The sequence below is a fragment of the Xyrauchen texanus genome, chromosome 33, assembly GCF_025860055.1.
Source record: "Xyrauchen texanus isolate HMW12.3.18 chromosome 33, RBS_HiC_50CHRs, whole genome shotgun sequence".
Lineage (NCBI taxonomy): Eukaryota > Metazoa > Chordata > Actinopteri > Cypriniformes > Catostomidae > Xyrauchen > Xyrauchen texanus.
Genome location: NC_068308.1, coordinates 3,384,115 through 3,495,045, shown reverse-complemented (window position 1 = coordinate 3,495,045; position 110,931 = coordinate 3,384,115). Strand labels below are relative to the sequence as shown.

Below are 110,931 nucleotides of genomic sequence, written 5' to 3'. Positions count from 1 at the left end.
GACCGGTCAAACAATACAACCATTTGCAGAAACATGTCCCGACATAATTATAAATGATCTTAACAATTTGGTTATTTCACATTTGCCACAATGTCTCTGTAGATGTTTAGCCAGTACCATTATTCTATAAGATTCCTCATGGCACAGTCACATTTTGCCAACTGCTGGACAGTCATTCCATCTATCTACAGCATCATAAATGATCATGTCACAGCTTTCATCCATCATAGTCTGTATTGTAACATCAGTTTCGTAGAAAATGCACTCTTCTTCTACACAGCTTGTACAAAATATCCAAGACAACTGTCTGTATCATCTGTAGATCGGGTGATCAACCAAACACTTTCAAAGCTTGGACTAGAATATGATTAAGATACGGTTTCAATAATCTATCAATTAGTTCTTCAAAGTTTGAAAAGAAAGAAATACTCATCATCAGTCTCATAGAACAGGTGTGATTCATATGATATGATTGATCATCCTGTCACATGTCAAATCACAGCTACAATTACTACAGTTCATTTCAGTATGCTTATGATCAGGATCATGTATTCTGCAAATGGTTGTATTGTTTGACTGGTCTAATGATAACAAATGGATACATGTGAGATTTAACGTCTGAATGACCTATAGTAAACCCTTATGTGTATTGATAGGGCTGTGTCAGTCTTTTAACTTTCAGAAAATACTCTTGAACTAACACTGTTAATTTTACATCGTTCTTCTATTGCATTATTTTATAATAGTTTATTCAGTTTTTAAAATACTAAAGTAATATTTTGAAATTCATGGCATTTCAGTAAACATCAACAGTTTTGACAGCTAAACTGTGTAAATATATCATGTTTGTTGTAATCACTATAGTTTTTCCATGAAGACCAATAAGAAGGGTTGTTTTACAAGTATTTGTTAAGTATCTAGTTGTGTGTAATGGTTGTATCGAACATCACACCATACAAACACTTTACTAACTACACACATGCACAAACAAACACTGTACTGACACACTATTTGTGCTTTAGATGTGTAAAAGTAAATTACATTTTGCAGTCATTGTCCTGCAGATCGATACCGCGTAAGTGACTGAAGATCTTTGTGAAAGTGAACTTTCTTAAAAGAACAAGTAACATCAAGCTGTGGTTATTAAGTAAATCAAAGTGATAAAACATCTGACTGAGCTCTCTGTCATTTTATTCTGAATTGAAGGGTCTGTGTCCAGATTTGAGTGTAAACACTGATGACAAATGTAAAAGAAGTGATACTATGTCCACACAACAGCAAAAATAAGAGATAAACTCATCATAGAAAAACCCTCAACCATGAAGTTTCGCTATTTTACTATTTTTTATTCATATGCAACATTCTGTAGTCATATGTCACATGCCATTAAAACCCAGAACTGTATTGTGATTTAAGTAATATTTAAAATACTTCAACATTTGTTCAAAATTGACCCGGATGTTTGTTGGCTAATAAATAAATCTGGTACTCTGGCAAATTATTTTATTCCAGGTTTGGAGTAACATTTATTGTGGTTCAGTCAACGCATCGACAAAGTTAATGTACTTACATTAGTGTAATGTATAGAAGGACTGATCGTTGTGAATTTGATATTATAATGATACTTACCTGTGTGTGTGTGTGTGTGTGTGTGTGTGTGTGTGTGTGTGTGTGTGTGTGTGTGTGTGTGTGTGTGTGTGTGTGTTAAAACTGACATCTTTGTAAACTAGAAAATATCGCAACATTTAAACAAACAACTATTTACAAATGAGGATAACTCTACAACAAACAAAAATCCAATTGTGGCAATAGAGGAACTTTTGTGAGTAAATGCACACCTGTAAACATGTTACTTCATCAGTTATTGGTAGACTTTGTGGTTTTCTTGAAATAAAAATCAGTAAAGCGATGATCAGTTGGCATCACAACAGTACACATTTTTGTTTACATGTACACGTTTCTGAGTGTGAGGTTTGATCCAGGAATGAGTAAATTAATGCCAAAAATATGAGTGTCAAAGTAAACTCAGCCTTTGCATTTGTGTTTGACACCCCACTGACGTAACAGTACCATGAATGTAGTTTCAGGGTGTGAATTAAGTGTTAAAATATCTTGTGTGTGTATATCACAAGTCATTTGATTGTTGTCCAGTATGCTAGCACCCCATTTCTTTGAAATGTTCACACTTGAATTGACATGGGTTTTATGATAACTGTGTACAGCATACTATAAAAACCTCTGAATTTGAACTATTGATTTAGCAAATGATTTCTAAAAACTTACTATTCTTTTAAGTAATTATATTTAATTGTTGCCTGTATTACAAAGAGCAATACTTCTTTAACCACATCTCTACCATGTTTCACAACGTTACATGGAGCACTTGATGGGTAAAAGAAAAACTTTTATAACAAAATAAACCCTTTTATCTCCCTTCTTTCACACTTTTGGTTGTCACCATGCTTTTCAATGAAAGCAAGCCATAAAACACCAGGAAACTCATGGCACCATATTGTTTTGCTGAACAGAATTACACAAGACCCCATCAGGCCTGATCAGGGGTGTGTGCGTATTCTGAAAAAACCTCCCACCCCAGACCTCTGACTTCCTGTAAGAGCTCAGTATCGATTGAAAGACTTTGAGTGGAAAAATGTAAGAATCTTTGTTACATTTTACAATGAATGTATGGTATTTCATTTAAAATGATCATTGTTGAAATAAAAATGTTAAATACATTTTATGGTAAAGTTTTTGTTCAGCATCTTTAAAGCGTCATTGCTAGAGATGTGTTAGACCACCTAATGTTTAAAAACATTTCTCTTTGTCAAAAAGTAAAAATGCAAGACAACATGAAGAATTACGTGAAATGCTTATCGTGTTTTAGTCATATAAATCAAAACACAAAACTTTATTTTTGTTAAAATATTTGTTCATATTTAAACTGAATGTGTGTTTTGCTGCATAACCGTAGTCTTTGTTTTAGAATCTCATGTTTAAATTAAAAATGTAACAAACCTTTGTATTAAAGATATCGTCAGAATTCTTTAAAAACATTATTGCGTTTTAGTCAAATAAACCTGTTTGCTAAAATACTGTATTGACTAGTGAATGTGGATTTAATTTGCAGCACACCCTTTACACATCGTTTAGAAAGATACTTTTCATGTCTTTAATAAATTTAAGAATCTTTGTGCTAAAGATGCATCTAAATTAGCATTTAAATGTGTTACTGCAATTTAGTAACATAACCGTGTTTGTTAAACTAATGTTAAACGTAATCTTTCGTAACACCATTTATTCCTTATCTTTAAAAGTGAAAATCTGAATGAGTTTGCTTCACAACCAATATCCACTGATTTGGAAACATTGTTAAAGGTAAAAATGTAAGATATTTGTTGTTAGAGCTATAGCTTAAAAAATATATATTATTGTGTTTTAGTGAAATAAAAGTGTTTGCTAAACTAATGCCAAACATTCGCTTGGAAAAATATCATTTTAAAAGAGTAATGCACTTGTTAAACACCCGCTGCCGTCTCACACACAAACGTGTCTCATCTGTGACATTTGCACACAAAATACACTAGATATTCTGTTTTAAATGGGTTGTGTTTTCAAATCTGAAGACCACATGTAATGTAATGAGTTTTTTACTATGGCTTAAAATAAAATATTTTTAGATTGACTACCGAATAATACACGTGTATAAACCTCGTATTACCTAATGAAACGGTTTAACCCCTTACAGAAGTAAACAAACATATGGTTTGAAAGTGTAAACAACACACCGTTCAGCCTGCTTTTTACAACGAAAAGAAGAAATAGTTATATCATTTGTAGCTGTTTGATATTGGCATACTTCTGTCGCTCTGTTCTTTTATGTTGATACGATGTTGCTTGTTGGTTGCATAGTTCTGAGCATTGTACTTTTAAGTTTAATTCTATCATTTTCAGTCACATATCGAGAACTTGCACATCGTTTGGCATTCTCTCTCTATAACGCTTCAGATTCAATTCAATGGTCTCATGTATCCATTGCTTTTATAACCGCCTTTGTCTCTCATGTTTAAGACGTGTTGTTAAACGTACATTGCATTTGTCAAATCTTTTGCAAGTGTAACAGTTATGTTATTTCATTAGGCCTACTTGTCAATGCCAGAAGATAAATCACACAACCACTCAGACTATTTCACAAAGACAGTTTACTTTATTAAACATCAGATTAATAAGTCCAGGCTGCAAATAAATCAACAGATCCTCGTCCTCTCTTTTGCCCGCGTTCCACTTCCTTTCCGCAACAACACCCAGGTGGAGGAATCAAGTCCGGCTGCTCTCTCATAGCCAATCTTGCATTTGCTCATTTTCCCCATTAGTATTCAACAGTTCACACAAGTATGAGCACAATCATCAGAAGGTATTATTTTGGTACACATCAATTTTAAATGTATACCACTCATTGATTTAAGTAAATTGCTCTATTGTTTGAGTTTATATCGGATGTGCATTTTTTATGTCACTTGTTATGACTGTAGGTAAATATAGATGTGACAAATCTGCAGCAGACGAATGCTCGTGAAGAAACGCACCCATGGATATTTACAATATTAATAGTAGCCTACAAATAGAATTTGTGTAAACTATTTCTTGGATGTATGTTTAGTTACACTCTTTTAGAACTGAATAAATCAACATTGGTATGTTTGATAGTTTAATGCCTGAATAATTTGAAAGGACTGTCCAGACTATACCAAAATCCCTGACACTTCGAAATCTTGGTGCGTCTTCACCCCCCGTGTAGTATCTTCACTATGAATCACTACAATAAAGACTACTACATGAATATAGAGTTGAAGGGTTTCTTTACTTCTATTTGCAACGGCACAGCAACAGACATAAACACTGCCTGCATCCCGCATAGCACATCTTCTTCAACTCCCTTTTCAGGATAGAACACAACACTTGTAATACAATGACACCTAGTGGTGACTCCAGGATACTACACCCCGCCACAAAACATTTGCCGATCGTCGCCTTAAAGTCTGGATCAAAAACGCCTTATTAATTTGATTGGAAAAATGCAATACAACACGTGTTAAAGTTACAATTTATAATGCATACTATTTCAACGGCAATATTGCGTTTGCCAATCTGAACATTTGGTTTAAAATACGTTTTAGTCTCTGGTAAAAATAAATAGCCTAACCCTTGTTAATAAAGTGTCCGTCTAAATGAGTTTGCTCTGCCAGTATCGTCTGTTTGAGTAAAATAAACTAATATCATTCAATATCCACTGTTTTAGAATCTCATGGTTAAAAAAAAAATGTAACAAACTTTTGCATTAAAGATATTTCGTCAGAATTCTATATAAAATAAACCTGTTTACCAAAATACTGACGGTACTCATTTGTAGTGACAAAGCACATGTTTTGTCAGTTAAAGCGCAATTTCCACACACATACCGCACAAATGGTAAAAAGTCACCCCCCCTCCACCCGCCCCTTGGCATGGAAGCCCAATTTTGACACAAAGTTTAGGTAGTTATCTATCCATCAACCCTCTATAGGCCACACACACACACACACACACACACACACACACACACACACACACACACACACACACACACATGTTTAGGTAGTTATCTATCCATCAACCCTCTATAGGCCACACACACACACACACACACACACACACACACACACACACACACATGTTTAGGTAGTTATCTATCCATCAACCCTCTATAGGCCACCACACACACACACACACACACACACACACACACACACACACATGTTTAGGTAGTTATCTATCCATCAACCCTCTATAGGCCACACACACACACACACACACACACACACACACACACACACACACACACACACACACACACACACATACACACATCAACCTTTAGGTAGTTATCCATCCATCAACCCTCATAGGCACACACACACACACACACACACACACACACACACACACACACACACACACACACATATCTCCTAAGCGAAATGATGATATGAAATTAACACAGGTTTTAGGACTGTCTTGCATTTGTCACTGTTCTTAAACCATTATCGCAACCCCTCGCTCATGAAAGGACTGCGTAGAACTGTAAGATTTTTGTGTTAAATCTGTATTTTATAAAGCAAACTATTTTGTTTTTAAAATGTAAGACCTTTTGTTAGTGTTACAGATAAAATTCATTATTGTGTTTGTTAATCTAATATCAAAGATTAAGGATGATAAACTATTTTCAATATTTTTAAAAATGTCTTTGATGTGTTTTGACAATCTGAACCTTTGATCTATAAAAAAGGTCACTGATAAAATACCACATATGCATTTGCTAACGATTTATTTATTATTTTTATAAAATGACTAGCATCCTTTGATTTTGATCAGTCAATATCTACTGTTTAGAAACATCTGTTGTTAGAACTACAATTAAATGAAATATTGTTTTTAATAATACGTGTATTTGTTAAACCAATATCAAAGATTATAGTTGTTGAAAACCACGTCATTGTGCCGAGAATGCCACTGAATTGCCTTTGTTTTCACAGCAGCTCCACGTAGATCAGAGCTCAGTGGATTACCATGCCACACCTCTCCCATACCGGGAGTCGAACCCGGGCCGCCTGGGTGAAAACCAGGAATCCTAACCTCTAGACCATATGGGAGTCTGAGAGGTGTTTAAAAACACATTTTCTCCTCTGTTAAAAGTAAATAACAATCATTAACCATTAAATCCTTATTTTAAAGCAACCATCTGAATGTTTTTTGTCTTATCCAATATCCACTGTTTTAGAAAACACATTTTCACCCTTTTGTTAATAAAAAAACTTTTACCATGTTTGACACCAAGCATTACACGCTCATTAAAGATGTCATTTAAACACATTTTAAACATAATACTGCTTTTTATGTCTTACAATAATAATAATAAATCCAAATGAACCCCCCACACACACATTACTTTAACATGTTTCTGAAAAACAACTCAATGATTACAACAATGAATTATTTCATCATGAACCATACATTATCTTGACATCTCATTTTCAAACCTAAACTCTTTTTAAATACACAGTTGTGGGGGCGGATACCTCTGCAAACATATAACATCAGATATGACCAAACACGTCACACCACAACACACACACCGGAATGGGGGAAGGTGGGTGGGAGGGAAAGAGGGCGGGCGGGGCGGGTGGGGCGGTGCGGGGCGGGGTGAGCGGAAGGGGAAAGGTCAAAGGTACAGCAATTAAGCCATAAATCATTTTTTGACACAAAGTATATTATAAGAACTACTGGTGGGGTCCAGTGTCCACAAAACGATCCCATCGGTGGTCCATGGCTCGAAGGGCGGTAGATTCCTAGTGGCCTGTCTTGCCTGGAGCAGCGGCGAGTGTGAGGATAAGGGCAGCCAGGTGTCCGGGTCTGACACACATGTTATTCGGCCGGTATCCTCCCCGTTGTGCTACTGGACATACTTACTAATTGCCACTTATCCTTTTGGTGGTTGGGAGGCCATTGCCATGGACTCTCTGCTTCAGGCTTTCCATGAGAATGAGAGGGCAAGTGACATCACTGTTGGTGCCCAACTGCTCCGTCTCCTCTCACGGAATTGCCCGCATTCTATACCACTATGAGGGGGTGAGCAAAAGACAGATTCAATGGGCATGGTGTCATGCCTTGGAGAGGCATTTATTGTAAATAATAATAAACAGAAAAAGTCAAAAAGGGATAAAAGTGTCCATGGGGATTAGTGTTCAAAATAAAAGGGGATCTGGCATCCTCGCAGTGAAAGGAGGTGGTGTGTAGGAAAGTGAATGTCCAAGGTAATGGTCCAGGACATGGGTGGGGCACAGCGGCCACTATGCGCTCCCGTTGGTGGTCCAATGCACAAGGGGTAGCGGCCTGTCTTCTCTGGAACCATGGTGAGTGTGAGAGGAAGGGCAGCACAGCATTAATCGGCCACAACGCATCGCATCTAATTCCAGGAGTCCAGGAGCAGAGCGGGTAGGGTTCTGGCCAAATGCGCCAGAACTGCATCCCTGGCGCACATCTAATTTGGCAGGTACACTCCCTGTTCAGCCGGGACATGAAAGGTTGCCAGTGTGTGCACGTAAGGAGACAGAAACCGGCTCCCCAAGGAGAGGCGCATTTTTAGAGCAGCGCTGATGAGGCTCCACTCATATCAGGAGTGCCTCATCATACGCTGCCCAAACCTCTCCTCATCTCCAGCCCACTTATGTTGTGAGTCTGGCTGAAGGACGGGCCTAAGAGGTGGGGTGACGATGATTAAAGGGAGGGGTGGGCCATTACACCACAGCTAAGCTTAATTGGTAGTCACTAACTTAATCTGGGGCTACACCATAAATCAAATTGAGTTTACAGCTGCATAAGTATCTGCTCTTTAAGTGTCAATTACAGTATGTCATTTAAGTGTACTCGGGTCATGCCACAATTTGGTTACATGCCTTGCCGCTGCAATCGCAGACATGTCTGTCACTTCCTTCCGTAGTACTAAAATTTTGAAAACATGGCAACTAAGCTAGTTTATGCTTCCCCAAACGGAGCTCATCTCATGGAATTAATTTAGTAACAAGCTTGTTGCTAAACCTACCTTGTAACTACTTGTAAAGCCATACCGCAAACACTAACAGATTATTTAAATTGTCTAGAAGTGAATAAAGTATTCATTAAAGTAATCAAGAGAAGCATTCATTTAATGGAAGTGGTCCTGACTGAAATCAGGCATAGCATCCATTCACGCAGGTCACGTTAGTCAAGCTGCACTCAGCTGATGCTCAGCTGATCATGAATTCTACCAATACAATTCAGACGCTTATCAGAGCAGTTCTATTTAAATCCTCAATTTATTCATTGCTTTGCCTGCCTTCTATTGCATGGATGCAAGGTGCACTTAACTCCCTCCTCCATCCCCAGCTTCACCTATTTAATGGCAACTTGCCTTTTAGTTTTTTCAACATCTGTCTCATTGTTCTGTGCTCTAAGACTATAATTGATTGTCAGTTGGAATTATATTCAATGTGTTATTGCAGCTTGCTCTCAATTTATCAACTTGATAAACTTTTAAGTTTTATTAAATGTCTGTTTAATCTATTATGCAATGAAGGATCGTACCTTGTTGGGGGGGTTATTTGCTGCACTCTCTGCCTTGTCCATGCATGGCTGTATGGATGGGTGGAGAATACAGAACCATACCAGCAACACAAAAAGATTTCTTCAACTGTCCAAAAATGAATAAAGGAAAAGAGTAATCCAATACAAATGAATAATTATCTCTCTAAATTGTAATCAGATTACTTAATCGAAAATAATCACATTACTAATTACTTTACTTTTAAGTTACTTTCTAAAACACTTTTCCGCTCAACAATTTTAAAATGTCTATTTTTTTTTCTTGTTCATTGTTACACACAATTCATACACAGCACCTTACATTTCTCTTTCAATGACTCATTACGGGGCCATAATTCATGTATTCTACATAGATAATATATATGAAATAAGCCTAACCTAACTTTACTTTAAAGTAATTAAATTAATTGAAAGTCATTAACTGTAATCTGATTACAACAATTTAAAATTTAATTCATTACACAACTTTTTTGACTAAAAGTAATTAGATTACAGTAACTAATTATTTTGTAATTGGATTACACCCAACACTGATAAAGTATTCATTCAAGTATTCAAGTAAAGTATTCAGTTGATGGTCATGACTGTAGTAAATGTTGTATAATTATCAACATAAACTCTATATGTTAAACAATTGAAACATTGCTCACAATTAAGATTTTTTCAATTTCTTTTTTATTAAAAGGAGACAAAAACAAAGTTGGAAAACATTCATGCATCAGAAAGGTAAGTAATCATGCATCTTACCAGACAAAGAAAAAAAACTGGTTTAAAATGTATGCTATATTGTTCACATAGGGTTAGATGTAAATATCATTAATATTATTTTCATCAAAAATGCCTTAATGCTCATAAACAATTGTATGAACCATAGACTACAGAAGTAAAGAAATCAGGGATATAGATGACAAATACATATGAAAAAGTGTAAACCAATACACTAAATCAATTATTATATATTTTAGTGAATAAAATAAATAAAACAAAGGACTGGTAGGTTTCTTGAGTGTGGAAGTAGAGTGCTGCTCTAGTAGAGAACTGTGTGTTACCATACACAATAACACATAATACTGAATGTTCATCTCATTAGCAGATCACAACTGGAAGAATATGGTGAATAATACAGCAGTTATGCTATTCAAATATAGGTCAACTATTAACACAGACATATCCCAATGTTCTCTTAAATAAGATCAAATACAGTAGTACAATATCAGCAGCAAGCAATACAATGTCGGTTTCTTGAAACAATAAAACATATTTACTTATTAACATTATTTTGGAGGCATTGTTAAACACGATGGAACCTTATTGCAACATAAATTCAGAAACTATTACTATGACACAAATATATTAATTATATTTACAGAGACTTTTTATTATTATTTATTTACAGTTTGTAGACTTTTACTGCTATACAGGAAAATCTTTAGATAACTCTGAAACTGCAGTCCATCTACAAAACCAAGTTTAGGCCCTTAACAAATGGCTACACTGCAAAACAAATAAAAATGAATCAGTATTTTGTCCTTATGAAGTAAAAACATATCAATTCCTTAAAACAATATACGTCAGAGAGGAAAGTTGGGTTATTTCATATTTTAAGCATACAGTGGCAAGAAAATGTATGTGAACCCTTTGGAATTACCTGCATTTATGTATAAATTTGTATTTAAATCTGGTTTGAACTTGATCCAAATGAACAAACACAATCTGTTTTAACTAATAATACACAAATTATTGTATGGTTCTTGTACATATTGATCACACAAACATTCACAGTTTAGGTTGTGAGGCCAATTATGCCAACAATACTAATTAGAGTCAGGAGTTGGCAAACCTGGCATTCAGTTATTGAAACGAGATTGGAGGTGTTGATTAGAGCTACTTTGACTAATAAAAAGCACTCAAAGCACTCCTTAGAAGCATCTGCTCCCTTAAAAAATTTAAACTAGCAGCAAATTTGGCGCAAATTATTTTCACATGCAAATGAGCCTTTGATTCGCAAGTTTGCCATGAACTCCCAATTTTTGTAAGGGCTGACGTGGAAAATACCTCGCAAAAAGAGAACTTAGAACAAATATGATCAAGAATTGTTGTTTTGCATAAAGCTGGAAAGAGTTACAAAGTTATCTTGATGAGCTTAGATATTCATCTGTCCACAGCAAGACGATATATAAATGGAGACGATGTAGTACTGTGGCTACTCTCCCTAGAAGTGGCCGTCCAGCCAAGATGACTCAATGAGCACACCGCAGAATGCTCAATAAGGTAAAAAACAGCTCATGAGTGACAGCCTAGGACCTGAAAGAATAACTGAAATTGGGTATCATCTCTGTTGATGAATCTACAATACAGAAAACACTACACTGGCATGGTGTCGATGGCAGGACACTACAAAGGAAGCCATTGTTTTCCTACAAAAACTAAATTTTGCCAAAGACCACCTTGATACTTCACAATGCTACTTGGAAAATGTTTTGTGGACTGATGAAACTAAGGTTGAATTGTTTGTGAAGAATACACAGCACTATGTATGCCGTAAAAAAAGGGCACTGCACACCAACATGAAAACTTCTTCACAAAGATGAAGTACGGTGGAGGGAGCATCATGATTTGGGGCCACTTTTCTGCTTTGGGGCCTGGACTGCTTACCATCATCGAGGGGAAAATGTATTCCCAGGTTAATATAGATATCCTACAGGATAATGAAATGGTGGCTGTGTGCCAGCTGAAGCTCAGTAGAAGTTGGGTGATGCAGCAGTACAATGACCCTAAACATCGAGGTAAGTCCACAACAGAATGACATCAAAAAAAGAACATTCATCTTTTGGAGTGACCCAGTCAGAGTCAAGACCTTTGATTGTAAATCTAAAAACAATTTAGTAAGGTTTATGCGTAAAAAACAAAAAGAATATGACAAAAACTATTTACCATGGGGGTAAGAAAAATTTACTCCATACAATATATATTTTCTGCAAACAAGTTGTAATATCTTGTGCAGTTTTGGTTCTCAAGTAAAATTTATATGATTAACATTGATATTTAGATGTCATTCCTGGAAATTAAGACAAGATCACTAGTAAAGAAAAAGATTTTTATGCAGTTCAACAGTAATTCTGACAGGCTTTGTCTGATAGTAGAGAAGACGTGATGGTAAATTATTGAGCACAATCCAGTTGAAATGTAAACAAGTGTAGGATAATGTCTCAGGCAGATCTCGTTGCTGTTAAATTGTGGATCCTGGCAGGTCATTGGTCAGTGTGTGCCAGCGCTCAACCTTCTGACCTTTATTTTTTAGACAGTCTATCCAGTGCAGGAGGGCATCGCCCTGTGAGTGACAGCCTAGAGACACGCCTCCTACCAGATAATCAGATTCAAGATGATTAGCACATATTTTAACAACCCCAAGGAGGCGGTTTGATAATAAAAAAAAATATTTCTTGTGTTGAGGTATTTCCTATTGAAAAAGGAAAAAGTTGGGGTGGAACATATTGAAGGGCTTGTTCTTATTATTAATATATATATATACACTAGTATTTGGATATGCCCCTTGTGAGTGCAAAATGATGTCATATTGAAATTCCATTTTCCAGTAAAAAATTTTAAAGGCTTATACAGCATCTGCTAAAAGTTTATCTAACACTTTACGTTAATGTTCCTTTATGCAAGGGTTTATAAAGGGGTTCATTAATGACTAATAAGTCAGTTACAAATGCATTATAAATCCCTGATGTGTAATTATAACAACATGCATAAAAAGGATGAGTTTCACGATATACCTGCCAAATAGTGAGCCATTTCACCTCTGATGTTATAAATGCTTAATTACACTTATTCAACGTTCATAACCTATACATTTGTACCTTAATGTAAAGTGGACACATATGAAGCCAGTATTAGAAACATATGTACATGTTAGTCTGATAGTACATATGTGCATAAAGTTAAGTATAGTTTAATGGTCATTTGGCTTTATTATATGAAATATGCTGTGAATGAGCTTAAAGACCTGAAAAGTGTTTTTGGGTGGATAACGTGACATGGCAGTTTTGCTGTCTTCAGTGTCAAACATGTATGAATAAAAAATATATTTGCCAAAAACCTTCTCAATATTGTGCAGAACATTATGCTTTATGTGAACATATTCAACATTAAAACAGTTCATCACTCATTTTTTCAGAATTTTCAACCAAACATAACAAAACTCATATGGTGTGACTGTCCGACACTTGTTTCTCAAAGTGAGAACTCGAATAAAACTAAAAAAAATAAATGCAAAAATTCTCAAATAAATACTGAAAAATAATACAGATGTCTATTTGTGAGCCTACTCTTTTCAAAGTCCAAGCATAATGTTTTGAGTCAGTTCTAATCAAAAAGATTTTGTCACACAAATCAAAATCATATGGTGTGACACTATTTTGGGATATTTGAACGGGCAACTGTTTTGACACCCTTGGGAAGGAGAGGACCTTCTTCAGCAATGTTGTACAGAAGTAGCAGTGTATTGCTGCTGTACAATCTGAGGTGAGTCATCATTTTTATATTTACAATAAATCAGATCTTGTTGGCACTCTGACAAATGTCCCACTTCCAGATGTCTTTTGGTGTGACACATTTTTTATAAAAATGCAAAAGAAATGTTATTATTTTGTCATAATTATATGTAAATCTTAGAAAGGTAAAATAATAGTTAGGAAACGAAGAGAATAAACAATGTTGAACAGCTGTTAAAATGTTCACAGCATTCTGTTAACAGATATCAAGAAAAGAAACAGAAAGTTGCCTAAATTTAGAATCCAGACTCTCCCACCGTCAAGAAGAGAGAAACTGAGGGCGATATGGAGAAATTCTCAAACAAAATATAGAGCCAAAAGAAGAAATTTAAATGCATTACTCAACATTTCCTGCCATTTTCTGCCATATGGGCAGCAACACCTCCTCATCACTGACCCTCAACACTGGAGCCCCGCAGGGCTGTGTTCTCAGCCCACTCCTGTATTCCCTATACACACATGACTGTGTGGCAACACATAGCTCCAATGCCATCATTAAGTTTGCTGACGATACGACGGTGATCACTGACAATGATGAAAGAGCCTACAGAGAGGAAGTGCACACTCTGACACGCTGGTGTCAGGAGCACAACCTCTCCCTCAATGTCAGTAAAACCAAGGAGCTTGTAGTGGACTTCAGGAGGAAAGACGGAGAACACAGCCCCATCACCATTAATGGAGCACCGGTGGAGAGAGTCAGCAGTTTCAAGTTCCTCGGTGTCCACATTACTGAGGAACTCACATGGTCCGTCCACACAGAGGCCATTGTGAAGAATGCTCACCAGCGCCTCTTCTTACTGAGACGGCTGAGGAAGTTTGGAATGAACCACCACATCCTCACACGGTTCTACACTAGTACTGTAGAGAGCATCCTGACTGGCTGCATCACCGCCTGGTACGGCAATAGCACCGCCCACAACCGCAAAGCCCTGCAAAGGATGGTGCGAACTGCCAGACACATCATCGGAGGTGAGCTTCCCTCCCTCCAGGACATATATACAAGGCGGTGTGTGAAAAAAGCTCAGAGGATCATCAGAGACTCCAGCCACCCGAGTCATGGTCTGTTCTCACTGCTACCATCAGGCAGGCAGTATTGCAGCATCAGGACCCGCACCAGCCGACTACATGACAGCTTCTTCCCCCAAGCAATCAGACTGTTGAACACTTGATCTATCAGGATCAATAATTAGCACTGCACTTTATTAATCATCATCTTGTATCACACACTGGACTGTCAACATATTCTCCTCAATACAACTACTTTATATATATATATAATGTATACTCTTTACTTATTGTATATTGTGTATTCTATATTGTGTGTATATAATTATTGTGTTGTGTAAGTATGTGTACATTTGACTTGTAAACTGTTTTGTGTAAGTATGTTGTTTACTGTAATTGGTATATGTCTCGTCACTGTCATGACTGCTATGTTGCTCGGAACTGCACACAAGAATTTCACCTAGTGTTGCACTTGTGTACATGGTAGTGTGACAATAAAGTGATTTGATTTGATTTGATTTGACATGACTCCCCCAGATAACTCCATCTATGATGGAGACATCAAGGTAGACCCAGGTCAAGTCCCAGGTCGTACATCACCACCACCATTGAAATGAAATTTGATACACAAACATATGTTCATATGGTTCATACAATATTAAAAAAATGTTTGTTTTATTGTTAAATATCAAATAAATCAATAACATTTTAATATTACCTTCCAGCATTTAAGAGTGGTTAAATATTTCCTGCCATATGAGTGATCAGTACTCACCAATAAGTAGGATAATACATGGTTTGCATTGACACATGGCGACATTATCATATGGTGTGACACTATATCATTTGGTGTGACATTCCAAATTGTGAAAATAACATACCTTTATTAATGATAAAACCTGAAAATATTCATGGAATACATAGAAAATAGTATCAGCAAGAGTCACAAATATTGTTATAATTTTCTAGCAAGCTTTGTCACAATAAATAGAATATATGTTGAAAGACCGACGGCATAGGTCTCACATTGAGCAATGTTTTAGAAAATAATACACAAATTTAATTAATTTTCACAAAACTATAATGGATCACAGTTTAGTTATGATAAATGACTTTGATAAAGTGAGTAACTTAAGAAAGGTATAATCCATTTTCAGTTTATATACAATTATTTTCATGTCACACCATATGACGATTGTACGCACTAATAGAACAAATTGTCACATAAATTCTGATTCCAATTGAAAATTTTGAAACAACATATGTTTCTATAAAGATGAGAGTTAGTAGAACAAAAGACAACCATTTTTATGCCTGTTATTTGAAATTTTTGAAAAAACACTTTTTTATGGTATATATGTCACTGACCCTTTTGCAGAGGACTTTAGGTAACTCAGACTAGATAAGTTAAGACCGCACTAGTAGTATCACCATTTGGTAACACTTTATTTTAAGGGTCAACAATAATGCCCCGGAATGAGTCACTGAATAACAAATTATTTATATAAATATCTGAAATAGAAAATTAATTGCATTAATTACTACACAAAAATATGGCATTTAATACGTTGTAAATTATAGCTAAGATGAATTAATTTACGTTTTATTTATATAGAGCTTTTCTGACAGTACACTCAAAGCACTATACATACTGAACAGGCGACTCTCCTCAACCACCACCAGTGTGCAGCATCCACCTGGATGATGCGACGGCAGCCATAGTGTGTCAGTACACTTACCACACACCAGCTGTTGGTGGAGAGGAGAGACTACAGTTATAAAGCCAATTCAGGGATGGGGATTATTAGGAGGCCATGATAGATAAAGGCCAATAGGGGGAATTTGGCCAGGACACCAGGGTTACACACCTACTCTTTTACGAGATGTGCCCTGGGATTTTTAATGACCACAGTGAGAAAGCACTTTGGTTTAATATCTAATCCAAAGGACGGTGCCTCTTTATAGTATAGTGTCTCAATCACTATACTAGGGCATTAGGACCCACACGGTGAGCAGCCTCTGCTGGCTTCACTAACAACTCTTCCAGCAGCAACCTTAGTTTTCCCCAGGAGCTTCAGTGGGTAACTGGTCTTGAGCTACAGGATGATATAGCTGTTGGATAGCCTTACTATATATTCAATTATGGATTAATTACTGTCTTAATATTGTTAATTATTACTAGTGCATTATTGTGGACCCTTAAAATAAAGCGTTATCCACCTTTCTTTTAAAATAAACGTGTCAAGGAAAGTGACAGAACAAGTCAAGACATTACAGTAATGAATCCCTCCTTTTAATCTCACTATAGTAGTCTATTTTTGCATTTTGAAATAAATCATGAATTAGGGCATTTTATGTTTATTATTAATATAAGTATGAATAAGTGTATTTATTAAGCATTTATAACATATAAGTTCAAATGTGCACTATTTGGCAAGTATTGGATGAAAGCTGCACTTTTTGCATGTTGTTATAACAACATATAAATGATTTATAATGCATTTGAAAATGACTTAGTCATTAATAAACCCTTTTGATGTAAAGTGTAACCAAAGTTAAAAATGTTAGGCGTACACTACCATATGTATATGTTAGCTTCAAAACGAACAAATATAAACTTAGACACAAAACTCCCATTTTAATTTTTATGAGGTATCATAAGCATTGCTAAATACTGGTTTCCTGCATGCCAAATATCTTTTTAAAATCTATTTACTATCATTCTACAAACATATACATGTATCAGAGGTTTGTAAACAGTGATAAATTGTTGCTCACCGATGAAGTCATTGGACCTCCCCAAATCATAATCCCAGACAGTAACTTCCAATGTCCTGGTGGACAGCTCATTGAATGTGATCTCATAAAAAAACTCCTAAAACAAGGTGAGTATAATATAACACAATACATTTTACAATAAATATATCATATTGAATGTCCTTTTCTTAAAAATGAAAGGAAAAGTTCATCCAAAAATGTTAATTCTGTCAGCATTTACTAGCTCTCATATTATTCCAGACCCTTTCTTTTTTAAATCTGTGCAACACAAAAGGAAAGCCACCAGGGGTGTCACATGACACCATGCGAGGCGCGGACGTGTGAACGGTGAGCTCTGTGTACTTTGCTAGTTTGATAAACCAGTGAGATTCGATACACCCTTATTCTTAACTGTATTTGGAAGACAATATGTCAAAGAATTCAAAATCCTCGGGCTCTGGAAACGTATGTGCTCAAACTGATTCCCATAAGTGGCAGGCCGAAAGCCCTGGACTCAATTCGGAGGGTGAATTGATGAATGTGTCGGCAATGCTGACGAAGGTCGATGCAGACTTGGAGGATCTTGCTGTAATACGTCGATCGATCACTTCCGTAGGGACAAAATTCTCTGAGTTGGTTACAAGAATGTCAGATGGCTAGAAACAGATTATCTGGAGTCATTGGAGAGGGAATTAGCTGCTAACCCGCTAGCGACCAAGGGAGATTTGGAACGCATCTGGGAAAAATCAGAGGATTTGGAGAATTGTAATCAAAGAAACAACTTCCGAATTGTTGAAATACTTGAGCATGAGGAGGCCGAGATATGATAAAATTCCTAGACAGGTTCTTCCCGAGACTGCTCGACATAACAGGCCATGAGCTGGAAATCAAGCAAACTCACAGAGTCCCGGTTCAGAGATTCACAGAGGGAGACAGGCCCTGATCAATTCTGATAAAGATCTCATGTTACATACATTTTGGGGATAAACACATCAAAAATTGGGTTCTGACCAGCATTATGATTGGCAGGCTAATTATTTTGAGGGGATGGATGTCAGATAGGGCACCCTTATTTCTGGAGTGGTGTGCGGACATGGGGAGGGAGGCTTCTTTTAAAAGAGATTTCAAGCAGAAGGCTGGGGGTTCAGAATTTGCTTGACAGTAAGTCGGGCAATTACTTGGTGTTTTGGGGGGATTGTCGGGGAGGTGCTGGGGAGAGAGATGTTTAGTTTTAATTATGATTGTTGTTTGTTTGTTAGTTTTTTTTCTCTCTTGTTTTTTGTGTGTGTATTTATTTGTGACCACAGGTTGGGGGTTAGGGTGGGTTTGGTGATTGGGGAGGGGTAATAGAAGGGGTTAAATGTTAAATGTTGATTCAGTGTATATATGTTGTGTTTTTTATTTTGTTATATGTTTATGAATCTATAAAAATGTTAATTAAAAAAGTAATGCCACCAGTGATGTCAAACCTGACACAATGTGTAAATATGCACAATGCATGTACAAATGAGATTTGAGACCTGCGGCGGCAAAGATGTTATGACTTCAGAAGATATATACACTGATGAGCCAAAACATTACGACCACCTACCTATTACAATGTCGGTCCTCTGTGTGCTGCCAAAACAGTGCAGACCCGCCATGGCCTGGACTCTACAAGACCCCCGAAGGTGTCCTGTGGTATTTGGCACCAAGACATTAGCAGCAGATCCTTCAAGTCTTGTCAGTTGCTAGATGCCACCGTGGATTGGATTTGTTAGTCCAGAACATCCCACAGATGCTCAATTGGATTGAGGTCTGTGAAATTTGAGGCCAGGGCAACACTGTGAACTCTTCAACATGTTCCTCAAATCATTCCCGAACAATGTGTGCAGTGTGGCAGGGCGCATTATCCTGCTGCCATCAGGGAACAACATTGCCATGAAGGTGTATACTTGGTCTGCAATGATGTTTAGGTAGGTGGTGCGTGTCAAATTGACGTCCACATGAATGGCTGGACCCAGGGTTTCCCAGTAGAAGATTGCCCAGAGCATCACACTCCCTCCACCAGCTTGTCTTCTTCCCACAGTGCATTTAGTGCCAACTCTCCCCAGGTAAACGCAGAACATGTACACGGCCATCCATGTGATGAAAAAGAAATAGGATAAGGCAACCTTTTTTCACTGCTCCAAGATCCAGTTCCAATGCTCACATGCCCATTGTAGGCATGTGGCGTTTTAGGTGATGATCAACGTTATTCGCTTCACCAGTGAGTGGTTATAATTTTTTGGCTCATCTGTTTATATATATATATATACATAATTGTACTTTTTTTAGAGCCTGACAGCCACTTGTCACTTTATACATTTCCTTTTTAGTTTCATTGGAAAAAAAATCATACTGGTTTTGCACAACATGAGGTTGAGTAAATGCTGACAGAATTTTCATTATTGGCATTATTCCTTTATCCTTTAATTACAACATGTTCATAAATAATTTAGCAATACATGTAAAAGCATAATTGGAGAGATTAATTCACTTTCATTCCTCACGTCAATGTGCATACATTCTCTGTTATAAAGTACCTCATTGAACTCAGGGTTCAGTGTCTTTTTGATCACTGCAGTCTTGTGCTTTGATTTCTTCTTCAGGTCGGGTTTCAGGTATCTGATAAAGAGATGTAAGAAAGCGTGTGCGAATTAACTGCATGATGTTTTTCAAGTCATACAGCTGCATTGAAGTTCTCTTGGACCTCTACAGAATATTTCCTCTGCTTGTGGGGAACGTGATCAAAAATAGCTCTCTACAATCTCTGTATGCATTTGTGCATGTGAATAAAGGAATGGCATTTCTTTTTGTACACTGCAAAACCCATATTCCATGAGTCTCTGTTTTGTTTAAGAACGTTTTGATAGGGGAATAAAGCGAAATGGAATAAAAAAAAATATATATATATATATATAATATGATTTTTTGCACTATATGGCATTTGTTCTTTGTCCTCTTGAAGTATAGTTTGTACTTGTATTAGTACATATTTGTACATAAATATGAGTTATAATACATTATAATACTGAACCTGTTCATAGTTATACCTTAAAGAGTATTATGCATGATAACCAAATTGACATCCAATTTTATCTGCAGAAATTGTAATGTAATATAGAGTATATATATATATATATATATATATATATATATATATATATATATATATATATATATATATAGATTATACATGTAGAATAGGTATTGTATAACTGATATCATGTAAAAGCAGCATAGTGTCAACAGTCATAAGGCTTCATGATGTAATCATATCTCAATAAGTGGTCTTGACCCACTTTAAATAAAGTTACAGTAGTTTTCTTACAAACAACAATAACAAACTTGTAACATACAATACATTACAAGTCAAACTTATATAATGAATTGGAAAAAAAACATATTTAAAAATGCATAGAATACAAAGGAACACATTCACAATGTACAAAGGGGTGTAATTTAAGTTAAACATAGGCAATCTATATATTAAAACATGAAATATATCACAAATCAAAAGGAGTATTGAAACTCAAAATGTTTAGTCACTTGAGGAAAGTGATTTCATATGTGTTTGGGTTTATGTCTTAATTGGACTGTACAGTACAGTATAACTTCCATTTTATTGACTTGTAATGTATTATCATCACTTAAAAATATCTTATGGATTTTCTTAGATGAAATTGCTTTTGTCTTTAATTAAAGAATACCTTATATACTGTATATATAAAACACAAATATATATAGTAAATTATAATTTCCATAGATAAAATTTTATGTTGGTCATATTTTAATGCATTATACTCTAAAGAACTATTATAAATAGGTAAATATAATAATAATATTAGAATTGTGGTTACAATTATATATGAAAAGTTTAACATATTACAATATGTATTATGAGACAATATGAATGCATTATAATGTATGTCTAATTTAGCCTTTAAAGGGGTCATGACATGAGGAATCACATTTTCCTTGATCTTTTGACATATAGGAGATCATTGTACTATAAAAACATACTGTAAGCTTCAGAACTGAAAACGTTCTCCTTAATAGAAAAAGAGCATTTATTTAAACCAAGCTGCAAAAATGGCTCATTTTCAATACGTGGAACTTGTGACTTCACATCTATTATATGCAATGCCTATTTTTCCATCATTTCTCCCTGGGCGCCGCCCACTGGTTCTCAGTCAGTCACACAGGTGAAGAGAAGAGAGATTGGGCCTGTCATGGGAAATTCATCCGAAGTGGATTACACAGAACACCTTCATGTGCCTGTCTGGATTTAAATGTTTTTCTACATAAACATGCACAGACAGACATCTTTGACCACTTGATACATATCTCAGGCCACTTTTAAAAGATGCAGTGTCAAGTTACAACTCTGAAGAGGAGAAGCTTTCTGTCATTCAGTTGTTTTGAGCACAAACACGTCATGTGCGCTTTCTTTTGCCCTACTGCGCTATTTTTTAGTTGTTGGTACGATTCAAGCTTTGCAAAAGAACTGATCATAAAAAATATGAGTAAACATTCATGAATATTTCATATGTCATCACGACTGACACCCTGTTTACACTGTGCATGTGACGTGATGCAATGGCTTGAGGCTGTCTACAATGGGCACGTCGACACAAACTATCGAAACTGTTTATTTGTGTTGCTGGCAGTAGTGGCTCCAGCACGTGCAGCGCCAAATGGAATGACATCTGTTTAATGACACTGCAACACGACACACCGCAACGGATGATTCCATGGTAAAGAAAGTTGACGCATTTTCCCAGTGGCTCTCTTTCTCCTCTCTCCTATTTATGGTAGCCGTGACAGATAGAGCTGCTGAGGACTGTCTGTGTCAGCGCCTGATCTCTCATTTATTATGCCTGTGCAACTGCATGTGATAAAACGATGGCAAAATGCGATAAATGGTAAAAATACACTTACTGAACACTATTAGGAACACTATAGTCCTAATACAGTGCTCGGCGTGATCTTCTGCTGCTCATCCACCTTAAGGTTTGATATTTTGTGCCTTGTGTATTGTAGTTGAGTGGATATCTGAGTTACCGTAGCCTTTCTGTCAGCTCGAACCAGTCTGCCCATTCTCCGTTGACCTCTCTCATCAACAAGGCGTTTCCATCCGCAGAACTGCTGCTCACTGCATATTTTTTGTTTTTGTCATTCTCTATACCAGGTGTTGACAACCTTTTTGCCATTGAGTGCCATTTTTTATTTTACTGGTCAATGGCTGCGACGCATGATAATATCAGCATAACAGTTTGAGTGAAACAGTTGTGCAAAACCTGATGATTATGATATAACCATCCTGCATCTTGTGAAAGTGCTTTAATGAAAGAAAACCTGTCCTTTTGTACAAAATGAGTTAACACATTTAATGTCACAAATTTGCTTATTTGATTACTGATCACGAAATTGTGTGGCATCATACATATTTCTTATATTATGTCATACATTTTTAATACAAATTCACACAGAGGTAATTACTAGCACATAAAGAACAGTGAGAGAAGTTTTTCGCACCTGACCTGAATTCATCAACATGCATTCAAAGAATGCAAACAATCATGCCACAATTAAAATCACTGACATCAAATTTTTTCCACATTCTGGTGGTTGATGTGAACATTAACTAAAGCTCCTGACCTATATCTGCATGAGTGTATGCACCGCACTGCTGCCACATGATTGGCTGATTACATAACTGCATGAACACGTAGGTGTACAGGTGTACCTAATATAGTGCTCAGTCTAATTCTGATCAGATCTTACAGTCAATATAATATCTTGGAGGTATCTATAGAAATCATTCTGATGGAGCCTATATTTCTCCTTTATGGATTCAAAACTTTGGAGTCTACCCTTGCTGAAGAATGCATAATAATTTGAAATTCCTTGTCCAGCCCAGATTCGAAATCTTTCATCTATTCTGTTTGGAGTAAAATCGATCAAATGCACACCATCTTAAAATTTCTTGATGCATCTCCTATGCCACATACAGGTGAAACTCGAAAAATTAGAATATCATGCAAAAGTTCATTAATTTCAGTAATTCAACTTAAAAGGTGAAACTAATATATTATATAGACTCATTACAAGCAAAGTAAGATATTTCAAGCCTTTATTTGATATAATTTGGATGATTATGGCTTACAGCTTATGAAAACCCCAAATTCAGAATCTCAGAAAATTAGAATATTACATGAAATCAATAAAAAAAGGATTTTAAATACAGAAATGTCAGCCCTCTGAAAAGTATAATCATGCATATGTACTCAGTACTTGGTTTGGGCCCCTTTTGCATTAATTACTGCCTCAATGCGGCGTGGCATGGATGCTATCAGCCTGTGGCACTGCTGAGGTGTTATGGAAGACCAAGATGCTTCAATAGCGGCCTTCAGCTCTTCTGCATTGTTTGGTCTCATGTCTCTCATCTTTCTCTTAGCAATGCCCCATAGATTCTCTATGGGGTTCAGGTCAGGCGAGTTTGCTGGCCAATCAAGCACAGTAATACCATGGTCATTGAACCAGGTTTTGGTACTTTTGGCAGTGTGGGCAGGTGCCAAGTCCTGCTGGAAAATGAAGTCAGCATCTCCATAAAGCTTGTCTGCTGAAGGAAGCATGAAGTGCTCTAAAATGTCCCGGTAGACGGCTGCGTTGACTCTGGACTTAATAAAGCACAGTGGACCAACACCAGCCGATGACATGGCTCCCCAAACCAACACAGACTGTGGAAACTTCACACTGGACTTCAAGCATCTTGGATTGTGTGCCTCTCCATTCTTCCTCCAGACTCTGGGACCTTGGTTTCCAAATGACATGCAAAATTTGCTCTCATCAGAAAACAGGACTTTGGACCACTGAGCAACAGACCAGTTCTTTTTTTCTTTAGCCCAGGTAAGACGTTTGACATTTGAAGCCCATGTCCAGGACCCGTCTGTGTGTGGTGGCTCTTGATGCAGTAACTCCAGCCTCAGTCCACTCCTTGTGAAGCTCCCCACACATTTGAATGGCCTTTTCCTGACAATCCTCTCCAGGCTACGGTCATCCCTGCTGCTTGTGCACCTTTTTCTTCCACACTTTTCCCTTCCACTTAACTTTCTATTAATGTGCTTTGATACAGCACTTTGAGAACATCCAACTTCTTTTGTAATTACCTTTTGAGGCTTTCCCTCCTTGTGGAGGGTGTCAATGATGGTTTTCTGCACAACTGTCAGGTCAGCAGTCTTCCCCATGATTGTGAATTCAACTGAACCAGACTGAGAGACCATTTAAAGGCTCAGGAACCCTTTGCAGGTGTTTAGCTGATTAGAGTGTGACACTTTGAGCCTACAATACTGAACCTTTTCACAATATTCTAATTTTCTGAGATTCTGAATTTGGGGTTTTCATAAGCTGTAAGCCATAATCATCAAAATTATATCAAATAAAGGCTTGAAATATCTTACTTTGCTTGTAATGAGTCTATATAATATATTAGTTTCACCTTTTAAGTTGAATTACTGAAATTAATGAACTTTTGTACGATATTCTAATTTTTCGAGTTTCACCTGTAATTTCTCTGTCTCCTGCCAAATCTTTAGTGACAAATTAATCCCTGGGTTTGTTTCATCATCCATCCTATTCATTATTTTGTTATCAGCAATCAAAGCAGCTAATGGAATTCCATCCATCATTGCACTTTCTATATCCATCCATCTTGACATGTATGTTGGACAACTCCAGCATGGTCACAATAGGGCTGCAAAGTTGCATTGTCGTATACAAAGGAGACCTAACCCACCTCTTTCCTTACTTAATCTTAGGTTTTTTTTACCCTGCTACAAAAATCTAGATATTAATTTATCTCATTCCATGATTTGTCGATTTGATATTTCTATTGGAAATATCTGAAGAAATATAATCATTTTGGCAAAATAACAATTCTTACCAACTCAACCTGAGATTCCACCTTGCTAAATCAGCTTTTAGTTTTTGTTTAATAGACTGTAATTCAAATCAAAGAGCTTTGGGTAGTCTCCAGATACATTTATAAATATAAATATTTAATTGATCTTACATCCCAGTTCAGACTATATTTCCCTTTAATTTATCTGTGGGTCATAATTAAATATTAATACTTGAGTCTTTGAGATATTAACTCCAAAACTTATACAATTATTGCCTTGTACCCGTCTAGAAAGTCAAATAGTACAGGGAGTGACTTTGTAATTTGACCCCAATATATCAGTATATCATCTGCAAAGAGATCTAGTTTATGTTCCCCTGATCCCATATCTATTCCCTTAAGGTGCGTACACACTGCCAGCGACATCGCGCGCGACAGCAACTCCATACCGAGTCGCGACCACTGGCGACTAGATGTGGGCATGTCCAGCGACGTGACAAAGTTGAGACAAGTTCAACTTTATTCAAACGAAGAGCGACTAGCGACAGCCAATAGGAGAGAAGACGGGAGAGCTCATGTGATCCTTCTCTCTCTCTCTCTCAGCTCCTGTAGTAATAGAAAGATGGATGAAAGGCTAATTCTTGCTGTTAGAAATTTTCCAGTGCTCTATGATTTGTCTCTTCCCACATACAAGGACATTTTTAAGAAAAAATACTGCGTGGAAAGGTGTATCTGAGATCGCGGAGATTTTGTGGACCCAGACAGACATTTTGCATTTGTATTTTCGCCGCAGATAAACAGCCGCTATGGCAAACAGCACGCCTTGTTTCGCATTCATCTTTGATATAAAGCATTTTATGTACTGATTCCATTTATATTTAGTCTTTTCCCTCCAAAATGTTTGTTTTTAGTGGCAAGAAAAGAGATTCGCTGTCAACGGCAATGGAATGACATCCGTGAATGTCATTTATAAACGTTACTAGGCAACCAGTAGTGGGAACGCCCACTGGCGACCTGCAGTGACAAAGTCGCTGGCAGTGTGTACGCACCTTTAATTTAATTGTCACGAACACCGGTGGAGATTCCCCTATCGGCCACCAGAGGTCTCCATCACCTGAATACTAACGTTCCACCTTGAACTCCATTTCACATAATCCCTGTACTGACACTGATTACCTGCTCACCTGTTCCTTATTTACTCAAACTATTTAAGTCTTACTATCACTAGCTATCATTGTGAAGTCTTGTTTTGCCCAGGTGTTATGTATACCCTGTCTTGTTTCACTGTTGCCCTTTTGTTTGCCATTTTTGTCACTTTTGCATTTCTTAGTTTTCACTTTAGTCCCTTATGTAACTCCATAGTCCCCTTGTTAGCGTTCGTGTTTTCTGTCATTGTTTTCACCTGCCCTCATTAGTTTGCCTTTTGCTTCTGTTAATCACCTTGTTATCTTGTTTGAGTTCTGTTCGTTCATTGGCCCCTTTTTCCCATGTTTATGTATTTATACCCTGTTTCTTTGTTCAGTCCTTGTCTATCGTTGTTTGATGTCAGCCTGGTGTGTGTTTCCTTCCCGAGTCCTCTGTTTGTTTACATCGTGTTTAGTTAGCAGTTTTTTATGTTTGATTTCCCCATTGTGGGTTGTTCCTTTGTGTTTACCTGTTTTGTTAATTAAATAAAGTTTAAACTGCGTTTGGATCCGCATCTCCTCGTCTGCCTCGTTGCTCAAGCGTTACAGAACGATAGACCACACATGGATCCAGCAGCTATACGGGCCAAATGCCGGCTGCTCAACTTGCGGCAAGAAGACCAGCCTTTGGTAGACCACGCTCTCTACTTTCTCCTCCTGGCGACCTTTACGGACTTCCCGGACTCCGCATTGGTGGTTTTTTTTAAGGACAGCTTAAATCCCTCGCTGAGGGAGCGGGTGCCACAGGCAACGCCCGGCTGCACTCTCCGCGACTACCTGGAGACGACCCTACCAGCGTGCAGCTCACCGCTTCCTGTCACACCAGCCTCACCTGTCAGCAAGCAACCCCCCACGCCAGTGGCTTCTCTTGAACCTGCACAGTCCACTTCGTCCGCCCGGAGGAGGAGGAAAAGACAGGCTTCCGCCTCCCGGCCCACGCCTGCCCCGGTCTGCGAGCCAGAGCCCACGCCTGCCCCGGTCTGCGAGCCAGAGCCCACGCCTGCCCCGGTCTGCGAGCCAGAGCCCACGCCTGCCCCGGTCTGCGAGCCAGCGGCCACGCCTGTCACAGTGAGCGAGCCAGCGGCCACGCATTTCACAGTGGCGAGCCAGCGGCCACGCATGTCACAGTGAGCGAGCCAGCGGCCACGCATGTCACAGTGAGCGAACCAGCGCCTACGGCCTCTACCGTCAGCGAGCCTGAGCCCTCGTCAACCACGGCCAGCGAGCCTGAAGCCACGCTGACCAGGAACAGCATCCCAGCTTCGCCAGTCGCATCAGCCCAGAGGAAGTGGAGAAAGGGAGTGGTCTCTGCACTCCAGCCTCCGCCTGCCGCAGCCCCATGCCCTAAACCCCCCTTGGCTCTACCCTCAGCGCCCGGCGAACCCAAGCCGGCACATACCACGGTAACCCAGCCAGAGCCTGTAGCCTCAGACGTCAGTGAGCCTGTGCCGATAGCCTCAAACGTCAGTGTGCCAGTGCCTGTAGCCTCAGATGTCCCTGAGCCAGCGCCTGTAGCCTCGACCGTCCCTGAGCCAGCGCCTGTAGCCTCGACCGTCCCTGAGCCAGCGCCTGTAGCCAGGACCGTCCAAGAGCCAGCGCCAGTGGTCATGCCCGTCCTAGAGCCAGCGCCTCCCGAGCCTTCCAGGGCTCCGCCTCTCGAGCCTACCAGGGCTCCGCCTCCCAAGTCTCTCGAGTCTTCCAGGGCTCCTCCTCCCGAGCTTTCCAGAGCTCCGCCTTCCGAGTTTCCCGAGCTTTCCAGAGCTCCGCCTTCCGAGTTTCCCGAGCTTTCCAGAGCTCCGCCTTCCGAGCTCCGCCTTCCGAGCTTTCCAGAGCTCCGCCTTCCGAGCTCTCCAGAGCTGCGCCTTCCGAGCTTTCCAGAGCTCCGCCTTCTGAGCTTTCCAGAGCTCCGCCTTCCGAGTTTCCCGAGCTTTCCAGAGCTCCGCCTTCCGAGTTTCCCGAGCTTTCCAGAGCTCCGCCTTCCGAGTTTCCCGAGCTTTCCAGAGCTCCACCTTCTGAGCTTTCCAGAGCTCCGCCTTCTGAGCTTTCCAGAGCTCCGCCTCCTGGGATTTCCATAGCCCCGCCTTCCGAGCTTTCTGAGCTTTCCAGCGCTCCGCCTCCCGAGCTTTCCAGAGCTCCGCCCCCCGAGCTTCCCAGGGCTCCACCTCTCAAGCCTCTCGAGCCTACCAGGGCTCCGCCCCTCAAGCCTCTCGAGCCTACCAGGGCTCCACCCCTCAAGCCTCTCGAGCCTCCCAGGGCTCCGCCTCTCAAGTCTCTCGAGTCTTCCAGGGCTCCGTCTCTCAAGCCTCCCGAGCTTTCCAGAGCTCCTCCTCCCGAGCCTCCTGGGGCTCCGCCTCTCAAGCCTCCCAGGGTTCTGCCTCTCGAACCTCTCGAGCCTTCCAGGGCTCCGCCTTCCAGGCCTCTCGAGCCACCCAGGGCTCCGCCTCTCGAGCCTTCCAGGGCTCCGCCCCCCGAGCCTCCTACGGCTCCGCCCCAGAGCCTCTTCAGCCTCCTACGGCTCCGCCCCAGAGCCTCTCGAGCCTCCTGCGGCTCCGCCTCCGGGGCCTCCTGCGGCTCCGCCCCCAGAGCCTCCTACGGCTCCGCTTCCAGAGCCTCCTATGGCTCCGCCTCTCGAGCCACTCAAGCCTTCGACGGCTCCGCCCTCAAAGCCTCCTACGTCTCTGCCCCCAGAGACTCCAGAGCCTTCCTGGTCTCTGTTCCTAAAGCCTCCCACGGCGCCGCCTACCTCGGCTCTGCCTCCTGAGCCTCCTTCAGCTCCACCTCCTGAGCCCCCCTCAGCTCCGCCTTCTGGGCCTTCTGAGCCATCACCTCCCTCGGCTCCGCCTCAGAGGTCCTCCTTGGCTCCGCCGGCCTCCCCTGTGGCCACGCCATCTCCTAGGCCACCAAAACCGGCCTCTGTCCTGTGGTCACCTCCCAGGTCCCCTGAACCGGCCCTTGGCCCACGACCACCTCCCAGGCCACCAAAGCCGGCCTCTATCCTGTGGCCTCCTCCCAGGCCTCCTGACCCGGTCCCTGTCCTGTGGCCTCCTCCCAGGGCTTCTGACCCTGTTCCCGTCCTGTGGCCTCTTCCCAGGCCCCCTGACCCAGTCCCTGTCCTGTGGCCTCTTCCCAGACCTCCTGACCCAGTCCCAGTCCCGTGGCCTCTTCCCAGGCCCCCTGACCCAGTCCCTGTCCTGTGGCCTCCACCCAGGCCTCCTGACCCTGTTCCCGTCCTGAGGCCTCCCCCCTGGCCTCCTGACCCAGTTCCTGTCCAGTGGCCTCCTCCCAGGTCCCCCAAACCTGTCCTTGCCCTGTGGCCAGCTCCCAGGCCTCCTGCACCTACCCTTGCCTGGTGGCCAGCTCCCAGACCATCGAAACCTGTCCCTGCCCGGTCAATACCTCCCTGGCCCCCTAACCCTGTCCCTTTGTGCCCCCAGGGACTGCCTAATGGGCCCCGTGGACTGTCTCATCTCCATTTGTGCCCTCGTGGACTGTCTCATTTCCCCCCTGGACTTCCTGTCTGCCCCTTGCACCTCCATGACCTGCCTGTCTTGCCCTCTGTGCCCCCCGGACTTCCTGCCTGCCCATTGTGCCCCCCTGGTCTGTCTGTCTGCCCATGTGCCCACTTGGACTGTCTGTTTGCCCCTGGTGCCCTCATGTTGTTTTTGTGGGTTTTTGTCTTTTGTTTTTTGTCTTCTAGGATCGTCTGGAAGCCGATCCTTTGAGGGGGGGCTCTGTTATGTATACCCTGTCTTGTTTCACTGTTGCCCTTTTGTTTGCCATTTTTGTCACTTTTGCATTTCTTAGTTTTCACTTTAGTCCCTTATGTAACTCCATAGTCCCCTTGTTAGCGTTCGTGTTTTCTGTCATTGTTTTCACCTGCCCTCATTAGTTTGCCTTTTGCTTCTGTTAATCACCTTGTTATCTTGTTTGAGTTCTGTTCGTTCATTGGCCCCTTTTTCCCATGTTTATGTATTTATACCGTTTCTTTGTTCAGTCCTTGTCTATCGTTGTTTGATGTCAGCCTGGTGTGTGTTTCCTTCCCGAGTCCTCTGTTTGTTTACATCGGGTTTAGTTAGCAGTTTTTTATGTTTGATTTCCCCATTATGGGTTGTTCCTTTGTGTTTACCTGTTTTGTTAATTAAATAGTTTAAACTGCGTTTGGATCCGCATCTCCTCGTCTGCCTCATTGCTCAAGCGTTACACCAGGCTACATTACTGAGCTTTAACCATTTCCTGTCTTGACTACCTGTGTTTGACTTGGCTTTGGATATTTACTGTTTATGTCTGTTTGCTGCCTGCTAACTGTTGTGTTTGCCTGGATTACTGACATTGTTGTTTGCTGCCTGTCCTGAACCTCTGCCTGTCTCACTACATTTCTGCCCTGCCTCTGATATTACTGTTTGCCTGGATTATTTGACCTACGCCTGTCTGTACTTGAGTTTGTTGTGTTCAATAAACCGCACATGGATCCCACTCAACCTGAGTCCTTGTTACAGAATACTTGGCCTCTTACTGATCCAGCGGTCTTCATGCGTGTGTCCAACGAACTCTCTGCACAAGCAAACTTAATGCATCTCACCAACAACTATTTTGTCTCACTTCGGTAACTGAGAAATTGGTGAAATCCATTCAGAGTCTCCATCAGCCCGCAACTGAGCCCATTTCCACAGCTCTTCACGCAAATCAGGTACCTATCGCTATGCCTCACAGTTCTGTGACTACCAATCCACATCTAGCCTTTCCAGAAAAATTTGACAGAACCCCAACTAAATGGAAGGGCTTTCTCATGCAATGTTATCTGTTTCTGTCACAACAACTTTGTGTGTTCTCTGCTCACAGGAAAAGCCCTAGATTGGGGAACCACTGTCTGGGCTAATCAAGGGTTTATCCACACCACTTTCAATAACTTCATTCAGCATCTAAAGGAGATTTTTGAACTTCCTGAGGGTGGAAGGAGTGCAGGTGAACAACTGCTTATGCTTCGCCAGGGAAGTAATACTGCAGCTGATTTTGCTCTGTCTTTCCGCACCTTCGCGGCACAAACTGTTTGGTGGAAGACACTTTAAAACTGCTGTTTCGGCAAGGATTAAACACTGATGTGCAATCAGAGCTGGCCTGCCATGATGAAGGTAGAACCCTGGATCAATTCATTGACCTTGCTATTCGTATTGACACAGGGGCGAAAATTTCATCAAAATGATGGGGGGCAATAAACATAACAATTCTCAAGAGCAATTTTTGAAGGGGACACCAAGGGGTTTTTTGTTGTTTCCCCATTTGCATTTGTATTATTTTATTTCTTAAACAATTATTTTAAGAATTTGTCATTCTATTATTTACAATACACATATTTTAATGATATTATGGGGGGTCCTGACCTGACCTGACTTGACTGTTCTATCAGCCCTCTCAGTCAAAGGAATCAACCTAGTGATTATGCTGAACCTATGCAAATAGTTTGAACGCAATAGCAGGGTAAGTTTGTTGATTTCCTTCATCCAAACTACCGATTGCTTTGAAGTCCCTGTAGAACTAACATCGCTGTCTGATACTATTACCACGATAGCCTTGTTAGATTCAGGGGCAGCGGGCAACTTTGATGCAGATTTAGCCCCACATTATAACATACTACTAAGTCCCTGCAACTCTCCTTTGGCAGTGGCAGCACTAGATGGGCCCCTCTGGGGAACTGCCAAGTACTGTACACTATGACAGATCTCACTCTGCAAGTTGGAGCTTAACACACAGAAACTACTCACCTCTTCTTCATCACTGAGTCATTCTTGGATTACCCTGGCTACAGGAACATAACCCGCAATTTCATGGCGCGAGCAACAAATCATGCGATGGGACTCCAACTGCTCTTCCAAGTGTCTAAAGACTATCAACCCCATGCCTGTGAGAACCACGAAGATGACTAATGAGTCCAACAAAACTCCACCGGTACCTTCTGAGTATGCTGATTTAATTGAAGCCTTTTGCAAAACCAAAGCCTCACAACTACCGCCGCACCGACCTAGTGACTGTGCCATTGATCTGATACCACGACCCCTAGAGGCAGAATCTTCCCCCCCGTCAGAACCTGAGGCCAAAGCAATGAAATCGTACATTGAAGAGAAACTGGGCAAGGGTTTCACCCGTCCATTCACTTCACCAGCGGCAGCAGGCTGCTTCTTCGTGGGCAAAAAGATGTGGTTCTTTGTCCCTGTATCGATTATTGTGGTCTGAACGATATAACTGTTAAATTCAGATATCCATTGCCTTTGGTTCCTGCAGCGTTGGAACAACTTAAATCTGCTAAGTTTTTTACCAAGCTGGATCTTTTCTCCACTTACAAACTCATTTGCATTCGAGAAGGGGATGAACGGAAAACCACATTCTCCATCAGCAGCAGGCACTACGAATATCTTGTGATGTAGTTCGGCTTGTCCAATAGTCTGTCTGTGTTCCAATCATTCATAAACAACATATTCAGGAGACATGTTGAACCAGTGCTTGATTGTATATATCGATGAAATCTTGGTTTATACACCTTGGCGGAACACATCAAGCAGGTCCGGGCTGTTCTTAAACATCTCATGGAACACAAACTTTACACCAAAGAAGTTAGGTAAATTCCACCAAACATCCATCTCCTTCCTTGGTTATATCATCAATCCAGAAGGAGTGTCTATGGATGAGGGCAAGGTACGGCCAATTCTAAACTGGCCTCAACCCGCTATGGTCAAGGAACTCCAAGGATTCCTAGGTTTTGCCAACTTCTACAGAAGATTCATCTGTCGCTGCCCAACTCACTGTCATGGTAAAGGGAGGAAACACCAAGTGAGGCTGTGTGATGTGATACATATTTGGGTGATTGAGACCTCCGGTGGCCGATAGGGGAATCTTCACCGCCATTCGTGACAGAGCACCAACGTTCAACGTTCAAAACACTGATTGGTTGATAATTACCACATTCCAGTTTTTCTTTCCCCTCCTTTGGTATGACAGATAATCACTTCTCTCCATGAGAGTAAAATTTCCCTTTTTAGTACTACCTGTTGCATTAATTGAGTTTAATCTTAACACAGCTACTTTTAGTTCATCCATTGTAATTTCAGCAAATAAAGTTTGATTTTGTTCCTCTAATACCGGAGGTAAGTCCAATGCGGCTAGGAATGAGTCAATCAGCAGATCATTATTACATGTGGTTTGAGAGTAAAGAACTCTATAAAAATCTTCAAAATGATGGTCTATTTTACATTGCACCTCCCCTGTTTGAAGGTTCCTAATTTAATTAATGGCTCTGTAAACTTGTTGCTTTCTTTGTATGATAACATTTTTAATGACCCCCCACCTCATAGTACCATTGTTTTAAGGCCAGGAGTCTCTTTGTATTACTTGTGTATATTTCATCAATCTCTTTGTGTATATGTCATCAACCTCGGAGGCTTGATTAGCCTAATACGGGACCGGGTGTGTATGATCACGACCCGGCCCCGCCCTCCGCCCTGCCACAGTATGTTGAATGCGTGATTCTGATTGGTTGACAGACGTTCTAAGGTGTGAAATAAAGTAGTTCTAGATCTTGATCATGTTCCATATCACTTTGCCAAATTATTTCAGTTATTTCAATGATCCCTACTTGCTACCACAGCAAAATAATCAGTTAAAACAAACACATTGGTTAAAAACATGGGATAAAAATGTCAATAATATTCCACATTTGTTTTGGTTGAAAAGCGGCCTTGCGCTCCTTCTCTCTCTCTCTTTTGCTCTCGTCTCAACCACACTCACACACAGTGATAAACATACAGTACATAAGGGCACGCACACACTCATAGAGACTCGAGTCGCTACCAACAAACAGAATCGCAACCCCGCCACTTCATCAATATAACAGTTTCTAAATTATATTAAATTACTTTTAATACGAGCAAGTGTTTCATTGTATTTTGCACTAATAAGTCTCACTGGAAAGCACCCTCACGCTCCCCCTCCCCCTCTCTCAACAACAATCTCACACACGGACACCCACTTTTTTTTTTCACACATATGACTTGCTAGCCTGACACATAGCGATGTCAACGGACCAGTGCAACTTATTAAAACAGTTTTGTAGCAATCAGAAAGCTAGCTACAAGAATGGCATCACTGAGAAGTGTACTAAAACATATTGGCGATTTGAAGTGATGTTTCTGCTTATGAGAGCCGAAAACAGGTAATCCATCATGCAATCTCTGTTTTCTTTCATTCTTTCTGTTGCTTTCGCTCATGCGCACATTCGCACACTCACACATTCACACAAACAGGCATGCACAAATGCAGCGCTAGCATAACAGTACTCTGTTGCCAGTTCTAAAGTGACGTCTTCGAATTAGCAACGGAGGCTCGGCTGTATCAAAACATGACGCTGAAAAAAAAGTAGCTCCACTCATAAGACCCAAAGGGTGTGCATTATTTTTCAATAATTCAATGATCCCTCAACAAGTATTCCTTACTCAGAATTGCAACATAAGAAGAGGAAATTAGGATAATTCTGATGGCAGCATCTCTCCATTATCACTCAGATTACTACCATACACTACAGCTGAGTAAAAATAACAGTGTCAGCATCACTATTCACCACGATTTGCAGGTACATACAAGTTGAAGTCAGAAGTTTACATGCACTTCGGTTGAATTCATTAAAACTCTTTTTTTTCAGATTAACAATTTGTATTGATTCTCATACAGAAAACAAATCATATATACACAGAATCAATCTTAACCCCCACTATTACCCCTCCCAATCTCCAACCCAACCCTGGCCCCAACAACATCCCACACAAGACACACACACACACACACACAAATAAATAAAATAAAAATAAATAAACAAATAAAAAATATAATAAAAATAATCACCCACCCATAAATTATATATACCCGCCACATTACTCCATGAACCCATTGTACTTCCCCATTCTACTAAAAGACCCCTCCTCAAAGGTCGCCACCTTTCCCATCTCTGAGCACCTCTTCTGAAATGAGGGTACCCAGCTGACCTCCAGCCCCTTAAAATTATCTGTCTGGTGATCATGACACTGGTTAAGACCCAACTCTTCATGTGTCTGTTTTCAATGTCGATGACCGCCCCATTGCCCAAAATACAGAGTCTGGAGCAAAAGGATTCCCAAGTGCCTAATACATTGCACACCAGACTCTGAACCTTTTACCAAAACTCCTGTATCTCAACACCCCCAAAATACATGCATTATGTCTCCATTTTCTGTTTGGCATCGCCAACAGGTGGGTGTGTCTTTAAGACCAAGCCTATACAATCTAGAGGGGGTCCAATAGAACCAATGTAAAATCTTGAATTGCATATGGCGGACCCTTGCGTCTCTAGATGCAGTCTTGATGTCTTTTAGAATCCCTCCTATAATTCCAGGTATAAATCTTTCTCCCATAAACTCTTGAGAGTGGCTGAGGTACCATCTAATGCTATTCACCCCCCTAAATAGTACAGAGCAAGTGGTGCAGCTGTAGATACCTAAAAATCTGAGATCTGGGGATCCAAAAATGTTGAACCAAATTTTTAAAAGGACCTCAACACACTTCTCTCATATAGGACACCAAGTGTCACAATCCACTCTGACCAGCAGAAAGGTGGCTTATTAAATCGTAGTTTAGGGTTCAGATATTAGCTCGAGGCAACATTTAGATAAATATCCGAAATAAACAATCTATCCACTTTTTTCCATACCGAGTGCAAATGTGAGATAACGGGGTGTAACTTAACTTCTCCGGTTAGATTGATAAAAAGGTTTTGCAATGGCAAAATTGGGGCAAAAACTTCCTGTTCATTACAAAATCAGGGAGGGGCTCATTCAGGTGGAATCGACCAATGAGCCAAATGTCTGAGACCGAATACATAATAATAATAAAACAAAATCTTGGGTAGGCCTAGCCTACCTGTGTCAATCGCCTATGCAGTTTAATGAAATGTAACCTGGGATGTTTCCCATTCCAAATGAAAGACTTCACTATGCTCTCAAATTGCTTGAAATAAGAAGGGGGACATCTACAGGGAGTGGCTGTAGCAGGTAGTTGAATTTTGGAATACAATTCATTTTAATAACATTAACCTTCACAATCATCGATAAATACAATGGAGCCCACCTGCCCACATCACTCAATTTTTTTTTTATTAAAGGGTAAAAATGAACTAATCAGACAAATTTGCTGGGAATAAAATACCCAAATAATTAATGCCTTGTTTGGGCCACTGGAAGACGCCTGGCTGAAAAGACAAAAGCTTCAGATTTAGACCAATTGACTCTTAGAAAAGGAATTCATAATTCTGTGGATGGCCACACCTCTCGCCACCACCCCTGGTAAAGCATCCTCCTTTCTTATCGCGTCTACTAATAGTTCCAAAAAACCATTAATAACCATTAAAAGCATAAACCACACCAAAAATATAATGGGGAAAGAGGGCAACCCTGCCAGTTGCCCCTATCCACAGTAAAATATTCTGAAATTAATCCATTTGTTTGTACCGCTGCTAATGTAACTTAATCCATCCAATAAATCAGAAGAGCTGGGCCCCAAATAAACCCCACCTGATCTATATGTATAAGAAAGGTCATAACTTTATTAACCGATTAGCCAAAATTTTTGACAAGATTTGAACGTCTAGCTGGATCAGGGAAATTGGATGGTAACTCTTACACTTGCTTGGATCTTTGTCCTTTTTAAGAATGAGACTGATCCAAGCTTCTGTCATGGTTGGCGGAAGCTTTCCATTCTTTGATGATTCTAACAGAAGTGGAGCCAGTGCTGTAGCATAAGATCTAAAAAAATTCAGCGGCAAACCCATCTGGCCCCCGGAGCCTTGGCTATAGGCAAGGCCTTAATTACCTCGTCAAGCTCTTTCAAGGTTATCTAAGAACCAAGAGAAATGTTTTGCTCAGTCGTCAATTTAGGGAGTTCTAGAAGTTTCTAATATCTTCATCAGTAGACGAAGACGTGGAAAAATAAAGATCAAGACAGAACTCTTTAAAATCCTTATTAATATCAATGGCTGAGGTAAATATTTCACATTTCACATTCTTAAATAATGTAGTGATCCTAACTGATCTAACTCAGGGAATGTATTCTAAGATTAAATGTCAGGAATTGTGAAAAACTGAGTTTAAATGTATTTGGCTAAAGTGTATGTAAACTTCTGATTTCAAATGTAATGTATGCTCAGTCGCTCTGACTTCCACACACACTCACCCACACGCAGGGTTGGGAGGGTTACTTTTGAAATGTATTCCAATAAAGAATACAGAATACATGCCGTAAAATATAATTTTCAAGGTCAGTAACATATTCTAAATACTTTGGATTATTTGTTCAGCACTGGCAGATTTTTCTCACTTGTTTAGCTATAAAAACTCTGCCAGTACAGTAAGACAAAATACACGTTAAAAATAAATTATCTGAAAAACTGAAATATTATATGCAGTGTTGTTTCTAAAACAAGATAAATCAAATTGATCTTGTATTAAGGAGTTTTAGATATTTTTACAGGAAAACAATACAAAAATTATTATCATGAATATGATTTTTTTCCCTATATATTGTAAGTCTTACTAGAAAAAAAGAAATTATGATCCAACATGAATTTTCTTGATAAAAAATGTATTTACATGTATTCTATTAATATGCAGGGTACATTTAAAATGCTGACCATCTCATTTGTATATGCGTGTGCTGTGTGATTAGAGAGTAACTACTCAGTCTGCGTGCAGGTGCAGGAGGATGCTCTCTGCTCTCCCTGACCTTTATTATACTTTCATGTTTTGTGAAGCTAATGGTTTGTTAATTTTCTCATGTATGAGAAGAGCGTGCAGCCTGTGTATCTGACATTAAATATGTGGAATACAGACTTTTGCTGTTTGGCTCTGTGATTTGTCGGAATAAACCATTGATCTCAGGGGAAAAGCGTTACAGTATCTGGTAACATGTGCATGTAAAATGTCTAGAAATAGCATTTTATCTTAGCGTAAAGCTGACAATTTACATAAGGTTTATTTCTATTTCTTCTGCCCCAAACTTACTTCAAACTTACTTCTCTGTCTGCTCGTATGAATGTAACACATCATAAGAAAGTGTTTCACCGCTGTTCAAATGCACTTTAGATCGCATCATTTATATGTATAGATGTTTTCCATCTGAAAAGACTACATATTAAATGAAACAAATGACAATAAAATACAAAGTAATCTCTTCAGTTATCAAAATACATTTTGAATGTAACTGTATTCTAATTTCCAATTATTTAAATTGTAACTGTAGTGGAATACAGTTACTTATATTTGGTATTTTAAATACGTAATCCTGTTACATGTATTTCGTTACTCCCCAACCCTGCCCACATGTGTCATTGTTACTCCAGTATCTTGTTAGAATCAGTCCAATCCTTCGCTACTAGTTCTAAACGGACTCTTTTAAATTAATAGCAGTAACTTTGCTGCATCTTTCAAACTAGCAATGGCAGATCCTGATCCGTGGTGTAAGAAACTAATCCCACACAAAAGAGGGTTTTTAGATGCTCTCTTTTTTTTTAATTATTTATTTGTCAGTTGAACTGTTGTATAAAAGCAATACGTCACGAGCAAGAGTGCTGTTATGGCCCTATATCAGCACAGCTGTGATTTTTCCACATGTGATCACAGCCGTGATGATGTAGTGACAAAACAGCATGAGCTTCAACGGTTCAACTGACAAATAAATCATTTGTTTTAATATTAGCTACAGGTATGGTCATTGTACACTCTTTTGTGGCCATAAAAAATTGAAATATTTATAACTTTTACATGGGCATGAAGCTATGTTTACACTCACGTTTTTACATATGGGTCAGAGAAGCCATTGACATCCATGGCTGCCAGGTGGGCACAGCGGCGGACCCCCACACACAGGCCACCCTTGGCTCGTTCTTTAGCTTCCAGCTGGCCTTCCCCATCTGGCATCTGTGATGGGGGCAGAAACTGCAGAGACAGTAGCAGACGACCACGCTCTTCTAGATTGCGCTGCTGCTCGCTCTCCCACTGCGCACATAAACAAAGATTCTACAATAACACAATATTTTAAAAAAAGTTTAATTTAATATTGTTCTCACTATGCTGAACTCCATAAGAAAAAAATCATAATGCAAGGCAGCCTTATTGCAACATTTTAAAAAAAATTTGGTTAATGTGTTGAAACCAAAAATGTGGCTTATTTTTTTAAGAAATTCAGCAAAATTTCTCCCTTGATTACCTACAAATTAGTTACCCTTCATCTATTGTATGAATAGATTTTTACAGTTGTGTATGTGCTTGGTCCTCTTCTCTTTTCAATACACACAGCATCGCTAAGACCTATCATCTAGACACATTAATTGTCCTACCACTGTTATGCCAATGACAAGTAGCCTGATGGCACCACAGTGCCTGCACTCATCTCAGCTTGGATGAAAGAACACCAACTCAATTCAACTTAACCAAACAAAGACAGAACTCCTTGTCATCCCAGCAAACCCTGTAATTTGACACAACATAATTGTTCAGATAGACTTAACACTTATGCCATTCATTTCAGTGAGAAACATGGGTGTTTGACATTCTGCTCAACTTCACAGACTATATCGTTATGACTGTCCAGTCATGCAGATTTGCGAACTATAATATCAGATTATCAGATCCTTCCTATCTAAGTATTTTGCCAGGCTCTTGTCATGTCTGGATGTGACTGCAGCAATGGTCTCTTGTTTGTCCTTCCAGCATGCACGATTAAACCTCTGCAAAAAAGCCTCTGGATATGCACCCTCCTGGCTTCACTCACTTGAAATCTATGTTCCAAAGTGACTTCCAAAATGAGGAAAATAAACAATTCATCATACAAAAGCCAACAATATCCACAGTTTTGCACTGCCAAATTGTAATCATAGCTGTAGTAGTACAGAAGTTAGAGCAGAAGAAAGTCAGAAGAAAGAAAAAGACACAGATATAAAAAAAAAAAAAAAGTATTAAGTTCATTCACTTTTCTGCATGTTTGGAAGATCGCACAATACACAGGTGAGGAAGCTCCTGGATTGTGATGAAAAGTTAAAATTTTCCTCAGAAGATGAGTGGGACTTTTGGACGATTAAGTCATTTAGTTTTACTTACATTAGTTGACATGCTATTTTATATAAACATGTACATATTTTACTAGTGGGACTGTTTCCAGACTTGCCAACCAGGAATCAGAGTACTGAAATTTGAAATAAGACTCCTAATAAGAAAGTTTTAGTTACATTTAAATGTTGTTTAGCTAAATCAGGCATTTAAATTGTATGCTATATGATATAAATATGATGTGTAATATGGTATAAAAATAATATGAATGTTTAGAATATATTTTAACTAGTGTTTATGCTGCCTCATAATCATCAACAAAGCTTGAGATTGCAAATATCTGTTCAGGTTAAATGAGTAAAATGCACTTTATTATGCCCATATTAGAAAATCATATTATAATGATTTCTGAAGGATCATGTGACACTGAAGACTGCAGTAATGATGCTGAAAATTCAGCTTTGATCACAAACAGCATTTTATAATATATTCAAATAGAAAACTGTTCTTTTAAATTGTAAAAAGAGTTCACACAATGTTTTTACTGTATTTTGGATCAAATAAATGTAGTCTTGGTGAGCAGAAGAGAATTCTTTTAAATGGAAGTGTAGGTCTAAAATGTTTAAGTAAAGTCTTTATGTAAAGAAAATGTATAGTCAGATTACTTTTTTTAACTTAAAACTTGATTTTGATCATTAAGTCTCCTCACATTCATTCTCTTTCTGTCACATTCCTCATTGATAAGCCCAGGGGAGGGGTCTTTGTCTCCTATGGTATGAATTACAATCCATATTCATGATAGTTCACGCCTCCTCGCATATGACCTTTCTAACACTAAAAGTGTTTTACAAAAGTTGAAGTACTACATTGTTTTGTATGAATAAATGATCAGGATCACATCATTTTGTAGCAAAAATGCTAGGCTACAAGATCCAGTTCGCAAAAGTCTTGTGGACAAATGTTTGTGTTATATGGCTTTATTTCAATGACTTCAAAATTTTAGTTTTTTCAAAAATCACGCATAAATGTTATTTTCTCATAAATACAAACATGTACACACATGTTGCTCACATATTATTGTAGCCCAGTTTGTGCTGAATACAGTGTTATCAGACTTTAGCCATTAATAGGTTTTTAAGCAACTGAAAAAAGCACAAATGTCAAGGCAGGTCAAAACTTCTCCAGGGCCCAAAACACCCTCAGACCCAGACGGTTAAGGCATAGTCAGGGGCGTTTACTTTTTGCATCGATCGCCTCAGCACATTACCGTATGAATAGCGCCCTCTGCCCGTGGGTGTGATCACATTAGGGATAATTAGCTGAGCCAGGAGAAATTGTTCATTGCTTTGTTTCATACCGATTACATATTTGTTTTAAATTTGAATTGTGTTATTTAAAAGTAGACATTTTAAGCTTTCTTTAGACATATGTTTCATGTTTGTGTGATAAGTGTTCGCGGAGTTTCAGTTCATTTTTGTGACGTGTTTCAGAAATATGCTAGACGAGACAGAGATGTCTGAAAGCGCAACCTTTTTATTTTCTTTATTTTACAAAAGCACAAGGATTTGTTGTTATTATGAGTGTATTCAAATAAATGTATACCCTTTATAGTCTCTAATGATGTCTTAAACTTATCTGTATGTACAAGTATTTTAAGTTGTTTCCGCTGTAATGACGAAAGATCAAGCAGGACGCACTAGCGCATCTGTCAACCCCAGAGGGTTAAATATATGTCTTGTGCTTGTAGCCTGATAAAGTGCTCATGGAAGAGATGTTTCTTTAGCTGTTTTTTTAATGTTGAGAATGGTAGTAGTTGGAAGTGCATTCCACCACTGAGGAACAGAGAATGTGAATGATCTAGAGAGCGACTCTGTGCCTTGTTGCAATGGAACCATCAGGTGCCGCTCATTCTTTGATCGCAGTGAGTGAGAGGGGACATAGACCTGAAGAAGTGAGTTGAAATATGAGTAAGCTGTTCTATCAGCTGTCCTGAAAGTCAAAGGCCAAAGTCAAAGCCTTGAATTTAATGTGGGCAGCTACATGTAGCTAGTGGAGTGAAATCAAGAGGGGAGTGCTGGAGACCCATTTGGTTAATTGAAGACCAGACATGCCGCAGAGTTCTGGACCAACTGCAATGGCTAAACCATCGGAGGCTGGCCAACAAAACATTGCAGTAGTAGTAGTATGGTCTAACTAATGCTTTACTCATCTGTTGATTACTATTAATTGAATGATCTTTATGTGGTGGTCTTTTTCAGAAAATATTGGTATTTGCAAATAATTTGATTAATTAATTAGCATATTATTTAATTAACTTGATTAAAATTGTTAATCGATCGACAGCACTAGTTACTGTAAATATAAGGCCTGATTGTTGCTAACCAATGAGCCAATAAATACTGGACTATTTGCATAATACTTATTTTTAATAACCAGATGACAAGATGGATGGGAGGCTGATCCTCTGTGTATCTTGACCAAGAACTCTACGAGTCATTTTCTGATTTCAAAAACTTCTGGAAGACTTGTGAGTGAAAAAAAAATAGGCCTAAAAGGTGTCTTGGTTCATTTATAATAATCTATAAAACAATTAAAGTAAGTAAATTCCTAATTGAGTCCATTCTATTGTGAGGACTGAAAGGCAAATCATAGTACATTATCATCAGGCCTAATATATCAGACTCTAAGAAGAGCAGTGTTGTGTGGTCAGGTCTCTCTGTGTTTCTGCCTCGAGGGTCTCCAATACAGGTTGTATTAACATCAATGCTGGTACACTGCTAAGATAATACCACACTACTTGAAAAAGAGGAATAAATCCATGCGCCTGGTGTAATTTGATAAGGTCATCAGAGGAAAATAGCTATACAGTCAAGACAATGTGATCGCAATCATTGACATTTGTAAGAATCTCCTCTGGAGATGAGACAGCAGGAGGTGAGATAAAGAGAGAAAAGAAAGCGATCATCAGGGAGGAGAAGAATAGAGAACAGAGGGACTATAAACAGCAGGCAGGAGACAAACACACAGTGAGTCATTTATGTCCATAGGCAATGCTGAGTGTACATTGCTGCATGTATTTATAGTGGTTTATGTTATTTTCAGCTGTATGTGAGTCTGTTTGTCTGTCTGTCTGCCTGTCTATCTATCTATATACAGAGGTGTAAATACGTACTCTAACAACAATTCAATGTATTTTTGTTATTAAATGATGCGGTGCATCAATACAGCTGAAACATGGTTGATTAGATCATTTAGGTATGATTATGGAACAAGAATTGTATTGTGGATAAGAAATGAACATAGGGTATTATTATAGTACTTAATATATAATTGTTTAATAAATGTGCTCTTAATTTAGTTTTTCTCTGGCTGATGTGACAAAGGTGTTTACTCTCTCAGCGTGGATTTAGTGTCTCACACAAAAGCAAATAAAGTTAAAACAAGTTGCAAGATCTGTTGTCAGGTCTTTCTTCTCTGCTTGACTAATTAACACTGTGCACAGAACTGAACCGCTGTCTCTGTCTGTCAGGTTGTATGTTAATAGGGCGGTAATGACTACACTGCAGGAAACGACAAAACAACTGCTTTCCTAAGGGATACTCAACATTGATGTCAGATGACTTAAATATTTAGGACGTGGCTGATTATTTTAAGGACAGAGAATAATTTACTGATGTGGAGAAACATAGTGAGTCATAGTAAGAAATAAATGAGAGTGTACAGTGATGTTTACCTCTCTCAGATAGCAGGACATTCCTCTCAGAGCTGAACTTGTGGCCGTAGGAGATGAGAGCTGACGGACAGAGATATAGATAGTTTACAGTGTGCAAACACCAAAAATAAAACTCTCTGTGACTTACACTGATAAATTGGAGGAGTCACCCAATAATGAAACACAAAAAGAGATATTTAGCAGAATGCCCAAGTAGTTCTTTTCCATACTACAAAATAGATGGTGCCAGAAAAGGACAAAAAGCATCATAAAAGTAGTTGTATGTGAAAATCTTATCCTCCGCCATACTGTAGCTCTCATACAGCATCTCATTTGTACTTGCATACATTTAAACCTAGTGCCTCACGACCATTATGCCAGGTTGTCAATGACAAGAAAGAAGACTTGAAAAACAGAACAAAGGTCACATGTTTATGGTGCTTTTTGTCCTCTTCAAAGATTGAAAGCTGTGGTCACCATCTACTTTCATTGTTTGGAAAAGAGCATCTTGGACGTTAATCATCAAATTTTTCATTCCACAAAAGAAAGAGTCATACGGGTTCAGAATGTAATGAGGGTGAAAGAGCGATGACAGAATTTTCATTTTAAAATGAGGCTTTATCCTCAGACACTCACAGGAGGGGGGTGCTCTAGGCAGATGTTATAGTGTTTGGGATGGTCAGGCTTCACTCTGCGTAACGCCACTCGTGACTCTCCAATGAACTCATTATGAGTCAGCTTGTCCTCATCGCATACAGACACTCTGAGAGAGAGAGAGAGAGACAGGTAGAGAGAGAAAATTTTAATATCTTTGTTCTTCCTAACATCAAAAGACAATATGGAAGAATTCACTCTTTCGGGTCATGTCTAGATGGTAACAATCGTTCTGCCATGGTTCTGCAATAGTTCCGAAGCAACTCATTCTTAGTTCTTTACCCCGAAGTAGATCATGTTGTTGCTGTTCTTAACATTATCTCCCTGTGATATCTGGGATCTGGCAACAAGGTATTAGCAGCAGATCCTTCAAGTCCTGTAAGTTTCAAGGTGAAGCCAACGTGGATCGGACTTGTTGGTCCAGCACATCCACAGATGCTCAATCGAGCAGGGCAACAAATTGTACTCTTCGTCATGTTCCTCAAACCATTCCCGTTTGCATGTGTGCAGTGTGGCAGGGTGCATTATCCTGCTGAAAGAGGCCACTGCCATCAGGGAATACAATTGCCATGAAGGGGTTGCTATGATTGTTGGCAATTTTGACGGTGGACAAGTGTCATCATGGGCACTCTGACCGTGTGGCTATTTAGCCTCAAGTGCACCAGGGTGCGATGCACTGTGTGTTGTGACACATTCCTCCTATAACCATCATTAAAATGTTCTGTGACTTGTGATACAGTAGTCCTTCTGTCGGTTCGGACCAGACAGGATAGCCTTCATTGCCCTCAGGCACTAATGAGCCTTGGGTGCCCAACACCCTGTCGCCAGTTATTGGTTTGTCCCTCCTCGGACCACTGTCAGTAGTTACTCACCACTACTGACCGGGAGCACCCCACAAGCCCTGAGATGCTCTGACCCAAGTCGCTCAGGTCTTTACTCCTGCCCATTTCTCCTGCATTCAACACATTGTCTACGAGAACTGATTTGTTCACTTACCATCTAATCTACCCAGACCATGACATGTGGTCTTGTTAGGAGATTATCAACTTTATTCCCTTCATCTGTGAGTGTTTATAATGTTTTGGCTTTTGGGTGTATCAATGGTGAATCATACACTAGTACACTATAGGGATTTTCACACTTGAACTTGTTAACCCAGTCTCATCCTTAACCCTGGGTAAACTAAATCCTGGGTTATCTTGTTTTATGTTTCACACTGTTCATAATTTACCCTGGGTTAATAATTAATCCTGGGTATTCATGTTCCAAGGTTTCAAAATGTACAGTCGAAAACCCTGTGCTAATTATCTTATTTGCACATTTGTGTTGTCAGTAGCAACGCTTGCTGAGCTAAACCGCTCAAAATAGATGGAGCTGCTCTTCTGTGGAAATGTCTTTGTACATACCACAAAAACACTTACTGTACAATAATGTCTATCATACTAATTATTGTGTTTGCAATCAGTGTTTGACATTTGACAGATTCTTCCCTCAGACAGAGAACGTAAACCACATGGATATTAAATGAGGTAAGCACTGACGCATTATATGATTGGCTGGGTGTTGCTAACAGGGTTGGGAAACAGAATACATGTAACCGCATAAAGTATTTAAAATACTGTGGCAGGGCGGAGGGCGGGGCCGGGTCGTGATTCTACAAACCCGGTTTCTTATCAGGCTAATTAAGCCTCCGAGAGGGATAAAGGCCGACTGCGGAAGAAGGTGTGGGAGAGAGAGATAATTTACGGACATGTTCGTCATGTATGTTTGTGTCTTTTGTTTAAGTTTCTCATTAAATCTATTATTTATATTGTCAAGCCTGTTCTTGCCTCCTCCTTCCCTTATATCCCTTTCACTGGTGCCGAAAACCGGGAAGGAGGAGAGATGCCCGTCGCGGAGTCCTCGACACTGCCGTCCACCCGGGGGAGCGTCACTGCCATCCGCCAGGGGATGGAGTAGCCTGAACGCCCGGACGCAGTGAACGGCTGCCGTCCACGAGGCGAGTGGGGGACTGGACTCCCCGACCGCCTGGAACGATGGAGCCATTGCCAGGGGCGGAGAAGAGCCCTGCCATCCCCCAGAAACACGGAGGGGTCGAAAGAAGAGCCGTCCATGAGGGGAGGAGGGAAGTGACTACCCGACCACCTGGAGCGGTAGGGCCGCTGCCAGGGGTGGAGGAGTGTCCCCACGAGTCGCAGGGGATTCGGATGGGCGGTCTGTCCGCCAGGGGTCGTGGGTCTCACTCCGGTCTGACCGGGGAGGAGTGGCTGTCGTCCACCTGAGAGTTTCCCTCCCCTTGTCCCCTCCCTCATCCAGATAGACCGGGATGACCTGCCGGCAGACGGGGCGGAAGGCACGCCCCTCCCCAGGGAAAGGGGGGGTATACGTCATGCCGGGGTCCCCTGGCCTGAGAGAATCAAGCCTCCGAGAGGGATAAAGGCCGACTGCGGAAGATGGTGCCGGAGAGAGAGATTGTTTACGGACATGTCTGTCATGTTTGTTTGTGTCTTTTGTTTAAGTTTCTCATTAAACTATTATTTATATTGTCAAGCCGGTTCTCGCCTTCTCCTTTCCCTCATGTTCCCTTTACAAATACAAAATATGAGTAACTGTATTCACTACAGTTACAATTTAAATCATTGGTAATCAGAATGCAGTTATGTTCAAAAAGTATTTAGTAAAATGAAGAGATTGCTTTGCATTATATTGTCATTTGTTTAAATTTATATTTAGTGTATTCATTTGGAAAACATGCTTTTAATTGAAGTGATCTAAGGAGAGTTTGAACAGCGGGTAAAATGGAATGTGTTAAAGGAATAGTTCACCCAAAAATTCTCTCATTCATTTACCCTGATGCCATCCCAAATGTATATGACTGTCTTTCTTCAGTAGAACACAAAAGAAGATGTTTTTTGAAGAAGATAGAGCTCTGTCAGGTAGTGTGGGTGGCTGTGGCTCAGTTGGTAGAGCGGGGTCGGCCACAATGCGCATTTGGTTGGTGGTTCAAATCCTGGCCCACATGACTCCACATGCCGAAGTGTCCTTGGGCAAGACACTGAACCCCAAGTTACTCCCAGTGGCAGGCTAGCACCTTGCATGGCAGCTCTGCCGCCATTGGTGTGTGTGTGAATGGGTGAATGAGTCACAGTGTAAAGCGCTTTGAATACTGTTAAGTTTGCAATCAATTATTTTTGGTCGCATTTGTGACCATTTTAGTCGCAGTCTGGAGCCCTGCATTATTAAAAATTCAACAGTAAATATTCAACTTCCAAAGTTAATTTCCAAAATATTCAGTTGAAAATACCATCTAGATTTTTCAAAAGATAAAATTCAGCCTGTTTTATTTCGCTTAACAAAATGTACTTCCTCAAATTCAGTGTGTCAAATTCAGTTGGAAATTCAACCTTCCACATCTGGGAACTGCAGGAAAAGCAGCAGAGTACGATGCAAAATCTCCACCTGATGCTGTTCGTTCTCACCAGTAGTTGGTGTAATGCAATCTGGGGTTGACTGCTGAAGACCAAAGCTACAGGTAGAGAGAACAGCCATGTACATTTTGATAGTATGTTTTTCAATTTGAAAAGAAATGAGCAGAAACAAGAAAAAAAAGCTAATGAAATAAAATAATATATTACAATAAAAATAAATAAATTAATTAAGAATTTATTAGGCATAAATCATTAAACAATAGGCCTAACTTTGTGCACGAGTTGGTACAAATTGGCCGCATGATACAGCATTAAATTCAGATGGAATGATGTCGATGTTATACTGGATCTTCAGGGAAATTGTCTATCTTTGTGCGTCTTCCCGTATTCCTTCTCTTTACAAACTGCTCATCTTCTTCTCTGACACAGAAGGGTGCTGTCACGCGCACATGGTTATGTACTGATGATCAGTTTTGGCGCAAAACGCAGATCTCCGCTTAATCAGTTAATGTTTGTACATTTACCATATGTTAGTGCTTCCACTGACCTATTGTGCACATCAAACAAGCCTGCCAACACGTTAAGAGCTAAGGCCCATTGTTATCGGAAAAAGCACGCAGCCTTTGTTTCTCATGATCGATGCACTTTCTGGGAGCGCTCTCCTTTTCAGTTTTAGAACTTAGAAGCAATGGCAGCTTAGAAAGAAATGGCATGCAAAGAACATGCTGCAAAACAACGTACATAAATTAAGCTAAATGTCAAGAGATATAAAGCTCTCACTCCGCTCATTACACATGTGTTTTGTGCAGTGTAGGCGGTGCTCGCATCGTAGTTTCAGGGCGGCCATTGCAATATTTACAATGAACAAGAACTCAGATACACACACACATATTTGTATTTACTAAAACCAATGTAATAAAACACAAAAATTTGTATAATTGGAAAGCCATTGTAAACTATTTCAGAAGATAAAATAGTGTTGAAAAAATCGCAACGAAATCAATAGGCAGTCTCCGCAGACAGGTCTAAATTCACAAGACACGTAATACAGTATAACTTTATATTAGCCTTCTTTGATGAGCATAAATGTAATGGCACGTTCTTATTAAACAGATTATTTAAGAAGACATATGTAAGTAATGTGACAAAGAAGTTATATAAATATGTTTTAATAAATAATTAAACTATGGTTAACAAAAGAAATTAGAGCGAGAGTGTCCAATGAGAGATTGCCTCTCTCCCTTCCTCCTGCTCTTCTTCCTTCCTCCAGTGGCTGGTTCAAATCAGCTGGCCTATAGTCTTTTACATGAGAGTAACAAATTGCATGATGTATAATGATGCCTAATTTCTTTAATTAAATTCTGTAATAGTTAGGTTATACATTTTGGCTCCTCGACAAGGTTACAAACAACGTCCACGTTTGTCAGTATTTCCACCTTTTTTGAATTTTGAGAAGACAAACACTGGACAAACTGGCCAAAGAGATCAGCACATTTAGACTGGACAGATCCTGTAATGAAATTAAATAATGTAAATGCATATTCTTTGGTGTGTTGGAGTTTCAGAAATGGCTAGAATTTATCTGAACATGAATATTCAAATAATATAAGTATGCCATTTCAAAATGTAGTATGGATATGGGATTGATTATTAGGCACTATTTCAGTTTCTGTACTTGTAAAACATGAAACAATTAAATCAAGAATGTTGGAAGGTGAATTTAATTTGGCCAGTGCTAAGGGTTAGTCTCAGACGGCATGAAATCTGCAAGAGATGTCAGAAAATCCATTCTGATTGGCTGGCAGCTCTTATGAGGTGCACAGGTTTTTATCACTTTATCAGATAACAAAATTTTGCTTAGAAGTTACCAGACTACAACAATGACCACCTCTGCAGAAGGACTATAGTCGAAAACTACTTGACTTTTGATTAGATTTGCCAAAGCTGGCAAAAAAAATAAAAAGCAGTTAAAGTGATTATTTGAATGAGCTACCACTTTGTTGTGTTTGTGTATATATATATATATATATATATATATATATATATATATATATATATATGCTGCAACTTCATCCATCGATCCATCGTCAACCGCTTATCCTGTGTACAGGGTCGCGGGGGGCTGGAGCCTATCCCAGCTAACATTGGGCGAAAGGCGGGGGACACCCTGGACAGGTCGCCAGTCCATCGCAATGCTGCAACTTAAACTTTTATAATAACCTTAATTAACGCTGCTTGTTATTTTACATAGAGAACGCCTGTTTCCCAAAACAGCACTTAGATTGATCGTTATAAATTACAACTTAAATGCTTCGTTACGGGCTGTCCTGTCGTAACCTTGTTGAGACACCAAAAGTTAATGATGATCACATCATTTAATTAAATAAATAATGATGAATGGGGTTTCAGATTGATGCACAACTTGATAGAGATTAGTGCTAGAAATGCATGTATGTGAACGCATGCAATGTGAATCATTATAATGGGCTCTAATGTAGCCAAAAATGTTGTTTCTTTTGCTGAAAACGTCAAGGTTACTGTTGTAACCTCCGTTCCCTGAGGGAGGGAACCAGACGTTGTGTCGAATGAAGTGACACAAGTGGTCTTCCTTGGGAGCCTCGCATACCTCTGAACTTGAGAAAAGGCCAATGTGAAATTGGTTGAAATCATTGAAATGATCCAAGATGGCGGCGCGGTAGCACGCAGCGGCCACTCCGGATCCACAATGGTGCTATTTTTGTTAAAAAAGCCCGACTTTTGCAACACATGGACATCGGAGCAACCAGTGTTCGTGATCTACCATTGCCAGACACTACTCAAATATAAGACTCATGCAAAAACCAAGCTGCATGATGACCTGCAGGAGGCGCTACGCGTACTCGACTTGCTGCGGAGACCAGGCCTCCAGCCCTCGGCGTCGCCTGATGCCGGTGGCTGGGGAGAGGACGTCGTAAGCGGTGTGCGAGAAAGCGGAAGCGCGAAAGAGGGCGGGGTCCATGCTAGGCTAAAACAAACCCTAGCCGGCCGGCTCTCCCGTCTATCCTGCTCTCAAATGTTTGCTCACTGGACAATAAACTGGACTATATCCGACTCCAGCAGGCTACGCAGCGTGAGTTTAGAGACTGCTGCGTCTTTGTTTTCACGGAGACGTGGCTCAGCGACAGAGTTCCGGATGCCGCCATTCAGCTAGACGGGCTCGCCTCGTTTCGTGCCGACAGAAATACAGCTCTCTGCGGTAAGACTCGCGGTGGTGGCTTGTGTGTTTACATCAACACGGAATGGTGCAAGAACTCTATGCTAGTCTCTAGTTACTGTTCATCGCTGTTGGAGCTTGTGACTGTTAGATGCAGACCTTTTATCTACCACGGGAATTCACCACTGTTTGCATAACCGAGTTTACATTCCCCAGCGCTAACGCTAAGGAAGCGCTCTGTGAACTGTATGGGGCTATGAGCGAACTGCAGAACGCTCACCCCGACGGACTGTTTATTGTCGCCGGAGATTTCAACCATGCAAATCTCAAGACAGTGCTCCCTAAATTCCATCAGTATGTGGACTTTGCAACGAGAGGGGCGAACACGCTTGATCTTGTTTACACAAACATCCCAGGCGTGTACTGGGCGGAGCCCAGCCCCCACCTCGGCTACTCAGACCACATCTCTGTTATGTTAATTCCAGCATACAGACCGCTCGTCAGACGCACAAAACCGCTTCAGAAGCAGGTGAAAACCTGGCCAGCAGGAGCCATCTCTGCTCTTCAGGACTGTTTTGTGTACTGACTGGCACATGTTCAGGGAGGCTGCAACATATGGCGATTCTACCAACTTGGAGGAATACACAGCATCAGTGACCAGCTACATCAGCAAGTGCATTGATGATGTCACTTTCTCCAAGACCATCACCACACGCTCCAACCAGAAGCCGTGGATGACTGCGGAGGTGCGCACGCTGCTGAGGTCCCGAGACTCCGCCTTCAGAGCAGGCGATAAGGCAGCCCTAAGAACAGCTAGGGCCAAACTGTCACGGGCAATCAGAGAGGCAAAGCGCGCACACGCCCAGAGAATCCACAGTCACTTCCAGGACAGCGGTGACACGCGGCGCATGTGGCAGGGCATCCAGGCCATCACCAACTACAGGACAACATCAGTTGCCTGTGACAAAGATGCCTCCCTTCCAGATGCGCTGAACGACTTCTACGCTCGGTTTGAAGTGCAGAACGACGTGATGGCGAGGAAGTCCACCCCTCCTCCCAACGACCAGGTGCTCTGTCTTACCACGGCAGATGTGAGGAAAACTCTACGTAGAGTCAACCCACGGAAGGCTGCTGAACCAGACAACATTCCTGGCAGAGTGCTCAGAGGATGTGCAGACCAGCTAGCAGATGTTCTTACCGACATCTTCAACATCTCTCTGAGCAGCGCCGTTGTTCCAACGTGCTTCAAGGCCACCACCATCATCCCCATGCCAAAGAAGTCTTCAGTGTCCTGCCTCAATGACTACCGTCCCGTCGCACTTACACCCATCATCATGAAGTGCTTCGAGAGGCTCGTCATGAGGCAGATTAAGACCCAGCTGCCCCCTCACTAGACCCACTGCAGTTTGCGTATCGTTCAAACCGCTCAACGGACGATGCCATCACCACAACCCTCCATCTGGCCCTCACCCACCTAGACAATAAGGACTCATACGTTCGAATGCTGTTCATAGATTTCAGCTCAGCATTCAACACAATCATTCCCCAGCACCTGATTGGAAAGCTGAACCTGCTGGGCCTGGACACCTCCCTCTGCAACTGGATCCTGGACTTCCTGACTGGGAGACCTCAGTCAGTCCGGATCGGGAACAGCATCTCCACCACCACCACACTGAGCACTGGGGCCCCCAGGGCTGTGTGCTCAGTCCACTGTTGTTCACTCTGCTGACTCACGACTGTGCAGCAATGCACAGCTCGAATCACATCATCAAGTTCGCCGATGACACGACCGTGGTGGGTCTCATCAGCAAGAACAACGAGTCAGCATACAGAGAGGAGGTGCAGCGGCTGACGAACCGGTGTAGAGCCAACAACCTGTCCCTGAATGTCGACAAAACAAAAGAGATGGTTGTTGACTTTAGGAGAGCACAAGGTGAACACACTCCGCTGAACATCGACGGCTCCTCTGTGGAGATCGTCAAGAGCACCAAATTCCTTGGTGTTCACCTGGCGGAGAACCTCACCTGGTCCCTCAACACCAGCTCTATCACCAAGAAAGCCCAGCAGCGTCTCTACTTTCTTCGAAGGCTGAGGAAAGCACATCTCCCAACCCCCATCCTCACTACATTCTATAGAGGGACTATTGAGAGCACCCTGAGCAGCTGCATCACTGCCTGGTTTGGGACCTGCACCGCTTCGGACCGCAAAGCCCTGCAGAGGATAGTGAGGACAGCTGAGAAGATCATTGGGGTCTCTCTTCCCTCCATCAAAGACATTTACAAAAAACACTGTATCCACAAAGCAACCAGCATTGTGGACGACCCCACACACCCCTCACACAAACTCTTTACCCTCCTCCCGTCTGGCAAGAGGTACCGAAGCATTCGGGCCCTCACGGCCAGACTGTGTAACAGCTTCTTCCCCAAGCCATCAGACTTCTCAATACTCAGAGACTGGTTTGACACACACGTGTCCTGAGTTGCACTTTAATAACTGTCACTTTATAACTGTCTGCTACCTCAATAACTGCTATGTGCATAGAACATTATCTCATAGTATGTTATGTTTACATTTTAGAAACTGTCATCTTTTTGCACTACTGAGTACTGGTCGGCGCTGCACTGTCTATTGTCCTGTTCATTGTCAGTAATTTGTTGTACTGTCCTGTACTTTTTGCACATGTTTGCACGTGCACTTTATATAGGTATATATAGGTAGTTTATATAGGTATTTGATTTCGTTGTGTAGTCTCATGTGGTCCTATGTTGGTCCTTTGTTGTTTTTATGTAGCACCATGGTCCTGGAGGAACGTTGTCTCGTTTTGCTGTGTACTGTACTAACTGTATATGGTTGAAACGACAATAAAAACCACTTGACTTGACTTGACTTGACTTGGCAGACAGAATTTGCAAGTCCCACTCCCGGACATATGGGTATAAAGGGAAGTGGGCATGTGGCTGTCAGTCAGGATTTTGCACTGGGGAGCCGAGAATAAGGTACGGCCGTTTACAGTGGTAGGTCTAGTGCTGTGGCAGAAGGGACACAACGTCTCGTTCCCCCGGAGATGCGGGTCCGCCGACAGGGGGACTGTACCATGGAAAATACATTCACAAGTCGTTGCCTGAAGATGGAATTAAGCCTGTGGAGTCCTACCTCAGTACAGAACACTTGTGGCTGCATAGTGGGTCTGGTCACAAATTTCTCCACTGAATTTGCAGGCCAGAAGGCTAGGGAGGAAGAACATCCAGGAAGCGACGCTTAGTGGCAAACCTGGGAGAGAAAGTGCACTGGATCAACTTGGTGAAGGGCACTGGGTGCAAGCGGAACACCCGGTCGGCTGTTCTGCATTAACGAGTTCTAATGGCTCGGACCTGACAAAACACGGGACAAGACACATTTAACCCTGAGATTGTAAAATCTCGCAAAGGTATTGGGTGTTGCCCTGCCCGCTGCTCTGGAGGTGTCTGCTAGGTAGGTGCCGTTGGCCAGTGCCCACGAGGATGCCACACTTCTCGTCGAGTGTGATCGAACCCGCAATGGGGCGGGCACGGCCTGAGTCTTGAAGGCCAAGGAAATGGCGTCGATGACCCAATGGCCAGCCTCAGTTTGGAGAAGGCGCTCCCTTTCTGCCATCCACCGAAGCAGACAAAGAGCTGCTCAGAACATCTAGAGCTCTACGTGCGGTCCAAATAGATACGCAAAGCACATACCGGACACAGCAATGAGAAGGCTGGGTCTGCCTCCTCCCGGGGCAGCTTGCTTGCAGGTTCACGACCTGTTCCCTGAAGGGGGTCGTAGGAACCTTGGGCACGTAGCCCAGTCGCGGTCTCAGGATAACATGAGTATGTGCCGGACCGAGCTCCAAGCAAGTGTCGCTGACAGAGAACGCTTGCAGGGCCCCAACCCTCTTGACGTAAGCTAGCGCTATCAGGAGGTCCATCTTCAAGTAGAGGGCCTTGAGCTCAACTGAGTCCAGCGGCTCGAAGGGGGGACTCTGAAGGCCCGAGAGGACCACTGAGAGATCCCAGGAGGGGAACAGGCTTGGCCGGGGAGACTGGGTAAGCAGACCTAAAGATGGCAGCCCAGAGGAGTCATCAGCATCAGACGCCGCTGTGATGCTCTCCGATGCAGCGGCGATGTCGTCATCCAATTCCGGGGGCTCAAGGGAGAATGCCGACTGGCCGCGAGGTGAGCCGCACTCATCCCGAGCTCGGACGGAAGCAAGCATGCCGGGGAGGCGGGTGGTTCAACCGAGCCGGTCGTCATCCCCAAATTGGCTTCATCGCTCGCCAGCCGGGTCATCCTCAATACATGGGAAGAAGGAGCAACACGGGGGGGGCGGTTGAAGTGGCTTTGGCTATATTCTCGCACTGAGAACATGACCCATTCATAAAACGCTGCCTGCATGTGAACTATTCCTTTAACTGATGTGCTACATTCATACGAGCTGACAGAGAGCGCTCTCAAATTTGTATTAGTGTAAAGGTGGATCTGACACCATTGAGGATCTATTGCAACAACAACAACAACAAAAAGAGGTAGAAGCGCTCTGACAGATTAAATATAAATACACGATTACAAGGCTATATGATTTGCAAATATGTATGCGGTTTGGATATTTTTACAAGAATAAAGGATGCTTATATGAGACATACTAACCATTGAAGCCTGTAGCATCATATAGAAACGAATAAAAAAGCTACAAATAATAGATTCTCTGCTTAATTCTATGAACAGAATACACAAAAGATCAGAAGATGATGTTGTTGTGTAAACTCTTTGGGGTTTTGAAGTAAGTTTGGAGTATCAGAAATAGTTCCTTGTGTAAATTCCATGTGAACATTTAGCATTATGTCAATGTAAAATGTTATTTGTAGCCATTAGATGCACCTGTTACCAGTCATGATTATTTTTACAAGGAATTATATCAAGAAACTCTTTTCCCTCTAGTAATACCATTGATATTAGTGCCTGTACTGCAAAAATATTACTCTTAATAATAAATGTTTTTCCTGTAAAAAAAAAAAATCTAATAAATCCTTAAAATAAATTTACTTGAGAAGTAACTCTGCATAAGATATTTAGGCTTTTTCAGAGCCTATATAATTTTTTATAAATAGTTTTTTTTTTACTGTACTGGCAGATTGTTTTTGCATTTTTCACTTGTTTAAAAACAAGTGAAACAAATCTACCAGTGCTGAAGAAGTAATCCAAATACGTTACAAATGACATTTTACAGCATGTGTTCTGTAATCTGGAGTGGAATAAATGTTAAAAGTAACCCTCACAAACCTGGTTGCAAAACAACTTTCTGTAACATTCTAACAACACATTGTTTCACACTGTATACCTTTTGTCACACATTTTGATCTTTTAAGAGACTTTTAGTTTGTAGTTTTATTTTTTATCCTTCCTCTGTTATGCCTGCCTTCATGTCTATTGCCCTAATTTGTATCCCAGGTGTTCCTTGTTGCCTTATTAGCCCGTGTGTTATACCCCTTTGTTCTTTGCTCATGATTTGTATGTAGAGCAATGTTAGCCAGCATACAGCTGTAGAGTTTGTTTTTCCTTTTTTGAGTGATCTTTTTCCAAGAGATTTCCTTCATTGTTGTATTCTCTTTTGTTCATAATTAAAGTTTTGCATTTGGATCCTGACTTTCTCACCTCTTGCCTTCACAAACTCTGACACCTTTGGCACAGCAATTCAGAGTAAACCACACAAATGTGGTGCTATCATACTTTCAAAATTACAAGTGTGAAACATAGTTTTACCAGGGGTTAAAGGGATAGTTCACCCAAAAAGGTAATATATTCATAATTTACTCCCCCTCATGCCATCCCGGATGTGTATGACTTTCTTTCTGCTGCTGAACACAAACAAATAGAATAATTTTTAGAAGAATATCTCAGCTCTGTAGGTCCATACAATGCAAGTGAATGGTGCCAGGCCTTTGAAGCACCAAAAAGGGATAATTTATCAGACTTACAGTGGTTTAACCTTTTTCACTGTACATTTTGTCATTGCGGTCTCTAGGCACGATCATGATTTCAAGCCCAATCACACTTCCTAGCACTTGATGCATGCGCAGAGCGCTAGATGGCTCTATAGGAAGTGTAAACAAGCTTAAAATCATGATCGCTTTCAAAATGTAGAGTGAAAAAGGAGTTATATTTTGGTCTGTTCTCACTCAAAACCAACTGGATTGTTTCAGGAAACATTGATTAAACCACTGGAGTCTGATGAACTTTATCTGCATTTTGGAGCTTTTGGAGTTCTGGTCACCATTCACTTGGATTGTATGGACCTACAGAGCTGAGATATTCTTCTAAAATCTCTGTTGAAAAAACACTTAAATAAAGAATTTCCATTTTTGGGTGAACTAACCATTTAAAAGCGGGGTTAAGCAAAGTGTGAAAAGTCCTGAAAATGGTGGAGATGTTGACCTACCATAATCCATTAAATTGAATTATAATCATCAATATTAATACAATTGTCTGTAGTAGAACAATGCTTACAGATCATTTTAAGGAAAGAAAAAAACAATAGGTGTAAGAGTTGGATTTGGCAATTTCTGGTTTTCACTTTCACGCATTTCTGGATTCCTGCTCATTACTTGCCTCATTTCCACAAAATCTGTATTGTTATTTCATCTAAATCTATTTATCTAAAACTGCAATAAAGCCAATATGAAATGCAAACACTGAACTCAATCTTCAATCTTTTTAAATAACTTCATGGACTTCATGGTTTTGTAAACTTGGAGAAGGCTTATGGCCATGTCCCCCGGGGTGTCTTGTGGGGGTTGTAAAGGGAGTATGTGGTACCAGGGCCACTAATGTGTGCCATCCGGGCCTCGTATAACCGGTGAGAGTCCACATTCTCTGCAGTAAGCTTGTTCCCAGTGGGTGTTGGACTCCACCAAGACTGTCACTTGTCACCTATCCTGTTTGTGATATTCATGGACAGGATTTTAGGGCACAGCCAAGGATTGGAGTGTCCAGTTTGGGGGCCCCAGGGTTTCCTCGCTGCTATTTGCAGACAATGTTGTATTGATGGCATCGTCTGGCTGCAACCTCCAGCATGCAAAGCGGTTGGGAGGAGCGTCAACACCTCCAAATCTGCGGCCATATTTTCTGTCAGAAAAGGGTGGATTGTCCTCACCCAGGAAAAGATGGAGGATGTTGCCGGGGGAAATGACGTATGGGCTGTCCTGCTTAGTCTGCTGCCACTACGACCTGGACCCGGATAAGCGGCAGAATATGGATGGATAGATGTTTTAAGAGGAGTTATGGGCATCTGTCAATTAGTCAGGCTTGGAGACCTGCTAGACCAGGTTAAACCAGCTACGACAAGCAAAATAAAAATCAGTGCTGATGTTATATACATTCTAACATACTGTCCACACTCATTTAAACACATTAATAAAACCCCAGTGATGCAAAAACACACACACTCATATGTTCAGGTCAGTGCTTCGTGTTGTGTTTTGAGTTGTTGAATATAAAACCTCCAGCGGCATTATGTCACATTATGTCTGCTTTGTTATGATGTTTCATAAACATCTCCCAGGCAGTGTGCAAGGCTTATGAATGTGCATTAGATTTCAAACACTCTCGACACACAAACAGCTTTATGATTTGCACTGACAGAGAGAATGACACTGAAATATTTAAAAATGATTATTATGAGAACTGTATTAGGTGAATATAGAATGAAAATAAATCATTTAGTCAGGACCTGTTCTAATATCTCCATTATGTTGCTGATTTCATACAAAGCATAGGTCAAAATGTAGCAGCTTTGTGATGAAAAAGCATCTGACCCACAGGGACTCGACAGCAAGAGACACTTAATGAGCCTCATTAAAAACATACAGACACACAAACGCACTGTGTATGACAGCACACACAGATGAAGCAGGAGGTGACATGGAAGAAAAAGGAAGGTACAAACTTTGCAAGAGTAAAATCCCCCACCATAGCTTTTAAATCACTTTCACACATATTCAAACTTGTTGCATCAAGACATGTCATTCCAGGTTTGACGTCAGTGATGCCACACGCAATTGGTTCTTAGGTGTCTTGCACCCGAACATGTTGCACCAAATTTGAGAGCTATGGTAGACGGCATAATTTGGCCGGATCTCATGAAAATGATGTGACTCTGTGGCAACATTTTTGCAAAACATGCAGAGGTGGGTAGAATAGCCAAAATAGTATTTTATAGCTTTTAAATTCCTGTGTGGATTCTTATTTCAGTGTAGTTACAGTTTTCAGTGTTGAAAGAATTTAGATCATTAGTTCTGTACAGCAGTGTAACGTTGCCAAAAACTGTACTCAAGTAAAAGTACAATTACTTTAAAAAATAATTACGCAAGTAGAAGTAAAAGTACTAACATAAATACTTACATGAGTAAGAAAGTATCCAATTAAGAGTTCTCAAGTAGTGAATAACTCGTTACTTTCACAAATGACATAATAGATGTTAACTCCCCTAAATTCCATTACATAATACACATTGAACATGTACTACAGAATTATTATTAATGGAAATTCTTTCATCATTCATCATCATGTTGTTCCAAACCCGTATGACTTTCTTCCATGCAACAAAATAAGGAGATATTAGACAGAATGTTTGCCTGAGTCACTATTTACTTGTTTTTTTCTCCATATTTTGAAAGTGAATTGTGACCAAGATTGTCAGTACCTAACATTCTGTCTAACATCTTTTGTGTTCCACATAATACAAAGGGTCACACAGGTTTGGAACAACATCGCAGATATGGATGATTTCTGCAGAACAGAAATTAAGATTTTTAAAATAATATTTTAGCTCTGTGGGCCAAAATGTTGATGCTCCAAAAAGCACATAAAGGCAGCATAAAAGTAATCCATAAGACTCCAGTAGTTAAATCCAAACCTTCAGAAGTGATATGAGAAACAGGTCAATATTTGACATTTTTTGCTAGACATTCCTTTCCCTGCCCAGCAGGGGGGCGATATGCAGAGTAGCATGTGAATCACCAAAAACACAAGAAGAAGAATGTGAAAGTGATCTGTTTCTCTGTTTCTCATCCACACTTATCATATTGCTTCTGAAGATACTGATTTTACCACTGGAGTCTTATGGATTACTTTTATGCTGATTTACATTAATTTGTTTAGCTTTAAAATGTTACCACCCATTCACTTGCATTGTGAGGACCTACAGAGCTGAGAAATTCTTCTAAAAACCTTAATTTAAGTTCAGCAGATGAAAGAAAATCATACACATCTAAGACGGCATGAGGGTGAGTAAATAATGAGAATTAAAATTTTTGGTTGAAATATCCCTTTAAGGGCTCTGGTCAGATCTGGATGAATTTGTCAGGAAGAAAGTTTGGAATCATTTCTAGCAATTATTACAGTGAAAATGCCCCACAAGGAAATTATATATATAATGCTGAAATATAAACCAAAGCAAGATCATGCTTTATTAATGCCTATTTTTGCTAATTTAAAGCGTTTAAAGTCCTGTTTGGATTCTTATTTCAGTTTAATCATTAGTTCTGTACAGCAGTACTGCTGCTCTCTAAATGCAGAGTTCAGACACTTGCTATGTCTGAAACCACCCTCTATCCACTATATAGTGCACTATTTCGGGTGTCCGCCATTTTGTAGGAGTGTCTGAATTTTGAGTGAGCCACTCGTTCTCTACTTTTTTCACTCATTCTTACCAACAATGCACTCTAATTTCGAGTGTACATTTGATGTTCAATCAACAATGGTTAATTGCCCACAATCCAACACAGGGAAGATGTACGAGTTGGGAGTTTACTGCTTCCTTTATTCCTGCAATGTTTTATTTCATGCTTAATGTATTAAATTACTTTTTGACAAATCATTACTTGATTAAAATAACATAATAACATATAGAGAGACAAAACATACAGATATATTTAGAAAAAATACTCTTTATTTGATCAAATGTGTTTACTCTTTATATTAACACACAGTATATATTAAAAATGACAAACAGAATGAAGATTTATTGTATTAATATATTATTTAATAAGAATAACAGGCCCAGGTATTTTAAAAGTGCATATGTGACGTTGTTTCTGTGTCAGCCCCAGAGCTCCGACACTCATTTCGTTCACTCACTGCTGAGATATAGTGCACTAATTGCCATTCACTATATAGGAATTAGTGAATGATTGAACGATTTCAGACACAGCCAATCTCTCTTCGCCATACGATCACCTTGCGCCCAAACATCTCTCATAAACATGCGTTGCACCCCTTGCTGTGCACACATAGAAATGCTGTCTGTTCGCACTCCAGTTGTCAATCACGCGAACAGCAGAGCAAAAGGCATTTACACTTAACTTGGATGTTTACATGGATTGTTACAGTTAATCCACCAGAAGTAGCTGCAATAGTTTCCAGTAAATGGTAAATGCTGCTCATTACATGAGGGACGCGGGACAAAGCGCACTGATATAAAAATGTACACTTAAAAACTGATGTTATAAGAGCCAGTTACATTAACTATGCCCATCACAGAAAAGCCTGCATTATCATTAGAGCCAAAACTTACCTCGATGGGATGCCTTAAAATGAAGCTGTGATTTTAATCTCGAAACATCCACATGTCTTGGTGTTAAATGAAGGCATTGCATTATGAAACTATTCTTTTTTTCACTGTGCAGAGCAAAGAAAGTGTTTCACTTTGAAGAGCTTGATGTTGCAGCAGTGATGACTTGAGTGACAGTACATGACAGCACGTGCAGCTGTGTGAACGTCCGCTCTCGTAATAATCCCATTCAATAATCTCTCAATAAATTACACATTCATTCAAATTAAACATAGTAATGTAACAACAGGAATGCTGGCCAATGTAAAGAAGTCAAAGTAAAAAAATTCATTAGAAATTTAATTGGGCGAGAGTAAAAAGTACCGACTTTTAAACCTACTCTAAAAGTATTTTTTAATTACTCAAGTAAATGTAAGGGAGTAAATGTAGTGCGTTACTACCCACCTCTGAAAACATGGTTCATTACACGTATCACTGCAGTGCACATTGTGATGTTAAAAGGGAGTTAAATGTTCTTACAAACAGATGAGGTTTTTGAAGTTTTAGATCAACAAAAATGACCTCCCTTCTCTAAACCTTGAAATGCAGCCGTCATTTCGTAGTGATTCTATAACACTTTCGGCTCATGTGTCGACTCCTGTGCTCTTCAGGACTCGTATCCTGGTCCTTTGCATCAAAAGTTCAATACTTTAAAAGTTGAGCTACCAACAAATTTTGATCACACCCCCACAAGCTTGTAAATATACTGTAGTATGTTATTTAATATAATATATTGATACTTTGGACAACATTATAACTGTTGCTAAACAATACTCAAATGTGAAATTGAGGTAGGACTCTCTTATCTCTCTCAAAGAAACACATACACATACAAGCTCCATATCTTTACTCATTCCTGCATGTGTCCTTCTAGAAAGGTTAATATGTCATTTCATCTGTCTGTTCCAATCTGATTTAACCCACACATTAACAGTTTTTAGCCCCTGGGTACTAAAACACACACAATGTCTCACAGGTTAAAACCTGAGCCGCATGCAAACAATTCTCATATTTTTCAGGGGTCAGTGAAATGAAATGCCTTGCAGATGCAACAATGACCTGAATCTGTCACTATAGCTGAGAGAGAGACACCATGAGTGAGAAAGAGAGAGAAAATGAGAGGAGAGAGATAAGTGAAATGTTACAGGTTCAATAAAATGTAAGCATTTGTGACTTACTATCAGTTACCACAGAAAAAAAAATAATGTAAAAATACAAATTATAATAAAAACAATTTTACAATACTAAATTCACAAATGGAAGTTTCACGAGTTAACTAGTTCATAGAGCGCATTAAAGGTGACGTGTGTAATTTCTGAGCTACTAGTGGCACCAAACAGAATTACACCATTTCTGCTCGTATAAATGTCGGATCGGATCACATCATTTATATGGATGAATTCCAACAAAGCAGACTAAAAATTTAATGAAACAAATGACAATAAAATGCAAAGCAATATCTTCAGAAATCAAAATACTTTTTGAATGGAACTGTATTCTGATTATCAACTATTTAAATTGTAACTGTAGAGGAACACAGTTACTAATATTTTGTATTTTAAATACGTAATCCCATTACATGTATTCCGTTACTCCACAACCCTGTAATAAGTGCACTGTAAGTCACTTTGGATAAAATCATCTGCCAAATGCATAAATGTAGAAAGGGATGAGCGGGACTGAATAATATAAACATCTTTGTTTTGATAGTGCCTTGAAAGCTCAGTGTTTATTCTTTTGGGGAAAGTATATCCATGAATGGCTTACGTATAGTTGTCAATGAACAATAAACTAGGATATTAGAATGTATTTTGACATCAAAAAAGTTACACATTTCACCTTTAAGGTAAATGGATTTGGTGTGCTGTCCATAATGGAGGGGCTCGAGCACGGGACTGGACTTGAGCTCTCAGATGCTGTTAATTGTGCTTTACTTGTATTGAACCAAAAAATGTTCTTTAATGGTTGGTGATGAAGGCCAGTGGCACAGAAAGAGAGTCGATTGATTAATATACCTGAGGGTTTTTCTGTACATATCCTCCACTGTGATGCCACAGTACGTTAGTGTTTCATTCCACACAGGGTTCAGAGTATTCCTCACAGTCTTTGTCTTCAGTTTATTGGCCTTGAAGAGGAAATATGGAAATAATATGATTTAAGCTCAGACAATTTAGACAACTCACAAAGCATATGTTTCAGCAATGTAGAAAATAAATAATTTCAGCAAAGACGCATAAACACGTCTGTTGAAATTGCCTGATGCAATTAATCCCATCAAACTGCACATATTCAAAACATCGCAATAAGAAACAATGACAATTAGACACATGAATACACACAACTAAAACCAGGGGCATGTCCAGATGGGTGGCCTGGGGTGGCCCTGGCCATCCCTAGAATTTGATTGGCCAACCCAAATTCTAAACTATGATTGGTCAATTCATAAGTCGGAGGCGGGCCTTCAACAAAACCAGTTGAACCGCGGTCAAGCCATATTTCATTTTGGATTACTGTACACAGAGTTTTCCCCGAGTCCACTCTATTAACTGTCATGTCTTGCATCCCTCTCTGATTTAGACCAACGAGATTTCAACTGGTTTTGTTGAAGGCTGCCTCCGTAGATCAAGCTGCATGAAACATCCGTGAGACGGCAACACTGAAGCACACCCGTGAAACGAAATCAGGTGAGAGACAACTTGAGTTAAAAGGTTGCATTCACCGGGGTGTATATAACATTGGTGTGTATAATAAGAAGTTTATCTAACATGTTGGGATATCTCGTTTACTTACAACTGCCTAACTCAAACAAAGTTTTAAAATATCTTTAAACTAGGGAAGCACGATATATCAGCCGGCAATACATTATTGGCCGATAAGCGTGAAAATCAAAATATTATTATCGCACCGAAATGGGGATTACCGCAGATATATTAATCGATAATTTGTTACGATTTATTTGCTTGTGGCTGATAATCTCTGACTGACTGCCGGCAGCTTCTTTCCTTCAGGCAGGGACTCGGGGAGCCTCAAAGACAATGTTCGTGCGCACACACAACGTCTCTGTGTGAGAGAAAGACTGCAGCTGATGTCGCTCTGTGAGGAATATTTCAACGTTGTTTTGGGGCTGGTTTTAGTCATCTGTTGTAAGTAACAACATGCCATTTCCCATATTCTGTTTGTTTCATGAGACAATAAACGAAAATGCAGCAAAACATGCACGCACAGAATGTTACTTGGTGGCGATATAAGCATAAACAAAATGTGGGAAATAGCACATCGTTACTTACAGTATAGCATTGAGATTAAAGTCCAAACACAACCTAACAGAGTACATTTATATTGAAATAATTCCCACAGAGTGACTCGAGCTTGCTAAAATCACCAGTTTGTGATTTAAACAAATGTGCTTGTTGTATTTAATGAGTTGAGACTTTTCTAACATTATGTCTCATGAATATTCAATCTGTATAATATTACCTATTCCCATTATGATTGCTGTGTTCACATTTCATAAATTATACACTGGAAATGTTACACTATGTATACAGAGATAGTATTGTGTGTTTTGTTTTTTTTATGTTTGCTTCATGCAGTTTATAGCCTCATTATGGTTTAATACATTAAACCATCTCTCTGTTAGTGAGTCATCATGATTACACTCATATAACATTCACATAAATGGGCACCATACATTTTATGCAATTTGTAATTTATTTGTCATTCAAATTAATATACATCTGTAATATAGGCACATTTGTGGTTCACATTACATCTGCCAAACCTTAAATAACAGCAAGTGCAAATTCCAAGCTTTTAAATGACACATATTTCTCAAATGAGAAGCTTTAAAGGGGACCTATTATGCAAAATGCACTTTTACATGGTACATAAATGTGAGTGGGCAGTGTGTGTACACAACCACCCTACATGTTAAAAGTGCACCCACTCCTCTTTCTTATATTTCTATTCATCAAAAACAGTGTGTCAAAATGAATGGTTTTCGTTTCTGCTCTACAGTGATGTCACGTTGGAGCGGGCCTTGCCCATTTTTCTCGTGCTGGAGCAGATACAGTGAGAAGAAGAATATCTCAGGTTTGTAAGTGTCATAAGTGTTCTTTTGTTGGTTGTAAAAGAGAACATAAGAGTTTTCGTGTACTCCCGGCATCAGAGCCACTGAAGATGCAGTGGACAAGCCGGACTGTAATCTGGCATATCGGGCATTATCCCGGCGGACTGGCCATCGGGAGAACCAAGCGGGCCGGCCGCGAAACGGGCCGTTATAAGATAAAATAAGCTGCCACATTATGCAGAAGGGACCACAAAATGTTGAATATACAGAAAAGGACAGCGAACAACCTCCCGCTCAACTTTTGGGCCAATTGCTACGTAAAATCTCGAGCCGATTTCTCTGCTCAGTGCCCTGCCTGAACTCCGGTATTTACGTCATATAGGTTCTGATTTGTTGTTGCTGTAGTAACCGAAGCACGAGCTGTAAAGGCACAGCTCTCTTCCGGAAAGGGGGCGGGGCGCAGCAGCGCATTTAAGAAGACACACACGTAATCAGCATGTTTTTGATTTCACCCAAAAAGAGACATTTATAACATGGTATAATACATTATCTGTGGGGTATTTTGAGCTGAAACTTCACAGACACATTATGGGGACACCTGAGACTTATATTACATCTTGTAAAAAGGGACATAATAGGTCTCCTTTAAATTAGTTATCTAACAGTTCCAGGTAAAATATATAAAAAAAAATATTTGGTTATTATTATAAGTTATTGGTATCGGTCACAATGGGCTGTGAATTATTGGTTATGTTCCATATCGGTGCATCCCTACTTTAAAGGATATGATGTCACAAACCTTGTTTTTGTACTAATCATGTTTTTGAGTTAACATAAATATAGGACATATCCATGATAAAGAAAAGTAGTTTCCTATTAAAATCATGGGTAGGTTTAGAGGTTAAAACTTTGCTAAATTCATCATTTGTTGGTTTGTTTGTTGTTCTCTATGGGTGTTAAAGTCAACTTGTACGATTTCTTACGATTCGCCATCTCCTATTGTCATGAGAGCATGTTTTGAAATATGGTATCCAACAATGCCATGCATTCGACAGATCTTCCAGTTTGAAGAAAGAGCCTGAAGTGATATCAGCTACAATTTTAAAAATCTTTTCTTAAATTATTACATGAGAAATGTTTTACTTAAAACTGGATTACAACTGTTCATTAACCATTTTCCAAGATGACTTGTAATTTGGTCATGTAAAAACAATGTACAGTTATACTGTATGAAATGATTATCATAGCATACTGTGTGCAGTTTCACATCAGTCAAATATAAAAAAATGATTTACAGTAAAAACTGTATGCAGTAAGTAGTAGTAATATTCTATAGTAATATTCTATTCTGAACACAGCAAAAGATCATATTAGCATAAAAGCTATGTGTTATCTTTATATAATTTCAGCTTAGAATGTTTGTGTAAAATAAAACGTTATACTTCTCTCACCGTACAATAATGTATCTACAGTATAACTTATAAAGGACAATGCAATTCTTTATAAGAGCCAGTAAGAATGTATTTATTGACCGTTAGAATGTAAATGGTTTAATCTTTTAACTCAAGTGTACAGTACAGTACAGACACTCACAAACACTTTAAATACTGGGCCGTCTCAATGTACTATTTCAATTCACAGTATCTTTTTACAATAAACGAATGAATGGTGGAGTGATCACTTACATAGTGAAAGAAAATGAAAAAGAAAGGAGGAACAGAAGTAGAGCAGACCTTGCAAGCACCAGGAAGAAGGTGTAGCTTCACATAGGGATCGGCCAAACCATTAAAGTCCATGGGCTTCAGACCCTATGTACATGAGGGAGGGGGTGGAGGAAAAGACAGCATAAATAAGAGACCAAATAAAGTATACTCATTTGCTTGTGCAGCTAATCACATTGTGTCTGTGCTTTGTGGGTGTATTGTGGGTGATTTACTATAAATAATTGTACAAATAACCACTTCCAGATGTAAAAATATTACTTTAATCGTAAACGATAATCAACCATTACAGACAGACATGTCGTGGTGAGCTCTGAGGTTGTTAATCAATGTTATATGATTTGTTGAAGCCGTCAGTCTGCATTTTTTCCATTTAATTAATAGGAAATTTTGTTTAATAGCGAAATGTCTGGTGAAGAACTACACTACCCATGATCCTAAAGGGAAATGATCCACTAATCAGAGAATCGCGGTCAATGAAGCATGCCAAAAAAGCTCTGAAGCGATGGAACACTCACATGATGCACTGTCAATGATGCAATCGAGTCGCTCTCCCTACACTCTCAAACTACTTTGCAATAAAAACAAAATATATTGTATCTATAATTATAATTAACAAATGTAAATCAATAGTTTTATATTTTTCTATAGTTTTTAACTCAGTTTCATCATTTGCAATGCATCATGGGATTGTAGTTCATTCCTTCATTAAAGTACACAGTCTTGTACCTTTGTCTTTTCGTCCGTTTATCAAATCATTTTCTGCTTCAAAATCAAAGTTTGTAATGTTATGATTCACCTCTGAGCTGATTGGTTCAGTTAATGGCTTAGAACTCTTTTATGAAGGATTTCATGAAATCCTTAATGGAAAAAATACTTTCGGAACCAAGATGGCTGAAAAAGTGGGTGCATAAATTTCCTTAGTTAATTGCGATTAATCGCAGATTTTGAAATTGCTGAACTTTTATACTATATTTACTTCTTTTCTTGTCTAAATTCGTTTATTTACATCTTAGGAATGAAAATAAATGTTACAAAATAATGCTTTATTAACATTTACCAAACAAATCCTTCCACAGTATAAAGATAGAAATGTAGAAATAACATGAAATGATTCCCAAAGTCTAACTGGGAGTTTGACTAATTGAAAGAACTAGTCCACACATAGGTTGCATATTCATTGCAATGGGCAATAAATCTCTTAAACTCTCATCCTCCAAAATCTGCTGGTATACTGTGGCTATCCTCTTTCCTACAGCAATCGTGAAGCCGCATTCATGAATCGCTTCAGGGTATCAACGCCAGCGTTGCTTTGAAATAATAAAAAAAAAGCATTAAGAGGTCTTTCCCCATAATTGTATCAAAGAAGCGCTGTTGTGTTGTGTTGTGTTGTGTGTACAGGGATTATTACATTCCCTGAGATAACAACCTCCTTCTTTATCATAGGAGAGAGCGTAACGGTCAACTAGCATGTTACGACAGTACCGCCCATAGAATGTCTATGGGACCATAGCGTTGTGCTATTTACTGCTAAGCTTGTAGGCTCTACTTGGTAGAAGGGCTCTGGGGTGTGGTTGTTTTGTGGTATGTGCGTCAATGGATGACTCCGGACGGACACATCACAAAGGTTACACCCTTCAAACCAGTGTTTATGCTGGTTTATGTTGTATTAACGGTCAATGCGGTAATCAAGATTAAGAAACATTTACGTGTTAAACTTTTTTAATGAATCGCATGCGTTAATGCGTTAATTCTGACAGCTCTACTAAAAATATCAAATGAGGATTAAATAATGATAGGGATAAAACATATTTTACTAAACATGAAAATAATATGCTTAAATATGCAACAATAATTACAAGTCAATTTCAAAAGTCATAAATATTAGTAAACATGTCACAGTAAATTCCCCCAACAATGTAGATACTGTACATCACGATCGGTTAACGCACGAGTAATGTTCGATTCATAAAAGCATGACAAGCAATATTAGCTTCAACAACCCTACCAGACAACATATCCAGCATTATAGCAGGTAAACAACTTTGCCAAATGGATAACAGATAACCATCCATCAAGACCACTGCAATGCTGTCCTGAACTGTGTGAGTGTGACTGACTGAACATAGTTTCTCCAGCTGGTACTTCTTTCCTGTGTTTACAGACATAATGTAATGACGTAAGGATGAATGATATTTCATGCCAAATCCAACCCAAGCTCAAAATACAAATACTTTTTATATGCTTACCATAGTGGTAAGGTAAAGACATTGTTTTGATAACTGATTGTTTATGTACTCAATCAATAATGGCTATTTGTTCATTTTTAACCATTAAATCTTACGTAGTGCAGCTTTAATGAAATTATGCAAAAACTGATAAGACACTATTTTGCATATCTGAAAAACACAGTCCCCAGTAGACTACATTAGTAGACATTTGTCTGTGTGTTATAAAGTTTGCACATGTTTTTATACACATAACCCTTAAATCAGGACCAGAGAGAGAAAGGAACACAAAATGTTAATGGGCCAAAGAGTGAACCCTGAGGTACTCCCAAAATTATCCAAGATAATGATTGAACAGTTTCATCCTTTTTTAAACATCATAGTTTCATTAATTCTCTGCAGAAGCTAACTGTCAAGGGAAGGTCAGACTGGAGTTACCTTTGCTTTGATGACGGTGCAGTGAAGGGAACTTGTTGCCATCTCGTAGAGCAGCTCAAACTCTAGAGTGCCCAAAGATGCTGCCACACATGATCAAAGACATCCATCAATATCCACCAATAATGCATCACACTTTATTAAAGACCCCATGAAATCAAAATAGTTTTAGTTTTGAAATAAAAATAAAATAAATGAAAATCTCATATGTTAAGAAGAAATTGCGGGTGTTCGCTGTCCTTTTCTGCATATCGCGGCGCCGTTTTGTGGTCCAGTCTGCATAACGCGCCGGCTCATTTGAGCTTATCGCAGCCCATTTGGCCCATTTCGCGGCAGACACACCAGCCTGCTCAGTTTTCCCGATGGCCAGTCTTCCCCTGATCGGCCCCAAAGTGCGTCGGCCCACCAGACAAATTCCCGGTACGCCAGATTACCAGTCCAGCCCTAGCCAGTAGTGGTAATAAACATAATAACAACAACAATATTCAATAAAATAAAAAATAAAAATTCAACAAACGTTAAATTAATGAATATGTTTTTCTAGGAAGTTTGTCAAGTTTTATGGCGGCCACCTTTGGAATGCCCTCAGGAAGCTATTTCCAGTCATGAAAGTACAGCTCCTATCTACTTCTTTACCTCAGATTATGTGACAAAACAAAATCACGGCTTGTACAGCTAATTCGCATGCATGTTCGAGTTGATTGACAGGCAATGTCTGTATCTAAAAAGTGATTGGCTCTTTTACCTGTAGGGCGGGACATCCTGTCTCCATCCATTGTCCCTTGGGCATTCAAGTTTCTGTTATAGTCTCTGAATGAACTCATTATCTTATAATGTCGACCATAACTGGACATTAGGGGTTTTCCAAATAATTAATGTGTTAGGTCCATGCCGAGTACTCGCGGATAACATGATTTCAGTTGCATTTGTTCCATATCTTGTTAGCAGGAGGAACATTTATCTGTCTACAAACTGTGTTCTGTGTATTTGCATTCAAATACATTTTTAAATAAATGCAAATATTTTTTATATAACACTAAAGTGTAAATGAAGTGAACACAGAGCACTTTGCATGTACTGTGCAAAGTGGGGAGAAAAAACCATGGCGATTTGTTATGCAAAATAACCTATTCTTTAAACATAAAATAAATAACAAAAACTACATAACGGTGTCTAACCTTTTTTCCCCACAATTTTATCGTCTTAAGCCGACATTTGACTTAAGCCGATTATTGACCCTGACTATCACCCCTGGAGTCACGAGTTAAAATCCAGGATGTGCTGGGTGACTACAGCCAGGTCTCCTAAGCAACCAAATTGGCCCGGTTGCTAGGGAGGGTAGAGTCACATGGTGTAACCTCCTTGTGGTCACTATAATGTGGTTCTCGCTCTCGGTGGGGCACGTGGTGAGTTGTGCGTGGATGGCGCGGGGAATAGCGTGAAGCCTCCACATGCGCTACGTCTCTGCGGTAACACACTCAACAAGCCACATGATAAGATGCGCGGATTGACGGTCTCAGACGTGGAGGCTGAGATTCGTCCTCCGCCACCCGGATTGAGAGGAGACAGCAGCAGTCGAGAGAGAGAGAGAGCCCAGCTGAGAAGATACGTGCATGTTGGCCGCTGCCGTTTATATTTATGTTGAAGGTATACTGTTGCGCTTGAAGCAAACCTGTTTATTGTGTCAAATAAAAGAAAAATCTTGTGTTGGAATTGCTCTCTCCTGCTTTCTCGTTCCCTGAACTTCAGGATCTTCATTACACTGACCTAATGTCTGTCAGATAGGGCACATTACAGTTCCACATTTGACCACAGATTACATTGGGGGAACAAAGGGCCGCAGTGGAGTGGGCAGCAGATGCTCTGCTCCACATGCATACACAGATGCTAGTTTCAGTTCAAATTAAATTAAATTAAATTAATTAAAATCAAGACTTAGAAATAGAATAAAAACTTTTATCAGGCCTGCTTTTAAATACATGTTGTCAGTATTCTGAACACATTTATGGGTTCACAATTAACACTTTTAGCAGTTTCCATGTGAAAAGATGGTAGAACTCATGAAATAAAGAAACTCTAGAACTCACAGACCCTCCAAGTTGTGTACATTTACAATTCTCAACTGCCATTGAGATTCATGGGAATGCTAAAGGATCCCTTTTCAAATATTATAAACCTCTTTGCCTGCCACTGACTAGCAGTAGCAAGGAGCAAATAAAAGTTTAGACAAACTTTGACTTAAACTATAGAATATTGTCATTGTTTTTTGTTTTGTTTCGTTTTTTTTGTTTGTTTTTTTTAGACAAACAAACGTTTTGATACGCCCTGCCCCCATTTCCTGTTTGAATAGGAAATAGGACAGCTCTGGAAAGAAACCGTGCTCTTTCAAAACATTTAATGGGGTCTTTAACAAATAAAACTAGCTAGTCAACATACAGTATAACAATATGTTATGAGACATCATGTTGCTTATACTGGTTTAATATGAATAAGAATCCCTCTTTTAATCTGTTAGACGTGAGGTCTTGTGACTCACTGTTGTCATCGCTGTCACAGCTGTCAATCTCGATAGATGTGTCCATACTGCTCATGGCTGATAGCGTCCCACTGCCTCCAGCAGCGGCCACTGAGCGAGGGGAAAGCAGACCCCCATCCCCTGCAGCTCCTGGCGGACCGCCGGCCGGGTTTGGCGACAGTGAGTCAGAGAAAGAGGATGTGGGAGACAGACGTGGGAAGTAGGCAGATATTTGACGGATGGGTCGAATGGGGCCGGGACAGACATTAATCGCCATGTGCTCCTGGATGGAGATCCCCATCCGCTTTCCTTTACGCACTGTCATCGTGCTAAAAAAACACAAACACACATTTGAATACTTAAGACACACTTAAAAATGTCTGAATGTCATTGCAATTGATGTAAAATGTCAGAGCAATTGTCATCAGCAAAATTTTTTTGCTATTTTTAAAAGTCTGTTTGGAGACTTTTCTGCTCCATTTTTGCGATGATTCTCAAGCAACTGTTGTGACGGGGTTATTAGTGGGTGAAAGTTCATAATAAAAGCAGTGTCCAAACTTGTTTTGTCTACATTTTATCTTTTGTAACAGTACATCTTTTGTTTTATATTTTAAAATGAAAGAAAATTTATTTTTGTGAAATGTTTGCTCAAAAGGTGTGCTCGTGCTATTTACATTTAAAAAAAAAAAAATGACACTTGGTTTCATGTTTTGTTATATAATGCAAAGATATACATTTTTAAGCGGGATAAACTTTTAAAGATCACTGAATGTGCTCAAACCAGTTATTTGTTTTAGTGTGGTTGGATGCATGACCTAATTCTTCTATATGATCCTAATGGGATAAAAGATCAAACTGGATCAACAGGTATCCTGGATCCATCCATCTTCTATAGCTGCTTGTCCTCTGAATGGTCCCAGCTATCTCAGGCTGAAGGGAGGGAAACACCCTGGACAGGTGGCCAGTCCATCACAGGGCTAACACATACAGACATACACATACACATACACATACACATTCTCACCTATGGGCAATTTACAGACTCCAATTTACCTAAACTGCATGTTTTTGGACTGTGGAGGAAACCAGAGCACCCAGAGGAAACTTTCCTGGATTTCTTGCATGATTAGACCTCTTCAGGTCATGCCAAAACACCTCAATTGAGTTAAAGTCTGGACTCTCACTTAGCGTTTCCAAAACACACATTTTCTGCCTCTTTAACCATTCTGTTGTTGATTTGCTTGTGTGTTTTCGGTCATTGTCTTGTTGAATCACCCAACTGTTATATGACTGCTCGCTACCCTGATATTCTCCTGTAAAACACTTTTGAATTCATTGTTCCTTCAATGATTGTAAGCTGTCTAGGCCCTGATGTAGCAAAGCAGTCCCAAACCATGATGCTTCCTCCACCATGCTTCAAAGTTGGGATGAAGTTTTGGTGTTGTTGTGCAGTGCATTTTTTCCCCCAAATATAGTGTTGTGTCTTTCTGCTAAAATGTTACATTTTGTTCCATCTGTCCACAGAACATTATTCCAGAAGCTTTGTGGAGCATCAAGGTGGTTGTAAAGCAGTCAATGGAAAGGAGGAGGCGAGAACCGGCTTTTCAATATAAATAATAGTTTAATTTCAAACTCAAACAAAAGACAAACACACACATGACGGACATGTCCGTAAACTATTTCTCTCTCTCTCTCTCCCGCACAATCCTCCGCAGTCGGCCTTTATCCCTCGGAGGCTTGATTAGCCTGATAAGGGACCGGGTGTGTATGATCATAACCCGGCTCTGCCCTGCCACAGTGGTCTTTCGCAAACTTGAGATATGCAGAAATGTTTTGTTTGGAGAGCTGTGGTTTCCTCTGTGTTGTTCTCCCATGAACACTATTTTTGTTCAGTGTTTTTCTTATAGTTGGCAAACGAAAAGAGACTTTAGCAAATTGAAGAGATTTCTGCAGAACCTTTGCTGTTAATTTGGGTACTTTTTCACTTCGTTCAGTATTTCATATTATGCTCTTGGGGTGAACTATGCTGGATGCTCACTCCTAGGAAAACTAGCAACAGTGCTGAATTTCTTCCATTTGTAGACAATTTGTTGTACTGTGGATTGGTGAACATCCATGTCTTTTAGGAATGTTGTGTAGCCTTTTCCAGCTTAGAATTCTCTACAATTCTTCTTCTAAGGTCCTCTGACATTTGTATTGATCTGAGCATGGTTCAAATGCTTCTTGAGAAGTTTAGACTATGTCAGTACCCAGACTGTACTGTTTTTATACAGCAAGGTACCTCTACATTTCACACCTACACTTACATTTACTAAACATTTACTTATTTAGAAGACAGAAGACCAGAGGATCACATACTTTTCCAGCATGGACTGCGAATAATTAAACAACGTGTTCAATAAAGACTACAATTATTTGTTTGTCATTAAGCAGTTTGTATTTGCCTATTATTAGGACTTTTAGAAGATCAGGCCACATTTTAAGAATAATTAATGCAGAAAGCGGATAATTCTAAAGGGTTCACATACTTTTTCTTGCCACTGAAAATGGAGAAAGATGGAAATTAAGTTAGTCAAGATCACATTATAATAAAATCATCAATAAAATATGACTACAATTGTGTCTCAGTTTATGCACATGCATGCCCTAGAATGTAAGACCAGGGGCCTCATGTAAAAACTTTTCATATGCACAAATGTTGCGGATGGGATTTATAAAAAGTAAACTTAATGTGTATATGTACGCACCTCAACGCAACACTACCCTTTGCATACATACTGTTTTGGTGTGCTTGGTCAATAAGCAACACCACTGGCAAAAGATTGCATCTAAGAATGAGTGTTCTTCCACTGTAGCCGATGTAGATGGATTATGGAAATTTAATGAAGCTTAATTATTACTTGCCAATTGTGTGCACTTTAGTAGTTACACTGAACATGAATAATTGATACATGTTACATGCATAATACTTAGGTCTGTGAAATTAAAGTGTAAGCAATGAAATGAGTTGACATAAATGAATGCAGCTCTAAATGACAATGGCAGCATTAACTTTTCTAGAAGAATTAGTGCAAGAACTGATTAGGAGGGAGCGAGTTTTTCTGGACCACAGTGATTTTTTTGGCCTATGATGATGACTGGCTAGTAAGCATAAGTTAGTTTTGGTTAACGTGTCATACACTCAAAACTAAATTCAATAATACATCAAATAATATAATAAGATATATTCTAGATATATAAAATACTTGTGTGTATACACACATTTCCCAATTTAGGCGTACACCATCTTATTGTGTAAAACCTACGCAAGTCATTATACATGAGACCCCAGGTGATACCTTTGTCAAAAAGGTGATTGGCTCTTTTAACTGCAGGACATCTATTACACCTTAATAATAGAAGGTGTAGTAGCTTCCATTCCTAGTATCATCCTACAGCCGCCATATTGACTTTATTCAGCCCCCTGCACTTTTTCAGGGCACTGCTCTTCCGGTTTTGTCTTCCAACTGTCAGTTCACAAAAATGTTATTAATTTGGGGCAAAGAAATAATTTTTTACAAAGAGGCGATGGTGTAAGCTACACCACCCCTCAACTACTGTGAAAATGCAAGTGAGGTGCTTTGCTGTTACTGTAAATGTTAGGTAAACTGGACCTTGCAGATCACATTTGGACAGCTTTGACACACTTCTCTTTTTTCATGATACAAACATTTAAATATTTGTATCTTTAAGCCCCCAGTGAGCAAGCCAAAGGTTGCACACTACTGCAGTTTATCATAGTGTCAGTTGAGCGTTCTGTTCAGACGTGATCATCCCTATTTCTTTTGAAGACTTTACCTTCCACCGTGAAAGCTTTAGAGGGCTGAAAGATGTGGGGCTCCAAATTAGCAGTCATTCAGAACTCTTATCTGAAATTCTCTAAAATCACTGAAAGTCAGTTTTGTCTGCATTGTGCTTGTTATTTATCCTTCCAAAGAAGCTTTACAGAAAATAGTATCTTAATTCCAATAGTGGCATAATATTCTAAACTTTCAACATAATATTTCGAATACAGCCCCAAATTCTCAGTGTGGATTTGGTGATTGGCCTATAGACGCTTTGAAAAATGAAAAACTGAAACCATTTCAGTTGATCTCTAGAGCAGACCCGTGCCAGCACAACAGCATGACAACAATTAAGAGAGCAACTGATGAGCATCTTCATGTAATGAGCAGCAGATGGTTTTGAACAGGACTGTTGGATCACAGCATGATGCCAGACAAACACTCATTCAAACCCACATTCACACAAATCAACAACACACATGATCTACTGACTGTGCATACACATACTTCACATAGAACTGTTTTTTGTTTTACACATTATGTTGACACATAATCAGCCCATGGGCATTTTATTAACACTGCGTGGAGTATTGGAAATTGTAAACCAGAAAAAAGTCTAAAATTCAGCAGAACCAAAAAGAACAAATAAATGCTGGTGAGAGTAGTTTGGCATATTCGTTTATTTCAGTCATGACAACTCACAGAAAGATTTAGCATTTGAATGTGGGTATGACGTATTGGTCTTGGTGGACTAAATCAGCTACGATTCTGATGCTGCTTCTGCAGAGCAAGAATAGAGACTTGCTACTGCTAGAAAATACTCAGACATACTGAGTTAAGCATGTGGACATGTAAGACATGCTGCATTAAGCATGTATGAAGATGCTGCTGCACAAATAGACATTACAAACAGTCCCTGTGTAGCAGATCTAGACCTGTAGAGCTGGGGTGGAGGAGGGTTTCAGTGAAAACTCTTGCTGCATGCTGAAATGAAACTGGGCCATTTAATTGTTACACAAAGAGATCAACGCAAGATGATTGGCTACCCAATTACATGCCAAAGGACCAATTCCTATTGGCTTAACATGTCACATGTAACCGAGTCAATTGGCTAACAGATAACAAGCTCAAGACCCTTTCAGTTTGCACCAGAGATTCATGGCTGAACTTGGGTCATTATTACAAGCATTATAATATTTATATTTGAGAAAAATGTGTCTGTCAAGTCAAACTCAGTGTGGTGAAACCAACATGCAGGAAAACATTTTGTTGTCATGTGACAAAACCATAAAACAGAGAGGATCCCTCATGACTGTGTGCCATATTTTCAGGACAGTTTTCCAGTAATTATCAATGAGAATAATGAGAAATACAAACAAACTCAAAAGAAAAATATCCGGATGGATGTGAATTTGGGGGAAATGTGTGTAATTTTCATGAAGTTAATGTCACAATTAATAAATCTTAATGGTTATGAGCAAGTGAATTATTATTATTTAGATTTTGAAGAGAAATATGACCCATTCCAGCTGTTGTTCTGAGAGATTCAACTCTGTGTGTTATAGATATTACTTGTGCTCAATATACATTTATAACACTTGGGGATTATTATTGCATGGATTGTGAACAATTTTACTTCAAGTATACAAAAATGTACTGTAGTTCTTTTCCATTTTCTACTGCTATTACTAATGTGTGGCAATGAATAGCAAGTTTATATATAGCAGTGTTATTGCTAAATCGGTGTTAGCATTATACAGTACACAAAACAGCAAATTGCAGTAAAACAACCAATAACTAATAACTTCTCTACTGTCAAACTGATTAGACGTTATCTTCAGAATTATCTCGACTGCAAATAACATGCGTCATAGTTGTAATAGTGTGCATAAGTGCAATAGTCTTGCATGATCAGAATTTATTGAAATGTCATTTTTCCCCTTTTTTTATGTGCTTGCTGTGTATCAGATTACACATATAAATGTGACTCTAGACAATGTCAGTTAATGTTAAATTCTACATATAGACTACTTTTTACATTAAGTGTTAACTTTATTTAATGCATTAACGTTAACGTATACAAATTATTGTCTTGTGTTTCTACATGATATATTAGCCAGTATGTTGTTGTAGGTTATGGTTTGTTTAACAATTTTATATTTTGATCCTACTGTTGCCGCTTCATGTGTTGTTGTCATGTATATCTCACTGACATTTGTCTCTGTATGTTTCCTTACAAGTCAATACAAACAGTAATACTCACATTAATTGAGGTCAAATGACCTCTAACCCCTGACATATCATGATCATTTTCACAGTGAGGCCCTTCAGTGGAGATTTGGTTAGACACTTGTGAAGGTCAGAGAAGCCTTTAAAGATGCTTTACATCATGAAAGACAAGTATTCTATTTCTTCATATATTATCCCATATCCCATCCCAGAGAGGCCCATTTATATTAGATTATAGGATAATAATGATTTATTCTTCTCAGGATTAAAAAATATTAGTTTGCATGAAGAAATAGAATAATAACATTTTTCTCTGACCTTCACAAGTGTCTAACCAAATCTCCACTGAAGGGCCTCACTGTGAATATGATCATGATATGTCAGGGGTTAGAGGTCATGTTTGCAGTCGAGATAAGTCTGAAGATAACGTCTAATCAGTTTGACAGTAGAGAAGTTATTTGTTATTTTACTGCAATTTGCTGTTTTGCGTATATTTTAATTTTTTTTATTTTTATGCATTTGGCAGACGCTTTTATCCAAAGTGACTTACAGTACACTTATTACAGGGACAATCCCACTGGAGCAAAGTGGAGTTAAGTGCCTTACTCAAGAAGGCAATGGTGGTGGCAGTGGGGATCGAACCAGCGACCTTCTGATTAAGAGTTATGTGCTTTAGCCCATTACACCACCACCACTCCACGTGTACTGTATAATGCTAACACAGATTTAGCAATAACACTGCTATATATAAACTTGCTATTCATTGCCACACATTAGTAATAGCAGTAGAAAATGGAAAAGAACTACAGTACATTTTTGTATACTTGAAGTAAAATTGTTCACAATCCATGCAATAATAATCCCCAATTGTTATAAATGTATATTGAGCACAAGTAATATCTATAACACACAGAGTTGAATCTCTCAGAACAACAGCTGGAATAGGTCATATTTCTCTTCAAAATCTAAATAATGAAATTTGTACAAAATAATTCAATTGTTCATAACATTAAGATTTTTTAATTGTGACATTTATTTTCATGTGAATTACACACATTTTCCCCCCAAATTCAGATCGTTTGTTTATATTTCTCATTATTCTCATTGATAATTACTGGAAAACTGTCCTGAAAATAATCCTGTCTGGACATGAAATGATTTTCAATATTTAAATTACAATTAATTAATGCAGTACAGCAAATACTACCATGATGGATAAATACTTTTCATATGTAATATTATATATATATAAAAAAAAAATCTTTGCATAACATTAATGAGAATTTGGGGGAAAATATGCTCAATTGACATGAAAATAATGTCACAATGTATCAAATCTTAATTTTCCTAATATATTTCTAATTTTCTTTTGGTTTTGAGGTGAAATGTTACCCTGGCATGTTATAGACAGACTTCTTGAGACCTTATATGAACTCACTGTCATATCGATGACTTAAAGATGATGAAGGCAAGAACATCTTGGTTACAAAAAGGCAACGTGATAATCCAGCCCTCCCCCTTATAAACCCCTGCTCGCCCCTCTAATTACACTCATCGCTCCCAAACACTCCGTCATCCTCCTCCGCTATCTGCATTACATTCATATCACAACATTACCATGACCATAAAACAACCGGTTCAGTCACTGCTCCACTTTCACTGCAAATAAAAATAACACATTTTATTCTGAAAAAAGGACCTCTGACAGAAAAGACAGATTCCACCATTTAAGGTGTAAAATAGCAATAAACAGACAATGTTGAATGTACAAATGATTGCTTTAGTATTACTAATTCTTATTATTGATAACTGTCAATTGTTGACTTTTCTTAGGGAATCGAGGTAGTAATTCACACACAGAAGATGTAGCAGTAGTATAAAGTCGAACACAGAATATTAAATAAGAGTAGATAATAACAGAGAATAATAGAAATAGGTGATCTGTATTGGGTCTGTATCAATGACAGAAATCAACTTTATTATAAAAGAGCAATAATTGCCCCATACAATTGAATTAAAATGTCATTGTTTAACTTTATGGGGGTTTTGAACCATTTATGTTTATTGTTTTGTATTTTTTTTAGTTTTAACCTATTGTTTACCTATTTTGCTATGGTTTATTTTTTTTACTAAAAAAAACACATAATTACTATAATTTATGTCAAATAACAAAAAAAATTACAATTATGGTTGTTACATATAAACTCAAATTAACATCAAATGCAAAAGTATCTGTAATACAGAGAGGTCACTATGACAGGCACTAAACCTATACATTTACCCATAACCAGGTCTAGAGTTAATTAAAAATATACTGTATAATTGAAATTTAGATAACACAAAACAATTAGCAATGCAGTACTTTTTGAAGCAATTTTTGTCCTCACATTATAAAAAAATAAAATTTCTGACCCTGATCTGTATAAACCTTGTAGCCATAAATGTCAGCATGTTGAAATGAAAAATATGTAAAAACAAAGAACTAAAAATTTAATAAAATAATTCATATGTAAAAATACAGACGTGAATAGAGAAAAAGAACATGAAAACAGAGGAACACTAATCATCTAAAAAAGTATGAAATATCGCTTCTTACCTCAGTGACGTGTAACAACAATAGTCATAAAGGAGTGAAATCCACAACAGAGAACTAACAGGTTGACAAGAAAATATACACAGAGAAAGAGAGATGAAGAATGTGAGAAAGAGAAACAGTCAGTTGTGCTAAGGGAGAGAGAGAGAGAGAGAGAGAGAGAGAGAGAGAGAGAGACAGACAGACGAGAGAGAGAGAGAGAGAGAGAGAGAGAGAGAGAGAGACCAGTGTTGCCTCTAGTTTTACTCCAGCTAGTTAAACTTAAAAGAGAGATGTGTGTCACATTTGCACACATTAGAAGAGGAGGAGAGAAAAAATGAAAGGGGAAAATCAAGGAAGAAAATGAGTGTGAGACTCCATGTGTCGGGGCCACATATAGTATAGCACCAGCATCCATGTGCCAGAATTTGATGTCACCCTGTGTACGCAAACTCTCTCTTTCTCTAATTATAGGACTGACACGTCTGTCTATAACAGACAGCAAAGCTATTCCTAGCTGTTAAGTGACAGTTTAATTTAGCCATTTCCCCTTCATTGTTTTCTGTTGTTGTGCATGTAATCATACACACTCAGTGTTTATCTTCAGTAGTTGCTGCTTCAGCAGTTTGTTCATGTGGCTTTATTCAGTCTGTCACTCATTCTTATAAAATACCTACATTCACTTTTCTACACTCCAAGCGCACAATTCGTTGCACAGCCTCATTGATTGTAATGTAAATCAGGGCTGGACAGGGAAGAGAAATCGTCCTGGTCCGAAAGTTGTTGAGTGTGTGTTCGCTGTCCTTTTCTGCATATCGCGGCACCATTTTGTGGTCAAAGCAGAAAGCGTAACCAGTAGCCAGACAGGAGTCAAAATCTTATCAGAAAAACTGACTATAAAAAAGGCAAACAGAAACCAACAGGAAAAAACAAAATTGCAGGATTGAGCACCACAAGACTGCAAACAGGAGGAAAATAAATAAGGGAGAAATTAACTGAGGAGATGGGGAACAGGTGCCGCTGATTACGCTGCTTCCTGGAAACCCTGAAATGGTGGTCGGCATGTGGATGTCCCTGCGGGGAAACCACATGATTGAGGCCGATTTGTGTTGCTTGTCAAACACACAACAAAAACACACAAGAGCAAAACCAAACTGCTCAGCCTGAGTCTTGACAGTGCCCCCCCTCCCCAGATGCACCACCAGGCGCTTCAATGGAGGCAGCTGGCTGCCAGAGGGGATACTCCCTGATCAACAAACCATCAGAACTCAGCATCTCTCTTCTGGACAGTATCCCTCCCAATTGACAACATACTGGAATCCTCGGCCCCCAGCATCTGGCATCCAGCAACCTCCTGATTAGAGCTTTAATCGGGCCTTAAAAGTTAGGCACGACAAGGCCCGAGCTCGACGGAATTCGGCCCGAGCCCGACAAGTACAATTTGATTGACAGCTTTTTAAAAGCCCGAACCCGTTTACAGCCCGACATTATTCAAATGTGCGCACGCACACAGCTCTTTTGCCTTTTGTCAAGTCAAGTCAAGAATGAGTCATTTCATTTATACATTTTTTACATCATTTATTTATGACTAAGGTATAGGGAATTTGGAAGGAACAAAGAAATAAAATAAGTCCTCTGTAACATCTCAGGCTCAGCATATGCCTATGCATACACATAGCCTATAAATAGGCCTAAGAGCCTATAAAAATGAGTCTTTCTTAACAAATTAAATCAAGATAAATTCTGAACTAAGATTTGTACTTGGCAATAACGAAATAAAACGAAAAGTTTCATAAAATTGAGATTATGCCTAAGACAAACGAAAACGGGACTTGCTTGAGGCCGCCTCTCTCCACAATCACCAATACGAATATAAAAAGGCCAACGCGCCAATAAAGCGTCTTTATAGGAGACTTTCTTAACAAATTAAATTAAGATCAATTCTAAATTAAGATGCGTGTTTGGCAATAACAAAATTAAGATAAAGATGCAGGATTTGCTTCGTCACTTCTCTCCACGATCCGCGGCCACAAAAAAATGCGACGGTGAACAGCAGCTGAAATTTAATAAAAGAATAATGCCAACATTAGCCTGTAGCCTATACTCTGCTGTATGTATACATTATGCATTTAAGACTAAATTAATATTTAGTTATAATTTGAAAAACCTTTACTCACTAAGATTAGGCTACATGTTTTTGTGGAGGAAAATTATTGAATCCACTGTAGATGGCTTCAGCGCGGTCCTGCGCTCACTGATGGTGCGTCCAGCAGCACTGAACACCCTTTCACTGCTGCTACTACTGGCCGGGATGCATAGTATTGATCTGGCTAATTTTGCAAGTTTTGGGTAGGATGGATTGTTGGCCTTCCACCAGCCAAGAACATCCATTTCATTTCCCATGACAGCAGCCATTTCAATGTAGCGAGTGACCTCGTCATCTTCCCAGTCAGCTTGCCTTACATTTTCCCACTCCGCAAAATTCGCCCTTTTTGCCGGAGGACTGTCACTGGGTTCGACTCCGGAGAGCTCTGGTTCTCGAATCTCCACATCTGGTGCACCTGCAGCCATGGCTTGCAGAAGAGTGCGGACATGAGCATGTATGGCATTCCTGTCTGAATGTGATAACATTCTCAGCTGATTAAATTTTGGCCAGAGGAATGTTGCGATCTTGTGGAGGTCCTGTATGATCACTTTACGCTGAGCCAGTCTTCGTGCCGTTTACGCACGACAGCTTGCTGAGGGGAGTCCAGGACATTGGGCTCACAGTGGCGTTTCAGTTTCTCACTCCAGAGACACACACTATTAAGTGTTGGATACTTGTCTCCCTCAAGTTCCCGCTGTGCTTCATAGAACGGCTTCAGAAAGTTTATCAAAAAGTCCAGTGTGTCTGGTGCTATTTTCTCAATGCGCACGCTCTCTCCTCGCGCCTCCAGCTTTTCATGGAGCTCATGATAAATGGCCTGTATAGAAGTCAGTGTGAGGTACACCGTACTGAACCGAGTGTCTCCCATTTGCAGCAATGTTGTTGACAGTTGTGCAGCCAACCCCGACTGTTTAACGTACCTCACTAATGATTTAGCAGCAGAAATGGTATCTCCTATGTCCGGAGCACCGTCGGCTTTGGATAACTTCGGCAATGTCGAGTCCATGGCGCAGTACCGTATTGATGAGATGGTCAATGCAGTCCAATCTCTGGTATGGCCGCAGAGCTAATTTAATGTTTGCCCCTCATCGGTCACCCATACAATTTTGCTGAGAGAGGAAGCGTCAAGGCCAAACTTTGTCACCAGTAGTTTCAGTATCTCCCGTCTGATATTTTCTCCCGTCTTTGCCTCTTCCAAAGGGAACATTGTAGTTGTCAGGGTTTTATTCACCAGTTCCATACCCTCATTTATGAAATGGCATGTGATTGTCAAATAACTAATCTTCCGATAATCCTCTGTCCACATGTCCGTGGTCATTGCGACTGTGCCATCATTTAACAAAGTCTTAAGTTTCTGTACTAAAGCTTCCCTCTTTTCTTCTGCCATGTTAGTGCACCTCTTCGCAACTGTCACATGGCTGGGAATAACAGAATTTACGGGAACCCTCCCATACGCAGCCCCAACATTAATTAGTTCTTGCGCCAGCTCTTCAAACCCCTTGCCATTTACGATATTAAAAGGCCTAATGTCTTTACAGCAAAAGCTGACACACTTCTCCGTCACCGTTTGTTTCACCTTTGCAGGGATGGGTTTTGATGCTGTAACAAACGACGTGATTGTAGTTTGATCCTGGGCACTGGCAGATGTTGAACAGCTTCGATCAACATGCCTTTTCAGCGATGAATTCCCTGTCGTTTTGCTGTCGTACTTTAACAGAATGTCGCATCTTTTGCATTTCACATATCCCACTGTCTCATTGTTCTCATTATGCACAAAGTCAAAATTTTTCCACACCTCAGACTTTGCTTTATTTGTCTGTGCAACCAAAACATAATCGCCAGAGGCCAACCTCCGTTTCACCTCCTCAGCATCCATTTTCACGCTAATCGAAACGCATCACCTGACCATTCATTTACCACGCAATCCGGAGCGCAAGCCCGAGCCCGGCCCGAGCCCGCGTAAAATGATCGAAATTCAGTCCAAACCCGACCGAACCCGTCGGGTCCCGTCGGGTTCGGGCAAAGATCTTCAGCTCTACTCCTGATGGTGTAAGCAGGGAAGACAATGTATCTGTACACACTGTATAAATAAGACAGTGGGAGGAAGGCGAGAACGATTGGCAGGATGGTTAAGGCTGAAGTGGACAGGCTTTTCATCGGACAAATTGAATGAACCCTGCAAAGAGACACAGGAAGCCTGATCCTTACCACTGCTGGACTGATAATCTTTACAGTCGAGTATGGTCCAGTGAACCAAGGGGGCAGCTTTTGATCTGGCACCTTAAATGGGAGGTCCATGGTGTAGAGCCAAATCTGCCCACAGATATATACTGGCACTGCAGCCTGGCAAGTGTCTGCCATGGACTTGATGCACACAGATAGTCTGTTGGCTGAGGTAGCAGGTGACCAATGGGATGCCTTATGGGGGTTTTATTATAGGCAAAGACTGAAGTGGACGTCCATGACATGCGGAGTCCCTCAAGGCTCAATTCTTGCGCCACTCCTGTTCAACCTGTATATGCTCCCAATGAGCCAAATAATGAGAAAGAACCAAATTGCTTACCACAGCTATGCAGACGACACACAGATCTACTTAGCCCTATCAGCTAACAATTACAGCCCCATTGACTCCCTGTGCCAATGCATTGATGAAGTAAACAGTTGGATGTGCCAAAACTTTCTTCAGTTAAACAAAGACAAAACTGAAGTCATTCTGTTTGGAAACAAAGATGACGTTCTCAAGGTGAATGCATACCTTGACGCTAGGGGTCAAACAACTAAAAATCAAGTCAGGAATCTTGGTGTGTCTCTAGAGTCAGACCTTAGTTTCAGTAGTCATGTCAAAGCAATAACTAAATCAGCATACTATCATCTGAAAAATATTGCAAGAATTAGATGCTTTGTTTCCAGTCAAGACCTAGAGAAACTTGTGCATGCTTTCATCACCAGCAGGGTGGATTATTGTAATGACTCCTCACTGGCCTTCCCAAAAAGACCATACGACAGTTGCAGCTCATACAGAATGCTGCTGCCAGGATTCTGAGCAGAACCAGAAAATATGAACATATCACACCAGTCCTCAGGTCTTTACACTGGCTCCCAGTTACATTTAGGATTGATTTTAAAGTATTATTACTGGTATATAAATCACTCAATGGGCTAGGACCTCAATATATTGCAGATATGCTCACTGAATATAAACCCAACAGATCACTCAAATCATTAGGATCACATCAGCTAGAAATACCAAGGGTTCACTATAAGCAAGGAGAGTCTGCTTTTAGCTATTATGCCAGCCGCAGCTGGAACCAGCTTCCAGAAGAGATCAGATGTGCTCCTACAGTAGTCACATTCAAATCCAGACTCATAACACATCTGTTTAGCTGTGCATTTACTGAATGAGCACTGTGCCACTGTGTGTATTGTATTTTATTTTATTTTATTCTAAACTGTTTCAATTATTCTTATTTTTTTATTCTTATTTTAATCTGTTCTATGTAAAGCACTTTGAATTACCATTGTGTATGAAATGTGCTATATAAATAAACTTGCCTTGCCTTGCCTTGAACAGACTGCAATGAACTGACAGATCTCCACTGACAGGGATGGCCAACAAAACCGCTGGTGGCAAAAGCCGGACACTCTCTCCAATCAGTTCGCTGGTCCAGATGACAGCCCACCTGGTTTAAGAATCTTGGAACCCAGAAGAAGAAAGAAGCCTTTTAGCAGAACATATATACTTCAGATTTAGATGGTCAGTCCAGACTAAAAAAGGCATGAACAAACCCTCTAACAAATTGCACCACTCCTCTATGGCAAAATTAACCACTAAAAATTCCCGGTTCCCGATGTCATAGCTACACTCAACTGTGGACAGGTGGTGAAAAAAGGTGTAGAGGTCAACCTTGCCCTCTTTAGGGGACCACTGGGAGAGAACCACTCAATCTCCAATGCATCCAGCAAAACAAAAAATTGCTGCTGGAGGTCATGAGAGCAAAGGATGTGGGTTGAGGAGAAGCGAGCTTTAAGTGATTGGAAGACTGCCTGTGCTTTTGGAGGATAAGAGATATAACATCTTTGTGGAGGTGAGTGCAGTCATGGGGGCTGCCAACTGGCTTTAATTCTTGATAAAATTTCTGCAGGGGCTAACAGGTATCTGGTAACTGCCAGTCGCAGATGACCCTCACCTTAGCCGGGTCCATGTGGATCCTCTCAGTTGAGAGGATGTTTCTGGGGGAACAGAACAGACTCATCATGGAATGATTACGTCTTTGCCTTAACAAAAAGCTGCTGCAGACATGCTAAATAATAATAATAATAATTACTAATTCATGTTTTCTAAACACTCAAATCACTCTACATAGTATAGGGGGAATCTCCTCAACCACCACCAGTGTGCAGCATCCACCTGGATGATGCAACTGCAGCAATAGTGCATCAGAACGCCAGACACCATCTGTTGATGGAGAGTGCAGTAATGTAGCCAATTCATATACAAGGGAATATTTGGAAGCCATGATGGATAGAGGCTTACACTAGGGTTCCACCCCTACTCTTTTACAAGAAGTGCCCTGGTTTTTTATTGAACACAGAGATTCAGAACCTTGATTTAACATCTCATCCGAAAGATGGTGCTTTTTTACAGTACACTGTCCCCATCACACTACTGGGGCATTAGGACCCACACAGACCCCCTGCTAGCCTAACTAACACCTCTTCCAGCAGCAACCATAGTTTTCCCCAGGAGGTCCATCCAGATACTGACCGGGCTCAACCCTGCTTAGCTACAGTGGGGAACCAGGCAATAGCTTCAGGGTGATATGCTGCTGGGTAGCAAGGTAATATGCTGTGTACCCGGAGAAAACAAGAAAATATTGTGATGTCCAGGCACATTCAGGCACACAAAAAACAAACTGATTTACCATATAACACACCACATCATTGACCAGGGCTTGAAAGATGGACAGGGCGTTGGTCAACCCCAAGGGCATGAGTCAGTATTCAAAGTGGCCATTAGGGGTGTGGAAGGAAATATTCCATTCATCCCCCTCCCAGATTTGGACCACTTTGGGATGAACCTTGCCCCTCACCATAACTCAAAGGCCAATGATATCAAAGGTAACCATGTACTTTTCCACAGCTTCATGCTAGGGGAGAGAGGTGCCTGTCAATGGAGCAATCATAGGGATGGAAGAGATGCGCCCTACTGATAACCTGTCAAAGATCATGTCACACCACTGAAACCCTGACAGTTACACTGCATCCTCCTAGAGAACAGAGAATCCAGATACAGGAAACAAGGCAGAACCCAGGCAATATGAGTGATAGAACAAGCTCCAGGTCATCAATGTATTCTTGGCCGTTCTGTGTGATTATTGTTTTATCAGCCACGGTGGACTGAGGACAATTAGGGTGAAAAGTGACACAAGCAAGTAAAACAATCTCCTTACAGTGGTTAACTGAAATGAGAGAGACGTCTTCAGCCCTGGAGTCGATCAGGACCAACCATTTGTGGGATGAGATCCCAAAAGCTGCCCCACTGCGAGATTGCTGGGAGGAAATTGCGCAAACCAGGGTTGTTAAGAGGAGAGTCACTGTAAAGGCAGAGTCCCTGGGGGTTTGTGATGCCTCTGATTCTCTGCCTCTTGCGACGAGGATCCTGCAAATCTGCATTGGCTCAAGCTCTAAAGTAGGCTCAGAGGAGGATGGGGTAGGCAAGGGTATCGAGAAGTCCCTCTGAACCCCAGATGTGTGGGCATAACACATAACGCAGGGGGAGTCGATTGCCCATCTGGATCACCAGATTCATCAGGTCATCACACTGCAGAAAAGTATCACACTGCAGAAAGGAAACCATAGAGCACTGTGTCAGGATAGACCAACATATAGAGGGGTTCCCGGCTTAACAAGGAGGCAGGTTTATGTGGGGCTCAGAACAAGGAACTGGAAGAGATGCACATGGAATCATTCTTGTTTTGTTGCATCTTGTCAATGGCAGTACAATCAGATTAATTGATTATTACAGAATCATCCTAGTTTTGTCAGATCACATCAATGGCAGTGTAAACAGCTTTGTAATTCATAATGGGATAATTCCAGTTTTTGTTTCACTGTCAATATAGATAGCTTTGTTAATAAAAACAGAAATGTTCTAGTTTTATTGTGTTGTGTGACTGGGAATGTATATTGCTTTGTATAAACAGGAGCGTCACTGAAAATGTAGACAGTATTATTTTTTATAACAGGAACATTCTAGTTTTCTGTGTTATCATTTTGATAGCTTTAAATTTACTTTTTTATTTATACTTGGACACATAAATGTATAAAATCCAATCTACTATTCCCACACAGTTCACTTCTGTGATGATAATAATGCTGGAAGCTACATTTTACTGCAGATTGCTATATAATCAGCATATTGCAGTGTATGTGCAATATGAAGAAGCACCATAACACACTCAAACACACATACACATACACATACAAAAGCTTAGAAACAGTGTGTCAATGACACGCAGACAGTCCAAACATGAACCCATAAACAGCACTGTTAATTTACTGTAGTTTCCTCTCATTATCGGTCCTGTTGCTAAGCAACACAGAAGAGCCTCTAAAATAACTGGTATCATGACAGCATAGACTATTGTGTGTGTCTGAAGGCAAGGGGCAAGATTAGAGTTTCAATTTAGGACCCCAGCAGAAAACAACATACTTCCATAAACTGTATACCATGGTATTTATGTGGCACTTCAAAGCCATTTAAAGATCATATTAGTGCAATGGTACATGACTAAAAATGGTAGTACCATGGTACATTTTGGTACATTTTTTTTAGTGATTCAAATTGATAGACAAGCTGTAAAATTAATAAAAGATTTGATATTTATGTACATAACTTGAACAGAAACGATAACATTGTTGCGCCTGCGCATGAACAGTACATTTTATAGAGCTGTAAAGTATAAAAGAATGCCCTAAACTACACAAACGTACAAACACACAGTGCAAAAAATGCGACTAGCGTATCTGACCTGCAGCTATTGGTATATTGGTCACATGACCAATACTGCCCAACTGACCCACGGGATGAAATGTTCTTCACCATAGTATAATCTGAATAAAAAACCCTTGTAAACACTTTTACTGTAGCAGTACATTGGTAGGCTACAGCTACAGCATCTGATAGCAATACCAGATACCCTGATTGGCATATTCATGTACCAAGGATAGGCCACTTCAATGATGGTACATGTACAGAAAACCATGGTATTACCATGATACATGTCCAAAAGTACTACTACTACTAATGATAAATCTTGTCATTCTTGTCATATTAAGCAGTGCATTATGAGCTCCAGTAGTTCCAGTGTGTTGGAGAATGCAGGCTACTGATTATTCATGTACTGTGAGATGATCCACTCTGACAGCAGTGCTGGAGGTAGAGGCTGTTTTACACCACATAACACCTTCATCTACAGAAGTACTGTACTGCCACACACTGATTAAACACATATGCATGTTATTAAACACACTGTATTGCCCCAAAATTGATGCCTTTAATTATTTGCAATGATTTGCATCTCTTTTTTACACATTCAAATATAAACCTGAAAATACCCAGAAGGAATCAGAGACATTTTGCACATGCAAGAGAGAAAAAGGCAATGAAAACTCCAAGTGCTTCACCATCACTGATGTACATACAGTATGTGCACACTTTAGCTTACAGACCAACTTTAATTGAGCATACATGACAAGACCTAGATGTTTTAGACAAATCATATTTTAAACAATTTGAATAGAAATACTTTTACCACTGCTATCACAATTACATTATTTCCCAAATATTCCTAGCTCAAAGCTACTTGTAACATTCTATTTTAACGAAAGTTGCCTTTCAGTGGCGTGTTAGTTCAATAAGACATCATGAATATGAGAAACAGCGCCATCTTCAGGCCAAGACTGGTTCATTCACGTCGATTGTAAAATAGCTTAATTATTATGTATTTTTTTTCCCCTCTATTTATTTTTTTTCCTACTTGACTTGAAGTTATATTTTGGGTAGGAGTTACTATAATGACTTTAATTAAAAAAGGTAACATTATAACATTATAAATGTTATATAAAACATTAAATAACATTACATAACAACAGACCATTAGTTAATTTACCTTTGGATAGGCTATTTAGAAATGTCATGTAATTTTTATTAATATATTTGCATATTCATATTTGAGTGTTAACAAACTTCTGACGTGTTAATTGTTACTACTTGTTTATACTTAACATCAACTTTAAATATTATATATATATATTTAGTATTAATACACACACACACACACACACACACACACACACACACACACACACACTTATTTAAAGGAAGGTCTTAACCTTAATATCAATTGAAAAGATTGCCAGAAGATTGCTTATAATCAACTGAAAGATAACACTGATTAAAATGAATCAATCATAAATAATTTACATCAATATGTACAGTAGATATATCTTTTTATTATTGCACATACATACATATAAATATATACACACACACACACACACATATATATATATATATATATATATATATATATATATAAATTTGGCAGACGCTTTTATCCAAAGCGACGTACAGAGCCCTTATTACAGGGACAATCTCCCGGAGCAACCTGGAGTTAAGGGCCTTACTCAAGGACACAATGATGGTGGCTGTGGGGATCGAACCAGCAACCTTCTGCTTAACAGTTTAGTGCTTTAGCCCACTACGCCAACACCACTCCCATACATACATATATATATATATATTATTTTTTTTATATACATACATACATATACATCTATCACCAAACTAGATTGCGCAGCCTTATAGTCAAGGGCCCCCTGGTAATCAAGGGACCCTGAACACTGGCCCCATTGGCCCGGTCGGTAATCCATCCCTGTGCATCAGTCGATGTGTTTGGACAACACACAGGGCAACACTCAGTTTTCATGAACAGTCGATCATTTTGATTTCTCTGAAATGTCATTAAGGAGTCGTCACTGTTGAAGGTAAGCAGGGTGAGGAGTTACTTAATGAGGTTGCCTTTCGTTACCTGGAGGGAATGAAAGACATGGACAGCAGGAAGCCAGGACCATTAAGCAGTCTGGGTATAAAAACATTTCTGGGCGATTTTTTAGATAGGGCAACGTTTCCTGTCCACCAGCTGCCTTTTCTCACACATTACAAGATATTGAAGGACCCGTTAGCAGTCACGGAACACTCACCCTGTCAGACGATTGTCTCGCAAACTATTATGGGAGAGAACATCCTATTTTGAAAGCAAGTCAGAGGGTTATTATAACTTTTTATCAAATGAAAAATTGTCATTACCATCACACATCAATATATCTTATTTTATAATAAATTATATAATTTTTTTTATCTGTCAAAAACTCAAGGATGCTTCACAAAATATAAGAGGACAAAAAGTCAACTGAGTGCACCACAAATAAAACAGAGATGAGAAAAATGGATTACAGATCTAAAAGAGATCAGAAACATTAGAAATATAAACCAAAATCCACATGAGGGTTGATCAAGACAATCATCTTGATGATCTTGATTCCAGGATAAGTGATAAATGTTGCATAAAAGAGTATGAAGAAGTTTCATTTTCAATTTTTCAAGTAGACAGCATTGAACAATTGTCTGTCTTGTGATGTATTGTCAATTAATATCATGTCTCCATGCTTTTCCAAGGGGTTTAGCAGTTGCATCCAGGCACTGAAGGGGGTTAGAGTCCTCTACAATCCAGAGGGCACAGGGTGTGGGGCAGCTATGAGGTCCATGTGCATCGGCCTTAGGTGAGGTTCAAACATGCTTGCTTTTGTATGATCAAAGATATTTGGCACAGGGTTGACTCACAATGGTCAACTAGTCATCCAACAACTGAATAGTTAATAAATAAAAATCAACTGCATGCCATATTCTTTATGTTGGCTACACATAAAAACAATGTTAAAACTTCCTGTGTGTTCCTGAATTTTTACCAAATTTGTTTTTACACCCATCAGGATCATGGCCTACAAAGCACATCAAAAGACCTCTGCAGCAATACACTGTGAATTATCCCATCTATTCAATATTCCTACACTCTCAAAACAGATGTATTTGCATAAATCTAAATATTTTGCAATAAAATCACAATATATTGCTTCTATACTTATATATTTTTTTAATTGATTACATCATTCACAATGGTTCATGGGATTGTAGTTCATCTTCATTCCCTCAAAGTCTTTTTGTCTGATTTTCAAACACTTTTTTGGTTGAAATCAAAGACTTTAATGTTGTGATTGACCTCGGAGCTGGTTGATTTAGTTCATGGCTTAGAACTCTTTTATGAAGTATTTTATGAAATCCATATGGAAGAAATGAAAGGGAAAAAATAGCTACTTCCGGAACCAAAATGACTGAAAAAAGTGGGCGGAATATATAAATAACAAAAATGCATCTAATCGGGGAGGTGAACCCAAAACCAGCTTATTTATACTGGGCTTCCATAAGAAAATGTAATTTTGCACATCCCTAATTTGGCAGTACAGTAAGCGTCTTTGCTCCACAGATATCCTCATCCCGAGCAGCTGTCCTCACTGGTTGCTGTCACTGTGGAGACTGGACGAATGACTCATCCACATCCAACCGGATTTCTCAAAGCTGTGGCTTCAGACTTGCTCACCACATTCACGGTCCAATCACAGACCAAGCACAAGCTGGGGTTTGGGTTTTTTGGAGGAGGCTTGTCCTATAGCAACGAAGTTTGTGCAGTCTGCAGGATATGCCGTTACCAAGACCGAGAGAGACTGGGGCTACTTTACTGACAAATGGAAATGGTGAGAAACTACACTGAGGGCAGCAGCGCAACAGTAAGTTTCTAGAAGAAAAAAATCGTATGCATTTTCTCCAAAAAGAAATCTATTTGAACAATAACATACAAACCTTTCAAGACAGACACCATGAGCTCTGAGGTTGTAAAGTGAAGCCACAAGTCACTTGTAGAATGAAAATTTCAGTTTCATGTGTTAAAAATGTGTTTTTGTATAAGCCTATTACTTATAATCCTGAAGAAAGATCCACCAATAACAGAAGTGGCTGTTACCATGGAAACGTAAAGCCAAGCGTACACTACACAACTTGCAATCAGCGCCCAGTCTTTTTTTTCTGTCATATTGGCTGTTGCTCTTTGCTGGTCTCTTGCTCGTTTGGACAGTGTGTACTCCTGACGACTCTTTGGCCAGATTTCAAGCAGGTTTGACTCAAAGGAGGCACAATGACGGCAAGAGTTTAGCAGTACACTCCATGAAGCCTTGTCAATGGTGTAATCGAGTCACCCTACACTCACCAATGATTATGTATTTGTGTTACACCCCTGAAGAAGGGGAAAATAGACAATTATAAGAACTGGAACATGACACAGTGCTGTTTTTCTAGTGAATGGAAGTGTATTGATATCAAGTCATTTTCAGGTACATGACATGGACAAACAGGTAAGTATAAGTAAATGTAACTCTTTGCAGAACTTATGCATTAACACATTACTGTTTCCTATAACCCACTCGACATACTTTAGTCACAAAAGACAGTTTCTCACAGTTGAAATAAATCTTTTGTACAACCATATGAATGGTGTCTACTGTCACCACATGAACCTGAATATTAATATCGAATAACTCATGAAACTTCTCCAGGTGTCAATTGCATCTCTTTCATTTTAAATACACTTTTCATTAAATGTTTATCTTAAACTCAGTGAATAATGAATAATATGAATGAACCAACACTAGAAAACTGATTTCATACAACAACAAAAAATGTCCTGGTACTAATGAGAATATATTGGCAGAAAGACTAGCAATACTGGTTTTCTCCGTGAATTTAACTTCATATCTTGAACATGAAAACAAACAATAACTTCTTTGAACAACAGGAGACAGGTTGTTAGACGTTCAAAATGACAAATTGAATCAACTTTCTGTAGCTATCAGAAGAAGGGGAAAATGGACAATTGAAAGAACTTGAACGCGACACAGTGCTGCTTTCTTGGCACATGGAAGTGTATTGATTCCCGCGCACGGCACACATTGTATTCATTACCACAAACCGCACAGTTCCCCCTCTACAGGACACTACCGGAATTACACCAACCTTTTTCTACTCAATTTTAAACAAAAAGCACTTCAGTCTTGTACAGAGGTGACTTCTTAACCCATTTTTATTCAATAAATTAATTGTTAATTCTTCTCTCCTTGGGAAATCATATTGATTTGATGACTTGATTTGATTGAATAAATTCTTTTGATTATGTGAATCATATTGATTTCTATACCACGACATATGCATATATCTTAATGTTGTTTTCTAATCTTAATAGATCTAGGACTGCAAATTTTGTAATTGTTTGCCATCATGTCATTCTACATCCACATATGACTTTCTTATGCAGAACAAAGAACCATATGTTTTAAAGAATGCCATGATCACTGATTTCCATGGCATATCAGCTGATAGTGACCAGGTTTGCACAATTCGGACCAAAAACAAAATCATATTGCGATTATTCTGAAAAATATTGCGATCCCATTTTGAACTTTGATATGATGAACATATAAAAAAACTAACAAGCAATTTATGTTCAATAAAATAAAGTAAATCACAGCCCTTTGCAGTTTACGAATTGCACAAGGTCAAATAGCCATTTACATTTTATTTAGATTAATTGTAAAGCCCAAAAAGTGACTCTGTTTAAAGCTTAAAAAAACACCCAAAGGTGTCATAAAATTTGTCCATGTGACTTGTATTTCTGAGATGGAAGAATGCTGTTCTACAAACACTGGATCTGTCAAAGGACAGATTGCTATCAAATATAATAACCAAGTTCTTTGCTCTAGAAGACAACGTGACAGAACATCTATCGAGAGTCAAATGATATATATATATATTTATTTTTTTTTCGTTTTTTGGTCCAATAATTAGAATCTCTGTTTTATCTGAATTAAGTAGAAGGAAGTTTCTAGCCAACACATTTTTTATATTATTGGTACACTCTGTTAACTTGGACAATTGTGAAATTTTGTCTGGATTTTAGGAAATATAAAGTTGGGTATCGTCATCGCAACAGTGAAAAAAAATTCCACGGTTCCTGATAATGTCTTCCAGAGGAAGCATATGTGACTGTGTGTGTTTGTGTGGATGGAATCACACTGAGAGCAGGTGGATGGTCACTCAAGAATTCACTTTACTGGGCCTGAGACAGACAGAACTGAGACAAACCCGACCAAAAGCTGGTTAGCGTACAGTGCATCACGTTGCTTAAGATGTCTTAAATGAAAATAAACAGAGAATTGGAGTTCACAAGCAGGTTAACACACACACACTCTCCATTTTATCATTGCAAATAACACATTTGACTCGACTGACAGAACTAGTAACTGACAGTCAAATGAAGTAAACTTGTGTGTAATATAAAAGTCCAGCCTTTGCACTTGAAAACTATCTAAACTCAGTTTTTATGAAGCAGCGCTTATTGATGTGACTTACCAGCAGCGAGAGATATGAAACTCTGCTGGTGGTGACGTAGCTCCGCCCGCAATATCTAATATCTAAAATTCTGCTAAATTGGGCTAGAACCAGCGCATGTAAAAAACTAAATATATTAAACAAAATAGTAGGAAACAAAATAAAAACAGGTGTTAGTAAAAGAGCTTTACAATACAGCAAGTCAGATAATCTATCTCTTCCCCAGGAAGTGTGTAAGAATGGAATGGTACCAGGTTCCGCACTTAACACAGACTATAGGAGGTGCAGTCTACATGCTTCTAGTAATTATAAATGTATCTCTGCTCTTCAAATATCTTTTGATGCAAACAACAAACTCTTCTCAAAGTCAAGAAAAACTCACTTCAAAGTCATTCTCTAAGTTAACTCTTAGATATGAATCATTATTTAGACTCAGACATTTTAAACAAAAATGTTCCTTAACAACTTCACTACAAAGTTAGTTCCTTGAAAAATAACTTGTGCATCACTGTGTGAATCACTTTCCACAATTTTCTGACTGTCAATTTCACAAATAAGTCTGTTAGGGGGCTTAACTGATCTCCCTAATCGTGTAGTGATGTGGCCTCTATGTGTGCTTGTGGGTTGTTTGCAAATGACGGGCAAGTCTGTTATCAGGTTCTGGCAAACAACTGGGGTACTCATTTGGTTTGGTCGCAGGTAAACTCTCTGTACTCTCAGCAGGTTGAGGAACATGCTCAGGTTCTAGACTGTACTGATCATTGCCAGGGCACTCAGGAGTCATCTCATCAGAAATGTCTGAAACTCCACCACAACTGGCATCCTGCATATCTTCACTGGCATATGTTCCATCTATTTGCAATAACCATTCTGATGTCTTTGAAACAGGATCAGGATCATCCATCAGAGCGGAGTCAAGAGCGCTTCCACGGGTAGCATCAGTAGAATCTGATCGAACTGATTCTTCACCATCATCCCAGGATAAGAAATTAACTGGAAGCAACAGATTTCTGTGCACCACTTTTTCTTTGCCACTCTGAACATCCTTAATCCTGTACACATTAATCTCTGGTCTCACTGATTGAACCTCATACAAAACAGAGTTCCACTTGTCCGCGACTTTTCTCTTGCCTTTCTCTCCACGGTTAGCCAGCAAATCTCCCACTGCTAAGGGTGAACCTCTGACCTTCCGATTGCAAATAACGGCATGGCGGTTCTGCTCTTTGAGACTGTGTTTCCGGGCAATTTCTCCAGCTGCGCTCAGATCTCTTCTCAGTGCAGCGACAAACTCATGGTGGCTGACCACCTTCTCATCGCAAAGGACATGCTGAAACATGATGTCGATCGGCAACCTCAGGATACGCCCAAACATAAGATAAAAAGGGGCGAACCTAGTGGTTTCATGCACAGTACAATTGTAACTGAAGGTTAATGTTCTTAGAAGCTGTGGCCACCTCGCCTTGGATTTCACTGGGAGAGCTCTAATCATATTACCCAAAGTCCTATTGAAATGTTCTGCTAGACCGTTACCCATAGGGTGGTATGGTGTGGTGTGCGATTTTTGAACACCAGCCATCTCAAGCAAGTTCTTAATGATTTTACTTCCAAAATTTGCACCCTGGTCCGAATGTATTCTCTTTTGAAATCCATAGATGCAGAAGAAGTCATTCCAAAGGCGATGGACAACTTGCTTAGCCGACTGGTTGTGACAGGGGAAGGCTTGTGCCATTTTAGAAAAATGATCTGTCACTACTAGGACATCAACAACCTTCCCTGAAGTCTGTTCAGCACTCCAGAAATCTATGCATACTAGTTCCATAGGTTCAAAGGTGCGAATATGCTCAAGGGGTGCACGAGCATTTGGCTCAGGAGTTTTTCCAACAACACACATCTGGCAGTTCTTCACATAAAGCTTGATGTCTTTACTCATCCCTGGCCAAAAGAACCTTTCAGCTGCAAGGGAGAGAGTTCTTGCACCACCCTGATGTCCAGCTGCGTCATGAACACCACGGAGAACATCATGCTTTACGGTATCTGGTACAACATACTGGAAGAGTTTCTTGTTCATCAGTCAATCCTTCTTTACTCTGTACAGTACATGATTACGAATCTTCAGCTTTTTCCAGTGTTTCAAAAGGTTTGTCACAGAGCTAGGTTCCTTTGCTTTCTCACTCCTTGAAGGACGTTTATGTCTCAGAACATAGTTGATGACTCTACCAACTACGTTGTCCAGCTCTTGGAGATTTGCAAGTCTGGAAAATGGGATTGCAACAGATGGATCTTCATCAGGGAGCTGGAGTGACATCGAACTTGTCACGGGCAATGGACTAACTCCACCATCGCAGTGAGCACCCAGAAAAGCAGAAACTTCAGCAGCATCAATGGATCCAGGACATGAGTCATTCACGTCATCCTGCAGTTCGTTCTCAGTTCTGCAGTCACTGGTAGCCTTGATATTCTGACAGTTGTTAGTGACACGAAAGGCATCCTGCATGGTTCCAGTGACAACACCATTTACCTCATCCAAGAGAGAAACGTATGGTTCTTTCAACAGACGATGGCTGACACAAGACTTGACAAAAGGCTCTCTGCTCAAAGCATCTGCAAAAACGTTTTTCGTGCCTGGCACATACTTCAGGTCAAAGTCGTATGCAGCGAGCTTCGCCACCCATCGCTGTTCATACGCATCCAATCTGGGTTTGGTAAGAATATAGGTCAATGGATTATTATCAGACCATGCAGTGAAATGTCTCCCTTTTAGCCAGAGGCTAAACTTGTCACAAACAGCCCACTTTAAAGCCAGAAATTCGAGTCTATGTGCTGGGTAGTTTATCTGAGACTTGGAGAGTGTTTTGCTGGCGAAAGCAACTGGACGTGCAATTTTCTCTCCAGGCGGCACCTGAGATAAAACAGGTCCTATCCCATCAAATGAAGCATCAACAGAGAGAATAAAGTTGTGACTGAAATCTGGGTGTGCTAGAGTCACACTGCGCAGCAAGTCTTGCTTTAGAGATTCAAAAGCAGTTCGACACTTACTAGTCCAATCCTCGGGTGAAAGTTTCACGGCCCTGAGCGGCTTCTTCATACGACCACACTTTCTCTGAGCTGTTTTCTGTGAGCGATCTGATAGAAGACTGAAAAGAGGTTTTGCCTTAGCAGAACAGTCGATAATGAAATGCTGATAATATAAAATCATACCCAGGAAAGATCGGATCTTCTTTTGAGAAGGAGTTATGCCATCCGCTTCCATGAGGTCGGTAATCTGGATGTCACTAATCACCTTCACCTTTTCTGGGTCAGTCTGGACACCATTCCCAGTGACAATGTGTCCCAAGAATCTGACAGATCTCCTGAGGAACATGCACTTCTTTGGCGCTAGCTTTAAGTTGTGTTTAGACAGGCGTGAGAAAACCAGTTCCAGTCGGTCAAGAGCTATTTGCTCACTTGGAGCAAAAACCATCAGATCGTCCAAGTAGCAGAAAATAGACATCATCATCCTCATAAAGGTTGCCGGACTATTGGTCAAACCCTGAGGTAGACGATTGTACTCATGAAGGCCAAAAGGAGAGGAAAAAGCAGTGTACTTCTTATGCTCTTCAAACAAGGGAACATTATAAAAGCCAGAAGTCAAGTCCATGGTCGAAAAGAAGACGTTGCCTCCCAAAGCTGCGAGTGCATCCGCTTGGTGTGGGAGTGGGTGAGCATCCCTCACTGTCTTCACATTCAGCCATCTAAAATCTGTACAAATACGAAGGTCACCATTCATTTTCCACACTAAAACCAGCGGAGATGCATATTCACTCTGAGACTTCCTAATAATACCTTTAACTTCCATCTCATTCAAGGCAGTGCACAGCTTGTCATACTGGCTGGGGGCGACACGACGATAAGGAAGTCGAAACGGCTTCTCGTCCACCAAGTGGATTTTGTGGACAAAGTCAGTGGCTTCCCCACAATCCATTTTTCCACGTGAAAAGGTTGACTCATACTTCTCAATGAGATTCAGAAGCCTATCCTTCCACTCCTCTGACACTTCACAAGCATCCAGATCCAGATCCTGCAGTTCTAATTTATCCAGCACGTTTCTCCTTTCACCACTGGTCCGCACATAATTTATAGGACTTGCAGCACACTGAGCGTTACTCTTCAGGGACTCAGCTGTAGACAACTCTTCCACAGCAATACAGGTAAAAACATCCACAATGTTCTTGTTTTTCTTAATAATGATTACTTTGTCTGTAGGGTTCATTATTTTGAACGGCACCCATCTACTGCCCCACATAGGTGTGATGATCCTTCCTATAATCACGTTGCTTGGACGACATTTACAGAGGGTTGGCTCAACAATGACTGTGCTCCCCACAGAAACAGATGTGAACTCAGGAAGCTGAGCCCAAGCGAGATGTTCATGGTGCGGTTCTAGAGTTATTTTCACTTTTAACTTAGCTGTGCCCACTTTTTCAGGCATGTCTTCACCCTTCCATCTTTCCACATTAGAAAGTAGAGATAGGAATTGGTGACATTCAACATCCTCTGAGTTAACTGGGCCAGACACAAGTCTCCAGTCTGTCTCTTTCGTTTTTTGAATTAGCCACTTGATAGCATTGCTGCCCAGGATCAAATCATCGGTTTGGCCTGGAACCACTAAAACTGGAACAACCATCTTGCAGGCATAAACTGAGAGCTCAAGCTCATACATCACTTTCGGGGTAACACGCTGTCCGCCACAACCAATTATGACAACATCACTGGCAGGGAAAGTTTGTAAATTTGGCTTGTGCTGTAACAAGAGACGTTCAGCAGCTTCACTCATCATGCATGCCATGGAGCCACTGTCAACCATAGCTTTCAGTTGAAAGTCGCCCCATAGTGTCGCCGGTGTGTAAAACAGACTATCAATTCGCTGTACTCTGTGAGTGTTCTGAAAGATTATAGTTTTCCCTGCAGGCGCAACAGAACTAGAAATACTATAAACTGAGGTTGGGTCATTCATACAACACTGGGTAGGAGGAATAAACTCACGATCCACACTGTCCTCCCTTGAGCGCAGATCTTCTAGTTTCCCAGCCCTTGAGAAGACGGTGATTTCACTCTCTCAGGGCAGACAAAGAGGGAATGATCAGGAGAGTGACACTGGAAGCACAACTTCTTGTCAAGACAATGCGTGAGCCCAGAATGATCAGGGCTCGAACAGACAGTGCATGGCAGGTCATTGAGGCCTTTTACTCTAGGTAGACTCACTTTGGGCATTTTGGGCTCAACGTGCACCTGGCTCTTGAAAGAATCTGGCAGATTCTTTTAACAGGACTTTTTCCAATAAGCTCATGACTCGCTCTAATGCAGACGCTTCCAGAGACCTGGACTGCTGGACAGCAGAAGAAGCTGGAAGTGCTGCAGACGACAGTTCCACTTCAGTTCTGTTCACAGGAATTTTAGTGGGTGCTGCTTTTCTTACTGCAGATACAAGACTGGAATCTGAGCGATATTCATTCAAAATATCTTGAACTTCTCGCACAGACCATGCGCCAATTGTTTTTGATCGAAAGGTGATGGCAAGCTCTTTACACGGGCAGTGTCTGATGAACATGCGGGTTACCTCTGTTCCTGGACAATCCAGCACTTTACCCTGTTCTTTCAAATGCTCAGCAGCGATGTCAACTGCACGGTTTAACCTGATCCAGTACTCGAAGGCATCTTCATCTGGTCTGGGTAAGGTGGTATAAAAGTCAGCCAGTGGGAGAGGGGAGCAAGGAGCAGCTTCAAAGTGTTTCCTCAGAATACTAAAGATTGCATCAGGGTTATGCACAATGTCAATGTCACAGTTTCTTATGCCAAACTTGACCACAACCCTTGCTTTGCCTCTTAGGTGAACCATAATCTCCTCCGCTTGATGCTCTTTTCTCAAATTTTTGCGTTTAATATAGTCTCTCGTGATATCTATCCACTCATTTAAGTCAACAGCATCAGAAACTTCTCCCCTGAAGCTAGGAGGTTCTCTCACATTTTTGGAAAAGGACAACTGGCTTCGCATCAGGTCCATCATTTGTGAAGCTGCACCATCTGCAGTTACATTTCTGGTGGAATCATCAACTGACTTTGAGTCAACTTTATGTGTTGGGCTTAGTCTGTTGACTATGCTATCAGCAATTTGCTGACCAACCTGGCTGATTATGTCAGTCATTGCAGCGACTACATTTGGCGGCTGTGCATCAGGGTATGGAGTAGACGAAAACACACCCTGTTGCTGTCTTGAAGCATCTGAATCATAACTTGTGGATGGGCCCTCAAAACCTAATGGATCTGAATTGGGACTGTGACTGTCTATGATTACATGAGCATCACTCTGTACATCAGGCCCACTGAACTGTAATGACTTTGGCACTTTCAATAAACCCCATCCTCTACCTATACTACCACAGACTGGAGTGTGATAGTTATCAAAACCACTCATAATGAATATCAGTACTTGTAAAAAAAATGAATACAATAAATCAAAAACTTAGAATTTGCTGTTCGCTGTATAGCAAATTGTCCTTAGCAAATGTTGCAAATTGCTTAAGTGCCGTCACTAAATGAAAAAAAACAAAAACAAAAAAGTCTCTTTTTTTCTTTACAAAAAAAACACCATTCCTGAGTAAAATTGTGTCTACCTGACTCCAGCGGAAGCTTTAAGATGAACCTTCGGCCGCTTCAGGAGCCATCTTGATTGAAGAAACAACAGGTCAGGGCACCAATGTGACTGTGTGTGTGTGTTTGTGTGGATGGAATCACACTGAGAGCAGGTGGATGGTCACTCAAGAATTCACTTTACTGGGCCTGAGACAGACAGAACTGAGACAAACCCGACCAAAAGCTGGTTAGCGTACAGTGCATCACGTTGCTTAAGATGTCAGCAGCGAGAGATATGAAACTCTGCTCGATATACATTTTTACAAAGTGATCGTGAACATATAGTGGAATAAAACTCAAAATAAAACATACATTAAAGAAAAAATAAATCACTGTCTCTGTTCTCATATCTCTTATCACTTCACATAAATACAAAGAAACTATAAACTTAAGAAACCATCATTTTACATATTTTTGTATAAATGAAATATTGAAAGTGAAGAAGGCAGACCTAAAATGGCGCAGTTACACAGTTCAGCACGTGCGAGCACATAGCACGTGTGTTAATGCTAACACTCAATTTAGCTAGCATTTTTACACAGAACATGACAAATCTGAATAAAACATACTTAAGACAAACCCAACCAAAAGCTGGTTAGCGTACAGTGCATCACGTTGCTTAAGATGTCTTAAATGAAAATAAACAGAGAATTGGAGTTCACAAGCAGGTTAACACACACACACTCTCCATTTTATCATTGCAAATAACACATTTGACTCGACTGACAGAACTAGTAACTGACAGTCAAATGAAGTAAACTTGTGTGTAATATAAAAGTCCAGACTTTGCACTTGAAAACTATCTAAACTCAGTTTTTATGAAGCAGCGCTTATTGATGCGACTTACCAGCAGCGAGAGATATGAAACTCTGCTGGTGGTGACGTAGCTCCGCCTGCAATATCACGCACACAAATGCGAGTGACGCAACAGCCAATGTCGAGTTTTCCCAATTAATGCATGAATTTAACAGCATTATTTAAACTCCGTTACACATATATAAGGAGAAAAACAGAAAACTGATCCATGTGGCCCTCCATAGCTGATTTTGGTTTGATCGGGCAATTCCACGTTTATAATGAAAAAATGGTAGTTGTCAGATAAATAGTACCTAAACCAAGCTAATGCCGGTCCACAAATGCCAACATAATTCTCAAGCCTATCCAAGAGAATTTCGTGATCTATCGTTTCGAAGGCAGCACTAAGATCTGAGAGAAATGCAGCTGCGATCAGATGATGAAAACAAGTCATTTGTAACTCTGATAATTGCAGTCTCTGTACTATTATGGAGATAAATCCTGACTGAAATTCTTCATATATATTTTTTTTTTAAATAAACATTGTTGGGAGGACAATACTTTTTCTAGTATTTTGAACATAAATGGTAGATTTGAGATCTGTTTATAATTAGTTAACTCTCCAGGATCAAGCTGTGGTTTTTTTGATAAGTGGTTTAATAACTGCTATCTTACATTTTCTTGGGACATGCCCCAAGGATAATGTTAATATTAATAAGAATTCTAGGTTCTGAGATCACAGGAAACACCTCTTTTAAGAGCTTGGTTGGTATTCAATCTAACATACATGTGGTTAATTTTGATGATTTGATCAGCAAAGGATTGAAGTTGCTCATGGGGAATAATATGAGACACTGTCTTCTGAGGTGCTATTGCAAACGGTTGCATAATTCCAATTTTGTTTCTGATGATTTCAATTTTATCAGTTAAGTAATTCATAAACGCATTACTGTGCTGCAATGGAATATCTGGTTCAGTCGAAGCTTTAATCCTTACCAATTTATCCACAGTACTGAATAAACTTCTAGAATTAATCTGGTTATTTTCTGTGAGTTTGCTCAAATATACAGACCTGGCAACTTTTAGAGTCTTTCTGTACCCAGACACTATCATTCCATGCACCACGAAAGACCTCTAATTTTGTACTCCTCCACATGCGCTCCATTTTCTGAGCTGCTCTCGAGAAAATGAGTGTGATCATTGTACCATGATGCAGGGCTTTTCTCTTTAATTTTCTTTAATCGAAGGGGTTGACACTATCAAGAGTGATAGAAAAGACTTTATCTATATTTTCTGTGATTTCATCAAGTTCTTCTAAATGTTTTGGCTTAAGAGTATTTGAGACAAATCTGGAAGGTTACTAGTGAAGGTTATTATATTTAGTGGTCAAAAGAATAGTTCTACTCGATCGATAATGTGGCATAGATTGAGTGACCTAAACGCAGCATACAATAGATGCAATTCTGATCTGAGATCTCATCACTCTGCAGCAGAATTGCTATATTATCAAAATCAATTCCAGATGACAGAATTAAATCTAGCGTATGATTATGACAATGAGTTGGTCCCGTCACATTTTGTCAGACCCCAACAGAGTTGAGAATATCGATAAATGCTAATCCCAGTGTATCGATTTCGTTATCTGTGTGAATGTTAAAGTCACCAGCGATTAATGCTCTATCCACAGTAACTGCTAGATCTGACAGAAAATCATCAAATTCATTAAGGAAATCAGAATATGGTGGTCTATAAACTGTGGCAAGAACAAAAGACGACAGATTTTTTTTAAATATCTGACGATGTCACATTAAGCATTATCGGTTCCAAAGAATTCAATTATATCCTGACCTCTGAGTAACACCAAAACATCACTGTAAATTAGGGCCGAAATGATTAGTTGACATTATCGAAAACGTCAACAATAAAAAATTGTTGACAAAACTTTTCATTGTCGAATAGTCATTTCATCTCATTTAACGTAACACGAGATCACATTAAACTGTAATGATGAAGCGAGAGCAGCACTGCAGTTCGCTCCTGATTGAGGAGAGGAAGAATTACACAGACCACAGTCCAGATGCACTCTAAACTTTACAAACAGCTTCAGGTGATGTAGATAGCAAAGTATGAGGGAATTATAATGAAAAAATACAAAATAAGTAAATGCAGAAGCACTCGCGTGGAATAAGTGAAGCTGGAGCTGCTGCTCCACTGAAGCAAAACTTGTGTGTTGAGCATCTTTAAAGGAAACACCCCGGTGTTAAATCTTAAATGCAGTTCTATTTAATGCATTATAGCTTTATTAAAGTTCAAATAATACAGAAGCAGATCGTGTAAATAACTACAAACTCCAAAACTGGCATTTCTCTGTGTGGTCAGTGAATGTCCCGATCTGAGGGGGAGAGATTGAAACTGCATCTAGCTGATGCACACTCTGTCACGGGACACTCATCCCATGAGAGTGCACGCTTAAAGGGGTCATGACATGAGAAACCAAATTTGCCTTGATCTTTTGGTATATAAGAGGTCTTTGTATCATTAAAACGTCCTGCAAGTTTATTATTTTAAGACGTCCTCCCCATTCTAAACGAATCATTTATTTAATCAAGATCAAAATACAGCTCGTTCTGGATTCATGGTTAGAAGTGACGTGACGGTTAGAAGTGACGTACCAGCGTTTGCATATGACCGCCTCCAGCACAAGATAACTACGCTTTAAGCGCAAGACAGCTACGCTCATTTCGTATCGCCGTCGCCTCACAAGTGTTCAGTCGATGGACAGCGAGCTCTGACAGAGACTACTTGTGCACAGGAAAATTACGATGCCACACAGATGTGCTGTTCCTGGCTGTGGTCAAACAAAACCTCTGAATAAGCTGCCGAAAGATCCAGACGTCAGGGAAAAATGGATGCAGTTTATTTTTTGCGGACGTCCCAGTCACGGCAGTGTTAACTTAAGCGTTTGTTCTGTACATTTTAAGGATGACTGTTTTGAGAACAAATCTCAATATGATGCTGGCTTTGCCAGAAAACTGTTGCTCAAAGATAAGTCCGTGCCGACTATTCTGGGAACAACGACGACGCAAACTGTAAGTAATCTGTTTTAAACTTTAAACTACTTTTTAAAGCGCAATTTCATTCATTATGAATAATCACAGTGTTTTTACTTAGTTTACTTGCATATTGTTCTGGCTGGAGGCGTCAATAATTGATACATAGGCACTGACGTTAGCCAATCATAACAGTGGGCGTTAACACTGAAGTCTTAAATGGAAAACGCCCCCAAAACAGACTGTTTGAATCAGAGGATGAGAAACAGGGTGGGAAAAGGTCATAAATCACTAGATTTTAAAAGTTTTTCTTAAAAAAAAATATATTAATACTATAATTGCACCTAAGGGAACATAATAATACAATAAAAAAACCCATGTCATGACCCCTTTAATGCAGCTAGATTATAACGTGATGGCTCGCGACTTATTGAATAATAAAATATGTCACTGTGCATTTCTTATCTTGAAGAGAATTGGCAATTCGCAGCTTTATTAATAAGAGAGAGAGTTGTGTGTGTGTTAAAGATAGATTGAAGTGACAGAAATATGAGAGAGGTGAAGACTTTGCCCCATTATACACTGCAACAAAATACATTTTTGATTTTGTTTTGGCTTGCTTTTCAATATAAATATCTGAAACTCGTTTAAATCAACATACATTTTCTTTAGCAGCTATTCTGCAGAAGAAATAATTGTTATCGGAGAATGTTGAATATAATATTAAAAATATAAATATTTAAAAATATCTGAAAATCCTTTAAAAAAAGATACATTCACTGAGAAGCAGCATTTAAGATATTTAGACTTACTTTTAGAGAATAGATCTTAGGTCTGCTGCATCTTTCACTATCGGAATCTGACCACAAGATCAGGGTTTGCGTAAGAAAATTGTGTTCAGCACAGATTGCTTGATCTGTATCATTCCTTTAGTGAATTGAGTGCTAAATCAGCACATACAGCACTTAATTCTTATGGAGTTAAAAAGTGTCCAACTTGACCGCTCTCTTTTCAACTCCTCCCCGACTGCAACTGCAGAGGACATTTCTCCAAAAGTAAGATCTTTTTCCCCATGTGCACTTGCAAACTGTAGTCTGGATTTTTATGGCAGTTTTGGAGCAGTGGCTTCATCCTTGCTGGGCAGCCTTTCAGGTTATGTTGATATAGGACTCGTTTTGCTGTGGATATAGATACTTGTTTACCTGTTTCCTCCAGCATCTTTACAAGGATTTTTGTTGTTGTTCTGGGATTTATTTGGCTTACCACCAAACTACGTTCATCTTTAGGAGACAGAAAGCTTCCTGAGTGGTATGATGGCTGATTGGTCCTATGGTGTTTATGCAGTACTGTGCAAAAGTTTTAGGCACTTGTGAAAAATCTCAATTGCTTCTGTCTCTTCATGTAAACTCAGACTGACACGATGTAAAGTGGGGGGGCTCTGTCGGGTCATGCCATCTGTTGCAGGGCTACATGATCTTCTGTTCTATTCTATTTGCAAAAGTAATGTTTGGGAGTCCAAAATGTATATTACCTATTGACACACTAAAGCTGAAGATATAAATAACCATCTTAAGACAAAGTTTTTGCTAAACATCTTATGTGCCCAAGACTTTTCGTATTACTGTTTGTACAGATGAACGTGGTATCTTCAGGAATTTGGAAATTGCTCCCAAGGATGAATCAGATTTGTGGAGGTACACTTTTTTTCTGAGGTCTTGGCAAATTTCTTTTGATTTTCACATGATGTCAAGCAAAGAGACACAGAGTTTGAAGGTAGGCCTTAAAATACATCCACAAACCTCCAATTCATTACACCTCCTATCAGATGCTAATTGGCTAATTGCTTGACATCATTTTATGGAATTTTCCAAGCTGCTTAAAGGCACATTTAACTTAGTGTTTGTAAACTTCTAACCCACTGGAATTGTGACATAATCAATTAAAATTTAAACAATCTGTCTGTAAACAAAGTAGATTTCCTAAACAACTTGCCAAAACTATAGTTTGGTAATATGAAATCTGTGGAGTGGTTAAAAAAATGTGTTTTAATGACTTAAACCCAAGTGTATGTAAACTTCTGACTTCAACTGCATTATATATATATATATATATAACAAGAAGTGCATGTTTCCTGTAACACAATGCCAAATATCATGGGTTTGATTCCCCATACTGACATTATTTATATGTTCAATAAACTAAGTTGCTTTGCATAAAAGTGTGTCAAATAAATACATGTAAATATAATGAATGAAAAAGAAAAACCTTAAAAACAATTTTAGTGGAAATAAAAAAACTGATAAAAATGAAAATTCTGTCATATTTTACTTTAGTAAATTAACTCATGACATTCCAAACCCATGTGACTTCCTTTCTTAAGCTGAACACTGAAGATGTTTTCATGAATATCTTGGGCCGTCTTCTCAATACAATGCCATTAAATTGTGCATCACTTTCAAGCTTAAAAAAGAACCCAGTGTATCATAAATGTAGTACATGCAATTTGACAACATTCCACAAATGTTTGGAACTGAGAATGCATTTTTTTTTTTTTAATGGAATGATTTTCATGACTTTCTTTTCCGTTACCAGTTCAAGAACAAGCATTCTTCTGACTAAATGGATGAAACACCATAATAAAATATCTTGTCAATGTTTCCTGGATTGCTATACAGCGGCAACGCAACAGCATCTAAAGCATGAAACACACCCAACCAGTGTAGCCTGATTCCTGAACTAAATCTGATCTGGTTCTTCTGAATCTACACCGCAAAACATCCACCACTACCTCCCCAAAAATG

The 110,931-nt window shown here is 39.6% G+C and overlaps 1 protein-coding gene and 1 non-coding gene across 2 annotated transcripts; both read right to left on the bottom strand.

Moving 5' to 3' along the window:
- Window positions 1-6,614: 6,614 nt before the first annotated feature.
- Window positions 6,615-6,686, bottom strand: trnae-uuc (transfer RNA glutamic acid (anticodon UUC)). Its single transcript has one exon. It is a non-coding gene; the product is annotated as a tRNA-Glu (tRNA).
- A 4,964-nt stretch (window positions 6,687-11,650) lies between these two features.
- LOC127627092 (double C2-like domain-containing protein alpha) lies at window positions 11,651-82,000 on the bottom strand. The gene is made up of 11 exons (XM_052103334.1): window positions 81,940-82,000; window positions 73,312-73,619; window positions 70,779-70,858; window positions 68,125-68,199; window positions 64,338-64,447; window positions 45,066-45,192; window positions 44,451-44,510; window positions 39,462-39,667; window positions 20,060-20,141; window positions 17,517-17,613; window positions 11,651-12,534 (listed from the first exon to the last, which is right to left on the bottom strand). Exons 2-11 carry the CDS (start codon window positions 73,613-73,615, stop codon window positions 12,404-12,406), a joined length of 1,272 nt encoding a protein of 423 aa, XP_051959294.1. The 5' UTR covers window positions 73,616-73,619; window positions 81,940-82,000; the 3' UTR covers window positions 11,651-12,403.
- Between the last annotated feature and the right edge of the window lie 28,931 nt (window positions 82,001-110,931).

What these genes read in the sequence shown, in the direction of transcription:
- LOC127627092 (XM_052103334.1), bottom strand. Translation starts at nt 73,615, where the DNA reads ATGACAGTGCGTAAAGGAAAGCGGATGGGGATCTCCATCCAGGAGCAC. An exon ending in ATGTACAGAAAAACCCTCAG is followed by an intron (nt 45,193 to 64,337) that starts GTATATTAATCA and finishes TCTCTCTCTCAG; the next exon opens with AGTGTCTGTATGCGATGAGG. An exon ending in TGTCCTGCTATCTGAGAGAG is followed by an intron (nt 39,668 to 44,450) that starts GTAAACATCACT and finishes TTATGTGCGCAG; the next exon opens with TGGGAGAGCGAGCAGCAGCG.